The following is a 144,179-nucleotide window of genomic DNA, read 5'->3' as shown; positions in this document are numbered from 1 at the left end:
ATACTCCCTCTGAACAACAAATATCACTACCCCACAACATTAAGGATTGACTAGCCCCTGTGTCTCTTAAAATCTTAACATCTGTACCTACTCTACCCTGTACACATGGAAAGACTTTCCCTTCATGTACAAAATCTTTAAACATCTCTGCAACCTGCTCCTTAGACTTCTTGGGGTAAATTGTGAACGCATTCTGACTGCTTTACAGGATTCTCCCTATTTTACCTGTGGACAAATCAATAGTTTTTCCTGTGCCTGAACCTCAGAACCCACAGTACTTTTACCTCCAGTACTTTTCTGCACCCCTATAATTCCAATAGATTTTCCCTGCAATTTCCAGCACACTGACTTTGTGTGTCCAACTTTATTACAATGAAAACACCTCAATTTTCGAATGTCACTTCTACCCTCAGCACCTCCCTTTTTATTCTGAGAAAAACCTCCTGGGAATTTCTACCTACTCCTCTTCCCTGGCTACCCACCTTCCTTTCACCTTCTCACTTTCTATCCTTTTTTGATTTAAAAGGGTGACGGAAAAAAGGTTTAGCTCAATGAACTAACTCATAATCATCAGCTATCTCTGCTGCTTGTCTTACCATTTGAACTTGAACCCTTTGTTCCTCCACATGAGTTCTCAATGCCAAAGGAATTGAATCTTTAAATTCTTCCAAAAGAAAAGAGCTGCATATGTTGTCTCTATGTTTAATGCCTGTATCCACCAGTCAAAATTACTTTGTTCTACTCTTTCAAACTCAATATAAGTTTGCCTGGGTTATTTTTTCAAATTCCTTAATTTCTTCATGTGCACTCAAAATAGCCTTTTTTACCACATCATAATTCATCAACATTTCTTCTGATGTGAAGCATAAACCTCATGTGCTCTACCCACCAACCTGGATTGTAACAACAAAGTCCAGTTTTCCTGTGGCCATTTCATCTGTTTAGTTATCTTCTCAAATGAAATAAAGAATGCTTCAACATCTTTTTTCTCAAACTTTGGAAGAGCTTTTACAAATTTAGACATCTCCCCACTGGGTTTTAAATTAAAGGTTTTTTCATCATCAGAACTTTACTCAGAATCTGAGGTCTCTTTTTTAACTTCCAGCCTTTTATACTGATATGCCCTTTCTCTTTCCTTCTATTTCCCTTGCCTCTCTTTCTTTATGCTTCTCTCTTGCCTGGAATTCCAGTTCCAGCTTCCTTTCTTTCTCTTGCCTTTCTGCTTGTTTCCTTTGAAATGCCCTTTTCTTTTCTGCTGCCTCTAGCTCAAGTTTTTTCATTTCCTTTGCTTGTTCAAGTTCACGCTTCTTCATTTCTAACTGAAGTCTTACTACCTCTAGCTGTGACACGCTAGTGTCGGGTATCACTTCCAACTTTAAATGCTGTGCTTTACCTTCAATTATATCTGCTTTCTTAGCCCCCACAGGTAACTCCAATTGTAATTTATCTGCCAATTCCAGTAACTTAACTTTAGTTACCTTTTTAAACCAGCCAAAGTTATAACTTCAACTCCCAGACAAGTCTGAGCAACTGCCAAAGCCGTATTACAACCTCACCACAAAAAAACCTCACACCAACGCCTGAACTCAAACTGCATCTCATACTCATAATATTAAGATTCACTAACTCCAACCCAATCGAGGAATTTCAGATATAATCCCAGATGAGCCCCCAACTATGTTATGACACAGCAGATGGTAAATGCCGAGCTGTTCAAATCCCAGAAAGAAACTTGAAACAACTGTCACAACTAATTTTCAATTTGTGTACATTTCTGAGATGCATGCCTTGAATTACGTAATAATAAGACTACTAAGTCTAATAGCTTTTTATAAAACTAGGTTAACATTTATTAATAAGAGAAATGATTTTAAACACATACATAGATCTACAAATTACTACTATGATAACCTCTAAATCCCCTAATCAATGTAACTCAGTTACACTTTTGTTAAGGCAACAAACAGTAAGACATAGAGATTTTAAAAGACCCAGGCAAATAAACATGATACCCTGAACAAGTGGCTTTCCAAGTGAGGTTTCTTAACTCTAGTCCTTTGAAGACAACAGCTTGAGGCATAGATGCTGAAGGCTTTTTCACAGACTTGTAAGATCTTAAAGATACCTTCCCTTACACACAGCCCTTGCTCTTTCTATATATATATCTTCTTCTTTGAATGCAAATACTCATTGTTTCACTATGTCTTTGGACTTTATCTCCCTGATAATAAAACTCTCTCATTGCATTAAGTTTTACCAGTAATCTTTGAGAAAAATAAACACAATGTTTCTAAACTTCATTGGGCTAGGTGACACATTTTAACCCTCCTTTGAAAACAATCTAGGCTGGTTTATTTCAAAATGCAAATGTTCCCTTGACACCCATGATTCTAAACTTCCACCATGTTTATCTAATTAACATTTCAAACCTAACATTTCTTCTTAGATCAAAGCACCCAGACTAGCTGCCTCTAATTCAATTAAATCTCTCACACACACAGGCTGGAATTTTACCACAGTGGGATTTTACATTCCTGCTCAAGTCAATGGTGTTTATAATGACTCGCCGCATTTTACGGCCCCGTCCCCACCGAAACGGGGCTGTAAAATTCTGCCCACACAGTCACACATGGACACATTCCATTATTACTCCATTTTACAATAAGTTCCAATGACATTGATGCTAGTGCCTTCTTGCATCCAGGCCTCATAGCCACCTTCCATAAATGGTGTCCTTCACCCCTGTCCACAAAAGCCATTTCGAACACTCAAACCTCTTTGCTTTCTCACCTTGCAGGAGAACAGTATACACAACTTGGCAAGAGACAGAGACTTGTGGGGGTGTGGGTTGGGGTTGGGCGGGGGGAGGTGGTGTCGCCCTCCAGTGACAGACACCTTGTCTGGCACTGGCAATGCATACCCATCTGCTCTATTCAGGAGTTTTAGTTCTAAGAGGCTGCAGATGCCAGAGGAATCTGCCATGAGAGCCTAAGGCTTGCTTAGTCATGTCGAGAGAGTTGATCCTCTGCCTTCTCCAGCTGGGTCTTGGTGTCCATTCCTTCTGCCCTGTGGATAGGCCTGTGCTTGAGGAGAAGGCAGCTGGTGCTGCTGGAACAGATGGTGGTGATATGATCCCTGCTCCTGAACCTTAGGAGAGGTGGAACGTGAACTGCATAAACTATTTCCATGCCATGGTGAAGGTTGGAAGCAGGGAAGGGCAGCTGAAGGTGAAAGAAGTGTTAGACAGGTGAAGCGACTTTAAGAAATTAGCAATCATCTATCAAGCAGTGAAGCATTCTCTGAGTGAAGGAGTGTTTTGAACAGTAATCTTTCAATGGCCATGGCTGGAGCTCTTCATTGTCAGTGATCAATGCTTTTCCAGGCTGTCAGTTTCACTGATGAAAACTCTTTCGAGTTATCAACAGTCACAGATTGCAACTCTTTCAAGTACAATCGCAGTTCTTGGTTTCCGGGAGTGGGACATGAACCCACAACCCTCTGATTCAAAGGCGAGGGTGCTATGGACTGAGCCACAGCTGACACCTCGTTTCACTGATGAAGCTTTACCCATTGCACACTCATCTTGATGACCCTGTTAAGTTGCTGATAGGTTTGGAAATAAATCCATTGGCTTAATTAACTCAACCATTTCTGAATTACCTACCCGAACAGATCCAAGTGGGTTTCCTTCTTTGCCTTCAATCCTGCTCCAGGGAAAGGCAGGAGGGAGGTGGGATGATGTTGGGGTCCCGACCCAAAGTCAATTTCCAGGACTTTCCCACCATGCATGCACCCGGGATCTGACTCCACTGAGCTCTGAAAATTCTGCCCTAGATCTCTATATGGAGACTATGACCTCTTGCTGTAATTAATCCATGATTTTATGTTCAGTAGCTAAAAGCCAAGGGATGCAATTCAAATTCCTGCTCCTGAAAATTTCTTGTTTTACTTCTTTATATTTCAAGAGTATCAATGAACAAAAGCCATGAATATTGGGCAATATAGGTTAAAAAGTGAAGTACAACTCAAGTTAATCATCAAGCTGTATAATGCTATGGTTAAAACTGGACCTTAACTACTGAGTCCAATTTGGATCAGCAAGACACGTGAAGACATTCAAACATTAGAAGCAGTGCAGAGAAGAGCAGTGAGCTTGATCCAAATTGTCAGGGGTCTGAAAAAAAGTCTGGAGAAACTTAGGAGTAGAAGATATGCCCATGGCAGCTGTGTGTCAGGATTCATGACCTGCCTGCAACTCTTCCGAATGAAGTGGGTAGCATGCAGGATTGGTGCATCCACCTCATTTCCATGATGGGGTGGATGATAACAGCCTTCTCGTGGCCCACCCATCAAGCGGATTCTTGAATTCTCAAATCTGCAACTAATGTCATTGAAACGGTGATTGAATGCCCCTTACGGGTCTCCCGCTCAATGGGGCAAAATTAACAATCAAAGCATTCACAACAACCCCTCTCAAGGACAAGCATTCCAAAGATTGGGCCCTGGAACATTTTTTTAAATTTATTTTTTCATGGGATGTGGGGGCTGCTGACTAGGCTAGCATTTATTGCCCATCCCTAATTGCCCTTGTTCAGAGGGCATTTAAGAGTCAACCACATTGCTCCAGGTTTGGAGTCACATGTAGGCCAGACCAGGTAAGGACAGCAGATTTGTTTCCCTAAAGGGCACGCTCAATTGATTATTTTTTTATAATCGTTCATGGGATGTGGACATTGCTAGATAGGCCAGCATTATTGGCTGGCATTATTAGCCAGCCCTAACTGCCTTTGAGAAGATGGTGTTGCCCACCTTCTTGAACTGCTGCAGTCCATGTGGTGTAGGTACACCCACAGTGCTGTTAGGAAGGGAGTTCTAGGATTTTGACCCAGCCACAGTGAAGGAACTGCAATATAGTTCCATGTCAGGATGGTGTGTGACTTGGATGGCAACTTCCAGGTGGTGGTGTTCCCATGCATCTGCTGCCCTTGTCTTTCTTGGTGGTAAAGGTTGTGGTTATGGAAGGTGCTGTTGAGGGAGTCATGGTGAGTTGCTGCAGTGTATCTTGTAGGTGGTGCACACTGCTGCCACTGTGCGTTGGTGGAAGGAGTGAATGTTTGTGGATGGGGTGACAATCGAGCAAGTTGCTTTGTCCTGGATGATGTCAAGCTTCTTGAGTTTTGTTGGAAATGCACTTACACAGGCAAATGGGGAGTATCCCATCACACTTCTGACTTGTGCCTTGCAGATGGTGGACAGGCTTTGGGGGATCAGGAGGTGAGTTACTTGCTGCAGAATTCCCAACCTCTGACCTGCTCTTGTAGCCACAGTATTTTATCTGGCTAGTCCAGTTCAGTTCCTGGTAAATGGTAACCCCCAGGATGTTGATAGTGGGTGTTACAGTTCTGAAGAAGAGTCATGTGGACTTAAAACGTTAACTCCATTTCTCTTTCCACAGATACTGCCAGACCTCCTGACTTTTTCCAGCTATTTCTGTTTTTATTTCAGATTTCCATAATCCGCAGTATTTTGCTTTTATGTTGATAATGGGGAATTTAGTGATGGTAATGCCACTGAATGTCAAATGGTTGGATTCTCTCTTTTTGGAGATGGTCATTGCCTGGCACTTGTGTGACGCGAATGTTCCTTGCCACTTATCGGCTCAAGCCTGGATATCATCCAAGTCTTGCTGCACTTGGACACTGACTGCTTCAGTATCTGAGGAGTCACAAATGGTGCTGAACATTGTGCAATCATTGAATGTTGAAGGTCTTTCGCGGTCAATTGTGACTACTTGTAAAAGATGCTAAGAACAAATAACATTGATGTCCTCGTGTTACAGGAAATGCACGTCGCTAATGATGAGCAAGTATGCCGTTACAAGATCTATGGTTATAAGCTTACCACAATTTTATTCCATGGAAAATAAGGCCTGGCGTTTTCTGTGAAAGATGACTAACTATATTACAATCCCAAGCACAGAACATAAAAGTACCTCCACAGCAGCTATCAAGTTTGGTGAGCTGACAGTTATCAACATCTATAAACCCCCCAAAGAAGAATGGCCTAATCAAGCTCTCCCACCCCCTCAACACCCAACCACATACATGGGAGACCTCGTACGTCACCGTACAAAATGGGGCTATAGTTCATATGCCAACAATGGGGAAGACCTGACAGATTGGATGTTGGCACAGGGTGTCCACCTTGTGTATGACACTAAACATTGTTCAACCTTCTGAACAGCAAGATGGGGGAGGAAATATAACCCTGGTCTCACCATTGTCTCATCAGGTCATGAAGGTGTCCCTGTATGCCTGTCCTAAACAGTCCCCCTGGACTTCCCACACAGTCAATATAGGCCGCAACATAGCCACATGGGGATTGAAATCCCTGCCGTCATTAAAATAAGTGCCAAGATGGAACTTTCTTAAGGCAAACTGACAGGATTTACTGCTGAGGTGGAGAAAACCATCCATTGCATCCCCTGACACCAAACCTGTATAATCGATTTGTGGCCTTGCTTATTGCTCCTGCAAAGAAGGTTTCAGAGAGCATCCCCTATTGGAGTCCTGAGTGCAAAACCCTCTTTCAACAACACCAACAAGCTGGAAATCCTGCAGCAGCCACAGCACTACTTGAATCTTTGGATAACCATAGACAACAAAGCATTTTGTTGCAGCCAAGGGAATTGAATTGGCTGAAGCCTGGCATCTGTGATGTTGGGCACCTCCGGAGGAGGCCGAGATGGATCACCCACTCGGCACTTCTGGCTGAAGATTGTTGTGAATGTTTCAGCCTTATCTTTTGTGCTGACATGCTGGGATGTGAACAACTACTTTCTCTCACCACAAGCTCAAGACTGGAGCCATTTTCATAGAACTTTCCACAGCCTGTGATACTGTGTGGAAATATGAACTGATTCTCAAACTGTCTCTGCTGCTACCATGTGCCAAATTACCCTGGCTACTGTGGGCATTTCTGAGCAACTGAAGGATGAAGACCTACATACAAGACAAGGTCAGCACTCCAAGAACACTCAACAATGGTCTCCCGCAGGACAGTGTCCTTACACCAACACTTTTCAACATCTACATAGGTGACATACCCACCACATCATCATGAAAATTTATTTGTGCTGGCAATATTTGCAGGATTTGGAAGCCATGCTAAACTCTGACCTGTGAAAAATAGCTAAATATTTCTACAAATGGAAACTGGAACCAGACCTGGTCAAGTTCATTGTCTCTGCATTCCACCTTGAAACTCGCAAGGCACACAGCACCCTAAAAAAGTGCAACATGACCTGACACCCAATACCTTGGAGTGAACCTTGACCACTCCCTAATCTACCATCACCACCTCTGAAAGACTGCTGAAAAGACCAAGGCAAGTGTTGTGGGAGTTGCACTCATCCAGGCAAATGGGGAGTATTCCATCACACTCCTGACTTGTGCCTTGTAGATGGTGGACAGGATTTGGGGAGTCAGGAGGTGAGTTACTTGTTGCAGGATACCTAGCCTCTGATGTGCTCTTGTAGCCACAGTGTTTATATAGCTAGTCCAGTTCAGTTTCTGGTCAATGATAACCCCCAGGATGTTGATAGTGGGGGATTCAGTGATGGTAATGCCATTGAACATCAAGGGGCAATGGTTGGATTCTCTCTTGTTGGAGATGGTCATTGCCTGACACTTGGGTGACGCGAATGTCACTTGCCACTTGTCAGTCCAAGCCTGGATATTGTCCAGGTCTTGCTGCATTTGGGTGTGGACTGCTTCAGTATCTGAGGAATCACAAATGGTGCTGTTGTGCAATCATCAGCGAACATCCCCACTTCTGACATTATGATGGGAAGAAGGTCATTGATGAAGCAGTTGTAGATGGTTGGGCTGAGGACACTACCCTGAGGAACTCCTGCAGTGATGTCCTGGAGATGAGATGACTGACCTCCAACAACCACAACTATCTTCTTTTGTGCTAAGTATGATTCCAACCAGTGGAGAGTTTTTGCCCTGTCTCCCCTTGATTCCAGTTTTGCTAGGGCTCCTTGATGCCACACTTGGTCAAATGCGGCCTTGACGTCAAGGGCATTCACTCCCACCTCACCTTGGGAGTTCTATTCTTTTGTCCATGTTTGAACTAAGGCTGTAATGAGGTCAGGAGCTGAGTGGCCCTGACGGAACCCAAACTGGGCATCAATGAGCAGGTTATTGCTAAGCAAGTGCTGCTTGATAGCATTGTTGATGACCCCTTCCATTACTTCACTGATGAGAATAGACTGATGGGGCGGTAATTGGCTAGGTGGCATTTGTCCTGCTTTTTGAAATATTTAGCTATTTTTCACAGGTCAGAGTTTACATGGCTTCCATATCCTGAACAGGACATACCTGGGCAGAGACTGGACCAGAAACTGAACTGGACCAGCCATATAAATACTGTGGCTACAAGAGCAGGTCAGAGGCTAGGAATCCTGCGATGAGTAACTCACCTCCTGACTCCCCAAAGCCTGTTCACTACCTACAAGGCACAAGTCAGGAGTGTGATGGAATACTCTCCACTTGCCTGGATGAGTGCACTCCTGCAACACTCAAGGAGCTCAACACCATCCAGGACAAAGCGGTCCACTTGATTGGCGCCACATCCTCAAATATTCACTCCTTTCATCACCGATACACAGCGGCAGCAGTGTGTACCATCTACAAGATGCACTGCAGTAATTCATCAAGGTTCCTTAGACATCATCTTCCAAATCCATGACCACTACCATCTAGAAGGACGAGGGCAGTAGCTAGATGGGAACACCACCACCACCTGGAAGTTTCCCTCCAAGTCAATCACCATCCTGACTTGGAAATATATCACCATTCCTTCACTGTTGCTGGGTTAAAATCCTGGAACTCCCTCCCTAACAGCACTGTGGATGTACCTACACCACATGGACTGCAGTGGTTCAAGAAGGCAGCTCACCACCACCTTCTCAAGGACAACTAGGGATGGGCAATAAATGCTGGCCCAGGCAGTGAAGCCCACATCCCGTGAATGAATTTAAAAGAAATTCCACCTAGCTGAGTACATGCCAGTGTTGTAGCTGTACTGGAACAGCTTGGCTAGGGGTGCGGCAAGTTCTGGAGCTCAAGTCTTCAGTACTATTGCCGGAATATTTCAGTGCCCATAGCCTTTGCGCTATCTAGTGCCTTCAGCCATTTCAGCCGAAGGAATTGAATTGGCTGAAGATTGGCATCTGTCACATTGGGCACCTCCGGAGGAGGCCGAGATGGATCATCCATTTGGCACTTCTGGCTGAAGATTGTTGTGAGTGTTTCAGCCTTATCTTTTGCACTGACATGCTGGGCTCCTCCATCATTGAGGATCGGGATATTTGTGGAGCCTGCTCCTCCAGTCAGTTGTTTAATTGTCCACCACCATTCACGACTGGATGTGGCAGGACTCCAGATCTTAGATCTGATCCATTGGTTGTGGGATCGCTTAGCTCTGTCTATCACTTGCTGCTTATGCTGTTTGGCATGCAAGTAGTTCTATGTTACAGCTTCACAGGTTGACACCTCATTTTTTAGGTAAGCCTGGTGGTGCTCCTGGCATGCCCCTCTGCACTCTTCATTGAACGAGTGTTGATCTCCTGGCTTGATGGTAATGGTAGAGTGGGGGGTGAGCTTATAGGTTGTGATTGTATACAATTCTGCTGCTGCTGATGGCCCACAGCACCTCCTGGATGCCCAGTTTTGAGTTGCTCTATCTGTTCTAAGTCTATCCCATTTAACACGGTGGTAGTGCCACACAACATGGTGGAGGGTATCTCAATGTGAAGGAGGGACTTCGTCTCGACAATGAGTATGTGGTGGTCACTTCCACCAATACTGTCATGGACAGATGCATCTGTGGCAGGCAGGTTGGTGAGGATAAGGTCAAGTACGTTTTTCCCTCTTGTTTGTTCCCTCACCACCTACTGCAGACCCAGTCTAGCAGCTATGTCCTTTAGGTCAGCTCGGTCAGTAGTGGTGCTACCGAGCCACTCTTGGTGACGGACATTGAAGTCCCCCACCCAGAATACATTCTGCGCCCTTGCCACCCTCAGCGCTTCCTCCAAATGGTGTTCATCATGGAAGAGCACTGATTCATCAATCAAGGCGTAGATTACAAAAGTAGGGAGGTCATGTTGGAGTTGTATAGAACCTTGGTGAGGCCACAGCTGGAGCACTGTGTGCAGTTCTGGTCGCCACATTATAGGAAGGATGTGATTGCACTGGAGAGGGTGAAGAGGAGATTCACCAGGATGTTGCCTGAGATGAAACATTTAAGTTATGAAGAGAGTTTGGATAGACTTGGGTTGTTTTCGTTGGAGCAGAGAAGACTGAGGGGCGACCTGATCGAGGTGTACAAGATTATGAGAGGCATGGACAGGGTGGATAGGGAACAGCTGTTTCCCTTAGTTGAAGGGTCAGTCACAAGGGGGCATAAGTTCAAGGTGAGGGGCAGGAGGTTTAGGGGGTATGTGAGGAAAAACCTTTTTACCCAGAGGGTGGTGACAGTCTGGAATGCGCTGCCTGGGAGGGTGGTGGAGGTGGGCTGCCTCACATCCTTTAAAAAGCATCTGAATGGGCACTTGGCACATCATAACATTCAAGGCTATGGGCCAAGTGCTGGTAAATGGGATTAGGTAGGTAGGTCAGGTGTTTCGCACGTGTCGGTGCAGACTCGATCGGCCGAAGGGCCTCTTCAGCACTGTGTGATTCTGTGATTAGCTGAGGGAGGGTGGTATGTGGTAATCAGAAGGAAATTTCCTTGCCTATGTTTGACCTGATCCCATGGGGTCCAGGGTTGTTTTGGAAGGCTCCCAGGGCAACTCCCTCCCGACTGTATACCACTGTGCCCTCACCTCTGCTGGGACTGTCCTGTCAGTGGGACAGGGCATACCCAGGGATGGTGATGATGGTGTCTGGGAATTATCTGTAAGATATGATTTCATGAGGATGACTATGTCAAGCTGCTGGATGACTAGTCTGTGAGACAGCTCCCCCAATTTGGCACTAGCCCCCGAATACAGTGTTGATGGCCATTGGCATCGTCATTTTTGGTGCCTAATTCGATGCCGGGTGGTCTGTCTGATTTTACTCTTCTTTCGAGGCTTTGTAGCAGTTTTGATACAATTGAATGTTTAAGAGTCTTATGTAGGCCAGACCAGGTAAAGACGGCAGACCAAACGGTGAACCAAAAGGGTTTTACAACAATGGTTTCATGGTCATCATTAGACTTTTAATTCAAGATTTTTATTAAATTCAAGTTTCGCCACCTGCCATGTTGGAATTTGAGCCCGGGTCCTCAGAGCCTTACCCTAGGTCTCTGGATTACTAGTGCAGCAACAATGCCACCACACTATTTTCTCCCCTCTTGGTTTCTGTCACACTCAGGACAAAGTCTCTCCTCGCTGATCACATGTCTCTTACTGAACGTGCTTAAAAAGTCTCATTCTTATATAGATCTGTGATGAATCACTCTCTAGCCAAGCTTCCTGCTACAGTTATCAACATCTAATTTAGGCCCTATTCAGGCAAAGAGCTTGCCTATTTAACTCGGCTGCTTAACTTAAAGGCTGTTAATTCTGTGTTGTTAGTTCTAGGTCAGAATCTGGCTCTTGCTCCAAAATTGAACTTGAAAAAGATTTACCAGTTGAATTCCCACTTTGTACCAAATTCCCAAATATACTCACTTAGTCTCTGTCTCACTCAGGCTGAAGTCTCCCCTCGCTGATCTGATGTCCTTGAGGAAATAATCCAAAGAATCATCAGGAATGGGCAAGAGGAGTTGGAGGAGGATGGTGTGGTTAATTGTATTAAAAGTCTGAAGATGGATCGATGTGGATGAGGGGAGATATTGCACCCTGGTCATAGGTACAGAAGATGCCATTTGTGAATTTGCGTGGGGTCAATTCGGTAATGAACTCAGGAAGTGTAGGAGGGGAGGTCAAATAAACTGAAGAAGGATGTGGGAAAAGGCTTGGCTGTTGTTTGCCAGATATTCTCAAGTCTGAATGCATTAAACTTGATAGATCTACGAAGAGGACTATTTTGAGGGAAGGCTCTACCTTGATTTAATATTTAGTAGAAGAACAATCATAATAAATGACTCCATTTCATCTCTTACAATCTCATGCATTCTAAACTCATCAATTAGAGAAGAAGCAATGTAAACTTGTCTCTCCAGGAAAAATAGAATAAGCTTATAGGCTTTGGGCATAATTTAATGCCCTCCCCTGAGGTGAGTTTAGAGGTGGGTTGGCATTTAATTGGGCAGGAGGGTGCTGGATGGAGACCCTGCCACCTTTCTGCCTCTGCCCCAATTAGCAATGTGCACATCTACAAGATGCATTGCAGGAACTCACCAAGCCTCCTTAGACAGCACCTCCCAAAACCCATGAGGGCTACCATCTAGAAGGACAAGGGCAGCAGATACACGGGAACACAACCACCTGGAAGTTCCCCTCCAACCCATTCACCATCCTGACTTGGAAATATATTGCAGTTCCTTCACTGTTGCTGGGTCAAAATTATGGAACCCCCTCCCTAACAGCGTTGTGGGTGTATCTACAGTACATGGACTACAGTGGTTCAAGAAGGCAGCTCACCACCACCCTCACAAGAGCAGTTAGGTATAGGCATGGCCCAGCCATTGATGCCCACATACCATGAATGAATAAAGAGAAAGGTCTGGGGCAGCCAGGTTCATGAATGGCCTTCCCACCCCGACACCAATTGAGGCCCTTAAGTGGGCAAAAAAAGGCCTCATCCCGCTGCTGTTGTTATTCAACCAGTGGCAGGTAGGGAAGTCTCCACACAGGAAACCCAAAAAGCAAACCCTGTCATGTTTACTTGCAGGGTCCTTTGGTTGCTCCTCATTTTCAGGCACAGTGGGGACCCAGCATTGGAGAGGGCTGGGGGTGGAGAGGGTGTGGCTTGTGGGACTGAGAGCCACACCACTGCCCTTTCTCCTGATCCTCCGAGGGCTCCCCCCTCACTGAGCTAGAGATTCCCTCCCCACTGACTCCCATCCCATCCACACTCATATGTGGCCTAGCTGATCCTGGGCCTCTGGCGGGTGTATCACCAACAGCTGCCACCACTCCCCCAGTGACACTGACAGCAATAATGTTACTGATTGGCAGGCAACTCAAGAGGGGGCTGTGAGATTTTCGGCCCTGGGGTCTTTGATTTCAGGAAGGCCCGTTGCTTGCCACTTCAGTACCTGACTGGCACTTAATATGGTGGGCCTTCCCCAAAAGAGGTGACATGGGGCTTTTTCCAGCTCTCCAGGCGGTGGCTGAGACCTCCATTGCCTGGATTAATTTCCACCCCCTTGACGGTAGATTATGGTGACCAACACAGAATCACAGAAATTTAAGACACATGAGGAGGCCATTTGGATCATCATATCTGTACTAGTGGATAAGAGCTATCTGGCAAATCCCACTTTTCAGCTCTTCATCTGTAGCCCTGTAGGTTATGGCACTTCAAGTGCATTGCCATGTATTTCTTAAATGCATTGATATGTTTCTGCCTTTTCCACCCTTGAGGCAGTTAATTCCAGACTCCCACTACCCTCTTTGTGTAAAAGTTTCTCCTCAACATAGATCACAGATGCAGGTTATTAATCATGGGGCCAAGATTGAACTCATGCAGCTGGAATTTTTCTCTAAGTGTCTGAGGTGTGCAGGAATGGAGCCATCAAAAGTTTTTTTGTCAACTTAAAGCTACGAAGGACTTGTCTTCCTCTGTCACTGTATCCATCTTAATACATGACTGGAAGCACACTACACAACACAGCACAATGTGGCTTTTCAGGTGATCCAGTCCTTGGACTTGCACTTTCTGAGCCCGTATTAATTTCTCACCTCCAGGTATAGTTATTTAATATGGAGGAACTTTTATTCTGCTTTATTAATCTCTTTTAGAACTTCATTTTCTCAACTGAATATGACATTGCACATATCACCACAGGGATTTTCTATTAAACATGTCTGTTTTCAATGATACATACAAGTATGTTATATCAATAGTGCTATTTTATATTTTAAGAATATTACATTCTTTTATAAGAAGTCTCCAAATGGTAACAATTACTAATGGAGATAATCACCTTTTAGTACATACAATTGGTCGTGGAAACAAGTTAATAGCTGTAGTAACAGGATCTTGCTATTATGAGGCTAACTAATAATGACAAACAGAGCCCTTGAGATTAAGACTAATGACCTATCTGGTTTTCAGAGATGAAATGTGCACTCACTTTTCACAGCATGCTTCATTTGAGAAACCAACAGTTCACTTCCGCTCTTCACACTGTCACAGGAAAAAAAAAAGGCTGAAAATACAGAGCACACTACTCTTCATTACACAATAGGGGCTCTGTTTTACTGTTACAGTCTGGCACACTGTCATGGTTCGACTCTGTTTCCAAGCTCCATGCCTTCCAGCTTTTTGACTGGATGCCAGAAACAATTAATCAGGTACATTTTACAGCTGAACAATAATCAAACAAAAACTGTTGAGATACAGATCGCACAGATTGAAGATTTTCACAAGTAGCAAACAAAGTCATCAGCAGATTCCAGTATGATTAATCATCTTTATACTTTAAAAGTAACCCCTGTACTGAATAACTGGTGCACTGACAGTGAACCTTTTAAGAAGGTACCAAATACTTTTGTCAATCATTTTTCATAGCCAACCTATTGAAACCCATTTGGCACAGTATCTTAGTACTTAAATAAGCATCTTTATTCTATTAATTGAATGATTGATTTACTGTAACCGATAGCACCCAATGCCTGTACTGCATTTATGCTTTTGTATTTTATAAGAACAGGTTGGCATTTTGCAATTAGAGTTTTATCTTCTCTATATTTATACAAGTACTGAATTTAAAGATGTTACAAGGATAATCTGGTAGCTATAATGTTACAGTATCAGACCCTAGACTTAGAAACAAAACTCAAATCCCAGTCTCATCTGTTATTCATCTTTAGACATCTCTTAAAGGTTGGATTTCAGTTTAATTGTTAGGTTAAGAGAAGGAAAATTGACGATGGACCTTCTTGCTAAGGACTGTCATGTTCTAATCAACAAGCAGCATAAATGAAGCCTTTATGAGCTATCACCCTAATTGAGGAAGGTACCATGAATTTGGGGGAAGGGCTAACATTAGGGAGGTAAAGAATGCGATGAGGGTTTCTGCCTCTACCACCCTTACAGGCAGTGAGTTCCAGATCCCCACCATCCCTTTTGTGTAAAAATTTCTCCTCAACATAGATCGCAGATGCATGTTATTACTCATGGTGAAAAATGATACAAATATATGTTGATAAAATGCTGGCTTTGATTTTAACCTGGTGTAGAGGGTGGTGGTATGTGTCAGCTTCACCTCTGACTTCTGAGCGGTCTGAATCGCTCCCACTCCCTGGGTTCTAGACCGTGGACTTATTTGGGGGTTGTGACAAAGTGCAGCAGACAACTGGTTTTGGTGCAAGAAAAAAAACTGAGTTTATTGAAGTCACAAATGAATTTATAACATTAGGATTACACTGAGATTATACAGACCTACAAAGTACACTTAGTTAAGAATGGGGAACACACGGCATAACGAGGGAAAATCACGCTACTAATCCCCTTACCCTTGTCCCACCCCCAAAATTTAACTAAATTGAACTAGGAGAGGTCAGGGATCCTGCTCACCAACCAGGGTTCCTTGACAGTTCGAAATCCAGCCAGGTAAGCCGTTTTGGGGTACGCTCTTTGTGTCCTCTGGGACCTGCCGCCCCCACGTGGTCCTGGTCTGTGGAATCTACGAATGTTCTTCAGTTGGGTGGAGGGCGCAGTTGTGGGTGGTCGATCTTCGTGGAGGGCTGTGGTTGTGGCCTTGTTGTCTTCGGTTGAGCTTGTCACCCTGTGTGCCTTGCCGTGATGTTGCCTGCGGGTCTGCAAACCTCCAGATCTCCTTCCTCCGCTTGGCTCAGCTACAACCGCTCTAAACTGCTCGCTGCCCAAAACTGCTCCCCTTTCAGAACTGCTCCCTTTTGTAACTGGTGGCCCAGTTATACTGTTTTTTTTGAATTTCTTATCTGAAACCAAATCAAGGTTAGTTCTTTGTCTGATTTGGGCTTCTTCAGGTGATTGTTGTCTCGTTGTTTTTAATGGGCTTTCATGATGTTTATTGTTGTCTTCCTGCCCCCGTAACTAGTCTTGAACTGCAAGCCATTGTGTATATGGAGTATTGATGGGTTCGCATAATTGCATTGATTGCGGCCTTCCTGCCTTAGTAGTTAGTAACGATTATTTATGCAAGATTTTGATGGGCTTTAGTTTCGTGTAAGATGAAGTCTTTCTCTGGGTTGATTGTTTTAAAGGGAAGAATGCATATTCTGTCTTCTCTTGTCCTAGCCTCCTGTCTGCAGGGTTCTACACTTAACTCAGCAGTTGGGTCCTCTGCCATAAAAGTCCAAAAGTCATATCCTCGTTGATGATATGAAAAATGTGGGAATTTTGAGAACACTTCACTGGGCAAGATTATTGTGAGTTGGGGAAGGCGGGGTGGTCGGGACAAATGGAAAACTCGCGTGTTGATGTCCAAAGACATTTTGGCGAGAAATTGGCCTTATTAGCACCCGTTTTGTTCTTGGTGTTTCAAGTGCCTTAAGAGTTGCAAACTGGTGTCCAAGCTCATACAATGGTGGGACAAATCACGTTGGAGGCAATCTTGGTGAGGGTGCTAGTGTGCGCACAGTTGCTGTTCACCAGAGGTATGCAGAAATTGATATCAATCAATGTACAACGCTGATTTGATGCCAGTGGTGGCATTTTAGAACATAATGCTCCAACTTAACCCCTCTCTTAACCTCACAACAGTGTTGTATTTCTCTATGCTAACATAAACATACCAACCACACCAAGAGGATTGATATCATCAGCTCAGAGTTGATGAGCTGGAGACCAAGCTTCAGGCACTGCAATACATCACAGTTGGGTGGGCGGGGGTGGGGTGGAACTGGACACTTTTTTCCAGAAGGCAGTCACATGCCTTAGGCTAGGATCTTCTGATTTGGTCCATGGTCAGGGACAGGAGAGTGTGACAGTGAGTGAGGTAGGTGTGGGGACCTAGACGGTAGAAGTAGAGGAGCCTCAGCCTTCACAATTGTCCAACAGGTAGGTTCTTGCAGCTTGTATGGATGAGAGAAGGGGCTGGAGGGTGGATGATCAAATTGACCATGGCACCACGGTGCAGGGAGCCTTTCAAGTTGAGGGAGCAAATAGGGATGTAGTGGTGGAACAGTATAGTCAGGGGGATTGATACAATTCTCTGCATTGGAGAGTTTGAGTCCAGAAGGCTGTGTTACCTGCCCAGTGCCAAGGTTTAGAACATCTGGCCAGGGCTGGAGAGGAACTTGCATTGGGAGGGAGAGGATTCAGTTGTTGTGGTCCATGTGGGTACCAACTATATAAATAGGACTAGGAAAGAGGCTCTGCTTAGGGATTATGAACTATTAGGGGCTAAATTAAAAAGCAGAACCACAAAGATAATCTCCGGATTACTACCTGAACCACGGGTGATTTGGCGTAAGATCAGAGAGATGTGTGGCTCAAAGATTAGTGTGGGAGAAATAGGTTTTGATTCATGGAGCACTGGCACCAGCACTGGGGAAAATGGGAGCTATACGGTCAGGACGGTCTTCACCTGAACAGTGCTGGGACCAGTGTTCTGGCGGGTCATATAATTGGGGCTGTAGAGAGGACTTTGAACTAATAGTGAAGGATCATATAAGGAGAAATGTGGTAAGTTAAGGGGAAACAACATGGTAATAGAGCAGGGTAGCAATACGGGTAATGAGATAACCAGTGTGACAAGAAGGGACAGAGCGTACAAAGTTAAGATTGCACCAGCATATAGGGCTAGAATTTGCAAGGATGATAAAAAGACAGAATTAAAGGCTCTGTACCTGAATATGCACAGCATTCATAATAAAATGGATGAATTGGTAGCACAAATGGAAACAAATATATATGACCTGATAGCTATTTCAGTGACTGGTTGCAAGGTGACCAGGGCTGGGACTTAATATTCAAAAGTATTTGACACTTTTGGAAGGCAAGAAGCTAGGAAAAGATGTTGGGGAGCCCTGTTAATTAAAGATGGCATTAGTACAATAGTGAGAGATTACCTTAATTCAGGGGATCAAGATGTAGAATCAGTTTGGGTAGAGATAAAAAATAGCAAAGGTAAGAGGTCATTCATGGGAGTAGTTTATAGGCACTCTTAACAGTAGCTACACTGTAGGATAGAGTATACAGGAAGAAATAATGGGGCTTGTAAGAAGGGAACTGCAATAATAATGGGTGATTTTAATCTTCAGATAGACTGGATGAATCAGATTGGCGAAGGTATCCTAGAAGATCAGTTCATAAGCTTTATTTAGAACAATTTCTTAGAGCAGTATGCACTAGTACCAGCCAGGGAACAGGCTATTTTAGACCTGGTAATGTGCAATGAAACAGGATTAATTAATGGCCTCATAGTAAAGAAGCCTTGAGGCAGCAGAGATCATACCCCAATAGAATTTCACATTCAGTTTGAGGGTGAGATGTGTGGGCCAAAGACTATTATCTTAAACTTAAATAAAGGCAATTACAAAGGTCTGAGGACAGAGTTGACTAAAATGTACTGGGAAAATAAGTTAAAAGGTAGGACAGTAGAGGAGAAGTGGCATACATTTAGGGAGATATTTCATAACTCTCAGCAGATATATATTCCATTAAGAAAGAAACATTGAGAAGGATGCACCACCGGTGGCTAACTAAGGAAGTTAAGTATAGTATTAAGTTGAAAGAAAAAATGTACAATACAGTGAAGATTAGTTGGTGGTCAGAAGATTGGATAGATGTTAGAAATCAGTGAAGAATGGCTAAAATAAAGGGCCGGAATTTTTTGGCCCCGTCATGTCGAGACCTGCTATGGGAGATTCGGCAGCCCAGCCAAAAGTTCATTCAGGACTGGACGATCCTGGTGGTGAGTGGAGCTGGAAAATCCCTCCCAAGGAGGGAGAAATTAGAGTATGAGAGAAAACTAGCTAGAAATATAAAAACAGATAGTAAGAGTTTCTACAAGTATTTAAAAAGGAAAAACAATAGCTAAAGTGAGCATTGTTCCCTTAGAAGTGAGATTGGAGAATTTATAATGGGAAATGAGGAGATGGCGGAAGCGTTGAACAGGTATTTTGTGTCTGCCTTCAGTGTAGAATACACAGAAAACATCCCAAGATTAGTGGAAAATCAAGCGGTAAAAGGGAGGGAGAAACTTAAAGCCATCACAATCACCAGGGCCCAGGACAAGGGGGTGCAGACTGTACCAAACACCGGGGCCCAGGGTCTGGGGTGGCCTGTGCCTGGTGTTTCAAACAGTTTCTCATCGTCCACACTGAACAGCCAGAGCTGCAGACCTGAAAGACCGGCTTAAAAAAAATCCAAATCTGTGAGGCTGGGTTCCGATATTTTTGAAGCTGGTCTGTCAGTTTAGGGTCAATTTCACTAGTTGCTGCTGCTGCTTCCGACATTCCGATTTTTAATTTTTGAAAAGCCCGCCAGGAAACCACAAACCTGTAAAGATGAAAAGCAGCAGCAGCGACTGAGAATATTCCTGATGGAAAAATGGTCAGTCTAATCCCTTTAATTTTAGAACCATTTGGGTGCTGTGTGGGGGCAAGGATGGAGGGAGGTTGGGGAAGTTTGGAGGGGGATTGGGGGAAGATTGGAGGGGGTTGGAGAGGAGGTGGGGGCAGTTGGAGGGTGTTTCAGGGGACATTAGAGGGGCACGTGGCGTGGAGGTTGGAGGGAGTTTGGAGTAGGGGTTGGGGGAGATTAGAAAGGGAGGTGGAGGGACTTGTGGGGAGGTTAGCTACAGTTTTGAATTGTGTTGTAAGTGTGGCAATTTCTTTGAAGCCACTTCCCTAACATCAGTTGATTGCTCTGTGATTATCCTTAGAGAATCAGCATTGGGCCTCCAGTTTCACCAGTGCTATAGTCAGTCTATGCAGGTATAATGAAAGAACGACTAAATCTACATTTATACAGCACCTTTCCCAATGTCTCAAATTGTTTCATAGCCAAATAAGTACTTTTGAGTTATAGTCACTGGTGTAATGTAGACAATGTTATCAAATGGCAGAGCAGGGTCAAGGAGCTTACTCCTGCTCCTAATATGTATGTTTGTAGGTCATTCTGGGATGGATGAGATGAACTGGACTAAATGGCCTTTGTCATGCATAATTATCTTGTGAGCAGAGGGTGGAATCATGACTGGAGTTCTGTTTATTTTGTTGCTAATGGAAGTTTACTGTGAGCACTTTGTGGGGTGAGATTGACAGAACAGGGGCAGAATTTTATGATGTCAGGCGTGCCTCCCAATTTCATCGTGCACTCACATGATATTTCATTTGGCGGGCATGCTCTAGAGTTGGCTGCGCCCCCGCCAATAATTAAAAGGCCTATTAAGGCCATGAACAAGCGAATTAAATTCAAATTTACGCTGTCTGCCCAACCTTATGGTTGGCGGGCAGGCGAAAAGGCCAAGGGGCCTTTACATTTTTTAGGAAACCTCATCCACGAGCGGGTGAGGTTTCCTAAAGCAAATAAACATTAAATAAAAACTTTATTTTGGAATTAAAAACATATCCCATCTCATGTGACAGAGTCACATGAGGGGACATGTTTTATTAAATTTTTACTGTCTTTATTAATTTTTTTAAAAAGTGCTTCAATCTCCCTGAGGCAGCTCTTTCTCACGCATGCACAACCCGTGCGCCAAGCCCAACTCTCCCTCCTCCCCCTGCCCGCACAGGCAGCGCTCAGTGCTGCTGCTTGTGATCCATGCAGGGCGGGCCCTAATTGGCCCGCCCGCATGAAATTGCGGAGCGGAACTGATCGTGGGTGGCAGTTGGCTGCCTGACTGCCCCCACCGAGCATCCCTGCCACAGGCAAAATCCTGCCCTGGAATGCGTAAAAGGCTCAAAGTGAATCAGTAACCTGTTTCACACTGCAGATGATTCTCAAGCGTCTTTTCCATAGACTTCAATCTTGTCCTTTTGTCTATTTACCTATTATCCCAATCTATCTTGGTGAGTTTTTTATGTTATTGAAAAGTTGTATTGCATAGGAGATATTGAAAATATATTGTCGTGAGAAGCAAAAATCAGCAGAGCCTTCAGACTTGCTGATCGCGAAACAGATTGTGAACCATTGGGTTTTTGTTCTTGGTCTCTTGAAAGTTCTGTTGCACAGACACGCTTGAGGACCCGGTGACAGGAGAAGCACTGGGGCCCATGATGTCTCTCCATGGTCCTGACAATCACTAGGGAAAAGGTACTGGGTAAAATTATTAGAACTGAAGGCTGACAAGCCCCCTGGACCAGACGGGTTTCATCCTATGGCCTTAAAAAAAATGGCTGCAGAGGTGGTAGATGCACTGGCTGTGATGTCCTTGGCTTGAATTCTACCCTCGGGATGTGCCCGATGTTGGCGCGGCCGGGAGTGGGATGTAAAACCCACTAATGGCCGAGTTTGCGCTGTGAGCGCGATCTTACACTGGGTGGCCAATTAAAGCTGGCCCAGCATGAAACGCGATTGCCGGATATATTTTCTGTACGCAGGGGTGGGAACGTTTTGGGCGCTGGGTGCAGGGGGACCCGGCGGGGTGTTCAAGAAAGGAAGAGGCAGCTCCCTGAAGGCTGCCAGGAGTTGTGGGGGAAGCTGAGGGAGCTGTTTGCAAGCAATCCAAGAAGTGTCCTGGTGTGCAGCCATGGCCTCAGCACCCGGTGGTCATGGAAAGCGGGAGGGCAAGCCGAGTGGGCATTCTGCCCCCCATTTCTGAAATGAATGCCTGGGAGTGCTGGTCAAGGAGGTCAATACCAGGCGGGCATTGACCTCCCAGGGAGTGCAAGAGAAGGTCATCTGACCTGACCAAGAAGGCCTGGACAGAGGTCACTGCCCAGGTCAGTGGGCACGATGTGGTGCCCCGCACGTGGCTTCCCTGCCGCAAAAGGTTCAATGATCTGCTGCGGTCAGCAAGGGTAAGTTCAGAAACGGCATGGACCTGCACAGAGAACTTTAGTCGGGTGCCCATTGCTATGAACATTCAGGGGTCTATGAGTGTTTATGCCAACTGGCACTGAAGCCTGCCCTGCCAAGACTGGGATGTCAGCATGACTGGCCTCAGTGCATTGCAGGGTGAGATGTGCTACAGTGACATGGCCCTCCTAATGCCCGGGTAGGAGGGCAGGTGGGAACCAGGAAAGGACCTTCAGGGAGACGGAGCAATAATGAGGTTTTCTATTTTTCCATGTCAGGAAAAAAGCAGTCATAACCCTGCTGAGCGCCACAGAACGGGTAGAGGAGGGCAAAATCTGTGCGTCCTCACGAAGAACAAAAGCGATACACTGGAGGGGAAATGCCAGTTCGCTCCTCCAGTCACGGTGAGGAGGGGGTCTCGGATGAAGTTAAGAGTACAGGTGGCAGATATGTGTTTTGTGGGTACTAGAAACATAACGGGTTCTTCTCATCAGAAACTGAACTGTCATAGCCAGAGAGCCCACTGAAACCCCAAGGTAGATGGCACAATGCAGCAGGTCTCCACTGTCTCCTCAGCCTGCCTCGCATGCATCGTGACTTGATGATTGCATGTACTGATCTTTTGCCTTCCTCCCATAGATGCATCATCCACAGGGGCTACCGGCAACCCTGAGGTCACCTGAATTGAATTCTGAGGAAGACATCACACCTGCACCAGTGTCACACCATCTCTCTGAACCAGGCACCAGTGCAGATACTCACAAGTCGGTGGGCATTAGTTACTCTGCTCTGCAGGTAATGCACAGTGGTGAGGGCCTATCACACTCACATGAGGAATTGGCAGAGGCAGAGAGGCCCCAGGGAGCTGACAGTGGGAGCACAGCTGGAGACCAGGACCATGCTATGTCTGAGGCAGATGATGAGCTTCTGGAGTTATCCATCAGGCGGCAGATGCTGGATGTCCAGTGGGAAGTGCAGGGAGAACTGGCAGAGATCCATGAGAGTTTGCGTACCATGGTCTCCATCATGGAGGATGCTGTGCACTCAACATTAAGGGTCAACACAGAACTCATGCTCCTTCCTGGTGACTCTCATGGAAAGGCAGCTTCAGGAGCAGACCCAGGGGTTCCTGGGGTTGCACTTGGACCTGCAAGCCCTCACACAGGCAATGACCTCAGGAGGTCACTGCCAGTGTGAGAGATGGATGAGGCTCATAGTCTCTTTGCTGTGTGCCCATCCATCAATTTTGAGCAGGGAGGTGCAAACGCACCTCACACTGGTGGACAAGCTGCCTGTCATCTGTATGGGCTCCTCTCAGAGTGCTCTGAACGAGTGCACCAGCTCCTCCACCCCTCTTCCAGTGACTGCTGCGAAGGCTGAGGAGTGCCCAGCCACGGGGCTGGATGCACCTTCCCAGGCAGAGCATGCTCAGGCTCCAGGGGCCAGAGGATGACTGGCAAGGTCATCAGGACCACCAGGACAGCAGGACCAGCAGGCTGCCTCCAACGCCACTGTCAGCGAGGGCGGGGGGGGTGGGGGGAACACCAAAATGCAGCACCCGCAGACGCAAGTTGAGAGCATCTTGAGCACAACAGGTGCATGTCATCGGTGACATTATTCGCGTTAATTATTTTGACTCTTTTTTTAGGGATGGACACTTTATTTGTTCTTCGTTTGTTCATGTGAAGAAACATAACATTTATGTTAATGGTTCTCTCCACCACCTGGAGGCATGACTCCTGTTGTGTCTCTCCTCGGCCTCAGTTCTTGGGTGATGGAGTGGGGTCATCAGCCACCTCTTGTTCAAAAATTGGCAGATGGAGCATAATGTGGGAAAATGTGAACTTGTCCACTTTGGCAGGAAGAATAGAAAAGCAGTATACCATTTAAATGGAAAGAGATTGCAGAACTCTCCAGTACAGAGGGATCTTGAGCCAGCTGTGTTTTTATATTTGAGCCAAGGAGAGACAATGGTGTGGTGCTAATGTGACTGGACATGGCTTCAAATCCTACCATGGCAGCTAATGGAATTTAAATTCAATTAACAAATCAGGAATATAAAACTAGTCTCAGTAATGATGACCATGAAAACTACCATCGATTGCTGTAAAAGCCCATGTGGTTCACTAATGTACTATAATGAACAAAACCTGCCATCCTTACCTTGTCTGGCCTACATGTGACTCCACAGCTATGTGATTGACTCTGAACTGCCTTCCGAAATGGCCTTGCAAACCACTCAGTTCAAGGGCAATTAGGGAAGGGCAACAAATGCTGGCCAACAGCAATGCCCATAATTGCATAAAAGAATTTTTAAAAATCTGGGTGTCCTGGTGCATGAATCACAAAACGTTGATATGCGGTACAGAAAGTGTTTAGGAAGGCAAATTGAATGTTGACATTTATTGCAAGGGGAAACAAGTGTAAAAGTAGGGAAGTGTTGCTACAGCTGTACAGGTCCTTAGTGAGAGTGCATCTGGAGTACTGTGTACAGTTTTGGCCTCCTTACTTAAGAAAGGATATAATTGCATTAGAAACAGTTCAGGGAAGTTTGCTTGGCTGATTCCTGGGATGAAGGGATTGTCTTATGAGGATAGGATGAACAGGTTGGGTCTATACCCATTAGAGTTTACAAGAATGAGAGATGATCTTATTGAAACATTTGAGATCCTGAGGGGACTTGGCAGGGTGGATGCTGAAAGGATGTTTCTGTTAATGTTGAAATTGTGCTGCAATAGAATGCCTGCTTTATTGGTAATTAAGCACAGCTGTCCCCAGGATTTGGGAATCATTGAAGGAGTATATAAACCAGTTCACTCTGGGTGTCTGGGAAGAACTGGGAGAGTCTGTGAATTTATTTTGCTGTCTTGGAAATAAACTTGTTTTTTGAGGTATAGGCTAGCTTCAGATTCATTCTTGGAATTAACAGTTTCTCCTTGTGAGGAGTCTAGAACTAGAGGGTGCAGTTTAAAAATTAGGAGTCACCCATTTAAGACTGAGATGAGATTTTTTTTCTCTCTCTGTGTTCTATCAGTCTGTGGAATTCCCCCAGAAAGCAGTGGAGGCTGGATCATTGAATATATTCAAGGCTGAGTTAGACAGATATTTTGATTGACAAGGGAGTCAAGGGTTATGAGAGGCAGACAGGAAAGTAGAGTTGAAAGCACAGTCGGATTAGACATGTCCTTATAAAATGGCGGAACAGACTTGAGGGGCAGAATAGCCTACTCCTGTTCCTAATTTTTGTGTTCTTGTGTGATAACTCACTATATGCAACAATATCTCAGAGGCCGGTTAACACATCTGATCTCTTAAGGTCCGCTGGAGTCTTCTGCCAGAAGATCATATGAATGTAAACATCACTTACTGTCTGGTGATGGACAGCAGCTCTAGATAAGCCTCTGAGAGGTATACCAAAACGTGCTCCTATTTTCTAAATTACAGCTATACCCTTAATTCAGGGTAATGCTCTGGGGACCCGAGTTCAAATCCTGCCACAGCAGATAATGGAATTGGAAGTCAATAAAAATCTGGAATTGGTCGATTGTTGTAAAGACCCATCTGGTTTACTAATGTCCTATAGGGAAGGAAATTTGTCATCCATACCTGGTTTGGCCTAAATGTGACTCCAGGCCCACAGCAATGTGGTTGATTCTTAAATGGCCTAGCAAGCCACTCAGTTGTATCAAACTGCTACAAAGTCACTAAAATGGAATGAAGCTGAACGGACCAATTGGCATCAACCTAGGCACCGGAAATGACAACGGCAACCCAGCCCTGTTGACCCTGCAAAGTCCTCCTTACTAACACCTGGGGGCTAGTGCCAAAATTGGGAGAGCTGTCTCGCAGACTAGTCAAGCAACAGCCTGACATTGTCATCCTCACGGAATCATATCTTACAGATAATGTCCCAGACACCACCATCAACATCCCTGGGTATGTCCTGTCCCAGGATAGGACAGGCCCAGCAGAGGTGGCGGCACAATGGTATACAGTCAGGAGGGAGTTGCCCTGGGAGTCCTCAACATCGACTCTGGACCCCATGAAGTCTCATAGCATCAGGGTAAACATGGGCAAGGAAATCTCCTGCTGATCACTACGTACCACCCTCCCTCAGCTGATGAATCAGTGGTCCTCCATGATGAGCACCACTTGGAGGAAGCACTGAGGTTGGCAAGGGCGCAGAATGTACTCTGGGTAGGGAACTTCAATGTCCACCACCAAGAGTGGCTCAGTAGCACCACTACTGACTGAGCTGGCTGAGTCCTAAAGGACATAGCTGCTAGGCTGGGTCTGCAGCAGGTGGTGAGGGGACCAACAAGAGGGAAAAACATACTTGACCTCATCCTCACCAACCTGCCTGCTGCAGATGCATCTGTCCATGACAGTATCGGTAGGAGCGACCACCACACAGTCGTCGTGGAGACGAAGTCCCACCTTCACATTGAGGATACCCTTCATCGTGTTGTGTGGGACTACCACCGTGCTAAATGGGATAGATTTCAAACAGATCTAGCAACTCAAGACTGGGCATCCATGAGGCGCTGTGGGCCATCAGCAGAAGCAGAATTGTACTCAAACACAATCTGTAACCTCATAGCCTGGCATATCCTCCACTCTATCATTGCCATCAAGCCAGGATATCAACCCTAGTTCAATGAAGAATGCAGGAGGGCATCCCAGGAGCAACATTAGGCATACCTAAAAATGAGGTATCAACCTGGTAAAGCTATAACACAGGATTACTTGTGCGCCAAACAGCATAATCAGCAAGTGATAGACAGAGCTAAGAGCTAAGCGATCCCACAACCAATGGATCAGATTTAAGCTCTGCAGCCCTGCCACATCCTGCCGTGAATGGTGGGGGACAATTAAACAACTCACTGGAGGAGGAGTCTCTACAAATATCCCCATCCTCAATGATGGAGGAGCCCAGCACTTCAGTGCAAAAGATAAGGCTGAAGGAATTATTATGATCTTCAGCCAGAAGTGCTGAATAGATGATGCATCTCAGCCTCCTCCGGAGGTCCCCAGCATCACAGATACCAGTCTTCAGCCAATTCGATTCACCCCACGTGATATTAAGAAATGGCTGAAGGCACTGGATTCTGCAAAGGCAATGGGCCCTGACAACATTCTGGCAATAGTGCTGAAGACTTGTGCACCAGAACTTGCTGCGCCCCTAGCCAAGTTGTTCCAGTACAGCTACAACACTGGCATCTACCCAGCTATGTGGAAAATTGTCCAGGCGTATCCTGCACACAAAAAACAGGACCAATTCAACCTGGCCAATTACTACCCCATCAGTCTAGACTCGATCATCAGTAATGGAAGGGTTCATCAACAGTGTTATCAAGCGGTACTTGTTTAGCAATAACCTGCTCACTGATGCTCAGTTTGGGTTCTGCCAAGGCCACTCAGCTCGTGACCTCATTACAGCCTTGGTTCAAACATGGACAAAACAACTCCTGAGATGAGGTGAGAGTGACTGCCCTTGATATCAACATTTGACAGAGTGTAGCATCAAGGAGCCCTGGAGAAACTGAAGTCAATTGGAATCAGGAGAAAATTCTCCACTGGTTGGAGTCATACCTAGCACAAAGGAAGATGGTTGTGGTTGTTGGTGCTCAGTCATCTCAGCTCCAGAACATCACCACAGGAGTTCCTCAGGGTAGTGTCCTCAGCCCAACTATCTTCAGCTGCTTCATCAATGGCCTTTCTTCCATCATAAGGTTGGAAGTGGGGATGTTCGCTGATGATTGCACAATGTTCAGCACCATTCATAACTTTCCAGATACTGAAGCAGTCCATGTCCAAATGCAGCAAGACCTGTACAATATCCAGGCTTGGGCTGACATGTGGCAAGTAACATTCATGCCACACAAGCGTCAGGCAATTACCATCTCCAACAAGAGAGAATCTAACCATCGTCCCTTGATGTTCAATGTCATTACCATTGCTGAATCCCCCACTATCAACATCCTGGGGGTAAACATTGACCAGAAACTGAGCTGGACTAGCCATATAAATACTGTGGCTACAAGAGCAGGTTAGAGGCTAGGAATCCTGTAATGAGTAACTCACCTCCTGACTCCCCAAAGCCTGTCCACCATCTACAAGGCATAAGTCAGGAGTGTGATGGAATACTCCCCACTTGCCTGGATGAGTGCAGCTCCAACAACGCTCAAGAAGCTTGACATCATCCAGGACAAAGCAACTCGCTTGATTGGCACTACATCCACATTCATTCCCTCCACAGTAGCAGCAGTGTGTATCCTCTACAAGATACAGTGCAGAAATTCACCAAAGCTCCTTAGACAGCACCTTCCAAACCCACGGCCATTACCATCTAGAAGGACAAGGGCAGCAGATAGATGGGAACATCACCACCTGGAAGTTCCCCTCCAAGTCACTCACCATCCTGACTTGGAAATATAATGCCGTTTCTTCAAAGTTGCTGGGTCAAAATCCTAGAACTTCCTTCCTAACAGCACTGTGGGTGTACCTACATCCCATGGACTGCAGCGGTTCAAGAAGGCAGCTCACCACCACCTTCTCAAGGGCAAGCAGGGATGGGCAATAAATGTTGGCCCAGCCAGCGAAGCCCGCATCCCGTGAATGAATAATAAAATCATTCATGAGATGTGAGTGTCGCTGGCAAGGCCAGCATTTGTTGCCCATTCCTAATAGCCCTAGAGAAGCTGGTTGTGAGCTGTTGCAGTCCATGTGGTGTAGGTACACCCTTAGTGCTGTTAGGAATGGATTTGTAACTTTCAAAATTGGATAAGCACATGAAGGGAAAAAAATGCAGGGCTACAAAGAAAGGACTGGGGAGTGGGACTGGCTAAATTGCTCTTGCAGAAAGCTGGCTCAAACTTGATGGGCCAAATGTGCTGGAACCGTTCTATGATTCTAGTATAGAAAATCAGCAACCCTCACCAACACTAGCAGCATACTGAGAGGAAGAGGGGTGTTTTTCTGGTGCATGAGCCACTGGGCTTGGGAGGAAATGACCAGGGGCAAAGGGGCAGCTCAGTAATATCAGCAAAAAGTGGACATATTGACAAGGGCCTCGAAACAGTGACCATCAATTGTGAAATCTTGACCTCTGGAAAGAGAAGTGCCAGTCTTCCACTGGGACAGTCCACACCTGACCTAAAGCTGGAGCTGTAGCAGAAATGTGGTCCATCCCCCAATCTTTATTTGTATATAATTTGGTTTGCTGCGCCCTATCCAGACACAGTCAAGTACAGATACTAACAAAGGCATAGAAAAATATTGGTGGACAGTGTTATCCAGGAGTAGCATTGGAACAAAGGAATGCTGCTTAATCTTTCTTTGCATTGCACAATTTTTTTTCAAGTGCTTTTTGAGAACAGGAAAGAGAGGAAAAAGTAAGTTCCTTATTTGAAATATTCTTCACTTGCCTTTTATGGAACTCACCTTCATAGCTAATTAGCAAAGATCAGGAGGCTGTTTCGATTCCTTGTTCATAATTGCTAGCCGAAGAAGCATTTTTTTACAGCAGATCACTGATCTAGATTTCCATGATTGCACACGTTCGGGATGAACTCGTATGAACAGGTAAAAGTGAAGTGAATTGACAGCCCGTTTTACTCTGCGCACGTTCTTTTCCACTGAAATCTGTTACACGCTCTCTGCAAAGACAAATTTCACTCCCCACTGTCCTACATTAAGACGTCTACAGTTTAGTCAATGGATGATAGTTACAATATGTTATGAATTAGGTGCATATACAATAGTGGATAGAATTGCCCTGGTTGCAGTACCATGACCACATATATAGAAGAATGATTATTTTGGCAATAACCTTTATTTTTGGTGCAATTGCTGCAAAATTTCCACATTGAGTAAATACAGCTACAATATACTAGTGCACAATGGTTAAGCCATAAATTATAAAGCAAGAGCAGAACTGGCTCAAATAAACCAACCTGATTTTTTTCTCATCAAATACTAGCATACTCCCACATGCCTGTTGTACATCATAACTCTGAATTAAATACCATTTGCTCACCCAAACTTTTTTAGTCACATTAGTGAGTAGCTGTAATGACTCTTGTGATTGAGGTGCTTATTTTGGCAGCCGTAATCTTACAGCAGCAAATGAGAGAACAAAGCATTGACAAGGAGAATTTCAGAATTCAGAGCTTACCAATAAGCTACAAGCTGCTTGCACTGATGGAACACATCTTGAAGGAAGGGACCTCCAGCAACGATCATGGGAGTAGTGGGGGACGGCCAGGAATTGGGCATGGAGGAAGTTGTGGGTCTCCTATTTTCTGGCCATTACTGCCACTATCATGTCTGATTTGGGATGGATTAATGGAGGAAAATCAGGCACATGCCAACAATTTCATTTAATATTTGATCGACACTGTATTACCTGTGGTTGTAAAGATCCATAAGTCAAAGTATTTTCCCAGGTATTTCCAAGCATCATGCAATTCATTAAAACTAACTACGTTCAGGTTAACAGATGGATTGCAATTAAGAGGTTTTAGATTTATCTATTCACTTTGAAACTGAGTGCTGAAGGGAGCTAAGTACAGATAGCCCTTTATCCACTTGCCTCATTTCAGAAAGATTTTGTATTCCACTTGTTCCAGCTATCTTTATAAAATAAAAACTCTTAAGTAAGTTCCCAACACTTTAAGACAGCCTCTGTGTCAAGGTGCAGGGGATTGTTAGTTCCATATGTCCTCCAATGTCCTAGCAATAATCGTTGAGCTTTATTCCAATTAACGAATGCAGAGCAACTGGCACAGAATAAATTCGAATCAACCCAGAACAACTTCAAGTTACTTCAAAAATCAATAAAAATATTTGAAAAATACTTTCATGTTTTGTCAGTAAAGTCCAATCAATTTACTGCCAAGTCATCATAGTCATGTTTTAATCGAAATTTAATGAAAAAGTTCTTGTAAAAAGCATCTTCAGTTTACACCGTAACCAACATTTATATGCAATGAATATGACCTTTACCCTCTGGTAGAGACGAACTGAAGACTAAGGCTTATATTGTATCTCCTCGATCAAAAGCTTAATTGTAAGCTCAAAACGCAACATTGAAAGGAGATTTCGCATCTGGAGCAACCAGAAGTGATATTCTGGATGCATTACTGAGTTAATTACTGCTATAAATTGGGAAGACATTTTCATTAGCTAGTTAGTAATCACAGATCAGCCTTTAGGAGCTGCTTTAATATAATGCAATGTGTCTCTGGCTGCCAAAGTGTGGGTCTTACATAGTGGTTGTAACACCCAGAATAAACTTGCCAGATTTGCCAAGGCCAGTGGCAGGAAGATCTCAGTATTTACCTAGTGAAGGCATTAACAAATCTGGCAAGTTTACCTTTGGCTTTGGCTGCATCACTTGTGCATTGAAAGCCAGCAGCTCTGGCACAATATAAAAATAGCTGCAGCTTGCTCTATTGTTATCCTGCAAGTCCGTGATTTCTCTTTCCTGTATTATATGAAGAGAGGTGCGAAAAACTAAAATTACATATTCTACCAGCCATGATTTCTAAAATTAGCATTTTTCCGTCACTATTTGAACATTGAGAACAAAATGTTGCCTTTGAGTCCAAATGAATTGAAACTCCATCTGGAATGAGATACATCTAATTGTGATTGTTGTTGGTAAGATTGATACTATTCAAAGTATGTAATAGACCCTATTCACTTCTAACACCTTTTGCACTTAATAAGACTGGCACCATTTTAAATAATACCTACTTCATGTAGTAGTCAGTTTAAAATTGAGTGAACAACAAATATACTGAGCTCCATAAATTTACTCAGTCTGCTTCTTTCCTGGCAAAAACAATTTCATATCTGTTATATCCCATACAACACAATTTTTCTTTTTACGTAATTAATTTCTTTAAAATACTGCGGATACCTTCAGGCTGATAACTTTAACACCCCTGTTGAAATTATATCCAATAATTGTCTAGAGTTCCAAGGGCAAGCAAAGATGTTTGATTACTAGATAGTTATGTAACAGGGGAGAGAAGTTCTTTGTAAGATGTTTCAGCCTCTAATTCATGATTTAAGTACATCCAGTGATGCTCTTAGAAGCACAACCCAAAATAAATGACTATTTATATTATTGCTTCAACATGAAGCTAATTCTTTTCCAGGAAGACACACTATTTTTCAATTATTATTTGAATACTTTTTGTTCCCTTCGACTATTCTAAGGTCTCTTTGGCATTAACACAAGTTTTTGTTTTGGTATCAACCACCAGATGCAGGTGAGAGTGAGGGATGGGGGTACAGTGGCATGGCTTCTAATTTACCCCTTCTGTGTGGGAGCAGCTTTCCTTTCTTGCCGCTTTCCCAGATAATGCAGTTGAAATAGTAAGCATAAACCAGCCAGCCACTAATCTGTGCTGCAATGTATTAATATAGCCAATGCAATGTCATTTGACTAGTCTTCAAAAGAACAGTTAATTCTCTCTTTTTGTAGCTTTCTTCTTCTCAAGTTAAGAATTAAAAATGTAGGCCCATTATGCTAATTAAACATGTTGCATATAATGTGAATGAACACACCAAAAGTTTTAGTGTTTATGATTTCAGATAGGGAGTACTGGTTTAAGGACTCTGTTTATTCAGTGTGAACACATTCTGTAACTGGAAGTAATCTCACTGAAGCACTATCATTTCAATGTTTCATGTTTATGGTTTGCACTGGCATTATACAGGAGTCCAATGTCTACGTCCCACAGGGCATCATAATGACAAGTACATTGAGGTGCAAACATCTTGCGCTCCAATCTCATATACCTCAAGGGTAAGGAATAAGATAATTGAATGCTGTATGTTCCATTCCTACTCCTCTACAGTTTCCCTCCCACTCTGCCCTTTCAAGCTCATCTCCATGAAACCCACTTGCTTCTGCCTTGATCCTCTTATCAGCACACTCCTAACCACTCAATTACCCATCCTGACTCTGATTACCTCCACAACTGAAGGGGGCGGAAGTAATGTTTTTGCCCCTGTAAGCCTGTCTATAAACAAGATATCTGAAAAACTAATGGACAGATATTAATGAAACTAGGTACACATATAGGGTATGGTGCAAGGAAGAACTGAATAGTTTTTGGCAAAGTTATGGATCGTGGAATTTTTGAAAGGATCATTTAACATTTGGAGCTTGGGTGAATTGACTTTTTTTAGGATGTTGTGGGTTGTTTTATTTAAAATGTTGTTGATATGTTCTAGAATGTTGTGGAATGTCTCAGCTTTTGGTGGTGGTATTTGTCATAACTGTCAAAATGTGAACAGAGTTTTAAGAGCAGGTTGTTGGATATGGATTATCTTGAAGCCTCCTCTGAAAGCACTTAATAAAAATATGTATTTTTTTCAGCTTTGCAGTTACAGAGCATCAACCAGGCAGGGAAAAGCCTCAAGGGAGAGCTGTCTAATTGTAATAACGTTAAGTTAACACAGTGTGGCAGAGGTATGCACTGTACTGAGGACTGCTTTCTTCACTTGTTTTAACTGTGACATAGTACATCATCTCCTTTGACATCTCTATAGAGTTTGATACTGTGAACCACAGCATTGCCTCTCCTCCATTGTCCATCTGCGTGGGACTGTCATCTTGTGGTTCCCTTTCTGTGTAAATGTAACCAGTACATTTCCAGGAATGGTTTTTCTTCCCACCCCTGCACTGTTATCTCTAGAGTCCCCCAAATGTCTATGTTTGATTCTCTTTTCTTCATTTACGTGCTGTCCCTTGATAATCTCATCTTCAGGTAAAGGGCCTGTTTCTATATATATGCTGGCGACACTGAGCTCTGCCTCTCTACAGCCTCCCTTGACCCGACTATGACCACCACCTCAATTTTGTCAGACTGCCTGTCCAATATCAAGTAATGGGTGAGTCAAATGAACTCCAATTAAAACATTGGGAAGATGAAACACCATTATTTTCCCCTGCCACCATAAACACCATTCTCTTGCCACTGATTCTATGTTGCTCCAGATGACTTGTTCAGGCTGAAGCAGAACATCTAAAAACTTGGCATTTATTAACCCAGAGTGGAGCTTCAAACCCCACATCATATTGATCACTATTATTTCCATTTTCACAATATCGCCAACTTTTGTCCCTTAAAAATCCTTATCTACATTTCATTGTAATCCTTGCTAGCTCTCCATTATCCAGTCTCCACAAGATTCTAAATTACCCAAAACTCAGTCACTTTCATTCTGTTCAGCGTTATATCCTGTTCACCCATATCCCCCACACCCTCAATTGGCTTCATGTGCCCCAATGTATTAAACTTAAAATGCTCATTCTCATCTTCAAAATCCTCCACAGCCTCTCTCCATGCTCCCTGTGCAATCTCCTCCAGATATACATTTCCTTCTGTACCTTATGGTCCTCCAGCTCTGGCCTTTTGTGCTCTTTCCCTCCGATCTCCTCACCAGTGGTACAAGGGTTTTGGTCCCACTCTCTAAATCTCTCTTCCTAAAACCACCACCATTTCACTATTATAAATTTTTCCATCACAAGTCTTTTCAGATTCCATCTTCCATGGTTTGACAACCATCCTCTTAATCTCTGTAAAGCACCTCTCGACATTTAAGGTTTTTGCATGTTGTATTGGCAGGAGTTTTAATATGAAACATGGTGCTATCTGAGCTCCTATGACCATTAAAATGTTACATCAAAGATGTAAAATGTCTAGGTGCGTGTGCTCAGGTGTTTTGTTTGATTCATCTTTGCAAGAGGGAGAAAGAAGAAAGTAACGTACACATCTTGTGAAATCATAGATGGGCTAAAATCCAAGACAGTGTTATTAGGTCCTCATCAATGGTTATCCATAGCTGATGTCAATGCTGTTCCATGATCAATTAATTGGAGTTGTACTTCTGTATGTGGGACTTGTCCTGATGGTTTGTTCCTGTTATGAATTGTTCCTTTTATGAATGCACTCCATTGCCATTTGGTATCCATTTATGATCTTTAGTGATAAACCTAGATTTATTTGCAGAAAATCTCTACTGTATTGTGTAGGTTACTTAAAGCTAATTATTGATTAGCTACTTACATTTAATTGTCTAAATTTGAACCAATTTGCTCTAGTTAAAGTTACTTCCCTCCACCCTATGCACCACCATTATTAACCATGTCTTAGCCATCTTAGCCCCACATTCTGGAATTTCCTCCCTTAATCCCTCTGCCTCTCCAGCTTTCTCTTTTCATCTGAGAACCTCTTTAAAACCCACCTCTTCGATTAAAATCCGGCGTAGCATTTATTGTTGGCTCATTATAGCCTCTGTGAAGTGTCTTGGGACATTTTTCTACATTAAAGGTGCAATATAAATGCATGCTGTTTTGTATTCATATATTAAAAGGCACTAACAAAGCAATTTTGTGGTACACTGCAAATAATTAGAGCTTTATGTAGAAACCTTTGACTGTGAAGGGCAGGCAATGATCATTTTGAGACAAATTATTTTGCATAATCTAGAAATGTTTCAACAGGATTCTGTGCTGTGTTTTGATATTATTGGGTATCAAAATCTGTTCAGATACAGAAGTAAATGCAGTTATAACATGATTCACTTATTATCTTCTCTAGCATAATATACAATTTTAAGGAGTAACAAATGATCTCCCCATGGAAAATGCAAAAGAAATCCAAAAATATAACACATGTCTGCCTGTCACATCTAAAATATATAGTGTATAGAAAAGAGGCCTAACACATGAAATGATTGTTTGTGCTGCAAGTATTCCTCTTTCTTAGTTCTATTGCATATTCCTTATATAGAAATCGTCTACTATTAAACAAACCTACAATAAAAATTCTACTTTGAAGGGTTACTTTGCAGAGTACAGAAATGTTTGCATAATTTGACTAAGGGGCACTTGTTAACTTAATGGGATGTTTAGCATTAGACCTCATGTAAAAGATTATTTTAATAGCATAAACTAAGGAAGATTCCTAAAGTAAGAGAATGTTAATATTTGCTCCTTTGCTGGAATTTAACATCTTCATTATTTAAGTAAATAGTATAAAGACCTCATAAGTTGTTTAGACTAAATTTTATGTTTAAGCACTTTTCCTCGACATTCTTTACAAATGTTGTAATCAGATTTATTACAGTGTGTGAAAAAGAAACCAAGTGTGCAGATTCTTTTCAGTAAGCTAAATAAAAGTTGACGGAAACTGGTTTAACTCAAGGCATTTTGGCAATTGTCATGAAAGAGTCAGGATTGTTCCACAGTTAAACCCATAGAATAACTCTAAGTTAGTGTGGGCAGTATCAACAATAATAAAGAATCAATTGATGGTTAGTCCAAAATTGTAGTTCAGAAATGCTTAGTAAAAGCTTCTAAAAATAATTCAACTGAGCTACAACAAAAGCTATTATAATTTATGAGAGGACTTTTGTAAACACCTATATTATTTAAACACTGTCAAAATATGACTTTGGTAGTTTATTAATTCATAACCAACGAAACTTATTATTACAGGCTCTAAAAGTAAATTTGTACAAATAACAGTTGGAGTACAATTTGTCGATAAACATTTCAGAAAATGGGAATGAAATCATCAATGGCATAAAAATATCATATGACTAAATGACTGAATGTGATGACCAACTCCTGATCAGAGCAAACTCTAATCTTAAACTGAAACAGAGTAATCAGTCGTCTAGATTCCAGTTCTCAAGTCTACAAGAAGAGGTCATCTCTTCTGCTGTATCTGGATGCTGTTAGTAAAGATATTTGCTCAGGCTGCATATTATTAATAATCCACAGTAGATGCCTTTGCATGGCCTTAATTGGAAATCATTGGAAGCAGTATTTCATTGACATCTGATTATTTCATTTCTCCTTCTGATTGTTCTTATTCAATCTCCTGAAAACCATAACTCTCATAACTCATACTGAGACATGTTTGTGAGCGTTCCAGCAGCTCTCTGGATTCATAGATGACGTTGAATGCAGTCACTTTGGCATTCATCATATGACAGTCTGTATTGGTCAGGAAGGAGCATACAATCTTTTTTCGCATCATTAAGCAAACCACTTAGAGATCCTTGTTTAAGAAATCTCCTTTATTAGGAGATGTATTTTGGAGCAACAAAATAAATGTTCTTGAAGGCCTTTGAATTTTCAGAATGTTGTCTGGCGTCCACTGCACAAGTGAAAATTTCATTCAACTCAATATTGGGTACGATAGGCTCAGACTTTCAGGGCCTTAAGGAGCAGGCTGGGAAGTGGGTGGGTTGGGAGGGTGTGGTGCCAAAAACAATTGGGAAAGATGGTAGGGTTGTGGGGTGGCATGGCTGTTGCCTTCCTGCGCTGTAATATTTTGCCAGCAGAGGTGGCGGGCAGCTCACCCGCCCAGAAAAAAATTGTGCCAATAAGTAGTCAATCAAGGGGCTCTTCCTGCCGCCAGTGGCACTTTTCTAGTGCCAAGTGGGCCCTTCACCAGGGGTGCCCCAGTGCCAATGGCCACTAACACGGCAACAACCCCCTCAACCCACCCTCACCAATAATCCCCCCATCTTTGCTGGGGCTGGCCTGAATGGCCCCAGTGGCCCCTGCAGCACTTACATTGGTCTGAGGGTGACGTCCATGCTGCTTCTTTTGGCTGGGTGCAGTTCAAGCAGTGGCCACAACTCCCAGTGGCGCTGCTGGGACTGACAAGCAACTGGCCCTCTGAATTGCCAGCAGTTCTTGGAGGCAGGATCTTGTCACCTGAAGGAACAGGAACCCCAATGGCAGCCACCTGATGGACATAAAATCTGGCTGGGGTTGCCCAAAATGGCTGAGATGGGGTTGCCCCTGGCTTTATGGTCCATGGATTGGGTCATCACCACCCCAAAAAAATCCCGGACATAGAATCATAGAATGACCTCCTTCTGTGCTATCACTATTTGGCCCTTCATGTCGATGCTGGCTCTCTGCAACTCCCAGCTAGACCCACTTCCACATCCTTTCCCCGTAACTCTATACATTTTTTCTCTTCAGAGAATTATCTAATTCCCTTGTGAAAGCCATGATTGAATCTGTCTCCACCACGCTGTCAGGCAGTGCATTCCAGATCCTATCCACTCACTGTATGAAAAAAAGCTTTGTCCACATGTCGCCTTTGCTTCTTTAGCCATTCACCTTAAATAGATGCCTTCTGGTTCTTGACCCTTCTACTACTGGAAACAGTTTCCCCCTATCTACTCCCAGGCCCCTCATGATTTTGAACACCTCTATCAAATTTCCTCTCAACCTTCTCTTCTCTAAGGCCAACAAGTCCAACTCCAAGCTATGGACCTGACATCCCTCATTCCTGGAATAGTTATTGTAAATCTTTTCTGCATCCACGTTAATACCGTTGCATGCTTTCTAAAGTTTGGTGCCCAGAATTGGACACAATACTCCAGTTTAGGCCGCACCAGGGTTTTATAAAGGTTCACCATAACTTCCTTGTTTTTGCACACCCTGCCTCTATTTCTAAATCCCAGGATCCCATCTGCCCTATTAGCCACTCTCTCAACCTACTCTGCCACCTTCAACAATTTGTGCATATACATCCCATGTCCCACTGCTCATGCACCCCTTTTAGAATGATATTCTTTGTTTTATATTGCTTCTCTTTATTCTGTCTACCAAAATGTACCTTTGCATACTACTCTGCATTACATTTCATCTGTTGCATGTCTACCCATACCACCAGTCTGCCTCTGTCCTCTTGAAGTCTATCACTATCATCCTCACAGTTCACTATATTTTCAAATTTTGTGTCATCTGAAATTTTGAAATTGTGCCCTGCACATCCAGGTCTAAGTCATTAATGTAGAGCAAGAAAAGCAGTGGTACTACTACCAATCCCTAGAGAATCCCACTGTATATCTTCCTCTAGTCTGAAAAACAACTGTTCATCACTACTCTCCATTTCCTGTCACTCAGCCAACTTTGTATCCATGCTGCCACTGTCCTTTTCAGTCCATTGGCTACTCTTATTATATATAGTAGACTTTTGGATTTTTTTTAATGTCAGTTGCCAATCTCTTCTCATACTCTCTCTCTTTGCATTGTATTACTTTTCTCACTTCTCATTCTGACTCCACTGAATACCTTACCACTTATTACTCTAGTGCTATCCATCTCCCCCAATCCTTTGTGCACATTGATTTTTCTTTCCAGTCTTGGTTCACATTCCTCTTGCCAAGTTAATTTAAACCCTGCCTAATAGGACTAGCAAACTACCCACAAGGACACTGGTCCCGGCTGTGTTGAGGTCTGGCCTGTACAGGTCCAACCTTCTCCAGAATTGGTCCCAATGCCCCAATAATTTATAGCTCATATTTCCATACTCACTAGCATGTGACATTGGAGGTAATCCAGAAATTACTTTCTTTGAGATCCTGCTTGCTTGACTCCCTCTTGGCTCCCTAAATTCTGCCTGCAGGACCTAATTTCTTTTTCTCCCTAAGTCATTGGTACTGATAGGGATCACAACTGTTGGCTGTTCACCCAATGCCCTTCAGAGTCCCTGCAGCCACTCAGTGAAATCCTTGATCCTGACACTAGGCAACATAGCATCCAGGATTTGTGTCTGCGGCTATAGTAACCCCTAACTAATTTGTGTCTGCTCCCCTAACAATCAAATCCCATATCTCTACTGCTTTCCCAATCTTCCTCCTATCCCCCTGTAAAGCTGAGTCAGCTATGGTCTTGGACTTGGCTCTGGCTGCACTCCCCAGAGGAACCATCACTCTCACCAGTAAATTAAAGGTTTACCTGTGTACACACCCTGCCTGACTCCTTGTGCTGTGAAGCCACTTTGTGATTTATCTGCGCCGTGTTCTCAGGTTCCCGCTGCTCTCACTGTGTTTTATGGTCATCACGACTCTCTCAATGTTCTCAGCATGGTCTCACCATGTGCACGGATCACTACTGCTCTCACCATATTTATGGGTTACTATCGCTCGCGCCGTGTTCACCAGTCACCACCTCTTGTGCCATGTTCACCAGTTGTCACCACTCATGCCATGTTCTCACAGCCGCTCGAGCCGTGTTCTTGGGAAGACCAAATCCATTATCTTCAGTCCCTGACACAAACTTCATTCCTTAGCCATTGACTCCATTCTTTTCCCTGGCAACTGTCTGAGGCTGAACCAAGCTGTTGACAACCTTGTTGTCATATATGACTCAGGAAGTGCTTCTGATCATATCAGTACCATCACTTAAGGCTGCTAATTTCCACCTTTGTAATATCACCCAACTCCGTCCCTTTTCAGTGCCGATAATTTAACAGTAAGGCACAAGACCTATAACAATGTAAGACTTGAAGTAAGGTAAACTAACTCTATATCCATGGGATAAAGGCTTGTGGGAAGGTACATTAGTAGGGTATGGTATATACCGGGTTAAAGTTGTACTGAGTACAGGGCCGCCCACATAGTGATGTAAGAAAGCACATAACCCAGAGTCAGGGGCTGTCTAGAGAAGGGCTGATATGTGTGGAGACCTAAGATGGAGTCAGCTCTATACCTGCACCCTCTACTGTATATCCTTATGAGTTGTTAATAAAGACTTGCTGTTAATATACTTGAGACTGTGGAGCATCTACTTCATGGTGTCCAAAGCAGGATTCTTCGATTTTATCTCACAGGCTTTGGCTGTGTCGGGGTTGCCTGCTACAGACAGCAGAGGGCCTCATTAATGTTTAATATAGGGGTCTGATGATGCCATTCAGACCCTGATGCTGCTGATCATGACAATAATGCCCAGTGGCTGAGTCATCAGTGAGACCAGTAGCAAGACCTAAAGAGGGAAACAGAAGTAACTTAAAAAAGTTTTGATGCACCTGCCACCCCACAAGGGAATCGATTAATTCCCCGTGTAAAGCTAAAGATTCTTTACAGCCTCTTTCTCTTTGACATGGGCCTCTGGCTGCAATTAGTAAGTCCAATGCATGATGTTCCCTCTATCCTGCCAGAGGGCTGAGGGTGGATTCTGCTGGTGTGCCCTTCAAGGCAGAATGCACCAGACCGGAGCATACTAATGATTCTGTTCCTGGAAGGAACATCAGGTGGGTTCCTATACTGGCATTTCAACCCACTTCAACCTTCTAATATTCCCTATGCCTAGGCAATCTGGTGCCACAGGCACAGATCTGGGAAATCTCATGTCCATTATAAATGGAGTTTACATCCCTTGGGAATGGCTTTTGCCAACTTTTTTACTGTGGCACTAGACGGAGCACTTTTCTGATGCTGTATCTCCCAAGGAGACTAGAGGAGTAAGGTGTTGAGGATTAGAAAGAAAGAGAAATAGGGCAGATTTATCCTCTATGAGTGTTTTTCCCACTGGCTAATCATAAAACAATATTGATGGTATCCTTAAAGTACATTAGATTCAGACCATTCCATCTTTCTAAGTGAAACATGTTACATGGAGGCATTAACAGAATGGAAAAATTGCACACACATGAAAAACAGGAGGCAGCAAAGGATGGAAAAGTTCAATGGAATGATTAGCCAGGTTATTTTGGGCACGCACAAAATTATGTTGTAATCCACTGACTGGAATACAAAGAAGATGCAAAGAGTAAGGGAGTCCTGAAAGCTGTCATAAAGTTTAAAGGATGACTTAACCTTGTTAGAGAGCCAGGAGACAATGCTGGAAAATGAGCTTTATTACATTAATATTTGAATAATCAGCATTAGATAATTCACAAAACATGCCAAAATAATTGCTTATAGCTAATTCCTTATTGCATTTTCACTGTAGGGTTAAAAAAAAACCCTACTTATTAATATTGTTTCAATCACTGCAATGTAAAAACAAATATAAAATGAATATTTATCTCAATTGTGACATACCTGTCACAGCAGAGCAAATCAGTAATTAAAATGATTCCTGATCTTTAGATATTCTAAATTAAATAATCAAGCAGTGCATATGAAAAATATTACTGCATCTATATTTGTTGTATGGTAGTTTAAAAGCTGAACAAACTCTACAGACTTGCCCGAAATAAGCAGCTGTCATAATTTGTAGGTGAACTCTGATCGTTGCACTTCAGAACTGTTAAGTTTCATGTTCCACAAGCAATTAAGTAAGACCAATAGTCTTTTTAATAATTCAAGAAATTAAGGAAACACAATCATGTTATTTCAACAGGATGACGTATAAGATTGCATCTTGCAGCAGTATAAAGTAATCCTCCAAAATAATGTTTCCAATAAGTTTTATTCTGTCTGTAGTGAGCAGCCTTCACTGTTGTTATAATCCTTAGTTTTCCTGAAAAATATCCACACGAAACCATACCTCTGCCAACTCAACCAATTTCTTCTTTCCTCTCCTTTTTCCCGGTCTCTGCACTTCCTATAAACTGTTAAATCTCTAATAATATCCTGTCTTGAGGTGTAAGGTCGTCATTCGGAAAGGTTAACTCTGTTGCTCTCTTCACAGATGCTGTCTGACCTGTTGAGTGTTTCCAGCATTTCCTGTTTATATTTCATACTTGTTCCAGAAGTTGGTTATATGTCAGTTAATTATATTAAATCAATCCTTAAGGTATTGTACAATATCTCTTGTGTTCAAAACATAAAATTTGGAATGAGTAAAGCTGATTTGGGACTTTAATTTCATTTCTTTCACAAACCAAATAGAATCTGCTCAATCATTTACTCTGTCTGCAAAGTTTTTCTTTGACTCTGTGATTACAAAGTTGAATCAAAGAAACCTCTAGAATATCTATATTGCACTCTATGTCAAACTTCTCAACCTGCAACATGTTGAAAAGATAAAAGTTGTATTGGTGTTTGAGGGTGTGGCATTTTGTAGAATGAACAAACTAACTGACCTATCATTGCTTTTGATGAGCAGTAATATTTAATCTTGGGATATCCTGGCTAAAATAGGACAGTGAGAAGAATGTCAAATTGAGACCATTGAAAAGAATATCCACCATTATATATTCTGGATCAGTTGGCCTCTTTGGCACAAGACTTCCATGGTCCCAAAAATTCATAAATCTCCAAATCCTACAGATTATTTTTCTCCATATTTGCCCTTATAAATCCCAATCTCATTGCTTAGATATTCATGCAGCATTTTTTAAAGAGGCCTGAATTGATATGTACAGTATTAGTTGCTTTAGCCAAGAATTTTGTCAAATCTGTCACTGTTCAGGGGTAAAAATAAATTCCTGTTAATCTCAAGTTTTATTTGAGACTGGCTAATTTTTTACTCATGTTCTGCGCCTGGGTTAAGCAACTTGCTTGCTGTAACATGATTCATTTTTCTAAGCATTTAAAAATCTGGATCGTGTTGTCCTTAATCCTCTTTTCAACAATGAGCACCAAGCTTAGCTCTCTGATGTAGAACCTTAAGCTCTCTAAACATCTTTGCCACTCTTCTCTGAACCTTCTCCAATGCATGAATATTATTGGTTGGATAATTATGACATGTCTATCTCAAGGTATATTTTCATGCTTTTGTTCTACAACTCATGTGGAGCTTATTCATAATCTCTGGGAAATTTCCAAGGTTGATTCCTGGTCATTGTTTTATTAACTGGTTTCTGCTGGAATAGTAGTAGTTGGGTGCCACAATTAGCATTTGTGCCCCTATGGAGGGGGCAAAAGAATTAACTAAGGTCCCTGCTCCTGATTGCTATCGATGGCACCTTTTGGAAAATAAATTTTTGCTTGTTAAATGTGAATTAGATTATGGTTGGTGTTCAGGCCCTCTGTGGGTACGGAGTCTGGGGACACTATCTGGCCTCATACAGGGCAAAAGTTTTTTTATTCATTAACTGGGCCAGCATTTATTGCCCATCCCTAGTTGCCCTTGAGAAGGCGGTGGTGAGCGGCCTCCTTGAACTGCTGCAGTCCATGTGGTGTAGGTACACCCATAGTGCTGTTAGGGAGTTCTAGGATTTTGACCCAGCGACAGTGAAGAAATGGTGATATATTTCCAAGTCAGGGTGGTGAGTGACTTTGAGGGGAACATCCAGGTGCTGGTGTTCCCATCTATCTGCTGCCCTTGTCCTTATAGATGGTGGTGGTTGTGGGTTTGGAAGGTGCTGATGAAGGAGCCTTGGTGAGTTCCTGCAGTGCATCTTGTAGATGGTACACACTGCTGCTACTGTGCGTTGGTGGTGGAGGGAGTGAATGTTTGTGGATGTGGTGCCAATCAAACGGGTTGCTTTTTCTTGGATGGTGTCAAGATTCTTGAGTGTTGTGAGAGCTACATTCATCCAGGCAAATGGGAAGTATTCCATCACACTCCTGACTTGTCTCTTGTAGATGGTGGACAGGCTTTGGGGAGTCAGGAAGTGAGTTACTCGTTGCACGATTCCTAGGTTCCACGGTTACTCATCACACGATTCCATGGTTGTGTTGACGGAATTTCAGAAGTCTGTTGGTGACCATAGAATTGTACACCTGCATGGTTCAATATCTTCAGCAAAGCTGGGGACAAATGAAAAATGAATAAACAAACAGAAAATGAAAGAAAAGAAAGAGAAGCTTGTAAAGTACCAAAGTCTGAGGGCAGAATCTTCTGGTAGGCGTGCGGGTGTGGGCCGGACACACCGATGTGTAAAATTTCGTTCGGCGGGTGCGCGCCTCAGTCGGCTGCGCGTCCGCCAAAATGTCAACTGCCTATTAAGGCCATTAAGAGATTAATTAAAGTATTTTAGAACGCTGCCTGTCCAACCTTAAGGTTGGTGGGCAGGCGAAAAGCCCAAGCGACCTTCACGTTTTTCAGGAAACCTCAGCTATGGGTGGGATGAGGTGTCCTGAAGCTTTTACATAATAAATAAATAAATCTTCCCACCTTTACAAACATGTCCCAACTCATGTGACACTGTAACATGAGGGGACATGTTTAAATAAACTTTTATATAATTTACTAAGCTGTTTTATTATCCATTCAATCTCTTCGAGGCAGCTTCTTGCCTCAGGGGGGTTGCTGCTGCCCCGACTCTCCCTCCTCCTCCTGCCCGCACAGGTAGCGCTGAGCGCTACTGGCCGCGCGTTACGCTGGGCGGGAATTAATTGGCCTGCCTGCGTAAGATGGCGGCATGCAGCTGATCGCGGGCGGCGATCGGCTTCGCACCCACCCGAGCCCACTCCCGCCCAGCTCGCCCCCGCCCAGCTCGCCCACCATACGAAAAATCCAGGCCTTTAAGTTTGACTGGGATGAGGAGGATGGCTTTTCATCTCATAAGGAATTTATATTCTTACATGTGAATACTTCGACTTTAATTATTTTCTTGTCAATGTTTTAAACAAAGGAAGTTATCAAATCTGCAGCTATTCAATCTTCCACTATCTTCCCAATTATGAACTGTTACTTGGCATTTGGCTAATTATATTCAGGATAGCAAAGTAAGTCCTGAACATCTCATGTTTTTATGCTTATCATGGTTTGTCCGTCACAAAATGAAAGGGGGCTGAATAATTTTCAATGGTCTTGATTACACTGTCACAATGCAACAATGGCAGCCATGGTAACAGAACATTCTCCATTGTCTGAATAGCAAAAGAGGCAATTAAAAAAGATTGAATCGGACATGCACTTATGTAAAGCTTGATGCCTGCATTCAAGGCAAAATGCAAACTGCCTATAACAATCATTTAACTGAATGTCAGCCAAATCGCATCAAGTGTTTTCTGAATATTCCATGAGCAGTAACTCATCAATATTTTATAAGTATTCTCTATTGTTCATTTGACAGAGAGTGTCTCTGGGAAAGTCCTAACAGTGGACACCTTAAACATGCAGACATTTTTAAACAATTCATTGGGCCCGATTTTGTGGTCAGTGACGACGGACCAGCACTTCCTGTTTACCTCATTTATAGCTGCTCAGGGTTTTTGTGGGTGTTTGAATGGAGACATACTCCCACAGGGTGTTTGGTTCAGTGCCACATCCTTGAAAATGTAAGCGTGGAGTCTGAGAGCAGGGCAAAAAACAGTGAAACCCTTCCATCAATCAAATTGAAGAATCTTCACTACGGTACATCAAGCCTAAACAATGAGGTGTAAAGCAGGAAATAAAATTCAGATTTAAATGATGCATAGGTAGCAAAATAAATATTGTGAAATGCAGATTGAATTAAGGGAGGATGATAAGAGACAGAAAAAGCAAACCAAATGTAAGTCTAGCACAAATTTTCTTTTGAGGGAATTAGGTCTCACACTTAATTAAATTTTCAGGGTTAAAGAGGTTGTCATTAGTAATTATCACTTTTTACACTGTTAAAAAAGTGTAAACTGAATTCACCAGATCTAATTTTTTTGCTGTTTTAAGTGCCGAACTAATATATAAGTACCCGATGTTCATGTTTTTGCATTCACTTGAGCGCTAAGTCTAATGACAGGGACTGCAATTAGGCATCTTGTGGAGGAATGAGGTATCTTAGGCAAAAACTTCCAGATTTGCACATTTAACTGTGTGTGCCAGAAGTTGCAATCCGATTTATTCTGTTATAATGGTGAGCATTATTAGGCCAATCATTCTTATTGCAAATTCCCACCTAACTTTGGTGGTAGTTTTCAAGACACTAATATATGAAAAAACTGATTGCCACTTGGAAAAATATGTGTTAATAAATGAAAACAGCATGGGTTTGCTACAGGTAAATTGCATTTGACTAACTTGATTGAGTTCCTTTATGAAGTAAAGGAAAGTGTGGGTGAGGAGAGAATGGTTGATGTATGTATATGGACTTCAAGAAGATGTTTGTTAAAGTGCCATGGGGAGAATTTTCTCCCCATCAGGGGGGATTGGGCGGTCGGCTGCACGCCATTTTACGTGGGCGGGCCAATTAAGGCCCACCCAGCGTGACGCGCACCCAGAAGCGCTGAGCAGTCCCTGTGCAGGCTGGGGGAGTAGACTGAGTCGGGGCCTGCGCTCTTTCACGCATGCATGCCAAACAGCACAGAAATCTTCCTGATGCATGGAGCTGCCTCAGGGAGATTAGTTTGATTTGTAAAAATTTTAATAAAGAACAAAAAAAATTTTTTAAGACTGTCACATGAGCTGGGACATGTCAATGAACTTTAATAAAAGCTTTCACTCAATTTATAAACACTTCATGAAACCTCATCCCAGCCGTGGATGAGGTTTCATGATAAATGCGAAGGCCGCCTGGGCTTTTCTCCTGCCCGCCAGCCTTAAGGTTGGACGGGCACCTCTGTTAAGTATTTCAATTGATATTTAAATGGCCTTAATAGGCCTTTGACAGTTTGGCAGGCGCGCAGCGGACTCCAGTGTGCGCCCGCCGAACTGAAATTTGGAATGACACGTGGTGACGTCGAGGCGCACACCTGACGTCACCGTGTGTCATTTTACGCGACGGCAAGCAGGGTCCGCCCCCACTCGTCGACCCGAAGTTTCTGGCCCATGTAATAGACTTGTCAGGAAAACTGAATCTGACAGGATTAAAGGGCATTATTGATAGAAAATTAGTTAAGGGACAGAAAGTAGGGAATAGCAATAACCAGTTGTTTTTCAGATGGTGGTGTTCCACAGGACCATAGGTCTTTTTGAACCATACTAATGACCTGATCTTGGGTATACAGTGCATAATATCAATTTTGTAGATGCCCTTTACAGAATTACTTTCCCAGTCTCTATTGAAGCTCCCTATTAACATTATTCTACGGTTCTTGAATCTTTTTGCATTTTGCTTGCACTTCTGCTCTTTTATTTCTTTCCACTACTGTATACATATCTACTTAAATTTACTGAATAGTCATAGCCTTATAAGAATACAAAAAGCAAGGACTGAGAAAAGGAACATTCTTTCCACAAACCATACACAAAATCTTCACTCGGCTGTGAATTCTACTTCAATTCTTTCATCTGCTTAGGGAAATTTTTGCATAACTCTCCATGATTCTGAAGGTAACACCACAAAACTCCAGAATATTTATCCATCACTGCATCTGCACCTCTCAACCCCGCACTGTGGTCTTCGAGAACATTAAGCCTTTTCTCTCAGAATAGCATTGCAAGCTTTGCGTTTCATCTCTATGTAATAGAAAGATCGGGGGCAGTATCGTCCCATATTTGTAATAAGTGTGGTAGCGGGCGGGTAAGACGACATTTCACCTGCCGGCTGCGATGGCGGGTTTTCACGTTATATCATCCCAAACCCGTCGCATTACTTATGCATTTCCGGGAAACACGCCATTTCCATGGCAGGCGGGCTCTCATTCCCCACCATACCATCACCTCGCTGTTTCATCACGCCAGGCGCCATATTTAAAGTCCAGCCGCGTGTACACATTTCAGTGTTTCCAGCCCACAAATACTGCAGGAAGATGTTAACAAAAAGCAAAAAGACTGCAGCCCTCAGGTTTAGTGACGCGTCACTGGAATGCCATTTGGATGCCGTGGAGGCCTGCCGTGATGTCCTCTACCCCCGCTCTGGCCGCAGGATGGGCAGCGGCATCACCAATCCAGCATGGCAGGTGGTGGCAGTGGTGGTCAGTGCCAATGCTGCACAGAAGAGGTTGGCCATCCAATGTAGATATAGGATGAATGTTCTCATCCATACAGCCAGAGTATGGCAACCATCTCATCACTCTAAACTCACACACTCAAGCCCATCACACATTCACTGGCATCTCACTCTGCCAGCTCAAGGGACATCACCACCCATTCTCACACACATAACCTCATATGTCCATCTGGCCTCATCTCCTCTGGAGACTGCCTCCTCAGCCCTCGCCACCTTGAAGCCACTTGCACAGATCAACATGTGCCCCCATCCACACCCTGGGTTACCTTCTTCCCCCATTACAGCCCTCACCCGGCAGCCTCTTTCTTTGCCTGAGGCCACTTCACCCCCTTCCTGAAGCAAGACCTTGCCTTACAGCCATTGAAAAGCCACCCAAATGTGGCTGATCTGGTAGGTAGAGACTTACATGTGAGCCCCACTAAATGTGATGTGGTGCTGTCTATGAAGCTTGGCACTGATGACTGCAAGTGCTGACTGAAGCAAGGTAGGCAAACAAGCCTTGAAGTCCCGAGTGAAGTGCAGCGCCAGGTGCATGACGTTTATGTGCTGTTGTGAAACACGTTGGCGTGTTTTCCCACCGACATGGGTGGATGATCCAGTGGGGGGGCGGGGGATGAGTCCGGTGGGCTGGCCTTATAATGATATGCTGATATATTACAATGAGGTTCCCGACGTCCGATGGCGGGAAACATGGCCTGCCGTTGACGGGCTGAGTGGACGCTCGCAAACTGGTTTCGCGGTCATGAAAGCGATCGCACCATATTGTCCACTCACGCCATTGAACACGCCCGACGCTGGTGGACACGGAAAATCCTGGCCCTGGCATCTAAGGGGTTAACATGAGCCTGAGTACAGTATTGCCCACATGGTGATACAAGGTGACACATGACCTAGAACTGAGTCTAGAGATGAGCAGTAATGTGTAAGGACCTAGTATGGAGTCCTCTCCATACTTACTGTAAGCATGTACATGGTTCAGTAATGTCAATGAAGACTTCCTTGTAACTTAAACAAGACTGCTTCATGGTGTCGAAGCAGTAACCTTCAAGCATAGCGACAATAGAACATATCATGGTAACTGTGGCAGAATCCATTACTCTATTTAAACTTATTCTGAATAATTTAAAATTTCAATCTCAGAAAATATTTTACTATTTAGATTTGAAGCAGATGATCAACTGTATTCTTCTGCTTAACGACTGCTTTATGAAAAAGGTTTCTTCCAATCTGCACTCTGGTTTGAGATTTGTTTATTTAGAGCCTGGCCCCTCTAAGCCCGTGTTCATAAACCAAAGTAATAATCTCCTTATGTCTACGCTTCTCAACATCCCCACCTATCACCCTCTTCACTGAACATCTATCCTGAAGGGAAACAGGACCAAATGTATTTGGAAACTATTTGGAGCGGTTTTATACACAGTTCCAGTTTTTGAGATTTATTCCATTCTTTGTAATAATCCTAACTTTTTTGTGATGAACGCAGTCAATTGGCTTAATTCAAGCAACGCTTGGAAAAAAATAGCTGAGCTGAGAGCACATGACAGAAAAAAGTGACAGGTTAGCAGCAGCATAATATATAAAGACTTTTTGAGTGCGTCCAGTGTTCCTCAATCACTCTACCCACTGATGGAAAAACACACAAACTAAAATAACCTCCAATATAGTATAACTAAGACTTACATTTATCAAATGTGCCTTGTCTGAATGTTGACTCTGATTGTGTTGTCTCCAAAGGTTGTAATATGACAACCCGTGGACTATAATTGCTACGCCTCAGAATTTAAAATTAAGATTCAATATTTTGAGGTAATTTCTCTGGCTTCGGGAGAGCCTATGGGTGATTATAAATAACAATGGGTTTTGCAGAAATCCTACTTTCCATTGTTGAATTGAAAATCAGCAACCCACTGAAGATAGAAGAAATAGGGTGAGAAATTAAGCTCCTTAGCCATCGTTTTTTGGGTGTCATGACTGTACTTAAGAGTTCCTAAATAATGTCTGTGACATGTACATACAATAATGTGGTGAATCGCACTAAGTGCCATATTAGTACAGGCGTTAGCATGCACGCAGGGAACAGCCACTGGAATCATGACATCAATCAGCTTGGAGCATTGATGTAAAGCCAGCAGTGCCATTTTGGAGCTCACTGCTTCAGCTTCTGCCTTCTTTTAACTTTGCACAACTAAACACACTCTGAGCAGCAGGAAGGACACCCCCATGAGAGAGGGCTATTTGAAGGGATCATTAACTACTTTCAGAATAGTTGCTGGTTGGTTTCTCTGATCTTTACTTCAATTCTGCTAGTGATTTGTAGTTTCTATAGTTGTTCTAATTTGCAAAAGACACCGGGGAATGCTGTGATAGGTGCTTAAGGACAACTTGCTGACTTCACTGCATCTCACCAAACAGTTGTGCCCATACATAGGTGTGCTAGTCGGCACTCCCCATGGAATACAGCATAACTTGGAGAATGAACAGAGACCTTACAGATCAAGACAAGCAGCTAGAAGAGGGTTGAGGGGGAGAAAGACTCTCAAGAGGAGGCCACATCTGTCTGGTATTCAGGGAGCAATTTTCCAGCCTGAACCTGAACAAGGAACAACATGTGAGATGTCTGCACTAAGACCGTTCCTGCTGCAGCCACAACTTTAATTGCATAGCAGGGCAAGGACTGCATTGCCAGTGGCTGTGAAGGCGGCCATGGGGATGAGCTTTTATGCGTTTAGCTCATTCCAGGCTGAAGCTGGAATATTTGTAACATCTCACAGGTTGCCATCCACAGTTGCATGAGGGAGGTCAATGCTTTCTATTCATTGAGAACGAATTGTACATGTGGGGTGAGTATGTGCTTTTGGTAGGATAGCAGCCCTACCTAGGGTGCAGAGTGCCCTTGACTACATGGACATTGCAGTCACTGCATGTTAACTCTGCCCTGTGCTGCAACCAAAAAGGATTCCACTTCCTCAACATTGAGCTGGTGTATGACCATAGGCAGCAAATCATTAAATTCAATACCGGGTATCCTGGCAATAGTCATGATGCCTTCTTTCTGTGGCAGTTCACTGTGCCAGCTGCATTGAACTACCACAGCAAATCAAAGGCTGGCTAAAGGGGAGCAGGCTATCCACTGATGACATGGCTGATGACTCTGGTGTGTAAACCATGAACATGTGTGCAGCATATATACATTAAAAGCCATGTTGCTACAGGGAACATCTGCTGCCTGGTCTGCTCTTGAAGAGCCCTGCAGTACTCAGCAGAGTGGATGTCAAGATCCCTGTGGTCAGCTGGATGCTGCACAACTTCACCATCATCAGGGGACAGCCTTTGGCACGAGCTGTAATGCAAGAAGCTGAGGAAAAGAGCATGAAAATAAGGAAGAAGAGGAGGAGGAAGATGAACAGGAGGAAAAGGAAGCATTGAGGCAACCTAGACAGCCCTTTCTGTCTAGGCTGCCCATGTAGAACTCAACTGAGTGCAATACCAGTAACTGCAACCCCAATTCCCCATTCACCAGCAGTCCCATACCTTACTTCCCTCTGTCAGCTGCCCAGCAAATTGTCCACTTGGCCACAATGCAAAATGAAAGCCACCATAAAATAAACATTTAAACCAAATTTAAAAACAAAATCAGACCATATTTCATTTTAAGTCAACTAATCACTCTTATGTATTCCTTCAGTGTCATGTGTCTTTACTTATTCTAGTGTTCCTACACAGTGTTATCCCAGTGGGTGCAGTATGATTGATAGAAAGCTGCTGACTTTCAATGGAGACTTCTGAGAGAGGGCAGTAGGTTTGTGCTTCATTGAGCCATCGTTATCCACCTAATAACATCTCATTTATCATAGTAATCTGCTGGAGGATATCTGCTGTGATACCCTAGAAGCACCTTTGCATGTTGTAATTTAGAACCATAATGGCAGTGAGCTAATCTTGCATGACAGCGGCCTCCACTGCAGCAACCAGATGTTAGGTGGTTGCTGCTTGTGCTGCAATGGAAGTTCTAACATTGGCCATCAGATGTTGCATTGTGGTTGGGTCCACAAGTGTGCTAATGGAGTTAGCCATCACTTTCATGCTGGATAGGATGGGCTCTGAACTCTATGCAAAGCCCTGTACCAAGCTGGTGCTGAACTCCTCCTTGCCTCTTGACAGTGACCACTGACTTTCAGGCAGGTCTGACAATGCACCAAGAATTTTGTTGTGTACCCCTATCAGCCTTCTCCTCTAGGCTATCCCACTGAAGTTCTCATCAGAGTCCTCTATGACAGAACCCATAAGCAACCTTGCCCTCCAGTGAGCTGGCACCTGTGCTATCCTATTTTTTCGTTCATTTATGGGATGTGGACACTACTGGCTAGGCCAGCATTTATTGCCCATCGCTAATTGCCCTTGAGAAGGTGGTGGTGGACTGCCTTCTTGAACCGCTGCAGTCCATGTTGTGTAGGTACAACCACAGTGCTGTTAGGAAGGGAGTTCAAGGGTTTTGACTCAGTGACAGTGAAGGAACAGCGATATGTTTCCAAGTCAGGATGGTAAGTGGCTTGGGGGGGAACGTCCCATGTGTCCGCTGCCCTTATCCTTCTAGATGGTAGTGGTCGTGGGATTGGAAAGTGCTGTCTAAGGAGCCTTGGTGAGTTTCTGCAGTGCATCTTGCACATGGTACACACTGCTGCTACTGTTCATCGGTGGAGGGAGTGAATGTTTGTGGATGGGGTGCCAATCAAGCGGGTTACTTCGTCCTGCATAGTGTCAAGCTTCTTGAGTGTTGTTGGAGCTGCACTCATCCAGGCAGGTGGAGAGTATTCCATCACACTCCTGACTTGTGCCTTATAGATGGTGGACAGGCTCTGGGGAGTCAGGAGATGAGTTACTTGCCACAGGATTCCTAGCCTCTGACCTGCTCTTGTAGCCACAATTATATACATGGCTAGTCCAGTTCAGTTTCTGGTCAATGGTAACCCCCATGATGTTGATAGTGGGGGATTCAATGGTGGTAATGCCATTGAACGTCAAGGGGCGATAGTTAGATTCTCTCTTGTTGGAGATGGTCATTGCCTGGCACTCGTATGGTGCGAATGTTACTTGTCACTTGTCAGCCCAAGCCTGAATATTGTCCAAGTCTTGCTGCATTTGGACATGGCCTGCTTCACTATCTGAGGAGTCACGAATGGTGCTGAACATTGTGTAATCATCAGCAAACATCCCCACTTCTGACCTTATGATGGAAGGAAAGACATTGATAATGACTCTGAAGATGGTTGGGCCTAGGAACTCTGAGGAACTCCTGCAGTGATGTCCTGGAGCTGAGATGATTGATCTCCAACAACCACAACCATCTTCCTTTGTGCCAGGTATGGCTTCAACCGGTGGAGAGTTTTCCCTCTCCAGTTTTGCTAGGGCTCCTTGAATGCCATACTCGGTCAAATGCTGCCTTGATGCCAAGGGCAGTCACTCTCACCTCACCTCAGGGGTTCAGCTCTTTTGTCCATGTTTGAACCAAAGCTGTAATGAGGTCAGGAGTTGACTGGCCCTCGTGGAACCCAAACTGAGCGTCAGTGAGCAGGTTATTGCCAAGCATGTGCCACTTGATAGCACTGTTAATGACTCCTTCCATCACTTTACTGATGATCAAGAGTAGATTGATGGGGTGATAATTGGCCAGTCTGGATTTGCCCTGCTTTTTTGTGTACAGGACATATCTGAACAATTTTCCACATTGCCAGGTTGATGCCAGTGTTGTAGCTGTACTGAAACAGCTTGGCTAGGGGTGCTGCAAGTTCTAGAGCACAAGTCTTCAGTACTATTGCCAGAATATTGTCAGGGCCTTGTAGCCTTAGCAGTATCCACTGTCTTCAGCTGTTTCTTGATATCACATGGAGTGAAGCGAATTGGCTGAAGACTGACATCTGTGATGTTGGGGACCTCCACAGGAGTCGGAGATGATCATTCACTCGGCAATTCTGGCTACAGGTTGTTGCGAATGCTTCAGTCTTATCTCTTGCGCTGATGTGCTGGGTTCTTCCATTATTGAGGATGGGGATATTTCTGGAGCCTCCTCCTTCCAGTGAATTGTTTAATTGTCCATCACCATTCACCACTGGATGTGGCAGGACTGCAGAGCATAGATCTGATCCATTGGTTGTGCAATCACTTAGCTCTGTCTATCGCTTGCTGCTTATGCTGTTCGGCATGCAAGTAGTCCTGTGTTGCAGCTTCACCAGGTTGACACATTTTTTGGTATGCCTGCTGCTGCTCCTGGCATGCCCTCCTGCACTCTTCATTGCTTTGGTTACAACCCACTTATGCTTGGCTTCTCACCATGTGCAGATCCACCTTTAATCTATCTTCTAAAATGCCGCAATGTTAGTGTCTAAAGTGGTGGCTGCGAGTGCGAAATCAGGTGATGACGCAGTATCCTCATCATCACTCTATTCTTGCTGGTCATCCATTGCTTGGCAAGGTTGGACCTCTGGGGTATCTGAAATGAGAAAGGCATAAGTGTAAGGTTATCATGGGGGGGAGCAAGGAAACTAAAGTGCTTGTTACACCATCAGCACCTTGTCAATCAGAAGAGAGTGTGGGGCAAGGGGGAAATAAGATCTGAATAGGTGGACTGGGTATGAAAATAACATCGTCTTTGATGGTTTCAGCCCTATCATTGGCCTCAGCAATAGGGATCCCAATAATGACCAGCACCATTTTCTCTATGGGGCTATGACATGCAGGCACACCTGTTCCCTTCCCGTTAGCTCATGCTGCCTCTGGTTGTGTACCACCTTGTCCTACAAGAGAGAGGGAAGTGTCTCTGTGAGCGTTGTGCAATTTGTTTGGCTTGTCTGACTATCATAGTTAAATAATTGGCAGTGTTTGTAATCTGTAAGATCTGGGTGTGAGGCTTGCGATGAAGCATATGAATGTTAGGTATGAGTCACGATTGATCACATTGTTCACAGGTGAGTGAAGGGGATGTGTTGGTTTGTGCAGTGGGTGAGGTTATTGATGCAGTTGTTAGTATATGGAATTTGAAGATGCAGTCACTGACCTTAACCACTCATGGAAGGTCATTGTACTTCTTGCCGCATTCTGGTCCTCAGGACTTGACCCCTGGCACTGACCTTGATGGCTATCTGAGTTGTCTTTTAATTTTATGGAGGGTGGCTTCTCCCCCACTATTGATACAAAACATCTCTTCTCCTTTCCACCTCCTCTACAAGTATCTGAAAAGCTTGGATCCCATTCTCTCCACTGTTGTGCCATTCCTCACCCTTTCTCAGGTCAGGTTCTCTTCAACCGCCACTCTCAGCATCTCCTCCAGCTATGGTTTGCCTCCCCTTTAAGAGTTGCTGGCTAGATTTAAGAGGTGCTGGGCATTCACGATATTGACTCCTGCTGATGTGTCCAGCCAATGACTACATGGTTGGTGCTGGAATGGACACAAACATCATTCAAAATCAGCCCGCTGCATGAACTTGGAGTGTGCCGTTATAATCTACAGGCAAGAGTTAATTTTGCATTATAATTCCTACGTTCGTTTTCAGTGGCTATCAAAATTAGTCCCTATATTGTCCTCTACTTAAGTCAATGAGATCAATCAATTTAGAGTAATGCTAAATGTAACTTTGTTTTGTTACATTTTCGATACAGTCATTATTTTCTTTGGCTCCTAAATTTTAGGCCTGAGGTGGAGGGGTGGCAGTGAGGCAGGGTTTTACTGGACTGTACTATCTTGCACCCAGAAATTCACTTCTTTTGTGCTCCCTTAAACATTGACAGCCATGTTGCTCAGCATTTTCGTACTGGGCTATCCCACCTTTTGGTATATACCTGATGACTGGCTGTATAGAAAGTTAAGGCAATAACAAAGTGGGAGCCTAGCCTCTTGCACACATTGAGCTCAGTGAGTAACAGAATTGAATTGCATTGTTGAAAAGATTACTGAAAAACAATATGGGATCTTGAAAGGTGGTGACTTGAAAGAATACTGAATACTGACTGACGGTAGTTGAAGTAATTGGAGATGATGGATGGGGGACCCTTTTCAATTACTTTGAAAGTTGGAACTGAATTGCAGATACTGTGTTGACATTGGCTGGGTGAACATTAACTAAACTTCCTTTCCCTGCTGGAGAGGACTTTTACAGAGCAGCTCCAGTTTTAACTTAAGGAAATGGATGGCTATACTTGGGGCATCATTTGAAATGAGAAGTGCCTGCAAAGCAATGCAAGCCTTTTACTTGTCAGATACCTTCAATCAGGATCCATGTTAACATTGTGAAATTAGCACTAGCTATCTGTCCTTTGACATAGTGCCCAGCGTTTCATGCTTTGTTTGTCAATGTCCTTTACAAGTTGGCCTATGTGGATAATTATTGCCAGTTATAATTACATGACATTCTTTTCTCCGCCGAAGTTCAAGGTATTTTCGGTATAGTTAATCACTAAAAGATGGCAGTTTTACTGCTCTAATTGGAGAAAGTCTGTTAAACATTATTATGGTCCATTTCAAGTGCACATTTCAATTAAAACAATAACTTTGTGTGAGCTTTTTTTTTAGGAAAAACCCATCAATACAGTTGAAAGGATACTGTGGAAATGGTACACACTGCATAGGTCAGAAAAGACTCAGATTACATCATTAACACATTTTCTTATTCTAAACAAAAATGTTTATAAGTGACTGGAGGAAAGTTGTTTTTGTCCGTGAAAAGACTTGTGTTGGTTTAGCACACACTTATTCTGGTGTTAACCATGATTTTGCAATTATCATAAACCAGTATTTTTGGTCATTAATGCATCATAGGAATTTATAAAGCAGCTCATTTGTATCAAACTGCTGTTTTCTCAGAGTAACTAGGATTAGACAAATGCCGGCTTTGCCAGTGAAATCCCACAGTCTGAGAATAATCGAATGGAGTAAGCTCGAGGGGCTGAATTGCCCATTTCTGTTTTGCTGTTAAATAATCCTGAAATCAATGGAACTAAAATCTGGCAGGCTCTATAACAGGCAGGCTATTCACTTCACCCCATTACTGTCAATGTGCTGAAGGTGAAAATTAACCTAAGTATTTTGTTACCTTTTAAACTGTTGAGATTTTGAAACATAGGAACAGGACTAGACCATTCAGCCCCTTGGACCTATTTCACCATTCAATGAGACCTCACACTTCATGACCGCCTTACCCATATCCCTAATACCTTTGAATAACAAACATCTCAGAGTTAAATTTTACAATTGTTCTAACACCAATGCCATTTGCAGAAGAGAGTTCCAAACTTCTACCATTTTTTGTCTGTAGAAGCGTTTTGTAATCTCACTCCTGAAAGATTAGCTCCAATTTTTAGACTATGGCCCCTAATCCTGCATTCCACAACCAGCAGAAAAAATTCTATCTATCCTATCAGTTCCCCATAATATTACGAAAACTTTGGTCAAATCTCCTCTTAACCTTTTGAATTACAACTCTAGTTTGTGTAATTGCTCCTAGTTACTTAACCCTTGAAATCATTCTGGTAAATCTACACTGCACTCCCTCTTGAGGCCAATATATCCTTCCTAAGGTGTGGTGGTCAGAACTGCTTACAGTACTTCAGGTGTGATTTAACCAGTTCTTTGTATTGCTGAACCATGACTTCAGCACCCTTGTATTCTAGTTCTCTAAATATAAAGGCCAGCATTCTATTAGTCTTTTGGATTATTTTCTGTACCTGTTTATTTTAATTATATATGTACATGGACCCCCAAGTCTATGCAACTAATTCAATCCATTATCATTAAATACGTCAACAATCATGAAACATAGTGTCGGTGCAGACTTGATGGGCCAAAGGGCCTCTTCTGCACTGTGTGATTCTGTGATTATCAAGTAAACTGATTTTTCTTTTAATTGCTGGTTAAAATGAAGCAATATATTTATCATAGACTGAAAGCCACTGTAATAAATATAGCTTTCCAATCAAGGATGAGGGACTGCAGCATGAGACCTGAGACTCTTTATTCTTGCTGCAGGGTCTTGCTTGACAGGAGCTCAGCTTGGATAAGGCTGGCATAGAGGCTTAACATGATCAATACGCAGCACTTCTGAATTTGTATCATTAGGGTTATTGATTAATTATAAGGTCCATCAGCAAGGTATTACAGTTCCAGGTTAATCTGCATATCTCAGACAAGTAGCCATTCTTCACGTATCATGCCCAGACCATTATTGCTAGGATAAAAACAAAAAACTACTGCGGATGCTGGAAATCCAAAACAAAAACAGAATTACCTGGAAAAACTCAGCAGGTCTGGCAGCATCGGCGGAGAAGAAAAGAGTTGACATTTCGAGTCCTCATTATTGCTAGGAGGCTATTTAATTCTGAGTGATCACAGTTGAGCCTGATATTCCCTCTTCCAAAATCCAAACATACATTTTCATGCTGGGGGCACTGATACTGATAAGAAACAGGAATGCTGGGTGATATTTCCTTTCCCTAGTACAAGAATAAAAAATCTAACTGAACAAGCCTGCTGCCACTCTGGCTGGGACCAGCTGCCTCAGCACAGAGTGTGTGTTAATCCTGGTACCTTCCTGTCTGTAAGGATCAGCTAGGTTCTAACTTTTACAAACTAAACCATTTGGGATACTGTGCTATGAAATTTTAAGGTACAATTTAACCTTAACATCATTCAAAGTGGCTGCAGCCTTCAGCATTAGATGTAGAAACATGCATGGTCAGGCTCCCCATTTTCAATCCCAATTTCATCCAGGCTGGAGAGAAAAGTAGCTGGACAGGTGCCAAGCATTTTTATCATAGGGAGTGAGGGGAACCTATTTATACAAGAGAGAAAGCATAGTTTCATCCTATTAGCCTAGACTGCATTTCAATCCAGATCTCAAAGGTTGAAAGATGTCTTGGTCCATTGTAACATCCATTTCCCAACTGAGTTTTTAAAGAAAATCAATTGATTAACAAGGCTGTATTTAATAAAATGTAAACTAATCACATATTTTATTGCTTGATAGAACTTAAACATAGTTTAAAAGTACAACTTGAATTACCTTGTCCAAATAGGGCAGAAGAGCAGAAGAACCTGAGGGGTTGCAGATATACAAATCACTTAAAGTAGTGACACAGGTTAATAAGGCCATTAAAAAAAGCAAACAAATCACTGGGTTTCATTTCTAAAGGGATAGAATTGAAAAGTTGAGAAGTTATGTTAAACATCTATAGAAACTTGGTGAGACCATGCTTTGAGTACTGTGAGAAGTTCTGATCTCAATGTTATAAAATGAATATAAAGGCACTGGAGAAGGTGCAAAAAAGATTTACTAGAATAATTTCTAGAACTGAAAGATTATATTTATGAGGAAATATTGAACAGGCCCCTTTCTTTGGTGATGTAGAGAAGGGGTTACTACTTGTGGAAGAGACCAGAACTAGGGACCATAGATATAAGGTAGTCACCAATAAATTCCAACAGGGAATTCAGGATAAACTTCCCTACACAGAGTGCGATTAGAATGTGGAACCTGCTACCACATAAATAGTTGAAGTGAATAGATGCAATTAACAGGAAGGTAGATAAAAAGATGAGGGAGAAAGGAGAAGAAGGATAAATTGATGGTGTCAGTTGAAGAGGGAGGGAGCTTATGCAGAGCATAAACACTGGCATGGATCTGTTGGGCAGTATGATATATTTTTGTACTGTGAATACTATATAATATTATTTATTTGTAAGCCATTCCTGTCCTTCAGCTTTCTATTTCTTCGCCTGGGTTCTTCTCATGTAATCTACACCATCAATCCCCATGTCTGAGTGCCTGAAATTACCTGATCTTTTGTGGACAATGACCCATAAAAATAAAAAAGTCATTTTTAAAAGAGGTGCATAGGCTGAAATTAAGAGTTAAGAAAATAACAAAATGATATAACGTGATGAAAGGCAGAACAGTTTATAAGAAGATTTCCTGCATAATTGCAACAATGCCAGAAAAATGTAAAACATTTTAGCAGGCCAGCTACAAGATAAAGTGCTTTGTACAAAACTATGCACAACCACCCAAACCAAAACACAGCTTGTCCAAATGACAAAAAAAAATGTTAGGTGACCTTGGCTTTGTCTAACATTACAGGTCACTAAGCCACTAACACCTGCGTGCTCTTTAAGAATTTCTTTTGTTGCTACAATGTATTTAGGCTTTTCAGTTTCACTACACTGTTTCACTGAGTAAGTTGTTCAGGATAAGAATGCACTGAAGTGAAGATAAACAATAAGTCAGCTTTCTGACAGCAAAGGTATTATCAAGGGTTTTGTAAAAATGTAACAGAGAGCAAAGATTCACTGTCATACTTTTGTGTGAATATAAAGTGCACAGTATTAGGTCTTTAATCCTTGAGCTGGAGAAAGTCAAAACAGCACTTATAAATGCAACCTAAGAGATTGAAAACATTTCAGATTTCTTGCGGCAACACATCTGCGAATCTTGCTTAGAGAATGATACTGAACCTAGAAGCAATAAAGTTTAGATTGGTCTGGGGTGTGTAATGCATCATCTGTTCACCTTTGGAGCCTAGAGGCTGAATTTTTACTCCCGAGTCGGGAGCACAGAATCTGGACATTTCCCAGCTTTGCAAACCCGACCAGTGAGAAAGTACCCCAGATGATGGGAATTTTGCTCTGGGGTGGCTGGGTTCTCTGAGGTTTGGGCCAAGCGACCCCGGAACGAGTGTGACGGCTGCTGGGTGTAGAGGTGGGCTGGGTGGAAGGCCTGCCATGGTGCATTGGCATTTAAAGATTTATAAAAAAGCATTAAAACAAAAAACAGCGCTCCACTCCTCACCCCTCATACTCCCTCACTCCCCCCACACACACCCCATGTCCCTTGCATGCCAACCTATGCCACCTCAAGTGCTCTACCCACCCCCATGGCCCCTCATAGCCTCAATGCCAACCTGTTCTCCTCCATCCACCCCCATAATGCCCATACTCTCTATGCCAACCTATGTCCTTCCACTAACCCCCAATGGCCCTTTGTAGCCCCTATGCCAACTTAGTTCCAACTTAGTGCCAACCTATACTTCCACCCACCACCTTTGCTCTTACACCTATCATGCCAACTCACCCAGTGTCTACCATGGGCAGAGCTCAGGAGCCATGCTGAGGTTAAATAAAATAAAATTCTAAGTGTTTACTGCAGACTTTATTAAAAAACTCTCATTCATAAAAAAATCACTATATTTACCTCCCTCCAACTGCATAATCCCTTAAAAGAACAAACATTTATTTCAAGTGCTTAATCCCTTTTAAAAACAAGCATTGGAATTCATAGTCGTAGGATTCAAAACCATGATGTATAACTATTTGTCACAAGCCTTTTAAGATAATTAAAGCCAGAAGGGACACACCAAGAAATCTTTTTACTCAGTGAATTGTTGTGGTTTGGATTGCACTACCTGAAGTGATGCTGGAAGCAGATTCAATAGTAAATTTCAAAAGGGACTTGCATATATATTCAAGAGGTCTATAACCACTTGAAGCTGTTAATCAAACTGAAATGGAAGACACCCCACTGTGATAATGGAAGGTTGTGAAATCAGTTATGCAACACTAATCCAGTAATGATGGCCCTCAGGCTTATGTCAAGAGACAGAGTGAAATAGTAAGCAATGCTTTTTTTTAACACTCCAAACAGTTTTTTCAAAGATTTGAAGGACAGGATTTTTAAATGCCTTGACAGCTTGCCAGTTGCTTTTGTCACTTTTGACAATTCCTCTTAACAGCATTCTTGACAGTTCTAATGAGTTAATGCACTTTTTACACAACAATCCCAAAGGACACCTTACCTCTCCCAAAGGTGCCCCAGAACCATATCCAAAGGGATATCATAACTTTTCAAAAAAGTGCCCCACCTCTCCAAATGATTCCCCAAAGTTTAGACCTGCTCTTATCAGATCTAATCTGCACACGCCATATTTCCCACTCCTACATAATGAAGATCAGACATGAATGGAGGCAGCTGCTGTTTTATATGGGCAGCTGCATGCACAAATCCCAGCCTGGGCCCATTCCCACCCCTCCAAAAATGATAGGTGTTGTAATCGGGGCAGGGGGAACTTCCATATTTCAGCCTCTTCCACCATTTTCGCAATGACAAACAGGTTCTCCATCCTTGCAAAAATCCAGGCCTAGGATTGAACCCAAAACAGATAAAAGCTTCCTCTGTCTACTGGCTGTAACAATATTGTGTGGAATGAGTTTTACATTATCAACCTAGTTTCTACTGCACAATGGGTCCATAAAAGTTGGCACTTAACTGGTAATCTCACTCAGAAAGACCACAAAATGTCTGGTGTTGGAAATAGGAACTAGGACAAAAATAAAACAATGGGCAGAATTTTGCCCTTGGTGGGGGTGCTCGGCTGGGGCAGGCGGGGGCATGTGTCCACCCACTGAGTGAACATTTCGGCCCATTAAAACAGCAAAAGATCTTCTTCTAAATGCACTGCTAAGAGAGCTGATTTCCCGGTTACCGTGAGCTGAGTGGGAAGAACTCCAGCCATGATAGGTGTGGAGGCCTGGATTATATGAGTTAATTTTCTTATGGTGAGACTATGGGTGAAATTATTCAAGATTTTCACCAAATGTAGTAGCGGGCAGATAAAATGATGTTTTACCCACGAGCCCCAATGGCGGCTTCTCACGCCATATTGTCTCAAACCCGTCACATTTAAATATGCATTCCCGGGAACCAGGCCGATTCGATGGCGAGCTGTCTCCAATTCACCCGCCATGCCATCACCTTGCCTCATCATCACGCCGGACGCCACATTTAAGGTATAGCCATGCGCATACCTCTCAGTGCTTCCAGCCCAGGACTGCCACAAATAAGACATGGCCCTGAAAGGCAAGAAGACTGCAGCCCCCAGGTTTAGTGATGCATCCTTCGAGTGGCTTTTGGATGCTGTGAAGGCCCGCCGTGGTGTCCTCTACCCCCGCTCTGGCTGCAGGAGGAGCAGCAACATTACCACTCCGGCTTGGTAGATGGTAGCAGTGGTGGTCAGTGCCAATGCTGCACTGAAGAGGTTGGCCATCCAATGTAGATAGAGCATGAATAATCTCATCCATGCCGCCAGGGTAAGGCAGCCATCTCATCACTCTAAACTCAAGCCCATCACACGTTCCCTGACATCTCACTCACTTCCAGCTCAAGGGACATCACCACTCACTCTTTCATACACACCCTCACATCTCCATCTGGTCTCATCTGCTCTGGAGACTGCCTCCTCAGCCCTCACCATCTTAAGGCCAGTTACACAGGTCAACTTGCATCCCCACACAAACCCTGGGATACCCCCCTTCCCCAGTACAGCCCTCACCCTGCAGCCTCTTCCCTTGCCTGAGGCCACTTCACCCCCTTCCCCAAGCAAGCGCTAGCCCTGCAGCCATGGTAGGTAGAGGCCTGCCTGTGAGCCTCCCTAAAAGTGCTGTGGTGCTGTCTGCAAAGCCTGGCGCTGATGATTGTGAGTGCTGCCTGAAGCAAGGTAGGCAAAGAAACCTCGAAGTCCCAAGCAAAGTGCAGCTTACCAGGTGCACATCACTTAATGTGCAGTTGTGAAACACATCAGCGTGCAATCACACCAACATGGGCAGACGATCCAGCGCGGGGGGATGAGTCCGGCAGGTTAGCCTTATAATGATATATAGATGTATTACAATGGGGTTCCCAATGTCTGATGGTGGGAAACACGACCCGCCATCAATGGGCTGAGCGGGTGTCATGAAACTGTTGCCATATTGTCCGTTCACACCTCCGAGCATGACCGACGCCAGCGGACACGGAAAATTCTGCCCTATATGTAATCACTTCCAGGAGCTATCATTCCAAGTCTCATGGTTTCTTTCATTGGCAACAACTAGTTAAGACAGTTTACAACAAACCAGGTGCCTTGATATTCTAAACATCCAAATCCAACCCAGAAAGATTCACAATTAGCTGCTTAATCAATGCCCTTATGTGAGGTGTCTTGGCAAAGTAATAAATATAATAAATCCTTATCCAAGGTAAATCAGTGACAGATTGCAGTTGGCTGGAGCCCTCCCTTTTTGTAACCTTATACCGTTTATGCCACTTTACAGCTTGGTTCTGACTTTCACATGTGGGCCTTGAGTATGCTATATTATTACATACCTAGGATTCAAAACCGTGAAGTGTAACTATTTGTCACAAGCCTTTTAAGATAATTAAAGCCAGAAGGGACACACCAAGAAATCTTTTTACTCAATGAATTGTTATGATTTGGAATGCATTACCTGAAGCGATGGTGGAAGTAGATTCAATAGCAAATTTCAAAAGTAACTTGCATATATATTCAAAAGGGGCAAGAAAAATGAAGAGCTATGGGGAAAAAGAAGGGAAGTGGGATTAATTGACAGCTCTTTCAAAGAGCCAGCACAGGCAAGATGGGCCACATGACCTCCCTCTGTGTCGTATAGTTTCATGATTACATGCCACAAGCTTACCCTGCATTGGAACTTTGCTTTCTCTGAAGAAAGACAAGAAGGAACAAAGTGTCCTCTGCCCTTTCTCATGGTCGCAAAAGTGTGTGTTCAGATTGAAGTTGCCATTCACCAGGAATCGACATATACTGACATGAGTCAACAATTTTTATAAACTTCTCTTCCATCTTTCATTCAACGTTGTCAAGATCCCCTCCTGAGCTGTGCAAAGCCATAGTCCTATATTTGGGGCACCTTTTCATCATTTCCAACTGTTCAACACATTTTTCAAAATGGAAAGTCGAGTGCATTGCATAAGAGGATAATAAGGTAGATTTTTGTCTTTAGCGTCTGGCACTGCCTAAGGAGAAAACAGAGGAAAATGGGGCCAGAAGGATAATGTGCCTTTACAGTACCTAATAAATTTTTCTTCTATTAATTTAAATGGAAGAAAAATCAGGCAGACTCTGTTACTAGTGAGTGATCCTCACCACAATACTTTCAACCACTGCTCTGCATACACCATGTTTAACATCCAAATGTTAAAATAACGTTTTAGAATACTTTAGTTTATTAGTTGCGATGAAGTTGCTAGTATGCCTCATTCAAATAGTATGACTGTGTCCCACTGCACTTTAAGTGTATATACTTATTTTCACAATCTTGCAGTTCTATTTCGGCCAAGAATCTTTCTGAGTTGTCAGTCTTTTTAGACCAGTGTAAACCATCTGGAAGCTGTTGGGTAGATGTTAAAGATGAAAATTTACTGCAACATCATTGACAAAAGAGAACCCCCAGATTCTGGAAGAACTATTGCTCATATGGCATTGATAAAGACATCAAAATGGCAAGTAACTCTCACATCGCTCTTGTTTCAAAAGAGAGATAGGTTCCATGAGTTTGTCATCTACTATTACATGGATATTGGGACTAGAGTATACATTCTCAATAAAATTTTCTATGTTCTTCTGCATATTTGTTCATGAGAGCCATGGGACACTAGGTCAATAATCATATAAAAATTGGTGAAAGCAACTTCCCCATAAATTTTATGACTCTCCACACCTTCTGTAATGCTACGGCCTATCCTACATATTTTTCAGAAAGACAAAATCCTTTCTGACTCCGCTACAGGGTTCTAAAGCCTCCTATGAATGTGCCATAACAACATGAATAATCATTTCTGCCAGTTGGTTTTATTGTTGAAGTGTGGCAAATGTTTTCAGTTCACCATTATGAGATATCTAGGGTTTATGTCCAAGTGAATTGGAATTGGACCCTATACTATCTTAGTCTATACAACTACTTTATTACCCAGCTAAACTCCAGAATAAATTATTTTTGACTTAAAAGATAATTATAGAAACTCCAAAATGCCAAGAAATACACCAAATAAACTGTTAAAAATCAGCATTTTCTGAGAGATATGGGCCAAGATTTTCCCGTCGGCGAGTGGGGGCGGGGCCCGCTTGCCGACATATAAAATGACGCGCGGTGACGTCAGGCGGAACTCCAGATGTCACCGCACCCCATTTAAATTTTCAGGTAGGCGGGGGCTTAGCAAACTCAGCTGTGCGCCCACCGACCTGTCAATGGCCAATTGAGGCCATTGACAGAGTCATTTAAGTATTTAATGGACCTGCCCATCCAATCTTAAGGTTGGCGGGCAGGCCAGGAGCCCTGCCAGGCATCAGAAAAAGCATGAAACCTCATCCATGGGCAGGATGAGGTTTCAGGTAGATTTTTAAAAATTTAATTAAAGTGTTTTTAAAAGTTATGGACATGTCCCAACTCATGTGACAGTGTCACATCAGGGGACATGTAAGGAATTTTTTTTTTCTATTTTTAATATTTTTGACAGTAGAGCCGATTTTCCTGAGGCAGCACTTAGCCTCAGGGAGATGAGTGTGCTCTTTTGTGCGCATGCGTAAAAGTGCACACTCTCGGGTTTAGGGATTCCCCCCCGCCCGCACAGGGACCGCATAGCGCTTCGTGCTGACGTCACGCTGGGCGGGCCTTAATTGGCTCTTCAACTTCCCCTTAGATGGGGAGAAAATCCTGGCCATGCATCCAGAGATCCTAGGAACAAACCTTATGGGGAGAATTTTCTCTCTCTCAGGGGCGCTGAGCGGGTAAGGGTGGGCATGCAGCCGATCACTGCCCGCGATCGACTGTGCGCCACCATTTTACATGGGCGGGCCAATTAAGGCCCGCCCAGTGTGACGCACACCCGGAAGCACTGAGCGCTCCCTGTGCAGGCGGCGGGAGGAGGCTGAGTCGGGGCCTGCGCTCTTTCGTGCGTGCGTGCAAATGAGTGCAGAAACCTCCCTGAGGCACAGAACTGCCTCAGGTAGATTAGTTCGATATTGAAAAATTTAAATAAGGTGATAAAAAAAATTTAAAGACATGTCCCCTCATGTAACAGTGTCACATGAGCTGGGAGATGTCTATGAACTTTATTAAAATTTTTTATTAAAATTTAAATCCGCCTGTGGATGAGGTTTCTTGATAAATGCAAAGGCCGCCTGGGCTCTTCGCCTGCCCGCCAACCTTAAGGTTGGAAGGGCAGCTCTGTTAATTATTTTAATTGATATTTAAAAGGCCTTAATAGGCCTTTGACAGTTTGGTGGGTGTGCCGCCAACTACGGTGCGCGCCCGCCGAACTGAAAATCTGAATGATCACGGTGATGTCGGGACGCATGCCCAATGTCACCGTGCGTCATTTTATCCGTCAGCAAGCAGAGCCCACCCCCGCATGCCGACCAGAAGATTCAGGCCTATGTCTTTATGTCCTGCTTCAGAAATAACTTTTTAGCATACTTCAGTTTATTAGTTGTGATGAAGATACTAATATGCCTGCAGTTCAACTAGTATGACTGTGTACCACTGCACTTTCTGTATATAAACTTGTTTTCACAAGTTTTGAGGCTCTATTTCATCCAGGATTCCTTATGAGTTGTCAATCCTTTTAGATCTGTGTCAGCTGTCTGTCTGTTGGGTAGATTTCACCAGCTTTCTACATTGCATGAATGTGTAATATTCATTTTAAATATATGGTTAATTTTATACTTCCAGTATATTGAATGCTTAAGAAAACTACTGGTACAAAATTTAGTTAAGTCACACTTCACTGCAGAATATAGTTTACAATCTTGATTTAACATTTGCATGTGCATTGACAGCTGATCACCAAAACCAATTCTCAAGGGGAGGCATTCATACTAAACATATTCATAAAACTGAATACAATAGAGTGGTAACTACAGTATTTGTAAATAATCTGATATATTCAAATAAACAAAATGAAAGACTGATTATTTTGTTGCTGATCCTGTTGGTGGATTAACAGTTATTTGACAATACCACTGTGGAACATACTCTGTTAGCTTCTAACTTAGCAATGATAGTAATTTAGTGTGAAAGTGAGAGGCACATTTTAATTTAAATGCTTCCTGATTTCTTAAAGTAGTATATTAATTAGAGACTCTTGTTAATTCAGGATCAGTCAACATCATTTAACATTTTTTGCTCCCAAGAAACTCACAGTGGTCCATTCACAAACTAAAAGTTTTCACAAACAGCTCTTTGAGTTTTCACAAATTAACTCCTCTGAGTAGTGAGGAGAAAGTTCTGTTTTCCTCAGCCACAGACATACAAGATCTAAATTACAAGTTTCTGCAGTTTTGCATCTATAAATAGGGAATATGGAAAAAGTCATGGAAACAGTGGCATTAAGTAATTTCATGCCCTAATTCAGTTCACTAAAGCTTCATTCACATCCACTTTACTGAGAGGTCAAAGGCTAGTTGACTACGATTTTTATATTTGTTTCCAAATGTATGGAATGTATTATAAGGTTAATTGGCAGAAGGAATTTAGTTTACAGTTCATGACGTAGATTAAACATAGTAGACCCTTCCACTTTATACCTCAGGTCATAAATTTTTAAACCAGAAAACATCTAGCAGTTTTAAAATTAAGTTTACTTTGTCATATATTTTCTTTACATTACTTTAATTGAATTCTTAACGCTATAAAAATTTGCATGCTAGTATGAGCCCACTTGATCCCCATTGATAAGTCAAAATGTTAAGTTGCAGAACTGGGCTCATCTTTTGTTGCAATTTGAAAGCTTAAGATCATTTGAGATTTCTGATATTTTACAAGTGCAAGTTCAATACAAAAAATGATAAGGAGATTTAATGATTTAGTTAATTGGAGAGTTGATAAAAGCTGCCTGGATGAGTACAGTTCCACCCACAATTAAGAAGCTTGACACCATCCAGGACAAAGCAGTCCGCTTGGTTGACATCCCATCCACCACCTTCAACATCCATTTCCTCCACCACCAATGTACAGTGGCAGCAGTGTTTACCAAATACAAGATGCATTACAGCAACTCACCCAGGTTCCTTTGGCAGCACTTTCCAAATCCATGACCTCTACCATCTAGAAAGACAAGAGCAGCAGATGCATGGGAACACCATCCCTTGCAAGTTCCCCTCCAAACCACACATCATCCTGATTTGGAAATATATCGCTGTTCCTTCACTGTCACTGGTTCAAAATCCTGGAACTCCCTCCCAACCAGCACTGTGGGTTTATGTCCACAACATGGACTGCAGCGGTTCAAGAAGGTGGCTCACCACAACCTTCTCAATGGCAATTAGGGATGGGCAATAAAAATGCTGGCCTAGCCAGCGACGCCCACATCCCGTGAAAGAATAAAAAAAAACTCAGCCCTACAAGACAGGAAGATCCTAGATTTAATGGCTGGTATGTTTTGAGTTGGCTGATCTATGTTAGGGCTTTACCAGTGTAATACAATTGGCCTCAGTTATTAGGTTAAGTTGAGAGAATCATAGAATGGTTACTGCAGTGAAGGAAGCAATTCAGCCCATCGTGTCCATGCTGGCTCTCTGCAAGAGCAATTCACCTAGTACCACTCCCCTACCCTTTCCCCGTAACCCTGCAATTTTTTTCTCTTCATATGATTGTCCAATTCCCTTTTGATAGCATCAGTTGAATGTGCCTCCACCACATTCTTGAGCAGTGAACTAGGTCCTAACCACTCGCTGTGCAAAAAGGTTTTTTTTCTTCATGTCACCATTGCTTCATTTGCCAGTCACCTTAAACTTGTGCCCTCTTGTTCTCAATTCTATTGCGAAATCTATCTCCCTATCTATTCTGTCCAGATCCCTCATAATTTTAAACACCTCTCTCAAATCTTCATTTAATCTTCTCTTCTCCAAGGAGAAGAACCCCAGCTTCTCCAACCTATCCACATAACTTAAGTTCCTCATCCCTGAAACCATTTTGTGAATCTTTACTGCACCATCTCTAATGCCTTCACAACTTCCTTGAACTGTGTTGCCCAGAATTGGACACACTACTCCAGTTGAGGTCGAACCAGTGTTATAAACAGGTTATCAAAATTTCCTTGCCTTTATACTCTATGTCCTAACTTATAAAGCCTAGGATCCTGTACACCTAATTATCAACTTTCCCAACCTGCCCATCCACTGTCAATGATTTGTGCACATACAGTCCCAGGTCCCTCTGCCCTCAAACACTTTTTATAATTGTACCCTTTATTTTATATTGCCTCCCCTCATTCTTCCTACCAAAAATGAATCACTTCGCACTTCTTTGCATTAAATTTCATCTGCCACTTGCCAACCCATTCTACAAGCCTGTCTATGTCTTTTTGAAGTTGAGTACAATCCTCCTCACAGTTCACAATACTTTCAAGTTCTATATCATCTGCAAATTTTGAAATTGTACCCAGGAGTAAGTCATTAATATCCATCAAGAAAATAAGAGTCCTAACACCAATCCCACTATTTACCTAACTCCAATCCAAGGAACAAACATTTGTCACTATTCTCCATTTCCTGTCACTCAGCCAATTTTGTATCCATGTTGCTACTGTCCTTTTTATTCCATGAGCTAGAACTTTACAGACAAGCTTGTTAGGTGGCACTTTATCAACTGCCTTTTGCAAGTCCATGTACATTAAATCAACCACATTACCCTCATCAACCCTCACTGTTACCTCATCAAGAAAGTTAGTGAAACATGATTTCCCTTTAACAAATGTGTGCTGGTTTTCCTTAATTAACCTGTATTTGTCCAAGTCACTATTAATATTGTCCCAAACTTTTGTTTCCTAAAAGCTTCCTTAAACTCATTGGCCTATAGGTGCTTGGCTTACGCTTACATCCTTTTTTGAACAAAGATGTAATATTTGCAATTCTTCAGTCCTCCAACATCACCCTTGTATCTAAGAAGGATTAGAGTCATAGAGTCATAGAGGTCTACAGCACAGAAAAAGGCCCTTTGGCCCATCGAGCCTGTGCTGGTCAAACAAGTACCTAACTATTCTAATCCCATTTTCCAGTACTAAGCCCATTGCCTTGTATGCCATGGCATCGCAAGTGCTCATCCAAATACTTCTTAAATGTTATGAGGGTTTCTGCCACTACCACTTTCAGACAGTGAGTTCCAGATTCCCACCACCCTCCGGGTGAAAAAATTCTTTCTCACGTCTCCTCTAAACCTCCTGCCCCTTGAAAAATTATGGCTAATATGTCCACAATTTCCACCCTTACTTCCCCAGTATCCATGAAGACATCTCATCTAGTCCCGGTGACTTATCAACTTTAAGCGTAGCCAGCCTATCTAATACCTCAGCAGGTCCGGCAGCATCCATGGAGAAAGAAACTGAGTTAGCATTTCGAGTCTGTATGACTCTGCTTCAGAGCTAAAGAGAAGTAAAAATGTGACGGATTTGATACTGTTTAAGAGGGGCTGGAGCAGGTGGAGCAAAATAGAAGGTCAGGGATAGGTGGGAGCTAAGGAGAAATTTGACAATGATGTCATGGATACAAGACAAAGAGAGTGTTACTGGTAGTGTTAAAGACTAAAGAAGGTGCTGCTGACAGTGGCATAAAGGTAAACAGCAGAATGTGTTAATGCCAAAATGAGGATCAGCGCTCTGTGAAAGCAAAACTCAAAAATAAGTGACAGATGGCCCTGGGTGGTGGGGGTGGGGGAATTGGGGAAAAAGGATTTTTAGAAATGACTAAATAAATAAAAATAATTGGATTAAAAAAGGGGTAAAGATAAAGGTGAGAGTTCATGGCCTGAAGTTGTTGGATTCAATGTTAAGCCTGCAAGGCCTGTGAAATGACTAATCGGAGGGTGAGGTGCTGTTCTTCATGTGGGCTTATCACACGTAACTGCTGTCTGCCATGTTGGGTTAATGCTCTGCATTGAAACGGGCGTGTCCCCTCCAGGGTGCAAGACTGGGCAAAATTTATGGAGATCCTGGGCTGCCCAAACATCAGAGACCCCTCGTGATCTCCTTGTTTGAGTCCAAAGGAATGCAAAGCACTATGTTTGGCACTGGTTTGGTTGCAGGAGTTTCCAAAAAGATGACATGTTTAGACATCAGTCTATTCTTGGGCCCCACTACAGATTTTTTGTCAGGGTTTTCTTCCTTAGTCTTCGACTCTCCCAAGGTATCCACAAGTCAGTGGAGCTATTCGCCCACAGCTGGGAATTTGTCTCATGAATGCCAGGGCGTGTCCACGCTGCATGTCTGGGGGTCAAACTTCCTCAGAGATCCTCTGAAACTTTAGCCTGGGCCATGTGGGACTCAGTTTCCATGTGTGACAAGAGGAGGCAAAGCTGAGGGTTTGCTGATGGAGAGGCTGTGTACTGACAGGGAGGGATTTACACAATTGGCTCTGTTTTTTTGCATTGCAGCTGGCCAGTGTTGTAGACTGAAAATGAGAAGCACACCAACTCTGTTCGCCCACACACTAGTCACATCACATCGACCTTTTGGACACATAATACTCACCAGCCAATCAACTCATGGTGTTCTTGTGATGTCACAATTTTTTTTCTCTCACTTCTGCAAATGTGAGTGCATGTGCCATAGTCTGCTCCAGCTCCTGACTCTCTCCAGGTAAGTTTGAAGCCAGGCTTCAATTTATTATCTCCCTGCTGCTCCCATGTCCTTTCAGGTCCGCTCCAGCTCCTGACTCTCTCTCCAGGTAAGTCAGGTGGGGAAAGAAATACTGTGATTGCACCTCTTAATCACAATTTAGTGACTCCTGCTGGAAGGTGCAGTTATGTAAATATTAGTTAAGGTCAGGGATGGACTTAGCTGTGACGCCCCTACAGTCAAACAGTCCTCTAACATTTGGAGGTGATTTTCCACTGCCACTTGTCAGTTTTTTGCCTGAAAAGGGACTGGCACAATAGGAATATAAGGAGGGGGTCCTTGGCTGCCCTTTGGATGTTGAAATTTTGCCTGGTGCAATTTTCAGGTGGAATTGTACTCAGGCAAACAGCAGACCAGTCTTTTTTAGATGAGATGTTGTTAATGCTAATCAGGGTGCTTTTCATTGCAATTTTGAATTATAAACTTGCAAGGCATTCACATTACAAGGCTTACTCAATTGTATCCAATGGTACACAGCCTAACCAGCAGCCCTAGTAATCCACGAGGATCCAAGCCTCTTTTTTATTGGGTCAGGAAGAGCAGACCTATGCTCACTGCCATTTCAGAATCAGTCATGCCTACCCTGGCCTGCTTAATGTAGGCCCTGGTCTCCTGACCCTGACTTTGTGCAGATGGCATGGTCGCTCTACTGACTTCACGTCCATTCTGGATGGAGGATGAAAGTCCTTCCTGTTACCTTCTCATTGGCTGGCCCACTGTGTAGGAGAGACCTCATACATTTTAGCCGACAGACTGAAAATTAATAGCAAAATTGTTTACAAACCAGCATGAGAGAAACCCAGCAATGATGATGGAAACCAATAAGTTTCCCAGTCAGGATGTGCGTGACTTTGAATGAACTTACAGATGATAGTGGTATTCCCATGTGCCTGATGCTCTTGTTCTAGGAAGTATGATCGTAGGAGCCTTGGTGAGTTACAGAAGTGCATCTTGTAAGTCATAGACACTGTAGTCACGAAGCACTGTTGGTGGAGGGAACAAATGTTTTAGATGATGGATAGGGTGCTGATCAAGGTTTGTTCTGGAAGATGTCAAGCTTCCTGAATGTTGTTGGAGCTGCACTCATCCAAGCAAGTGTTTCATCACTCTCCTGACTTATGCCTTATAGATGATGAAAAGTTTTTGGGGAGCAGGAGGTGAGTTGTTTGGCACAGAATACCCAATCTCTGACCTGCTCTTGTAGCTACAGTATTAATATAGCTTGTTCAGTTAATTTTCTGGTCATTAATGGCCACACCCAGGATGTTCATGGTGAGAATTGAGTGGTGGTAGTGCCTTTGAATATCAAGGGGAGGTGATTAGATGCTCTCTTGTTGGAGAAGGTCATTGCCTGGCAATTGCTGGCATGAATGCTATTTGCCCAAGCATGAATGTTGTCCGGGTCTTGCTACATGTGGGAAGGGATTGTTTCATTATCTGAGGAGTTGCAAATGGTTCTGAAGACTGCAATCATCAGCAAATATCCCTACTTCGGACCTTCTCATGGAAGGAAGGTCACTGATGAAGCAGCTGGAGATAGTTATGCCTAAGATATTGTGCTGAGGATCTCCTGCGGTAGTGTCCTGGGCTAACCACAACCATCTTTCTTTGACTCCAACCAGTGGAGTTTTCCCTGATTTCAATTGGTTTCAATTTTGCTAGGGCTCCTTGATGTCACACTCAGTCAATACCACCTTAATGTCAAGGACAATCAGTCTCACTTCACCAGTAGAATTTAGCTCGATTGCCCATGTTTGGCCCAGGGGTGTAATGAAATCTGGAGCTGTGTAGTCCTGGCAGGACTCAACATGAACACTGGTGAACAGCTGTTGCTGAGTAAGTGCCACTTGATAGCACTGTCAACAATACCTTTCATCGCTTTGCTGATGATCAAGGGTAGACTGATGAGGCAGTAATTGGCTAGATTGAATTTGCCCAATTTTTTGTGGACAGGACAGACCTGGGCAATTTTTCACTTTGTCCTTTAGATGCCAGAGTGCAGCTGTCCTGGAACAGCTTGACTAAGAGTATAACTAGTCCTGGAGCAAATCTTCAGCACTATAGTCGGAATGTTTTTGGGGCCCATAGACTTTGCAGTATCCAGTGTGCTCAGCCATTTCTTGATATCACATGTAGTGAATCAAATTGGCCGAAGACTGGTATCTGTAATAATGGGGGCCTCAAGAAGAGGCCAAGATGGATTATCCACTTGACACTTCTAGCTGAAAATGATCACAAATGCTTCAGCCTTGTCTTTGACTCTGTCATCATAGAAGATTGGAGTGTTTTTGGAGCATCCTCCTCCGGTTTGTTGTTTAATCGTCCACTACCATTCGCAGCCAGATGTGGCAGAACTGCAGAGCTTTATATGATCTGTTGGTTGTGGGATCACAAGTTTACCTATCGCATGCATGGATTGTGGTTTTACCAGGTTGATAGCTAATTTTTAGGTATGTTTGGTGCTGCTCCACGCATGCTGTTGTACATTCCTCATTGAACCAGGACTGGTGCCTGGCTTGATGGTAATGGTCGACTGAGACACATGCTGGGCCATGAGTTTACAGATTGTGTTGGAATGCAATTCTGCTGCTCCTGATAGTCCACATGGATGTCCAGTTTGGAGCTGCTAGATCTGTTCTGAATCTATCTTATTTAGCATGGTGGTGGTGACACACAACACGATTGAGGGTGTCATCAGTGGGAAGATGGGATTCCATCTCCACGAGGACCATGTTGTTGTTACTCCTACCAATACTTTCATGGATAGATATATTTTCAACAGGAAGATCAGTGAGGATGAGGTCAAGTGGGTTTTCCCTCATGTTGATTCTCTCACCACCTGTTGGCCCAGTCTGGCAGATACGTCCTTCAGGCCTCAGTCACCTTGGTCTGTTGAGGTGCTTCTGAGCCACTCAGTGGTGGGCATTGAAGTCCCCCACCCAGAGTACATTTTGTGCCCTTGCTAGCCTCAGTGCTTCTTTCAACTGGTGTTCAACATGGAGGAATTCTAGTTCATCAGCTGACGTGGGAGGAGGAGTGGGGGGTGGTGTGGTAGGTGTAATCAGCAGGCGGTTTCCTTGTTCATGCTTGAACTCATTTCATGAGATTTCACGGGGTCTGGAGTCAATGTTGAGGTTTCTAGGGCCACTCCCTCCCGACTGTATACAGTACCACAGTGCTGCCACTTCTGGTGGGTCTCTCCTGCTGGCAGGACTGGATTATAGAAAGGGATTAAGAGGGAGGCATCTGTGACATTGGCTGTAAGGTATGATTCAGCAAGTATGACCATGGCAGGTTGTTGCTTGACTAGTTTGTGGGACAGCTCTCCCAATTTGGGCACAAGTCCCTGATGATAGTGAAGGGGTCTTTGCAGGGTCAACAGGACTGGGTGTACCTTTGCCATGTCTGGTGCCAAGTTGATGCCAGGTGGTGCACTTAGTTTTCTTCTTATTCAACTTTTCTGTAGTGGCTTGGTACAGCTGAGTGGTTTACTAAGATATTTCAGAGGGGAGTTAAGATTCACCCACATTGCTACAGGTCTGGAGTCACATGTATGCCAAAGTGTATATGGACAGCAGATTTCCTTCCCTAAAGTTCATTAGTGTACGAGATGGATTATTTCCAATGATCTAGTAGTTTCCTAGGCACCATTACTGATGCTAACTTTTTATTCCAGATTTATTTTATTGGTTGAATTTAAATTCCCTAGCAACCATGGTGGGAGATGAACTTCTGTCTCTGGTGCATTAGTCCAGGTCTCTGGTTTACTCGTTTAGTAACATAATCATTATGCTGTTCTATATAATTGTGCTGTCCTCTCACCTTTCTGCTGTTGATTAGTGGTGAAAGTGATGTTATCACTGGTTCCACTGAATAATGCATCTGGGATTTTCTTGATATGTCAGTGGGCTGCAAACTAGCTAATACTACAACTATCATCCACAGCAGTCTGGAAGGAGTTGATGGCATAATAAGTGAAGCCTTGGTGGTCACAGGCAATATTGTGTCAATGTTTGATGTTGTCTAAAGTTTTCTTGAAGCAGAAGGAACAACTGTGTACCTGCCTCCCTGCTAACTTTGAACATCTGGAAGCAGTGTTCTTCAGTCATTGCCAGGTAACTGTGCCAGTACCTGTACATCTGCGATGTGTGGACAGTATGTTTCTGATGCTAACTGACATTTGTGGTAGGATTTCTGTGCTCTTCTTTTTCCTCATTCCATAAATACTGATAATGTTCACCCGGGTTTGATGATTAGGAAGCTTAATTGACTACCGAAGGCTAAAAGGGAAAACAATCCCTCATATAACTATTTGAGTTAAAAGCCACATCTGCAATCCAAGACATGGAATGCCATTAAAATCAGGGTACAAAGAACATTTTGAAAAAGTTATGTTCAAGGAGTCACCTGAGGTACATATATCAAACTGTTGCACTAATTAGATTGCATCGAGAGCAGGAATGTTGGACTGAATTTTCCAGGCTCCATGGAGATGTCGTTTGAGGCAGGTGTGGAATGGGGGTTGCGTGGGGAGAGTGGTGGGAGAATCATGGGGGAGCCACATCGGGAACAGCTCACCAACACATTCCTGCCATCGGGGGCAGGCGAGGAACTGCACAACAGATTGGGCAGCCAATTAAGATGATTAAGGCCCCAATTAGAGGCTCTACTGGTGTCTTTCCAGCATTTTGCCACTAGTGGAGCTGTATGCGGAGGCTGCCAGCTCAGTGGAAGCAGCTTCACTGTGGCAAGCCAGGGGACCATCGGAGCTGGTGTCTCCAAGTCCCAATGACGGGGCTGTGTGCAGGAAAGGCCAGACACATGGCCCAAACCACACCTCCAGAGGGTTTCTTTGCTGCTTGTGGGGCCTTATCAGCTTCAGCCCTAACCACTTTCATGAATGCCTCTGAAAATGCCTCAAAGTTGAGGTGCCATCGTGGTTCCCAGCTCTCCCAGTGGGGCCGCTGAGAATCCAGAACTGTTTGGGCCTGCAGCATCAAAAGCCTTGCTGTTGTCCTTAATAGGATGGTGAATGCAGAGACAGCCAATTAGGAGGCCTCCTCCCAGCATACAGCGCTGGTTGATGTGCTACTTGCAAGTGCGATGTAAGGGTCCTGACCTTGGGATAAAATCCAGCCTGTCTTCTCTAAAGGCTTCTCAAATGTGCTAATTGGAATCAGCTAGCAACCTTTAAACCTCTCCTTGTTCTAGCCAAGATTGCAGCACCTGAGCTATAAACATCCAATAATTCAAAATGCAGCAGGTACCTTAATTCACTATATGAGAATCTGGATCACCTTCATTACCCATTTCATTTGGATAAAAATAATAACTTATCCTTATATAAGCACCTTTAATGTAATGAAACATCCCAAGGCTTTTCAAAAGAGCATTATAGAACAAAGAATGACCCTGAATCACATAAAGAGAGATTAGGGCAGATGACCAAACACTTGGGAAAAGATGTAGGTTTTAAGGTGAGTCTTAAAGGAGGAAAGCAAGGCAGAGAGGTGGAGAGTTTAGGAGGGTATTCCAAGCTTCGGTCCTAGGTAACTGAAGGCATGGCCACCAATGGTGGAACTTTAAAACTGGGGTTGCATAATAGGACAGAATTAGATGAGTACAGAGGCTAGAGGAGATTACAGATGTAGGGAGGGGCACGACCATGGAGGGATTTGAAAACGAGGATGAGAAATTTAAAATCAAGATGTTGCTTGACTGAGAGCCAATGTAGGTAAGCGACAAGTGATAGGAGATTGGAATTTCCTGCGGGTTAAGACATGGGCAGCAGACTTTTGGATGACCTCAAGTTTACAGAGGGTAAATTGTGGGGGTCCAGCCAGGAATGCATTGCAATAGCCTAATCTAGAGGAAACGAAGGCATGAATGAGAGTTTCAGCAGATGAGCTGAAATATGGGCAAAGTCAGGCAATGTCATGAAGGTGGGAATAGGTAGTCTTAGTGATGTATATATATATATATATGAGACTGGAAGCTCATCTCAGGATCAAATGTGACACCAAGGTTGATGTGGTAATCTGAGGTGCAATACACTTTTGAGAGAATGTGTGCAGGTTGACCATGTGATTGTATTACCCAATTGCTGTGTAGCGTGGGCTACATTGTTAATCAGTAGTTTTAGAATAGGGTTTGGTTTGAAAAGCACACGTGTTAGTGCTCCATTACTTATGTTAATAAACAGCATGTGCTTCACCTTACAATGGTCTCTTCATCTGCATCACCTTGATAACCAGCTCACTCACCAATAGATAGGTGTGCAACCATGTTCGCTGAGCAAAGTGACCAGATAGAAGGAACATAACAACTGGCGATGAGGCAAAACACAACCAGTCAATGACACCAAAGAAAGCCGCAGAAATTAAACAGAAGAAAACCAGCCGTACCTTGCAAGGTGATTGTAAGTACAGCCTTTATCATAGTCGTCGAAGTTATCTCCCTCCAGTATGCCACAGTTTGGCCTTATTGAACCGTTTGATCAGACCAACGATGACTGGTCATATTACATTGAACTCCTTGCGTTCCTCTTTTTGGCCAACGACATATTGGGGAGGAGAAGAGGCGAGTGATCCTGTTATTGACATGTGGCAGTAAAACATATGGCCTAATTTGTAGTCTAATGGCAGCCAACACCCCAGATTCCAAGAGCTTTGATGAGTTGGTAAATCTTGTGAAAAGCCACTTTCAGCCAAAACCCTCGGTAACAATGAAGCGTTTTAAATTTAACTCGAGGCATCGCACCCTTGGGGAGACAGTCGCTTGCTATGTAACAGCCTTAAAACAACTGACAGAGCATTGTGAGTTCGGGATGTTGATTAACGACATGTTAAGAGACTGATTAGTACGTGGGATTAATGAAGACGCCATTCAAATAAGGTTGTTGTCAGAAATGAGTTTAGACTTCAGCAAGGCGCTGGCGCTTGCAATGGAGAGCGCAGTCAGGGATTCAGAAGCAATCAAGGGAGCACAAAGTGGTGTCACCATCCTACATATTGGGAGGAAAATGCCGGTTAGAAGTGGCGCAGAAGCGCAGGGCTCCGTGGAAAGGCGGGAAAGAGCCACCATTAACAGACCAACAAAAAGCAATGGTTTAACAGAGAAAACCTACAATCATAACGACAGAAATGGAACCAGACAGTCTGCAAACGAACGACAGTTTAAAAGAATTGAATGTTTCTTCTGCCATCATAATGAACACATTATGCGACATTATGAAGACAGATTAAGACAAAACTTTAAGCAAAAAGGTAGAAGTCGTGAAATCTACATAATAGAGGAACCAGAAGAAACAGAGTCAGATATTTACTCACTGCACAACTTAAAACTGGGTAAAATATAGCCAATCTACATGACAGTGAAAGTCAATGAGAAACCCATCCAAATGGAGGTGGATACAGGGGCATCCACGACAGCTATAGAGGAACATATGTTCAAATATCTGAACGGAGGAGACTACCCATTAAATCTGGAAAATTTAGATGCTAAATTAAAGACATATACTGGCGAAGCCATACGAGTAAGAGGTCTATGCAAGGTTCCAGTACAGTATGGAAATCAGTCTGTTAATCTAACACTAATAGTAGTAGCAGGGGAGGGCCCAAGTCCTCCTTGGACTGGCTTAAGGAAATAAAGTTGGAGTGAACTGAGATTTTTCAACTCAGAATGAAAGATCTGCAAAAATTATTACTGAAATATGCCTCTGTTTTCAGGGTGGAGCTTGGAAAGATTCAGGGGCTGCAAGCTAAAATCCACATGGATCCTGAGGCAACCCCCAGATTCTTGAATGCATACAGTTCTTACATACAGTAGTGCAAAGATGGACGGCAAGTCAGAAGATTGGACAGAGTATAAAGAACAGCAAAGAATGACAAAGAGCTTAATATTGAGGGAAAAATTAGAGTACAAGAGAAAGCTAGCTAGAAATATAAAGACGGATAGTAAGAGTTTCTATAGATACTTAAATAAGAAAAGAGTTAACAAAGTGAATGCTGGCCTTATAGAAAGTGAATCTGGAGAATGAATAATGGAAAATAAAGAGATGGCAGATGAATTGAACAGCTATTATGATACAAGTAACATCCCAGAAATAGCTGTAAATCAGGAATTGGGAGAAACTCAAGAAAATTACAATCACCAAGAAAGTGGTACTTAGCAAGCTGTTGGAGCTGTAGGCTGACAAGTCTCCGTGTCCTGATGGACTTCATCCTGGGGTCTTAAAAGGAGTGGTGAGTGAGATAGTTGATGCGTTGGTTTTAATTTTCCAAAATTCCCTGAATTTGGGTAAAGTCCCATTAGATTGGAAAATAGCCAGTGTAACTCCTTTATTCCAAAAGGGAGGGAGGCAGAAAGCAGGAAACTACAGGCCAGTTAGCCTCACATCTGTCATAGGGAAAATTTTAGAAGCTATTATTAAAGATGCTTATCAGGGCACTGTCATGAAAGTATAATTATTTTCATAATATTATCATAATTTATTGTAAAGGTAGGATAATAGTGGTGTTTGGATTCATTTCTCTGTGTATAGATGTGTGTGTGTGTGTGGGTTTGAATTGAATTACAGACAGCTAGTTTGGTTGCTTTGATGTATCAGAAGGGAAACTAGATTTGAAATGCTAAATACAGAAACATGGTTGAAGTTTTAGAACAGGAGGTGTGAAGAGCATTTGCATTTTTAGATAAACCAGAGTCGTGAATTTCAAAGAGATGGTAAGGTGTTATACCTAGCCAACAGAGGCTAAGCCAAACAGTCTGTTTATTTTTCCCAAAGATAATATGAGTACTATGAAAGATTTATATTATGGAAAAAGTAAAGTTGCAAAGACATATTAGGACAATGGAATTTACATTAAAAAGGGAGAAACATGTATAAAAGAGGTGATGTTATTTGTAAGGAAAGAAGACATTCTAAACTCTAACAAGGGGAGCGTGACAGGAGGACCCTGGGACAGGCAGTCAGCAGCACCGAGAAGAGAGTGTGAGAGGAGGACTCTGGGACAGGATTCAGCAGCACCTAGAGGAGAGCAGAAGAGCTATAAAAACAGCGTGAGAAGTGGCGAGAGTTCAAGATCAGAGGTGAGTGAGGGAGTTCGGTGAGGAGGGATGAGGTACTCCTTTCCTTTTATACCTTTCCTCATGAAAGAAGACTGGTGGCCTTGGTAAGTAGGACCTGGTGAGTAAATTAGAAAAGTGTAATATTTTTAAACAAGTTGCTGTACTATTTTGGATTTAACTGAGAAGCGCCAGGAATAAGCAAAATTTAGGGCCAATATAGTAAAGTAGTATAAATAATCCAAAGTAGAATAAAATTAGCATAAGAGAAGTAGAGTTAAGACATGGCAGGGCAGCTCAGTCGATTGCAATGCGTGTCCTGTAATATGTGCAAAGTCATAGACGCTACCGGTGTCCTAGACGACCACACGTGCAGGAAGTGCTGCCAGTTGCAGAAACCTGAGCTCCGAGTTTCAGAGCTCGAGCGGCGGCGGCTGGAGTCACCACGGTGCATCCGTGAGGCTGAGAACTACGTGGATAGCATGTTCAGAGAGGTGGTCACACCGCAACTTAAGGGCCTGAAGACAGAAAGGGAATGGGTGACCACCAGGCAGTCCATTAGAAGTGGGCAGGTAGTGCAGGGATCCCCTGGGCTCCTGCTCACAACTTGGTTTTCCGTTTTGGAAGCTGGTGAGGGTGCTGGTTCCTCAGAGGAGTGCTGTCAGATCCAGGTTTGTGGCACCATGACTGAGCTGGATGTACTCGTGGGGAGGAAGAAGAAAGAAAGAGCAATAGTGATAGGGGATTTATTGGTTAGGGAAGCAGACAGACATTTCTGTGGCCATAGACGTGACTCCAGGATGGTATGTTGTCTCCCTGGTGCCAGGGTCAAGGATATCACAGAGTGGCTGCAGGACATTCTTCTGGGGGAGGGTGAACAGCCAGAGGTCGTGGTCCACATTGGTACCAATGACTTAGGTAGGAAGGGGGATGTGGTCCTGTAATCAGAATTTAGGTAGAAAATTAGCAAACAGGACCTCAAATGTAGTAATCTCCTGATTGCTCCCAGTACCACATGCCACTGAGCCCAGAAGTAGGAGGAGAAGGCATATGAATGCATGGCTGGAAAGATGGTGCAGGAGGGAGAGCTTTCGATTCCTGGGATACTGAGACTGACTCTGGGGGAGATGGCACCTATACAAGCCAGATGGGTTGAACCTGAACAGAGCTGGGACTGAGTTCCTTGCTGAGTGTTTTGCTAGTGCTGATGGGAGGGCTTTAAACTAATTCAGCAGGGGTGTGGGAAACAAGAGAAAATATTAGAGAGGAATATCAGGGTGCACAAAATACTGGGAGGGACAGATAGCACTAGTATAGAGAATATTAAGTTAATAGTGAAGTTGGTGTGAGGGAGAAGGTAACAAAATCTAAATCAGGGTTACTGTGCATGTATGTGAATGCACGGAGTATAGTAAATAAGATTGGGCAGTCACAGGCACAAATTGCCATGTGGAATTATGATACTGTGGTGATAACAGAGACTTGGCTCAAGGAAGGGCAGAACTGGGGGTTAAATATTCCTGGGTACAAGGTGTTCAGAAGAGATAGGAAAGGAAGGAAAGGAGGAGGGGTGACAGTATTGGTTAAGGAAAGCATTGCAGTGCTGGAGAAAGAGGATGTCCCAGAGGGTTCAAGGAAAGAATCAATTTGGCTTGAGCTAAGGAACAAAAAGGGTGTAATTACATTGCTCAGTGTAGTCTATAGATCACCAACTAGTGAGAAGAACGTAGAAGAACAAATCTGCAGGGAAATTACAGGGAGATGCAAGCATTATAGAGTAGTTATAATGGGTGATTTTAATTACCCGAATGTAGACTGGGACAGTGGTAGTTTAAAGGGTGGAGAGGGGCAAAGGTTCCTAGATTGTGTTCAGGAGAATTTTTTTACAGCAGCATGTGTCCGATCCAACAAGAAAAGATGCACTGTTGGACCTGGTTCTTGGAAAATGAGGTGGGCCAAGTAGATCAAGTGTCAGTGGGGGAACATTTAGGAGACAGTGATCATTGTATTGTACGTTTTAGGATGATGATAGAAAAGGACAATAGGCAACCCAGAGTAAGAATCATTAACTGGACGAGAGCCGACTTCAATGGGGCAAGAACAGAACTGGGCCAGATAGACTGGAACGAAAGATTGGCAGGAAAAACTGTAGCTGAACAATGGGCTACCTTCAAAAAAGAACTGGTTCAGGCACAGTCAAGGTATATTCCATCGAAAGGGAAAGGTAGGGCAAACAAATCCAGAGCTCCCTGGATGAAAAAGGTGATAGAAATTAAGATAAAAAAGAAAAAGTGCACTTATGACATGTGTCAGGTCGAAAATACAATTGAGAACCAAGAGGAATACAGAAGGTTCAGAAGGGAAGTGAAAAAGCATATTAGAGAAGCGAAGAGGAATTATGAGAAAATACTGGCAGCCAACATAAAGGAGAATCCCAAAGTCTTCTATAGGCATATAAATAGTAAAAGGGTGGTAAAAGGAGGAGTAGGGCTGATTAAAGACCTAAAAGGAAATTTACACATGGAGGAAGGGGCCATGGCTGAGGTATTAAATGAATACTTTGCATCCATCTCTACCAAGGAGGTAGATGCCACCCAGGCCATGGTGACAGATAAGGAAACTCTGTCACTAGAAGGGTTCAAAATTGATAAAGAGGAAGTGTTGAACAGACTGTTGGTACTTAAAGTTGACAAGGCACCAGGACCAGACGAGGTGCATCCAAGGATATTGAAGGAAGTGAGAGTAGAAATTGCAGGGGCACTGGCCATAATTTTTCAATCTTCCCTAGACTCAGGGGAGGTGCCAGAGGACTGGAGAATTGCAAACATTACACCCTTGTCCAAAAAAGATTGTAAGGTTAAGCCCAGCAATTACGGACCAGTCAGTTAAACTTCAGTGGTGGGCAGGATTCTAAGAACAAATATTCGGGATAGAATTAGTAGTCACATGGGGGAGAATTTTCTCCCCGTCGGAGGGGTTGGATGGGAGTGGGCGCGGGCGGGCCATTTTATGTGGGTGGGCCAATTAAGGCCGCTGAGCACTCCCTGTGCGGGTGAGGGGAGCAGGCTGAGTCAGGGCCTGCGCTCTTTTGTGCATGTGCGCAAAAGAGTGCAGAAATCTCCCTGAGGCACAAAGCTGCCTCAGGGAGATTAGTATGATTTCTAAAAATTTTAAGAAAGAAAAAAAAATTAAGACATGGGCCCTCATGTGACATGAATTGGGACATGTCAATGAATTTTATTTAAAAATTTTATTAAACTTTAAAAACCTTCATGAAAACTCATCCCGCCCATGGATGAGGTTTCATGATAAATGCGAAGGCCGCCTGGAGTCTTCGCCTGCGCACCAACCTTAAGGTTGGACGGGCAGCTCAGTTAAGTATTTTAATTGATATTTAAATGGTCTTAAAAGGCCAGCAGACTCCGATGTGCGCCCGCCGAACTGAAAATCGGAATGACGCACGGTGATGTCGGGATGCATGCTCAATGTCACCGTGCATCATTTTACGTGTCGGCGAGCAGGACCCGCTCCCACTCGCTGACCCGAGGATTCTGGCCATGGAAAAATATGGGTTGATAAGAAGAGCCAGCATGGATTTCTAAAGGGGAAATTGTGATTAACTATCTTACTGGAGGTTTTTGAAGAGGTAACAGAAAATGTCGATGAGGGTAATGCTGTTGATATGGTGCACATGGACTTTCAAAAGGCATTTGATATAGTGCCACACAACAGACTTGTGAGAAAAGTTATTGCTCATGGAATAAAAAGGACGTGGATACAACATTGGCTGAAAAATAGGAAGCAGAGAGTAATGGTCAATGGATATTTTTCAGACTGGAGGAAGGCTTGTAGTGGAGTTCCCCAGGCGTCGGTTGATGTAAAATATCTCATGGTACCATTTTGATGAAGAACATGGGAATTATCCCTGTTGTCCAGGCCATTATTTATCCTTCAATCAACATTACACACAAAAGTACAGATTATCTAATCATTATCACATTACAGTTTGCGGGAGTTTGCTGAGCGCAAATTAGCTGTTTCCTACATTACGGCACTTGTCTACACTTCAAAACTATCTCATTGGCTGTAAAGCACTTTGAGATGTCAGGAGGTTGTGAAAAGTGCTATATAAATGCAAGCCTTTCATTTTTTAACTAAACTTAGAACTCTGGAAATTGAATTCCCCAACCCAACCAACTTTGATTTATAAACAGTGTTAAACATTACGGGAACAGCAACTTTCAAGGTGTCAGTATTCTTTTCTGTTGCTTCTCTTCCTATAAACCAACTTTTTCTCCCCAACTCAGTTGTTTTCCCTAATCATTATACCTTTATCCCTCTCTAATTTACCCCTCCAACAAAAGCTCTACCGCATTTCTTTTCTTGGCCTAAGAACTAAATGCAACCGTAAAACAATAGTAATTTTTAATTTCATCGCCTGGGTGTTATTTTGTCAGAGCAGGTCGCCAGTCCATTGTAGAACACAATTAGTTTTTATTCCATTGAAACATTTGCTCCTTCTAGCCTCACAAAAAAAATCAGAAACTTACCTAGTTTCTGAGTGGTCTGCACACTCCATCTACTGATACCCCAAAATAATATCAGAGCCCTATGTATGTGTTATATAGACTCTTACTTCAAACAGACAGGCTGTCTATGTGAAGGCCTTAATGGTATTGCCAATGGTGGATTAGCAGCAGAATCACTGCATCATGTTCAATCCTGAAAATTTTGAAGTGTCCCCATCTGGTTCCCACCTAGTGGAAGTTGTGAAAATTGGCCTTGTATTTAATCTCATCTGTTTTTCAGAAATTCAGACATTTTTTTTTACTGTCTTTCAGTAATTTTAAACTAAGTGGGTCTTTCCCTGAGATTCTCGCACTAACCCTCTCTCCAGCCACAAATCAGACAGAATCACTCCTTTCTAGCCCATGGAAAAGTTACTGGGCTTTCTTAATTTGAATATCCTAGAACACAAAGTTAAGAAGCATCTACTTGGATTGTTAAATTCAAGATATTATTCTCACCAATCTGTAACTGATGCAACTTGAAATATTTGCCAGGAATTTTCTCGGAACTGAATGAGATTCTTAGGGCAGGATTTTCCCCCAGTTGGGGGTGAAGCTGAAGTGTGGGTGCGCAGAGGCGTGCCTCCGATCGGCGCCCCCAATCAGGGGCGCGCCGCCATTTTACATGGGTGGGCCAATTAAGGCTCGCCCAGTGTGACATCCGCACAGAAGCGCTATGCGCTCCCTGTGCGGGTGGGAGGGGGGGGGAAATCCCTAAACCTGAGAGTGCGCTCTTTCGCACATGCACACAAAAGAGCACACTCATCTCCCTGAGGCTAAGTGCAGCCTCAGGGAGATCGTCTCTACAATAAAAAATGTTAAAAATAGAAAAAAAAATTCCCTCACATGTCCCCTCATGTGACACTGTCACATGAGTTGGGACATGTCCATAACTTCTTAAAAAACTTTAATTAAATTTTTTAAAACCTGCATGAAACCTCATCCCACCTGTGGATGAGGTTTCATGCTTTTTCTAATTCCCGCCTGGGCTCCTGGCCTGCTCGCCAACCTTAAGGTTGGATGGGCAGCTCCACTAATTACTTAAATGACTCTGTCAATGGTCTCAATTGGCCATTGACAGGTTGGCGGGCGCACAGCTGATTTTACTGCGCCCCTGCCTACCTGAAAATTTAAATGGGGTGCGGTGACATCGGGAGTTCTGCCCGATGTCACTGCACGTCATTTTACATGTCGGCGAGTGGGCCCCGCCCCCTGCCCGCTGACTGGAAAATCCTAGCCGCAAGTGCTTCAATGATTTGCTGCGCTCTGGAAGGGTGAGTACCATGTCAGCCTTGGCTATTTGACCCAGCAGGTAGCCTTAGTCTTTGAGCCACCGACCCCCCCCCACCCCCTCCCCCCCCATCCACCGCCCTCATCTTAGTGTCATTACTGCATTGGGCTTTTGGCGCACGCTGGGTGGGCAAACAGATAGTGACCATGCTTACATCAGCCTTAGTGGTTGAGGAGAAGATGGGATCTCCCTGCAGCATAAGTTGGTGTTTTTCGCATTTGAGTACTCTGGGGGCAACCTGCCAGGGAAGGCAGCTAGTCACATACTCAGAACTCCAATACATGTCTTATTGATGGTGATGAGATGGTGGAAGGGGAGCCTCAAGGTGTCATGGCCAAAAGCCACATGTGGTAGCGCCAGGCAATGCTGCTCCTGCTGATCCATGTGTGTGGAGCTAGCTGAATGTTCGTTGGATTAAAGTGTCCCGGGTGTCCCTGCCTCCTTGGTGTAGTAGCGGGTTGGCGTGCTCATCATTGCCCTGTGCTTCCTCATCCTCTGAGCCACTGCTGGATTCATCATGTGCAGGCTCACCTACTGCGACAAGGTCTTCATCGTCAACTGCATCCGCCCTTTCCAGCGGAAGATTGTGCAGAGTGCAGCATGCTACCACAATCATGGAGACGCGATCTGGGAGGTACTGGAGTGCGCCCCCGAGCGGTCCAGGCAATGGAAATGCATCTTGAGAAGACCGATGGTTCTCTCCACCACAGCCCTTGTGGAGATGTGGCTCCTATTGTACCGCTGCTCAGCTTCTGTTCTTGGATGGCAGGGAAGCATCATGAGCCACCTTCTGAGGGGATAGCCCTTATCACCCACCAGCCAACCATCCAGCTGAGCCGGAGCACTGAAGGGCCCCGGCACCTGGGAATGTCTGAGGATGTAGGCATCGTGGGAGCTGCCAGGGTACCTTGCACAGACTTGCAGAATCAGCATCCTGTGATCACACACTATCTGCACGTTCATGGAGTGGAAGCCCTTCCTGTTGACGAAGGCACCGGGCTCACCTGCTGGTACCTTGATGGCCACATGTGTACAGTCTATTGCACCCTGGACGTGGGGGAAGTCAGTAATGGCCACGAAGCCTCTGGCTCGCTGTATCTGACTTGACTGGTTGCAGTGGAAGTGGATGAAGGCCAATGCATGCCTGAACAGAGCATCTGTAACCTGCTTGACACAAGTGTGGACAGCTGATTGGGAGACACTGCAAAGATCACGCACTGAGCCCTGAAAGGAGCCAGATGCATAGAAGTGGAGGGCAACTGTGACCTTCAGAGCCACAGGCATGGGGTGTCCACCCACACAGTTAGGGAAGATCTCAGGGCCAATCATCTGACAGATATAGTTGATTGTCTCCCTTGACAGATGAAGCCTCCTTCGGCACTGCACCTCAGTCATATTGAGGTAGCTGCTTCGCCGCCTGTATACCCTGGCAGCAGGATAGTGGTGGCTTCTGCGGCCCCTTCCACCTTGGACAACTTCTTGGCCCTGCACCCCTTGGTGGCTCCCCTGGAGGCTGATTGTCCACTCCTGGCTTCCTCCTTATTCTATCCCTCCCTTCCTCCTCAGAGGAGCTGCCTCCAGTGGAGATGTCAGAACCCATACCCAGGCTAAATGGAGGCCTCCGGAAAGCTGCAGGCCTGATTAAGATTACAGTCTGCAGCCTGCTGAGCTGAAGCTTCAAAGTACAAAGAAAGCTATTGGAAATTGATCTGAACTGCTAACAATCACATAGGCAAGTTTAAAACATTTTCTGCATTAAATACTTCAGAAAAAACATGAACAACCCCTCTGAGCCCACATATCCCCCTCGTGGATGAGGTTTGTTAAAAAAATCAGTTACCCGCCTGCCCGTTGGGCCCGTGCGCCGAGGCAAAGATCACATGGGCTCCTCAAAATCAGCGTCAATTGCCGAGTTAAGGGCCTTAACAAGGCCTTTAATTAATGGCGAGCGTGCGTTGCGCTTCATAGCGCGTCCGCCCACCTAAATATATGCCGTGCGCTGACATCGGGATGCTCGCTCGTCATTTTAAGCGCTGGCGTGCGGGCTCCGCCACCTCAGCCATAAAATTCTGCCCCTCAAGTTTCCTGATTGCTAGATTACAAAATTGCAGCCTCTGCTTCCACTTAAATAGTCTCCGTAAAGAAAAAAAAAGATTCCCTAACACCTTCACATTGCAGCAGATCAAACACAGATCCATCCACTCAACTTGCAGTGTGAGAGAACATGAAAGAATGATCAGGCTAATGACTGGTGATTTGGTCGAAAGGATCCAAATGAAATGGGCCTAAGAGACCATCACAGATGAAAAAAATGTTTTTTTAAACACTAGCATGTACTTTTTTTAATATAATTTCTTCAACTACAAGTAATAGTTGCTGAAACAATACTCAGCATGATGGTGTGAAATTAATCACAATAATTTGTCCATCTGTGCCTGTGTTGGGAGGTCCCAGGGTGTGGGCTTTCCTCAGAGGTGGTCCTTTAAGCCTTCCTTCTATGTGAAAATATAGAGTGATTAAAAACAGATAAAGACACATGCAGGCACTCAGGCTGTGAGGCAAACTTTGGACAATCTCATAGGTGAATGCAGGTGCATGGTGAGTGGTTTGCTTCATACAAATTAGGAGCAGGAGTAGGCCCCTCGAGCCTGCTCCACCATTCAATTCGATCATGGCTGATCTGATTGTCACCTCAACTCCATATTCCCATCTATACCCAATAACCTTTCAACGCCTTGCTTATCAAGAATCTCTCTACCTCTGCCTTAAAAATACTCAAACGCCAGGCGGGCTCGGCGGGAGCGGCCGGGAAGCCGACCACCGCCCACGATCAGCTTTGCAGCGCGATTTCACGTGTGCGGGCCAATTATGCCCTGCCCTGCATGAATCGCGAGCGGCAGCGCTGAGCGCTACCTGTGTGGGTGGGGAGAGGAGAGAAAGCGGGCCCAGCACGCAGTTCGCACATGTGGCTAGAGTTCCAAAGACTAATGACCTTCTGAGAGAAAAAATTCTTCTAATCTCTGTGTTAAATGAGCAACCCTTTATTTTTAAACCGGAGCTGCCTCAGGGAGGTTGAAGCGCTTTTTAAAAAAATTAATGAAGACAATAAAAATTTAATGAAACATGTCCCCTCTTGTGACTGTGTCACATGAAATGGGACATGTTTTTAAATTCAAAATAAGGTTTTTATTTAATTTTTATTAGCTTTAGGAAGCCTCATCCCGCTCGTGGATGAGGTTTCCTAAAAAATGTAAAGGCCAAGTTAATTAGCTTGTTAATGGTCTTAATTAGCTCGTTAATGGCCTTAATAGGCCTTTCAACTATCGGCGGGCGGGTAGTCAACTCTGGTGTGCACCCGCCGAACGAAATATCGCACGAGTGCACGATGGCATCAGGACACACGCCCGACGTCATCGCGCGTCATATTACGCTCGTGTGTGTCGGGCGCGCGCTCACACGCCGAACATAAAATTCTGAGCAAAGACTCTTCTTCCACCACCTTTTGGGGAAGAGAGTTCCAAAGACTCACGACGTTCTGAGTGAAAAATTCTCCTAATCTGTCTTAAATGAGCAACCCTTTATTTTTAAACTGTGACCCCTAGTTCTAGATTCTCCCATAAGAGGAAACATTCTTTCCACATCCACCCTGTCAAGACCCCTCACGGGGGGGTTCTGAGATCTTTAGATCAAGTAAGATGATCCACTGATGTGGGATGTAGAAGATATTCATTATTTTGTATTATTACCTCTGCTACTGAAGGTGGGCAGGGGTAATGTTTTCACCCTTGTTTGTTAGTCTGCTTAACTGTAAATAATTTATCTCAAAATCTAATGCACAGATTTCAACAAAGCTTGATACACAGGTAGGATATAGCCTAAGGAAGAACTGAAGGCGCAGATCCAGATATGGATCCTGGCATTTTTTTTAAAGGGCCCCTTAACATTGGGAGATGGGTGAATTGATTTATTTTAAGAATGTTGTGAGTTGTTTTATTCAGAATGTTGTTGATTGTTTTATAATGTGAATTTTCTCAGCTGGTGTGGTGAAATTTGTCACAGCTGTCAAAATGTGAGCAGAGTTTTCAGGGTAGGTTTTTGGATGTGGATTGGCCTGAAGCTCCCTCAGTGAAGTTCCGAATAAAAATATTTCTATTTTTAGCTGTGTTGTTATAGAGTAGGGAGGTCTTTCAAATAAAACAATTCTTTTGTTTACATCTGACTGTGTCCAGTTACAGTATGGCCCACTGTAATAAACGTGGAGGCAGGAAGAGCTCTCCATATTAAAGTAAAAAAAAAATAGCTCCTGCAGCCTCTAGTGGTTCCTTTCAAGAGCTCTGGTTGGGCCACTCAAAGACTAGTGGTAAATTTCCTGTGCTCATTTCAGGCCAGTGCCTGGGTTGCAAGATAAAAAGCCCTTACAATTTTAGCAGCCTGGTGTGGATCAGCTTTCTGGTAGATTCACCATCAGGCATAGCGATTTTCAATTTACACCCAATATTGCCTCCATATTAGGATGCTTTATTGAAGCTCAGCGGATAGACAAGTTAACAGTATGTAATAAACCTCTGGATCAATTCATGTGTACAAAGTATTGGGTTTTTATTTATGCCAATAGTTTCTTTCTTGTGGCACAGTGGTAGCGTCCCTACCTCTGGGCTAGAAATTCTGGGTTCAAGACCTACTTCAGAACTTGTTGGCTATGGAAGGTGCATTCATAACATGGCCAAACAGGTGGATTATCAGCCTGTAAATACTTCCAATATGTCTGATTGAAATTGGTAAGAGCAGGCAAGTTTCCTGGTCAGCCATACTGCAGAAGGCAACGGCAAATCACTGCAGTACTTTGCAAAGCATAATCATGGACTCATCCAATGGAAGCCTGTGGTCACCAATGCTCTCTTACGGCATGGTACCTGAAGGAGGAGTTATACAGCATCAGAGAAGAGCCTCAAGAAAAAACTGCATCATTGTAATAATGTTGAGTTAATACAGTTTGGCAGGGGTATGTGCCCTACTGAATGCCCTCTTCAATTGTTACATGTTGTATTAATTGAATTGCTGTTCTGTATATTCACTTGCTGCAAAATAAAACAGATCAGTGTTTTTATCTGGCTTTTTTTTAACCCAGGGACTCACTTGGTTATCTCCAAAAACATCGGAGAAGCAGAGTGCGAAAGGTATTAACGTCTGGTTGATGTCACAAGGGGATGTTATTGTTAACCCCCACAGTTACACTTTCATGTAGGTATATATTGGGTGATGTGAGTCTATTCCAGCATAGGACATTAAATCTACTTATGGGAATGATCAACACCGTCTCATTCAAGAAGGTATCAGGGTAGAGCTGGATTTGTAATAATGCAGTAGATTTACTAAAGTCAAACAAACAGGGATTATATTTACATTCTTAACTAACTCGCTAATTTCACCCCAGAACTTTGGTTCGAAGTATTGCAACTGAAAATACAACTTTAGTAGTTGTATTAAGTGAGGCCAGTTAGAAATTACTAGGCTTTCAAGTAATAAAGGCTTATTATAAGCATAGCATATAATCATGTGTTTTTCCAGATTTAAGTCACTTACATTGGGTGTGATTTAGTTATCTGTGTGAATTATACAAAATAATTTGCAGTACCTGGAATAAAACCTGCCCTTAAAGAATTTCTAAAGTGATCATGCTACGTATCGTTATTGACCTTTTTTGAAATTACCACGTTTGCCATAATTATTAACTACACAGTGCATGGGATTCACTGTTACTACTCTATTCCATTGTTGCAAGATTCAAAAGTGCTAAATTCCGTCAGTAGTTAAAGGGTTTATAATTAATAGAACTCATGAATGAAGCTTTCAGCCTGAAGGTTTCCAAGATCAATCACATTCTCCCACAGGAGAAGCAACAGCATATTCATCACTGGCTTAATAAAATAACTTCTATTTAATGAAAAGTGGACAAAGGAAGGAGGCATGAGAATATGCACACTGTTTTTCTTCCCTGAATTTTCTCTTGCTTGTTCTCTCATTAGCTGCAGATTTATCCCTACCCTTGACCTTGTGACAGTGGGCCACTCACAGCAAACAGGCAGGTTAAAATGGCTCCCTCTGCTGTTCCATTTGGGCAAGCATCAAGAAGAATTCGGTCTTACATCAGGGACTGCAGTGAGTGATGTACCAATTTTAATGATTTTCACCAAATAAATATGTATAGTATAATATGTAAATGTTTAAAAAAATGTGATGGTTTATCATCAACCACTTTAAAATAAAACACATTTTTTGCTTAAAGATGCAGGAGACTAAGATAAAAGCAAAATACTGCAGATGCTGGAAATCTAGAACAAAAACAAAAATACCTGGAAAAACTCATCAGGTCTGACAGCATCTGCGGAGAGGGATACAGTTGACATTTCGAGTCCATATGACCCTTCATCAGAACTAAAAAATATAGAAATGAGATGAAATATAAGCTGGTAGAGGGGGGTGGGACAGGGGTAGCTCGATAGGGGGCCAGTGATAGGTGGAGGCCAAGAAGAGACTGCCAAAGATGTCATAGACAAAAGGACAAAGGGGTGTTGACGGTGGTGATATTATCTAAAGGATGTGCTAATGTGGACATTAAGGGTAGCAAGCAGGACAAGCTAGTGGCAGATGGCCCTAGTGGGGGTGGGGTGGGGGGAAGCGATCGAAATGGGCTAAAAGGTGGAGATGAAACAATAGATCGAAATAAATTTAAAAATAGGTGGGAAAAGAAAAATATTTTTGTTAAAAAATTATAAATTATTGGAAAAAGGGGGATCGGAAAGGGGGTGGGGATGGTGGAGAGAGTTCATGATCTGAAATTGTTGAACTTCATGTTAAGTCCAGAAGACTGTAAAGTGCCTAGTCGGAAGATGAGATGCTGTTCCTCCAGTTTGCATTGAGCTTCACTGGAACATTGTAGCAGGCCAAGGACGGACATGTGGGCATGAGAGCAGGGTGGTGTGTTGAAATGGCAAGCGACAGGGAGGTCTGGGTCATGCTTGCGGACAGACCGAAGGTGTTCCGCAAAGCGGTCACCCAGTCTGTGTTTGGTCTCTCCAATGTAGAGGAGGCAACAGTGGGAGCAGTGAATGCAGTAGACTAAATCTGACTGTGTCCAGTTACAGCATGGCCCACTGTATGAATTGTGGAGGCAGGAAGAGCTCTCCATATTAAAGTAAAAAAATAGTTCCTGCAGCCTCCAGTGGTTTCTTTCAAGAGCTCTGCCTGGGTCCCAAGATAAAAAGTCCTTAGAATTTTAGCAGCCTGGTGTGGATCATCTTTCTGGTAGATTCACCATCAGGCATAGTGATTTTCAATTTACACCCCATATTGCTTCCATATTAGGATGCTTTATTGAAGCTGAACAGTTAGACAAATTTAACAGTGTGCAATAAACCTCTGGAGCAATTCATGTGTACAAAGTATTGGGTTTTTATTGATGACAAAATTTTATTTTTTAATTTGTGGTGTATTCCAGACTGCTGAATTCAGGAAAGTGAACTTCCTCGCAAAATACTGCCTAGAGCTTTCAATACAAAATGAACAAACCCTACATTGTGGTCAAGTATCAAAGCTGTTTCTCCTGGTTCCTAGGCCAAAAGTCAATAGTTTTAGACAGGTGTCTATGTATTGGACACAATTGCAAATGACTGCGTGAAGCAAAGCTCTTCACCTGTCACAGTGCCACCATCTGGCACACTGCAGCAGCAAAACAATGACCCTTGCTCTTTGGATTCCTTTGCAAGAAACTGAGATTTGAAAAATACACAAATATCAGTCTTGCAAGGGGAAATCAGGACTGACATGTCAAAATAATAAGCTATTTTCCTTTTCTTAAATGTTCCCAGTAATTGCTTTAATTATTTGAAACAAATACCTCCTGCTTAATTCCCACACGTGTCCTTGACAACAGGTCTTGAGGGCCTTTGGCATTATTTTGCTTTCTACATGACACCTTCCCCGCCCTCCCTTCCTTCCCCCATATACCTAAGGGAGGCCCCACCAAGGTCAAATGGATCAAAATAGCTATCCTATAACCCAGAGAAGCAGCTGTACCTGCTGCTTATTTTCAGAAACAAAATCCTGGATGAAATACCCACAGGCAGAAATTACTCGACTGTGTTCTTTTCTCTTCAAAATGCTTTAAATCTCCCTAATGGGATAATTACACACTACCTGCCCGGCAACACTGCATGTGATGGTAGTGAGTGTTTCAAATAGGTTCAACTCTTAGAACATGCAATGAAATATAAATACTTACATAATGAGGTTGTTGACATTTTTTTTTACAAAACCAAATCTATTTATCAAAACTTTTAACTGAAAGCGATAGTGCTTAGTTCTAGTTCCAATCTTGAATAATTCAGTGCCTGTTACTTTATAGCTCAACCCTGCTTTTCATGCCCAACAGAGATAGTCATAGCAAGAAATCATTAAAAATGTCATATTTATTACGTGATAGAGTTGTTCATTTCTCATTTAGCATCAAAAGTGTGAGGTACACAGAATCTAAAATTAACATTTAAAATTAAAATACTTTTAGTGGTGGGCAAATATTACACATTTTGTTCTAATCTCTAACAAGCTTTGCTTTTTGGCATTATTTTGACTGCTTTTAGTTTGGTAAAGTAAGAGTGAAAATTGTCATTTTATTTAAAATGGAAATTGGAAAATTAAAAATTACACTTCACATTATTGCTAGATTTTCCAAATGTCTGGATGGCATGTTTCTGAGGTTGTCATTTTGAACTGTTTTTTTTTTCATATTGGGAGTAATAGCTTTTGAGAATTGATCAACCAAGCTGCAGAGAAGCAGTTTGCCAACACTTACCTTGTCAATCTGTGGCTGTTGAAATCATCTTCATTTCAGTGTTTGGGCACCCACCTCCATTTTTAACATTCTTTCCCTAAATCCAATATTTCAAAGATAATTAATTGCTCAAAAGAGTTGTCATGAATACCAGTACATTTGTCGTATGTTGCAATGATTCTGTGCTGTCAAATTAATATGTTTTTGTCACCCCTTTAAATGGCAACCCTTATATTTCCTTCTAGACAGTTGCACAAGGCATCCCTCTTAACTGTGCCAGTTCAGCCAAACTTTACCTGAAAGAGCATGATAATGGGGAGTTTATAGCAGTTCTCAGTTCCTTGAACAAGCAGAAATATTTCACCGAAAAACTCAGTCATTATGAGTCAACCAGTTGAAAATGACTATGGTGCTGTGACTGACAACCGCACATGGACCCTCTGCATTTCCCCCACATTAATGGCATGCATTACATCAACCCTGAAAGTAGAGGGTTGAGCAAGGGTTCTGTGTGACCGGAACTCATATTGGAGGTCTATTTCTCTCTGTGTTGAAAAACCAAAGAAAAGTGTGTTGACAATCTATTCACAGGATCATGGAATGCTGTTTTGAAATGTGCAATTCCTGACAATTCAATTTTGTTAGCAGAATTAAAAAAATAGCCTATCCTGACACATCTGCAACAATGATCCTTCAGTGCTTCTCAGCCAATGAATCATTAACCAAATTAAATGTTGAAAATTGTTGATACAGCATTAGAATGCAATATTTGTTGAGAATGAGACCGTGAAAGGTGAAAAATGCTGAATTTCACATTTGGCTCCAGGCTAACTGGTAACAGTGAAAATGGAGAAATGCAGGCATATTTTAGTAAGGGAGGATGGTCTCCAAATGCATAGGAATCAACAAATGAAACAGTATCCAACCCTGTGACCTTTGCTATTGAAAAGGATAAGGTAAGCAGGTGCAGGGCAATGCCATCACCTCCAATTTCCCCTCCATCACACCATCCTGATTGGACATATATCATCATTCCTTCATTGTCAGTGGGTCAAAATCCTGGCACTTCCTCCCAACTAGCATCTTCACCACATGGACTATGATGGTTTAATTGTGTTTCAACGACAGTTGATAAGAAGTTACAAAATTTAACTGCATAAAAGCCGAGTCATGAAGAGTCCTTTAAGTTACAGCATAAAGAGTATATTCATTCCTGTTTGTATTCAGGTTTATTATAAAGTTAAAAAATATGTGATGTTAGTACAATTGGTATTTAACATGATTAACCACTGTGGAGCACCAATTAATAGAATGCTGAACAAGTTCATTAAATTAATGCTGCATAATCTAGAAGGTGTCGTGCTTAAGTTGTATGGTAGGCTGAGCATACAGCACATTAAGGCCCTTAGTTAGGAACATACAAAGGCAAAAGGTCATGAAGGAGATGCTGAAAGAGCCGTGAGTCTTATCTCTAGTGTCAGAGGACTGAATTATGAGGAACCGCTGGAGAAACTAAGACCCCAAAATTGATTGGGCCCAGTTGCTTAGGCAGGGTTGCTTAAGTCTTGGAAGGGAAACCAAGGTTATTGTCACATGTTGTGGTGTTTGGGGATTGGGGCCCAGAATTAAGCAATCTTGCTTCTCTTGGACCACAAGCAGTGCTTTAAAGGCAAGAATGTTGAGTTGAGGCCACAGTCAGATTAGCCATGATCTTATTGAAAGGTGAAGCAGGCTTGAGGGGCCAAATGGCCTACTCCTGCTCCTAATTTGTGCATCTGTATGTTTGTTCACTTCAAGTTTAACAGAGGTGGGATAAAGACATTTGCCCTTTCCCTCCCCCAAAGTGTTTTCATCTCCACTCATTTTGCAGATTTCCCGAGATTTAGGAAAGTAGGTCAGCCAGGTTTAAATCTGCAAAGCAGTGTAAATCGGAGGCTACCAACCTTGTTCAAATATTTAAATTGCCTACCCTCCTCCTGGAAGAGGATTGGTTGCCTGGCCTTTGTCCCACCTCTGTTAAACTTGAAGCGAACAAACATACGAATGTACGAATTAGGAACAGGAGTAGGCCATTCAGCCTCTTGAACCTGCTTCACCATTCAATAAGATCATGACTGATCTGATTGTGGCCTCAACTCCTCATTCCTTTCTGCCCCAAATACCTTTGAATCCCTTGTCAAGTTGGGGTCAGGTTTGAGATTCTTAAAATTTTAACATCAAGCCACTATTTAGGGGTTAAAATGACCACTTTAGGCCTTTTAACTTTGAAAGGAGGGAATTGTCAGGGGATCTTACATAAGCATAGCAAATATTAAATGGTATAGGTGCAACAAATTCAAAGTCTTATTTTAAAGTAAGCATTAGACGAAAACTGGTGAAAGGTTAATTTAAGGCAGATGTCAGGAAAATGTCATATAAAGAATGATCAACATGTGGAGAAATCTCCTGGATAGTGGCAGTAAATCTTAGATTATTTAAGGTCATGCAAAAAACATGACAGGCATACTCTTTTTTTCAGTGGAATATTGTACTAAAATGGGCTGAATGAACTTTCTAATCTGTATTTATCTGTGACCTTGTAATAGTCAGAAAACTGGATGTAATGAGCAAAATTATTTTGGAACAAATAAAATGGTCTAAGTAATCAAAACTTACAATTGTGTATTGCTGAAAAAGGAGACATGTCAAGGCATTTTGCCTTTAACTCCTTAGGACACTTTGCAGGAATACCAATATAAGGGGAAAACAACAATTTATACTGTATGAGAAGAGAGTGCTGATTGGTTGGCAAGCAGACTCCGACTGGTAGAGACATTTCCATGGAGAATGCACCAGTTGGTGGTGACTGACAGTTAACTGCCAAGCAACACATGTAGTATTTGCCACTAACAGGATGCTGCTGTCAAACCAAAAAGATGTTCTGCCTAGCACACAAATGAGTAATATGGTATATGAATTTCAGTGCCAGTGTGACGCTAGGTATGTAGGCTGTACATCCCAAAGACTGCCGGATTGTATGAAACAGCATGTCCCAGCCACTGTTTGCAATGGGCAAGGTACAGACCATACCCAGCCAGCCCATGCTTGCAAAACTCAAAATACAGTGCCCAACATTACATGTGATTCTGTAATTGGACATTTGCTAAATAATCCTTAGTGTGCTAAGAATTACGCTGACAACCAATTTAAGTTTGTCAGTTGGGCTTGCGGTATGGTGCAGTTGTGTGTACTGGAAGCTACATGTATTAATAAATAGGGCCCTGTTCTTTGCGGACAGAAAGAACATGTACACACATTGCACCTGTTAAACAAAATAGGTAACAGCCATTTGCTGACTTGTCCCTCAGGGCAATGCCTTGACCAATCAGGGTCAAGCTGCTAATTTAAATTTCAAACAATACTTGGAAATTAACCATCAGTCACCATCAACTGGTGCATTCTCCATGGCAATGTCTCTACCAGTTGGGGTCCACTTGCCAACTGATCATACAGTTCTCATACAGTATCAATTGTTGTTTTTCCCTTATATTGGTATTCTTGCAAATGTCCTGATGAGCGCAAGGCGAAACGCTTTGACATGTCTCTTTTTTCAGCAATACTCAATTTCCATTTACAATTGTTTTCAGAAACTATAACGCTGAAGGGAATTGAAATGTTGTATATAGCTGCACACTCAAAATCTTGGCCAGGAAACTTTATTAAGGTATCAGAATGTTATGCTGGTGACTGAAGGTGTGCTTTGCAGTGATATAACAACATGTTCAAGACATTTGGGCATAAGCTTGCAGCATTAATTGGTCACAATACCCAAAATAGTTAATGAACTTGGAACATTCCAACTGTTCTTCTCACAGAACAAGAATAAGCCACCGTCCAAAGGAACCTGGAGATTATGAAACATCACCACCCTCACCTGAGGTAGGCTTCAGTGAAAGTACAAATCTGTCCTAGAAAAAGCAGCTAGTGATGCTGAAGAACAAAAGCAGAATGAGTCACTGAACATTTATCAGAAAGGACTTGCTGAAACATTGGAACTCAGCTAATGCTCTGCTGTCATGGGTTACAAAGGGACACAGACCTTCTTTCTAAAAGAGGCAGGTGCAACTTTAGACTGACATTAAGGAGTCACTTACCTTCTTACACATAACATTGTATTCCCTACAATTTGAGTGGAACAATCCATCAGTACTAATCTTTCAATTAGGGAAACACTTCTTGATTCATCCATAAATAATCAGTGCAAAAGAGCTCATGATACTGTGACCACCTTTGACCCAGAAGAAGTAAAAAGTAAGGAAAATTTGTATTTATTTTTAAGTATTTAGGGAATCTGTGATTGTTTTTGAAAATGTTTGAGAAAGACTTATAAGAGTTTGTATCACTTGCAAAGGGATCAATTATAATTTTGAATAATAAGAAATACTGGTCCGTGTGACCTGGCAATCCTTGACCTGGAAGCAGTACCATCAGAAAGAGGTTAAAATACATGTGGCCTACATGGCAGGCAGAAAGTGGAAAGGAAAGAGTAGTTCTAGTAGAGTGACACTACCATGACTGTTGGGAGATGAGAGTTAAGAAGGTTCCATAAAGAAGTGTGCCATTGTGTAGAAGACTGTGTGGGTGAAATCCTGTTTACACCTGTGTAGAATCGGTTAAGTCGTTGAAGGAAAGGGACAGGAATTCTGTCCAAGGAAGACCCGAGCTTAGAAGAACTGTGTTGCTGAAATCGATGCCATATAGGCAGAGTGAACAGCCTATAAGATTAGTGAGATCTATCTTTGTTGTATCTACTATTCTGTGTAATTTATGGTTCATACTGTGATTTGCCTGTTAATTTTTGTTTAATTTACTCTAATTAATGTTAAAATAAAAGTCATAAGAAGTGAAATCATGTTCGGTAACTTCTTCAAACTGTTTGGTAAAATTGGTTTGTTTGGTTTACTGATTAAAATTGAGGGCAATGAAAATCTTTATCCCCAATGGGAGTGCATTGAGGATGATCAACTGTTCCTGCAGTTAAAGCAGGTGATGTAGTGTTCCTCTATCATTGCCAAGTCATTGACTCTTATTTTAGTAGTTCCACTGTCTGAGGTAATAACTGATGTGGGTTCCATTTCAGCCTCTTCTCATTACCACTTACCTGTCGCTGATTACTAGAAGACTGTTCCTTGACAAAAAGTCCTTCTTTTGTGTCAGCTGTGACTCAGTTATTAGCTCTTTTGCCTCAGATTCTGAAAGTTGTGGGATCAAGTCCCATGCTAGAAATTTAAACACAAAATCTAAACTAACACTTTAATGCAGTATTGAGGGGGTACAGCACTTTGGAATATTTGTCTTTCAGATGATAACATTAAACCAAAGTCCTGTCTTCACTTTCAAGTGGAAATATAAGATCCTATTATGAAGAGTAGGGGCGATCTGCAAGGGTCACCAATAATATAAAAACCAAACTTTTGTCTCATTTCACTAATGCACTGAACTTAAGTGATTACTCGGAAGTCCTGATGCATGAACAGGTGCTGTAATTGCCAAGGAAGTTTAAACTTCTGATGGGCAGTTTTGCATTTCCTGGGACCCTCTGTGAATGTCTGTTACACTGATCTGTTGTGAGCAGTTTTAGGCCCCGTATCTTAGGAAGGATATGCTGGCCCTGGAGAGGGTCCAGAGGAGGTTCACGAGAAAGATGCCAGGAATGAAAGGCTTAACATATGAGGAAAGTTTGAGGACTCTGGGTCTATACTCGATGGAGTTTGGAAGGATGAGGAGGGGGATCTGATTGAAACTTACAGAATATTGAAAGGCCTGGATAGAGTGGACGTGGGGAAGATATTTCCATTAGTAGGAGAGACTAGGACCCGAGGACACAGCCTCAGAGTAAAGGGAAGACCTTTTAGAACAGAGATGAGGAGAAGCTTCTTTAGCCAGAGAGTGGTGAATCTATGGAATTCATTGCCACAGAAGGCTGTGGAGGCCAGGTCATTGAGTGTATTTAAGACAGAGATAGATAGGTTCTTGATTGGTAAGGGGATCAAAGGTTACAGGGAGAAGGCGGGAGAATGGGGTTGAGAAACTTATCAGCCATGATAAGGCTGATAATGATGGAGCAGAATCGGGCCGAATGGCCTAATTTCTGCTCCTATGTCTTATGGTCTTATGATCTGGGCTAGATATGCGATACTTACCTGTTTACTTACCCTCGAATTGCTACATTGTTTAATCTCTGGGGTAACCCGGTGATTAAGCCTGTAACTCATGCTCCCTCTAACCCAACCCCCACCTGAATACCCATCCCTTGACTTGACTACCAACCCGACTAACCCCTAGATCCTTCAAGACTCCACAACCAACTGACATACAACCTGACTAGCCCCTGACACAACCCCCCACCCAACTACCCTCCCGATTCGACCTATCCCTTTGACCCGACCCAACACCCCTGGCCTGACTTGCCCCCTGGACACAACACGCTCCCCCAACCAGACTCCCCTTCAACATGACATCCTCCACATGACCTAATGTATCCCTGACCCATTTTCCTGAACTGAATAACACCTAATCCAACCCCATCATCAACCTGACTCCCTCTCCTGACGCAACAAAACCCCCCAACCCGACCACTACCACCTGAGCCAACTTGACCACTCCCCACCCAATTACTCACCCACTCATTCACTGAAAATCTTTGAGACTTTTAAAAACTTACCCGACGATGGCCGCTGATGTCATAAAAGGAGGTGTGCCCTCTGCACTGCTCCTCTTTGTCAGTGTTCCCTCTGAATGGCTGCACTGAAGCATTACTGATACAGCTGGGGTGAGAAGTTCCAGCTGCAGGAAGGGGAAATGGTAAGAGCACGGACATCTTCACAGTCAGCAGCAATCGCCCCAGCATTGCCACTATCTGGATGATCTGGGCCAATGTTTCAGGTCTGTGACCTTTCATCAGAACTGGGAAAAATTAGAGATATAACAGGGTCAAAATATACTTTGGTCCGTTATTATGAAGTAAATAGACAGCAGCTTCTGGAGGACATACGCAGTTAAATGCAGAAATCTGGAAGTTGCAGTCCGAGTTGCCTTGCTCTTCCACAGGCTGCACTATAGCACTATCTCATAGATAAACTCAGAATTGAAATGCAAACAATAGCAAGCAGTTGTGGGTACTTACCCACTAGTTAATCACTAAATATACCAGAAAAAATTAGGGCTGTTGCATTCATGAATAAATTAATTTCTAAAGGTGTTATAAGTGCTGCTAAACAACTTCTCTGACTATGAAAGTTAATTTTACAAGTGTGGAATCACATACCTCCAGAAGCTAGTGTTGAGGTTTTTTTTACTTTTCCTGTGTCGCTTTTTAAAAAGCGTTTTTAAAAAAAAGTTAAAACGCTAGTAAGTGAAACAAAAACAGAAAATGCTGGAAAAACTCAGCAGGTCTAACAGCATCTGTGGAGAGAAAAAAAGAGTTAATGGTTCGAGTCCTTATAACTCTTCAGAGCTAAAGAGAAGTAAAAATGTCATGAAATGTATTCTGTTTAAGGGGGGTGGAGCAGGTAAAGCTGGATAGAAGACCAGTGATAGGTGGAAGCAAAGGAGAGGTTGCCAGGGATATCATGGATAAAAGGACAAAGGGGTGTTAATGATAGTGGTACTGGTTAAAGGAAGTGCTGATGGTGGCATTAAGGTCAGAAAGCAGAATGTGATAATAGCAGGACAAGGGTAAGCACTCTGGAAAGAACAACATGAACAAGTGACAGATGGCCCTTGTGGGGGTGGGGTGGGGGGAGGAGACGGTGGTGCGAAAAAAGATCGAAAATAGGATAAAAGGTGGGGATAAAACAATGAATAAAAATGAAAATAAATAAAAATAAGTAAATAAAAAATAAAATGACAAAATTTATATTGAAAAAAGGGGATAAAAAAGGGGGTGAGGATGGAGGAGAGAGTTCATGGTCTGAAGTTGTTGAACTCGATGTTAAGTCCAGAAGGCTGTAAAGTGAGTTTAGTAATTCGCTAGTGAGTGAGTCTGGAAGGCAGAGAAAACATAGGCTAGATAAAAAAGTGAGTTTAGCAAGGCTAAATGGAATATATTTTAATGCAAGGAGCCTGAGGTATAAGACACGAGCTGAGGGCACAGATCAGCACGTGGGAGTATGTTATCATAGCTATGACCGAGACTTGTTAAAAGGGCAGGATTGGCAGCTCAACATTCCTGGTTAAAGGGTATTCAGATGAGATAGACAGGGGGATAGAAGAGGAGGGGGGGATTGTTGCAATATTGATCAAGGAATCAATTATAGCAGTGAAGAGGGATGGTATCTTGGAAGGATCATCAAATGAATCCATGTGGTTAGAAGTGAAAAAACACAAAAGGGACAACCACACTGTTGCATGTGTACTATAGGCCCCCAAACAGTCAGGTAGAGATAGAGGATCAAATATGTAATCAAATTTCAGAGAAGTGTAACAATAATAGAGCAGTAATAGTAGGGGATTTTAACTACCCAAATATTAACTGGGATAATTTTAGTGTGCAAGGTAGGGAGGGAGCAAAATTCTTAAGTTGCATCCAGGAGAACTTTTTCAGCCAGTATGCAGAAAGCCCAACAAGGGGGCAGTTTTGGACCTAATATTCAGAAATGAGCCCGGGCAGGTGGAAGGCGTATCAGTAGGGCAGCATTTTGGAGATAGTGACCATTACTCAGTTAGATTTAAGATAGCTATGGAAAAGGATAAAGTTGGGCCGGGAATAAAAGTTCTAAATTGGGGAAAGACTAATTTTACTAAAATGAGATGCGATTTGGCCCAAGTGGACTGGGAGTAGCTACTTGCAGATAAAACTGTTTCAGAGTAGTGGGAGGCATTCAAGGAGGAAATAGTGAGAGTACAGGACAAATATGTTCCCCTAAAGACAAAGGGGGAGAAACCAAGTCCTGAGAACCCTGGATGTCAAGGGACGTAAAGGTTAGGATTAAGGAAAAAAAGAGAAGCTTATGGCAGATACCGAGGACTCAATACGGCAGAGTCCTTAGAGGAGTATAAAAAGTGTAGACGGGACCTTACAAAGGAAATTGGGAAAGTTGAGAGAATGCATGAGAAAGCATTGGTGGGTAGAATAAAGGAAAACCCAAAGAGTTTTAAAAAAAAATATATAAAGAGCAAAAGAATAACTAGGGAAAGAGTAGGGCCAATTAGGGACCATAGAGGTAATGTGCGTGTGGACCCGGAAGACATGGGTGCAGTTCTCAATGAATACTTTGCATCAGTCTTCACAATGAAAAAGGACGAAGCAGATATAGACATCAGGGTGGAGGACTGTGAAATATTAGAGGAAATTAGCATAGAGAGAGAGAAGAGGTACTAGCGGGTTTAGCACTTAAAAGTGGATAAATCCACAGGCCCGGATCAGATGTATCCCAGGCTGTTGAGGGAGGCAAGGGAAGAGATAATAGGGGCCTTGGCGAAATTTTCAAATCCTCTCTGGCCACAGGTGAGGTGCCAGAGGATTGCTAACATTGTCCCATTATTAAAGAAGGGAGGAAGGAATAGACCGGGAAATTACAGGCCAGTCTGTCTAACCTCGGTGGTGGGGAAGTTACTAGAAAGAATTCTGAGGGACAGAATATATCAACACTTGGAGAGACATGGATTAATCAGGGATAATCAGCATGGATTTGTTAAGGGAAGGTTGTGTTTGACAAATTTGATCACATTTTTTGAGGAGGCAACCAGGAGTGTTGATGAGGGTAATGCATTCGATGTGGTCTACATTGACTTTAGCAAGGCTTTTGATAAGGTCCCTCATGACAGACTGGTCAAGAAAGTAAGAGCCCATGGGATCCAAGACAAAGTGGCACGTTGGATCCAAAATTGGCTGAGAGGCAGGAAGCAGAAGAATGTTTCTGTGACTGGAAGTCTGTTTCCAGTGGGGTTCTGCAGGGCTTGGTGTTGGGACCCTTATTGTTTGTGGTGTACATAAATGATTTGGACTAGAAGTTCGCGAATGTCACAAAAATTGATAGGGTGGTAAACAATGAGGAGGATAGCCATAAACTGCAGGAGGATATCAATGGACTGGTCAGGTGGGCAGAGCAGTGGCAAATGTAAAAGTGTGAGATGATGCACTTGGGGAGGGCTAACAAGGCAAGGGATTACACTATGAATGGTAGGACCCTGGAAAGTACTGAAAATCAGAGGGACCTTGGTGTGCATATCCATTGATCCCTGAAGGTAGCAGGGCAGGTAGATAAGGTGGTTAAGAAGGCACATGGGATACTTGTCTTTATTAGCTGCGGAATAGAATACAAGAGCAGGGAGGCTATGCTGAAACTGTGTAAAACGCTGGTTGGGCCACAACTGGAGTACTGTGTGCAGTTCTAGTCACCACATTACAGGAAGGATGTGATAGCACTGGGGAAGGTGCAGAGGAGATTTACCAGAATGCTGCCTGGGTTGGAGGGTCTGAGCTATGAGGAAAGATTGGATAGGCTGGGGTTGTTTTCCTTGGAGCAATGAAAGTTGAGAGGGGACCTGATAGAGGTGTACAAGATTATGAGGGACATAGATAGATAGGGTGGGTAGGAAGGCACTTTTTCCATTAGTAGAGGGGTCAATAACCAGGGGGTGTAGATTTAAAGTAAGAGGTAGAAGGCTAAGAGGGGAGTTGAGGAGAAATCTTTTCAGCCTGAGAGTGGTGGGAGTCTGGAATCCACTGCCTGAAAGGGTGGTTAAGTCAGAAACTCTCGTAACATTTAGATATTCACTTGCATTGCCATAGCCTCCAGGGCTATGGGCCAAGTGCTGGAAAATGGGATTAGTGTAGTCAGGTCTTTGTTGACCGGCGTGGACACGACAGGCTAAATGGCCTCCTTCTGTGCTGTAGACATCTCTGAGTCTATGAGCAGGATTTTCCGCACCCGCCCACTGCCGCAATCTTCCGGTCCCACCGCAAATCAATAAACTTCTGGCTGGAGCACCGCCTCACCTGCGGCGGGTCCCGCCCCCGCAACGGGGCCGGAAAATCCCGGCCTGTGATTCTGAGTCCAATATAAGGATTGCACTGAAGCAACAATCATCAAAAAGGTCACAATTATACTTATCAGCATATGCATCATCCCCCCGATTTTGTGTACAATTGATCAAGGAAACTTATTTAATAGTGGCAGTATTCAGATTCTAAAGGATCACTATTCACCATTTTGGATGTTTAAAAGTTATATTAATTGTTAAATTCTTTATTGTAATTAATAATTTAAAATAATTAATCTTAAAGGTTAACTTTGCTTTTGTTAATGTGTTCCTTACAGGTAATTGCAAAAGCACTGGTTGTGTCATACTATAAAGGTGCTGTACGCATTAGGATGTTTTAAGAATGAGTAGAGTGTGGTCAGAAGTGCACATTGGAGTTTCTGTATCAAACTGTCATACAAAATTGTGGAGATAAGGAAAATTTTAGCTAACCGAAGACCTTAAATTTAAAACAAATCTAAAAAAATAAATGCATAAAACACAAGTGTTATTCATATTTCACCCTGCAGGCAAAATCAACTTCTATCATGGGTCTAGGAGCTCTAAATCTGGGACTTGAAAGGAAACTTATTATACTATTCTAGTGGAAATATAACAGGCTACTTTCACTGATGTGTTGTACAAAAGTGGGATTAATGAACATTGTAGCAGAACCTAATGGTTTTTTAATCTCTGTGATCTGTGTTTCCATGAAGTAAGTTCTATTAAAATGGAAATTCTTATATGCTTCATAGAAAATCAAACTAACCAAATGTAAACACATGTCTAGCAAAGTTTTAAAACAGATCTTGTTTTCCAAATGAATTGGTTTCTGTTCAGTCATTTACAAAATTATATCTCACTCGCGCAGACTTTTATTATAGTATGTGCAATAACCAGGGATCACCTTTCAGTTTGAAAATAAATGTGTCACATTTCATAATCATCTCTCACTGTCAGCCATGTTTCAGTAGACAAAAAAATGTGCTTGCATCTTATGCCAGACTAGTACTAAGGCTGATTTGTAAGATCTGGTCGGGCAATACTTCTCTCAACTTGCATTGCACCACCTAATGTATCCATTGACAATGTTCCAATTTTCCTAGATATTGGAATTTATGGAAAGGGTAATTATCACTCGCAGGACAAAATAAAGAACAAGATTTTCAAATACCTGTGAATTTTGTCAAGGTTTTGCTTCATGGCAGTATGTACTGATATACATCTGCTGTGTCATGCATTTAATATAATTTTTTAAATTATCTGTGACACATTTTGACCTATGCAGAAAAGGAAACCAAACCCAGAATTTAGAATTGACAAGGAAGGTCAGTCAATTTGCTGCAGCAACCACATGCCAAGCACCAGCAAAGGTAATGACTGCTTACACTCAAAAGTAGCCTCAAGCTTATCTATGATCTATGAATCAGGTATCCTGACAGGACCAGTAAAAGACAGCAGTGTTCATTATTATGATTCTTTAAGTACTCAACTAATCCAATTCATGAGAGTTAAGAATTATAATGGACTAAAGGTGCCATTCAGCCCATTATCCCTCTGCTGGCTCTCTAAAACAGATCATTCATTTAGTTCAATTCCCCTGTCCTTGCCCCCTACCCTTTAAAAGTTTTCCTTTCAAATATTTATTGATTTTCCTTTTAAAAACAATTATAAATTCTACTGCCACCAGCATTTCCAGCAGGGCATTCCATTTCCTAACAGCGCTCTGAGGAAATAAATTCTCTTGATCTATTGGTTTCTTCTAATGACCAGGCATGCATTGCGTAGCATATCACTGACCAAGAGCTATGATTCAAATTGTCCCAGTGCAGAATACCTAGAGGATGAAACTAGAATGTCCAACAGACAATTAGCATTTAGGGTAAGCAGCCTCAGTAACAGCATAAAATATATGCATCTCATCAAGATAACAAGATTAAACAAAATTAAAGGTTTATAGTATTATTATTCAACTACTTTATAATATATTTAAGACACTATGTCAAACAGATTCTGACACTAATTCAAAAAAATATCTCTAAGGATCTTCTACATGGCCAGGACTCCTCCTGCTTCATCATCATCATCATCACCACTATTACCAAACACTTGATGTTTTCCAGTACATGTCTGCTTTTCCAGAGGGTGACAGCCCATATCAACAAGAATGATTGATTTGACATTCCAGATATATTACTTCCCTCGAAAGAAGTAGTCTGGTTAGAAGAAAAGAAATGCATCAGTGGTCCCAATATTTTAATTTTTTTCTCACTGGCCCACATGAGGTCCCAATCGTCCAAAACCTCAGATTTAAAATACTTATCCTTCCATTTAAATCACTCCATGGTTGTTATGTCCAAATAAACACACTCATTGTTATGACAATAACTACCTGCATTTATTTCCAGACCTTCGAGAATATCCTGTCAAACAATAACAAGAAGAATATAAGAAAGATCTTTGGAGAGTAATTGCTAAATGTGCTTACTCCCATCAAGGGTCCGCCTCATGTCCAGTTAACAATATGGAAGTTTTGTACATATCAATGATCTCTCAGGGTTCCTGCACCTTTAGCAAAATAAAATTCCATGACTTATCCATAGGACCATAGAAAAGTTACAGCACAGAAGGAAGCCATTCAGCCCATCTTGTCCATGCCAGCCCAAGGACACCCAGGTGCCCTTTCTAATCCCACCTTCCTGCACCCGGCCCATAGCCCTGTAGCTTACAGCACTTAAGGTGCAGATCCAGGTACTTTTTAAAAGAGTTCAGAGTTTCTGTCTCTACCACCAACTTGGGCAGCGAATTCCAGACACCCACTACCCTCTGCGTAAAAAAGTTCTTCCTCATGTCCCCCTACACCCTCTGCCACTTATCTTGAATCTATGTCCCCTGGTTCTAGAATTCTCCACCAAGGGAAACAATTTGATCCATGTTGATGAAAACATTTTCAGTGGGTCTCATGCGAAATATCGGAGCGGGTGAGTCTTAACTATAGACATGCAGCATAATTTTAGATGTTGTCTCCTCGACCAGGTGCTTGTTCCTGCTCTGTCTTCCCCTGTTTACGGCTCTGTAGAAAGCACCCTCAGATCCTCCGCTTTCACACCAACAAACACAACTCTTCTCACATGAGGCAAGCAAGAAAGGAGGGACTGGGGAATCTGGCGGATGCTACTCAGCCAATTACTGCTGTTGTTCTGGCAGTGTCTAAAGCAGCCAACCTGGCACGTAGACCATCTCTGATTGACAGGTGACTTGATCTATGACCGCTGTTGTTCCAGCAGTCTCCAAAGTAGTCAATCAGCAGTGAAGGGGAATACTAACAAGGGTGGTGCTATTAAAAGCAAAATTCTGCGGATGCTGAAAATCTGAAACACAGAAAATGCTGGAAAAACTCAGCAGGCATAGCAGCATTTGTGGAGATAGAAACAGGGTTAACATTTCGAGTCTGTATAACTTCTTCAGAGCTAAAGAGAAGTAGAAATGTGATGGATTTTATATTGTTTAAGAGAGGGCGGAGCAAGTGGAGCAAAATAGAAGGTCAGGAATGGGTGGGAGCTCAGGAGAGATTGACAAAGATGTCATGGACACAAAACAAAATGTGTATTAATGGTAGTGTTTTAAGACTAAAGCAGGTGCTGAAAATAACATGAAGGTAAGATAGCAGAATGTGTTAATGGAAGAAAAAGGCTCCTGATTCCCCAAAGCCTGTCCAGCATTTACAAGGAACATGTCAGGAGTGGAATACTCTCCACTTTCCTGGATCAGTGCAGCTCCAATAACACTCAAGAAACTTGACACCATCCAGGACAAAGCGGCCCACTTGATTGGCACTCCATCCACAAATGTTCTCTCCCTCCACCACCAATGCACAGTGGCAGCAGTGTACCAGCTACAAGATGCACTGCAGGAACTCATCAAGCCTCCTTAGACAACCCCTTCCAAACCCACAACTGCTACCATCTAGGAGGACAAGGGCAGCAGATGCATAGGAACATCACTACGTGGAGGTTCCTCTCCAAGTCACTCACCATCCTGACTTGGAAAGATATCACCGTTCCTTCACTGTCGCTGGGTAAAAATCCTGGAACTCCCTCCCTAACAGCACTGCGGGTATATCTACACCATGTGGACTGTAGCGGTTCAAGAAGGCAACTCACTACCACCTTCTCAAGGGCAAGTAGGGATGGGCAATAAATGCTGGCTTTGCCAGCAAGGCCCACATCTCATGAATGAATAAAAAAGAGATCTGAACAATCCCAATCCACTACCACTCTCCTCCGCTCAGCTGAACTTGTTCTCTCTGAACAATTTCTCTGTTAACTTGTCTCACTTCCTCCAAATAAAAGGTGTGGCTATGGGTACCCGCATGGGCCTTAGTTATGCCTGGCTTTTTGTGGGGTATGTGGAACATTCCTTTTGTCCCAGTCCTACTCAGGCCTCCTCTCACAACTCTTTTTTTGGTACATCAATGATTGTATCACTTCATGCTCTTGTCTGGACCTGGAAAAATGTATCGATTTTGCTTCCAATTTCCACTTGACACTTCCCTTCACTTCCTTGACCTCTCTGCCTCCATTTCTGGTGATAGACTGTCTATATTCACTAAAAGCCCACCAACTCCCACAACTACTTCAACTACAGCTCCTCATATCCTGATTCCCGTAAGGACTCAATCCCATTCTCCCAGTTCCTCTGCCTTTGTCGCATCTGTTCCGATAATACTATCTTCAGTATGGCGCTTCTGACATGTCTTCCCTTTTCCTGAATCGAGCGTTACTCCACTACTTTGGTTGACAGGGCCCTCAACCGTGTGTGGCCCATCTCACCCAACTCTGCCCTCACCCCTTCCCCTCCCTCCCCAGAACCATGATAGGGTCCCCCTTATCACCCCACCAGCCTCCGCATTCAAAGGATCATCCTCCGCCATTTCCGCCAACTCCAGCATGAAGCCACCACCAAACACATCTTCCCCTCAGCTCCCCCTGCCCTGCTCACCACCCTGTCAGCATTCTGTAGGGACTGTTACCTCCAGGACACTCTGGTCCACTCCTCCATCACCTCCAACTCCTCATCCCCTTCCCACGGCACCTTCCCATGCAATCACAGAAGGCGCAACACCTGCCCCTTACCTCCTCCCTCCTCACCATCCAAGGCCCCAAACACTCCTTTCAGGTGAAGCAGCGCTTCACTTGCACCTCCTTCAATTTGGTCTACTGTATTCACTGCTCCCAATGCAGCCCTCTTCTATATTGGGGAGACCAAACGCAGACTGGGTGACCACTTTGCGGAACACCTTCATTCAGTCCGCAAGCATAACCCCAACCTTCCTGTCGCTTGCCATTTCAACACACCATTCTGTTCTCATGCCCACATGTCCATCCTTGGCCTGCTGCAATGGTCCAGGGAAGCCCAATTTCAGACCATGATGGCCCTGGGGGGGGCATCTTTCAATTATTCTTATGTTTTGCTTTCACAGAGCGCTGATCCTTGTTCTACTATTAATACATTCTGCAATCTTATCTTTATGCCACTCTCAGCACATTCTTTAGTCTTTAACACTACCATTAACACTCCCTTTGTCTTGTATCCATGACATCTTTGTCAAGCTCTCCTGAGTTCCCACCTATCCCTCCCCACTTTTTGCTCCACCCTCTCTTAAACAGTATAAAATCCATCATATTTCTACTTCTCTTCAGTTCTGAAGAAGAGTCATACAGACTTGAAACGTTAACACCATAAGACATGGGAGGAGAAGTAGGCCATTTGGCCCATCGAGTCTGCCCCGCCATTCAATGAGATCATGGCTGACCTGATAATCCTCAACTCCACTTTCCTGCCTTTTCCCTACAGCCCTTGATTCCCTTACTGATTAAAAATCTATCTCAACCTTGAATATACTTAATGACCCAGCCTCTACAGCTCTCTGCGGTAAAGAATTCCACAGATTCACCACCCTGAGAGAAGAAATTCCTCCTCATCTCTGTCTTAAATGGGCGACACCTCACTCTGAAATTATGCCCTCTGGTCCTAAACTCTCCCAGAAGGGGAAACTGCCTCCCAGCATCCACCCTGACAAGCCCCCTAAGAATCTTATATGTTTCAATAAGGTCGCCTCTCATTCTTCTAAACCCCAATGAGTACAAGCCCAACCTACCCCACCACCCCTCATAAGAAAATCCCTCCATACCCGGGATCAACCTAGTGAACCTTCTCCAGACTGCCTCCAATGCCAGTATTCCTTTCCTTAGATAAGGGGACCAAAATTGTTCACAGTATTCTAGGTGTGGTCTAATTAGTGCCGATATAGTTTTAGCAAGACTTTCCTATTTTTATACTCTATTACCTTTGAAATAAAGGCCAACATTCCATTTGCCTTACCTATTACCTGCTGAACTTGTATGTTAGCTTTTTGTGATTCAAGCATGAGGATCCCCAAATCCCTCTGTGCTGCAGCTTTCTGCAGTCTTTCTCCATTTAAATAATATTCAGCTCCTCTATTCTTCCTGCCAAAGTGCATAACTTCACATTTTCCCACAATATATTCCATCTGCCAAGTTTTTGCCCACTCACTTAACCTGTCCATATCCCTCTGTAGACTCTTTGTGTCATCCTCACCACTTGCCTTCCCACCTATTTTTGTGTCATCCGCAAACTTGGTGATAGTACATTCACATCCCTCATCCAAGTCATTAATGTATATTATAAATAATTCTGGCCCCAGCACTGATTCCTGTGGCACTCCACTTGTTCTAGGTTCCCATCCTGAAAAAGGACCCCTTACCCCAACTATCAGTCTTCTATTAGTTAGCCAATCCTCTATTCGCACTAATATACTACCCCTAACACCATGAACTCTTATCTTTTTGAGTAGCCTTATGTGCGGTGCCTTATCGAACCCGGTTTCTCTCTCCACAAATGCTGCCAGGCCTGCTGAGTTTTTCCAGCATTTTCTGTTTTTAAATCAGTAGTGGCAATGGGGGGGATCAGGCAGGAGAATAAAACCTATGCTGGATTCTGGACATGCAAAGCAAATGATTATGGAGAGGACAAAGTTGACATTGGATAAACTTTGGTAAAGGTTGGAATTCTGTTGAAAGTCAGAAAAGTTTCTTCTCTGTCTTCATAATTTTCCATGACTTTTCAATGACTTGGGCCATTTTTTGGAAATTTCTATGACTTTTCCAGGTTTTCCATGATCCATGGGAACTCTGGTCTCTGTTTTCCTTATTTCTCAAAGCTTTGACAGCTGCCTTTCCACCTCCAAACTATCAATTTTTCTGACTCTAGACACTTGTGCATTCCCCCTGCTTTTGCCCAACTACTGGCAGTCAAACCCTCAGTCAACTCCGTCCAAATCTCTGGAATTCCCTTTCAAAATTGCTCAGGCTCCCTATTTTCCGCTCCTCCTTTAAGATCCTCCAAGATGTGTATCTCTTTTGGATCAGCTTTTTGGTTAACCCTCATGGTCTCTCCTTCTTTGTCTTGGTGTCCATTTTCCTCTTGTTTCTGTAGATACATTTCTACATTAAATGCTTCGTTTAAGTGCTACTTGTTGCTATATAGATAAAGGGAATGTAACAGATGTCACCTATTTGCATTTTCAGAGGCCATTCAATGGGTGGAATTTAATGCCCTTTTAAGACAGGGTGAATGAAGTGGGAGAGCAGATCCCCTGAAGACTCAGCATGTTCCAGTGCAGAATCTTGTTGCTATAGGACATGGTGCAGAGTTGCTCTCCATGCTGAATCCTGTCCCAAGTTGGGACTATATTGCTTGACTCCACTGGGATGGTACCTTCACCTACAGACAACGGTGAGTCGTTAAAATGCCCAATTGTTAAAGGAGGAAAGACTAGAACAAGGGTTCCCAAAATGTGTTTGCCACCCAGCTCACTTCTAATGATTTACATCAGTGCTGAGGACTGTTTTCTTTAGTGCTAGCATTGCCGTTTTGCCATCCAAAATCCTTCTTGCATCAGGCGATGGTTGGATGTAAGCTTGTGGGAATTTCACTTGCTTAAAACACTCTGGACCTCTCCCCAGTGACAGGGAATAAGAGAATATAGGAACAGGGTGAGTAAATATGTTTAAAACAATTTGCTCTTGTGGGGGGCAAATGCTGATACATATGGACATACAAAATTGACGAGCAGAAAAGACCAATTAATCCATCAAGGTTTCCCACACCCATGATGGCCAGAGCATCCTCCCTCCCTCCTTCCCACCCTCTCACTGCTGCAAGCCTGTAATCTCCAGGGAGAGGCACAGAAACTAGGGTCGAGAAGGATATTCTGGAAAATATCTCTTATTCCCTGAGGCACTCAAACTAGTACTAGATCACGTGTACCAGTGTTATATATAAAGACACTTCTATTTGTTGGGATCTCTGCCTGAGTCAGGAACCAGTCTCTTGAAGACATACAGGGTGGCAAAATGTGCCTTGTAAATTATGTTGCTTCCCTGGGGGTAGACAGCACTGTGGACCACTACCTGTGCAGCGATCTTCAGTAATATCAATGGGCAAAGCCATGGGTCCGCATAGGTAATGGACAGTGGCACTCTCTGTCCCCAGATGAATCTACATAAGTCTGCCTAGTGCTACTTGAAGCGGCACTACGCAAACAAATTTCTCTCCAAAGTCAGCACCCACCACACCACTCTATTGGGTCACCTCTAGGTCTACACTACTGTGAAGTAAATAGGCCCAAGTCCTTAAGCCTATCTGAGTAACTTCAGTTCTTTAAGCTAGGGATCATTCTTTTAGTTCTTCTCTGCACCATTTCAAAGACCATAATATCACCCATCATGTGGTTGGGGGTGGGAAAGGGTAATCAAAAAAATTGGGCACATTACTCCAGATGCAGTCTGACCATCGTCCTTTGATTTATACTGAATGGTTCCACTAACACAAGCCAACACCTAATGGCCTATTTTGGTATTGTAACTCCCATGTATTTCTATGAATTTATAAATGAACTGTCTTTTTCTCCCAGACTTTGCTAGTACACATGGATTAGTGTTGGGACCTTAGCTATTTACAATCTATATTAATGACTTAGACAAAGAGATAAAGAGTAGATATAGAGCTAGGTGGGAATGCAAGCTATGAGGACACAAAATGGTCACAAAGAATGGGCAGCAAGGTGGCAGTTGGAGTATAATGTGGGGAAGTGTGACATTATTCACTATAGTTGTAAGAATAGAAAAGTAGTATTATTTTTCCAAAGGTGTACAACTTGTACACTTGATGTTCAGAGAGACTTGGGTGTACTCAGACAAGAAACACAAAAAGTTAGCTTGCAGGTACAGCAAGCAATTAGGAAAGCAAATGGCATTTTGACCTTTATTGCAAGGGGACTGGAATACAAGAATAAAGAAGTCTTGCTACAACTGTACGGGGCTTTGGTGAGATCACGTCTTGAATATTGTGTGCAATTTTGATCTCCATATTTAAGGAAGGACGTACTTGTATTAGAGACAGTGCAGTGAAGGTTTGTTAGAGTAATCCCTGGGATGAGGGTTGCCCAATAATGAGAGGCTGAATAAATTGATTCTATATTCTCGGGAATTATTTATCACAAATGAGAAGTGATCTCATTGAAACACTCAAGATTATGAAGGGGCTTGACAGGGCAGGCACTGGGAGGTTGTTTCCCCTTCCTGGAGAATCTAGAACAAGGGGGCACAGTTTCAAAATAAGGGGCCAATCATTTAGGAGTGAGATGGGGAGAAATTTATTTACTCAAAGGGTTGTGAGTCTTTGGAATTCCCTACCTCAGATTGTTGTGGATGTGCCATCATTGAATACTTTTAAATCTTAGACAGACAGATTTTTGGTCTCTCAGCGAATCAATGAATACGGGTAGCAGGCAAGAATGTGGAGTTGAAGCCTGAGATCAGCCATGATCATATTGACTTGCGGAGCAGGCTCAATGGGCCATATGGTCTTCTGTGCCTATTTCTTATGTCACAAATAAGAGCTTTTGTTTTCTCAGTAATACACTAAAACAAGACTTGTCCCAGAGGCCTTTATTTTGAAACTGTGTCCCCTTGTTCTAGATTCTCCAGGAAGGGGAAACAACTTCCCAGTGCCTGCCCTGTCAAGCCCCTTCATAATCTTGAGTGTTTCAATGAGATCAGCTCTCATCTGTGATAATTAATTCCCGAGAATATAGAATCAATTTATTCAGCCTCTCATTATTGGGCAACCCTCATCCCAGGGACTAATCTAACAAACCTTCACTGCACTGTCTCTAATACAAGTACGTCCTTCCTTAAATATGGAGATCAAAATTGCACACAATATTCGAGACTTGTCCCCGAGGGTTGAATGCTCCGGTAATAAAGTTCTCTTGTTGGGTCTGGACGCTCCATCCTACTGCCTCAGCGTTGTCGAATGAGATCTTCAATCACCTTTAAGATGGAGTTAGAGTTATATTAAATGACTTTATCAGTTTGTTTACAAAAAAATTCTACTATTAACATGTAAAGATATGCTTGAGACACATTCGGAAGGTGAGCTGAGAGTGACTGCCCCTTGACCTCAAGGCCGCATTTGACCGAGTGTGGCATCCAGGAGCCCTAGCAAAACTGGAGTCCAATGGGAATCAGGGGGAAAACTCTCCACTGGTTGGAGTCATATCTAGCATAAAGGAAAGTGATTGTGGTTGTTGCAGGTCAATCAACTCAGCTCCAGGACATCGCTGCAGGAGTTCCTCAGGGTAGTGTTCTAGGCCCAACCATCTTCAGTTGCTTTATCAATGACCTTCCTTCCTTCTGATCACAAAGTCAGTAGTGGGTATGTTCGCTGATGATTGCACGATGTTCAACATCATTCGTGATTTCTCAGATACTGAAGCAGTCCATGTCCAAATGCAGCAAGACCTGGACAATATCCAGGCTTGAGCTGACAAGTGGCTACGAGCATTCGTGTCACACAAGTGCCAGGCAATGATCATCTCCAACAAGACAGAATCTAACCATCGCCCTTGACATTCAATGGCATTACCATCACTGAATCCCCCACTATTAACATCCTGAGGGGTTACGATTGAACCGAAACTGGACTGGACCAGCCACATAAATACTGTGGCTACAAGACAGGTCCGAGGCTAGGAATCCTGTGACGAGTAACTCACCTCCTGACTTCCAGAGCATGTCCACCATCTACAGGGCACAAGTCAGAAGTGTGGTGGAATACTCTCCAATTGCCTGGATGAGTACAGCTCCATCAACACTCAAAAAGCTTGACACCATTCAGGACAAATCAACCTGCTTGATTGGCAGCCCATCCACTAACATTCACTCCCTCTACCACTGATGCACAGTGACAGCAGTGTGCAACATCTACAAGGTGCACTGCAGGAACTCACCAAGGCTCCTTAGACAGCACCTTCCAAACCCATGACCACTACCATCTAGAAGGCCAAGGCCAGCGGATATATGGGAACACCACCACCTGCAAGTTCCCCTCCAAGCCCTCACCATCCTGGCTTGGAAATATATTGCCATTCCTTCAGTGTCGCTGGGTCAAAATCCTGGAACTCCCTCCCAAACAGCACTGTGGGTGTAGCTACACCATATGGACTGCAGCGGTTCAAGAAGGCAGCTCACCAACATCTTTGCAATTAGTGATCGGCAATAAATGCTGGCCTAGCCAGTGACGCTCTCATCCCATAAATGAATAAAAAATAAGTATAACCCAAACTTGAGGAATAAAAACTCTTTTAATTTGTATATGTTCTATTAAAATTTCACAAATGAAACATGGAACCAGACTGCAAATTAAAAATATACAGGCAATATCAGGAATTCTTTGAAAGTCAATTTTAAGGTATATACAAACAAGAATCAGCAGAAACCATTAATTGTGCACATTTGATCATTTTATAGTGAATCAGTTCCTCATATGAATGATACGTTTTAGTTGTGAGTTAATTTAAAGGAGATCAGATGCTTCCAAGTTGATTAACAGCAGCCATTATATCTCACAAAGGTAATTTTGATGAGAGAGACCATTTGGCTACCCGGTTTATAAAAATCCTTCACAGCATCTGATACCTCTTGAATAACGCTTTTGCCTTTACTATCCTAATTGGAAAACTGTTCAACCATTCAATTATCTTTGGGTGGAATTTAATTGAGCCTACTAAAGCAAGCAACATGGCGACCGGGCCCAGTAAATCGTGTGGCAGGCTGCATGTTGGTCTGCCACAGGCAGAAAAACCTCCCTGGATTAAGTTGACGGCAGGAAGTGACCAACTCGCCCACCAGTATTGGGAACGTAGTTAGGTTCATTAGTAAGCCACTTAAGGGTATCAATGCAGATCCCATGCGTCTTCTGTGCATGCAGAAACTCACCCAGTGAAAGCTGTTTTTAATTGGCTTGGCAGATGTTGATTAGAGTTGTCACCATTGCAGGCCTTGTATCCAGGCAGAAAAAAATCGAAGTGTAAGGGTCTGACCTGAGATATTGAGGGGTGGAGCCTCCCACAGGAGGCTGTCCTTTGAGGGTGGCTATGCTGACTAGAGGAGCAGGGGCCACTTCTTAAAGTGGCAGTGCACAACCAGGTCAGTCTGTCCTCAAATTGGAGGGATGTAACAATGGGAGTCATACACCCAGTCATGTTGAATCCACTGGCACTTGAAGGGATGCATGATGAGGCTGAAGACAATGCTGCAGAGGCATAACAGCCAACTCCGATACCAACCTCAAACCCCCACCCCCAGCGTCAGTCACAGGAGACAGCACAAGGCCAAGCAGCGGGAGAGAGGCAGACAAAGGCATCTGACTCACTCTACTGTCTTTTTCACTAAGATGACAAATGGCAGATAAAGACAGTGTCAGAGGAGACTCTGCCTGCCGAGGGAGACAATAACCAACCTCTGTGCCCTAATGCAGGAAGACCTGCGCCCAAGTGTCTGTGGTGGAAACCCAATGCCAGTAGCACTTAAAGTGACATCACTAATTTCTATGCATGAGTTAATTTCAGGGTTCGACCAGGGATATATGTGGAATCTCCCAGGCAGCTACTCAGCACTGCATAAAGGAGGTCACCAGCACTCTCTTCAAGAGGACTGGTGACTTCATTAAATACCAGATGGACGAAGACAGCCAGGCTGAATGGTCCATGGGATTTGCAGCCATGGCTGATTTTCCGCGAGTGCGGTGTGTCATTAATTGCATTCTTGTCAACATCAAAGCACCCTCAGACCAACATTCATCAATGGGGAGGGGTTCTATTCTTTAAACATTCAGATTGCATGTGACCATTGAAAGCACATTCTGTAGTTGTGTGCCAGGTATGCAGGCAACAGCCATGACACTTCCATACTTCAAAACTCCCAGCTGCTATACCTGTTCACTCCATGGCAACAGCTGAATGAATGAATCCTAGGGGGTCAGGGTCTACCCTCTCTGGACCTGGCTCATGATGCCAATCAGGAATCCTTGTACTGATGCTGAGGAAAGACATAATGCAAATCATGGCTCCACAAGGGCCATAGTCGAGCAGACTATTTGTCCACTTGAAATGTGTTTCTGATGTCTGGGCCAATCTGGGGGAGAGCTCTTCAGTATGATCTAGTGAAGGTGTTATGCATCATTATGGTGTGGTGTGTCCAACACAACCTGACCATGAAAAGGTGGGGGACAACTACACCTTGAGGAGGAAGAGGCAGCACAAGCCTTATCGCAAAAGGATGATGGGGAGGGGGTTATACGTCAGGAAGAAGGACCAGTGCAACTACATGCTGCTGAAGCCTGAGTGGTGGAAGTGGATGGAAGGGAAGTGAAAGAAAACCTCAGCCTCACTTGATTCCAGATCCCTGGTCTGCAATGAAGGTCTACAGGTCACAGTTCTTCCCCTCTGCCCATTGAAAGCTCATGGTATTCCGTTTAAAAATCTCCCACAGGCCTTCCATGTCTGGTGAGCTAATGCTCACACTCATTAAAACTACAACACATCATACCCATTGCACACATGTTGATGAGTTCCATGTCAGTGAGCCCTCAATGACGATAGTAAACAATACTGAAAGAACAAAGTTTTAATTCAACATAGGTGATATCGTCACAACAAAGTAACAGAAACCCCAGTGCCACAATGGAGTGCTTAAGTGCCTTTCTTAAAACGTTTGTGAGTGTTGCGGCGAGGTGTGTCTCCAGTATCTGCTGATGATTTGGAGGCCAGCTGTTGATCTCCATGCCTTTGATGACCGTGGTGGGCGTCCTCTGGGTGCCATTTGCCTGGATAACCCAGGCAAGTCAGGGGCTCCTTCACCAATGCAGGAGCCTGTTTTGCAGCTACTGTCACTGGCTTGGGATTGGGGAGCTCCTGACAACCCTCGGAGTGCCTGGAGGGGAACCCTCGAGTTTGACAGGTTGCAGCTCCTCAGTCATCTTGGTGCGGGTTGGCAGCTCCCTGCTTTCTGCGGGCCAAGGTGCTCCTGGAGGGATGTCCAAAAGCACTGTTTATCTCTTGGATGGCCCACTGCAGCAATGAGATCCTGATGCCAACGATGGTCTGCAGGTGAATGCTCACACTGGGTACCCACTGAGGGGTCTCCTGGCTCTGCCTCTTCATGATGGTCACCAACTGCTCCATGGAGGAAACAATGTGCTCACCCACCTGTGACACGGCAGAGGTCATTGCCTGGATGGACTCCTCCATTGCACAACTGTTCAAAGCCTCAGACAGCTCTGCCAGATTCTCCCTGTTTTTCTCTGCAACTCCATCAACCTGGGGTGCAGCTTGGGCCTGGCCTCCAGTAGTCCTCCCACTGTCACAACCTCTGACATCTGCATCTGCTTAACAGTGAGGTGCTCACCAGAATGTGACCCAGAGCTGATTTGTGACTGTCTACCCACTGAGGTGTGTGTATCTGTGCTGGTGCTTGGAGCAGGGGGAGCGATGTGACGTTGCGCCCTCTGAGACTTGAACAAATTTGTCATCAGAGCAGATGGCATGACTCTCTCTGGCTGCTTCCTCCTGCACATCTTCTTGCAGCGTTCCTGCTAAGGAAAGTTAAACATAATGAGATCCTGTAATACTAAATATCTCAATTACCGACCACGGGTTCTGTGCTTTCTAGTGTGAGCTCATCACCAAGTTCTAATGGTCCTCACTCTCCACGCCAGACACTCCAATCTTTGCATCTGATAATGAGCGATCACCCTGCTCCTCAGCTATCTCCGGTAAGAATATGGATATTGGGTACCCGTCCATCAGTCTCGGTCCACCCCATTCAGTTGTGTTCCTTTTGTCTTGCAAGCACAAGTGGGCAGCAAGGTAGGCCCCAGACAAGGCTGAGGAAATGCCTTTAATGTAGGACTGCACCCTGGCCCAATGACAGCTTGGCGTGCCTACATTCTTGTGTGAGGTCATAGAGTAATTTATGAAACAGAAGGAGGCTAATCAGCCCATTGAGTCCATGTTGGCTCCCGTAAGACAATCCATCAGTCCTAAACCCCGTCCTGTTCATTCCTCAAAGGCTTGCAAATTCATTTCCTTCAAGTACCCATCCAAATTCCTTTTCAAATCATTGATTGTTTTTGCTTCCACTACCCTTCTGGATACTGAGCTCCAGGTCATCATCAGTCGCTTCGTAAAGTTCTTCTTCACATACCCCCTGCATCTCTTGCCCAAAATGTTAGATCTGTGTCTAGTCCTTGTACCATCAGTTAATGGGAAGAGATTTCCCTTGTCTACCTTATCTAAGTCTGTCATAATTTTGTTCACCTCCATCAAATCTCCCCTCAATCTCCTTTGTTCCAAGGAGAACCACCCCAACTTTTCCAAATATCCTCATAAGTAAAAGCCCCCATCCCTGGAACTCTCTCCTCTGCCCCCTTAGAAGGACCTTTCATTCTTCCTAAATTGCGGCAACCAGAACTGGATGCATTACTTTACTTGGGCCCTAATCAGAGCTTTATAAAGGTTCAGCATAATTTCCTTGCTTTTGTACTCAACATCTCTAATTACGAAGCCCAAGATTCCATATGGTTTGCTAACTACTCCCAATATGTGCTTACACCTTCAAATATCGATGCACATGCACCCCCAGGTCACTGCTCCTGCAAACTCTCTAGAACTATGCATTAAATCTAGATTGCCTCTCGGGCAGCATTAATGGATGTGGCGGAGGTCTAGTCCAGCACCTGGAGATCAGGCAAGAGCTCCGCATCGACTCTTTTAGGGCAGGCCCTGGGAATTAAGTGCCACTCAGACACTTAAGTGGCCAGTGGCAGGCCTCCCCCAGGATCATGGACCCTGGGGGTTGAAGCCTTGCCCACCAAGAGCTGCCGCCCAATCAGAGGCTGGTAGGTCTCAGAGCTCATCAGTGCCAAAGGCCCCACTTAAGGGTCTGAATTGGCAGCATGTTGGGAAGGGTCGGGAAGGCTGTCAGCCTTGATTTTGGAGGAGGCAGGAAGCGGTGGGCTGCTCGCCTGCAACCTACCTGCCTGATTAAATGCTCTCCCCACCACCAAACCCGCCTCAGGGGTGAGCATTAAATTCCAAACCTATCCTTCTGCCAAACTGCACCACCTCACACTTCTCCGTATTGACCTCCATCTGTCACTTGTCTGCCGATTCTGCTAGACTTTCTATATCCTTTTGCAAGCAATTCATATCATCCTCACTGTTTGCCATTCCTCCAGGTTTGGTATTACTGGCAAATTTTGAAATTTTATTCCATATTCCAAGATCCAAGTCATTTTAATATAGCAAAATAAAAAGCCTTGTGTGAGGTGGAAAGAGAGATGGACTCGCCTGAAACCAAAAGCATCCAATAATGCTGAAGTAGCTGGTGAGGGTACACATATGAAGGTTTGATCCCTCTGTCTCTGCCCACCTTCCATCCACAATTTCACCCTCACTGATCTGAGCAGGTCATTCATGCTCGAGCCACATCCTGGACCCAGGCCCGCTGCTGGACACTGCAGCTGCTCACCACCCGTTGCCGCCTGTGTCCAGGCCTCTTTAATGATTCGTGAAGACCGTTTCCAGCCATCTGTCGGGAAAAGAATTTCTCTCCGCTCTCCGACCGCCTTCAGAAGTAAATGAGCGATTCATCGCTAAACCTTGGGCTGCCCCGTGTCCCGGCTGCAACATCTCTTCCGCTCAAACTGTTAGTTTGCAAAAGAGGTCAGAATGGTACCCAGAGGATGCTATTGATAACATGCACAATTGCTACTCTACAATTCTGACCTCATTGTACAGCGATTCTTCCATTCACAGAAGCCAAGTGCTGGATTGTCTGCTTTTAAATATGCACCAGTTCCACCACTCGCGTCAGCTGATGTGCGGCACGTGACCGCATTTCCCCGCCACTGGAGATTCCGCCGCCACGGTCCTGCTCCCTCTGATATATCCCACCCCCCCCCACCACCGCCACATTCCTGCTCCCTCTCATATCCCCCCCGCCGCTACATTCCTGCTCCCTCTCATATCCTCCCCGCCGCCACATTCCTGCCCCCTCTCATATCCTCCCCGCCGCCACATTCCTGCTCCCTCTCATATCCCCCCCGCCGCTACATTCCTGCTCCCTCTCATATCCTCCCCGCCGCTACATTCCTGCTCCCTCTCATATCCCCCCCGCCGCTACATTCCTGCTCCCTCTCATATCCTCCCCGCCGCCACATTCCTGCTCCCTTTCATATCCTCCCCGCCGCCACATTCCTGCTCCCTCTCATATCCCCCCCGCCGCTACATTCCTGCTCCCTCTCATATCCTCCCCGCCGCCACATTCCTGCTCCCTTTCATATCCTCCCCGCCGCCACATTCCTGCTCCCTTTCATATCCTCCCCGCCGCCACATTCCTGCCCCCTCTCATATCTCCCCCCCGCCGCCACATTCCTGCCCCCTCTCATATCCCCCCCCCACGCCGCCACATTCCTGCCCCCTCTCATATCCACCCCCCACGCCGCCACATTCCTGCCCCCTCTCATATCCACCCCCCCCCCGCCGCCACATTATGCCCCTCTCATATCCCCCCCGCCGCCACATTCCTGCCCCCTCTTATATCCTCCCCGCCGCCACATTCCTGCCCCCTCTCATATCCCCCCCCACGCCGCCACATTCCTGCCCCCTCTCATATCCCCCCCCCCGCTGCCACGTTCCTGCCCCCTCTCATATCCCCCCCGCCGCCACATTCCTGCTCCCTCTCAAATCCCCCCCGCCGCAACATTCCTGCCCCCTCTCATATCCCCCCCACTGCCACATTCCTGCCCCCTCTCATATCCCCCCCGCCGCCACATTCCTGCTCCCTCTCAAATCCCCCCCGCCGCAACATTCCTGCCCCCTCTCATATCCCCCACGCTGCCACATTCCTGCCCTCTCTCATATCCCCCCCGCCACCACATTCCTGCTCCCTCTCAAATCCCCCCGCCGCAACATTCCTGCCCCCTCTCATATCCCCCCCCGCTGCCACATTCCTGCTCCCTCTCAAATCCCCCCGCCGCAACATTCCTGCCCCCTCTCATATCCCCCCCCGCTGCCACATTCCTGCTCCCTCTCATATCCCCCCCGCCGCAACATTCCTGCCCCCTCTCATATCCCCCCCGCTGCCACATTCCTGCTCCCTCTCATATCCCCCCCACCGCAACATTCCTGCCCCCTCTCATATCCCCCCCTGCCGCCACATTCCTGCTCCCTCTCATATCCCCCCTGCCGCCACATTCCTGCTCCCTCTCATATTCCCCCCCTGCCGCCACATTCCTGCTCCCTCTCATATCCCCCCCGTGGCCACATTCCTGCTCCCTCTCATATCCCCCTCGCGGCCACATTCCTGCTCCCTCTCATATCCTCCCCGCCGCAACATTCCTGCTCCCTCTCATATCCCCCCCCGCCGCCACATTCCTGCTCCCTCTCATATCCCCCCCGCGGCCACATTCCTGCTCCCTCTCATATCACCCCCCTGCCGCCACATTCCTGCTCCCTCTCATATCACCCCCCTGCTGCCACATTCCTACTCCCTCTCATATCACCCCCCTGCCGCCACATTCCTGCTCCCTCTCATACCACCCCCTCGCGGCCACATTCCTGCTCCCTCTCATATCACCCCCCCGCTGCCACATTCCTGCTCCCTCTCATATCTTGCCCCTGCTGCCACATTCCTGCTCCCTCTCATATCACCCCCCTGCCGCCACATTCCTGCTCCCTCTCATATCCCCCCGCCGCCACGTTCCTGCTCCCTCTCATATATCCCCCCCACTGCCACATTCCTGCTCCCTCTCATATATCTCCCCCGCTGCCACATTCCTGCTCCCTCTCATAACGCCCCGCCGCCACATTCCTAATCCCTCTCATATCACTCCCCTGCCGCCACGTTCCTGCTCCCTCTCATATATCCCCTCCGCTGCCACATTCCTGCTCCCTCTCATATATCCCCCCCGCTGCCACATTCCTGCTCCCTCTCATATCACACACTGCCGCCACATTCCTGCCCCCTCTCATATCCCCCCCCGCCACATTCCTGCTCCCTCTTATATCCCCCCCGCCGCCATATTCCTGCTCCCTTTCATATACCCCCCCGCCGCCACATTCCTGCTCCCTCTCATATCCCCCCCACCGCCACATTCCTGCTCCCTCTCATATCCCCCCCGCCGCCACATTCCTGCTCCCTCTCATATCCCCCCCGCCGCTGCATTCCCCGCCCACACCCCTGCTTTCCCAGCCTGATGTTCGAAGCCATGACTAAATTTCACCCTTTCGAGGCAGCACCATGTGAATTAAGTTCTATGAAGATTGTACCAACATTCACATATTCTACGAGTATGGTTTAATTTGAATCAGTACTTCAGTCTAATCTTTTATATTCCATTTCTGTATTGTTAAGGTTCACTTTCATTCAAATCATTGACATGTATGATGAAAGTCACCATTCAAATTGACTGGATTTAGCACGTTGATCTTGCTGAATAATGCCATGCAGCTCGAACAACCTCAGGTACAAAATGTCAAACTCTGTAGCCTAAACTTTGACTTCATCCTGTTTGTAATTATGATCTTGACCTCCATGAGGCTGCACCACTTTGACTCCCCCTCCCATTCCCCTTATGCTTCTTTGACCCTCCACACTGCTCCAATCAAACTCAATACAAACTTTAGGAACCGTATCTAATCTTCTTTCTGAGCATCAATGTTGTGACATGACCATAAACTCCTTTATCATGCATCAAATATAAACCAATTGGCATTTCTCTTCCTGTAAATGATCTGCACATCTAGCTGAGAGAAAAATGACATATACAGCTGAATTAGAATAGATTTTTAAAATAGCACACCATGAACACTCTTCTAACCCTGCAAATAAAGATTTTACTGAATCTTAATTTGTTTTGCACAAGGAAAATCAGCAGTTTTAACCAAACAGCACAAAATAAAATATAAAGTTTGCACTATAACATACTGCTGTGAACATTTCTCTTTGGTTTGGAGTTGCTCTGCTGAAATTTGCTTACATTTGTTAATGGGAATGTTTCTTTCTCTATCTCACAAGTTAATGTATTATCTAATCACACATGTCAACCATCAAGATTTCACACTGACGTTCAGCACTTCGGAGCCTGGTCAGTGTATCAACATTTGTTGACAAAATCAACACTTCCTGGACCTCTCTTCAACATAACACCTAACATTAATGGCAGTGATGTTGACCTCTGTGTATACCATAGGCTGGAATTTATGCAAGACTGGGGATTCTGAGCTGCAATATACAGAGATCAGAATGACTGTAGCTTGTCTTAGGAAGGGCATTGAGAAGGGCAGAGTCCCCTTCCCAGTACATTGGCAACTGGAGTCGTATAGCAGTGGGACTAGGAAAAAAGGGGGAATGAATGGCATTGATGGGAAAAGTAGATTTTAATAAGGTTGGGGTGGGGGAGGAATGGAGTAATGTTTGGATATGAAAAGGCTGGGGGAGGATGAGGGCAGGAGAAGGAAGTGAATGGCAACAGGAGAAGGGAAAGGGCGAATGAAAGGGGAGTTAAAGGGGCAAGAAAAAGAGCCAAGAAGTGGACAGGAATGGGAAAGAGGAAGAGAGGGAAAGGAGGAGGGGTGAGGACAGAAGCTGGTTTAGCAGAGAAGAATGCCAGCTATAATTGATGGGAAATGGGGAGGAGACATGTCAGAATTAAATTGGGGAAGTGAGGAGAACGAGTGACAACACAAATTATGGAGGGAGAGGAGTGGTAACTTGAACTGGGCTGGATAAGAAGACTGCCAGGTTTAATTGAGAGTGAGTGAGCACAGTGCCAAATTAACTTGAAAATAAAATGGTATTGAGTGCCCATATAAACTGGGGGTGGGGAAGGATGGTGGTAGCAGAATGATAAAATGCAGTACATTGTCTCAGTGAACTGGGTCCAAACATGGTAGCATGCCTCTGTAAACTGAAATGGGAAGGATTTGGAATGTGGGTGAGAGGCTGTTCAGGATCAATAACCTGTTTGGTCTATTGAAAATCCAAATACCCTTTTTAAAATTTTGTTTAAAGATTAATATCAATAGGATTTCAATTGGTTGTGCAGAGAGGGTAAATTGGGAAATAATGAATTAACTGCCTGGTTTACACTCTACCAATTTTCTTTTCCAAATCAATTGAAAAGAAGATCAAGTAGAATGAAAAAGGGAGGGCTATCAATTCATTATCGCCCATTTTTACCTATTGGCTAAGTTTAATTTCACTCTTAATTAACTCTAATAGAAATAAAATTAACCAAAATTCCTAATTTTAATATAAAAAATGTAATTTATTTCTTTGGAAGTGTTCCCTCACCCCAAGAAAGGCCTTGTCAATTTTCTATATCCATTGTTTGGGTTTCTCTCTTCACTCTTCCATGTCTCTCACATTAATATAAATAAAGGAATGTTGTGTCTATCAAAGCTCGACTACAAACCCTGTATAATTCTTCATTTTTGGATGTTATAGGTTTATAAAAACGCCATTGAGGTGTCAGTTTTTTGGGGATATTGATCAATTTTTTTATAGTTTTCTAGGTTGGTGTGTATGTTTAATTTGTAGCACTTTGACCTTTATCACTTTAGGGAATATCAAGGCTGTAAGACAGAGGGAATGCTTTCCACATTGCACTCGATAAAACTATTGGATACTGCCTGGAGATCAAGTACAGTAATGATATCTCCTCGCGTACCTTCATGTCTCATAGTCTTGCGTTTTCCTCTTCAGTTGCTCTTAGGAGCCTTCGATTTTCAATTTCAATGAGCAATATGACTACGGAAAAAGTTCATGAGGTGGTTTCTCATTTTCTTCCTCAGGGGGAGGCGGTGGCGCAGTGGTATTGTCACTGGACTAGTGCAACACAGGACTACTTGCATGTCAAACACTAGAAGCAGCAAGTGATAGACAGAGCTAAGCGATCCCACAACCAACAGATCAGATCCAAGCTCTGCAGTCCTGCCAGATGCAGTCGTGAATGGTAGTGGACGATTAAGCAACTCATTGAAGGAGGATGCTCCACAAATATCCCCATCCTCAATAGTGGGGGGAGCCCAGCACATCAGTGCAAAAGATAAGGCTTCAGCCAGAAGTGCAGAGTGGATGATCCATCTTGGCCTTCTCTGGCGATCCCAGCATCACAGTTGCCAGTCTTCAGCCAATTCAATTCACTCCATGTGATATCAAGAAATGGCTGAAGGCTCTGGATACTGTAAAGGCTATGGGCCCTGACAATATTCTGACAATAGTACTGAAGACTTGTGCTCCAGAACTTGCCACATCCCTAGCCAAGCTGAAGACTTGTGCTCCCGAACTTGCCACATCCCTAGCCAAGGTGTTCCAGTATAGCTACAACACGGGCATCTACCTGGCAATGTGGAAAATTGCCCAGGTATGCCCTGTACACAAAAAGCAGGACAAATCCAACCTGGCCAATTACCGCCCCATCAGTCTACTCTCGATCATCAGTAAAGTGATGGAAGGGGTCATCAACAGTGGCATTTGCTTAGCAATAACCTGCTCACTGACACTCAGTTTGGGTTCCGCTAGGGCCACTCAACTCCTGGCCTCATTAAAGCTTTGGTTGAAACATGGACTAAAGGGCTGAATTCCAGAGGAGAGGTGAGAGTGACTGCCCTTAACATCAAGGCAGCATTTGACCGAGTGTGGCATTAAGGAGCCCTAGTAAAATTGGAGTCAATGGGAATCAGGGGGAAAATTCTCCACTGGTTGGAGTCATACCTGGCACAAAGGAAGATGGTTGTGGCTGTTGGAGGTCAATAACCTCAGTTCCAGGGCATCACTGCAGGAGTCCCTCAGTCAGCTGCTTCATCAATGACCTTCCTTCCATCATAAGGTCGGCGATGTTTGCTGATGATTGCACAATGTTCAGCACCATTCATAATTCCTCAGATACTGAAGCAGTCCAAGTCCAAATGCAGCAAAACCCGGACAATATCAAGACTTGGACTGACAAGTAACAAGTAACATTCATGCTACACAAGTGCCAGGCAGTGACCATCTCCAACAAGAGAGAATCTAACCATCGCCCCTTGACATTCAATGGCATTACCATTGCTGAATCAGTGCATCTCTGACAACATTCAAGAAGTTTGACACCATACAGGACAAAGCAGCCTGCTTGATTGGCACCCCATCTGCAAACATTCACTCCCTCCCCCACCAATGCATAGTGGCAGCAGTGTGTACTGCCTACAAGATGCACTGCAGGAACTCACCAAGTCCCCTTAGATAGCACTTTCCAAACCCATGGCCACTACCATCTAGAAGGACAAGGGCAGCAGACAGATAGGGACACTGCCACCTGGAAGTTCCCCTCCAAGCCACTCACCATCCTGTCTTGGAAATATATTGCCATTCCTTCACTGTCACAAGGTTAAAGCCTTGGAACATCCTCCCTAACAGCACTGTAGGTGTCCCTACACCACATGGACTGCAGTGGTTCAAGAAGGAAGCTCACCACCACCTTCTCAAGGGCAATTAGGGATGGGCAATAAATGCTGGCCCAGCCAGCGAAGCCCACATCCCGTGAACAAATTTAAAAAGTGTTCTGTTAAGGAAACACAAGATCTCTTTCTGAAAGATCCTCCACCTTTCTGCAGCTGAACTTTTGACAGGAACTAACTCATATGCATTTAAAATGGCACTTTTAGTCTGTTCAAAATTCCCCTGACAATCTGGAGTAAGCTTCATCAGCTCTCCCAACTATCTCGCCTTGTAAAAGGAGGGTCTAAGACTCTTTTGGCTTTTTTAACCCCTTAGCAATATTCAAACAAAATAAAGTAGGGTTTGGCCTCCTCTCCATTAAATTTTGGCACAAGCTGTAACTGCTTCAGAAAATCAAAACTTTGCTCTGAATCCAAATCGGTGTCTGAACTGCTATTGGCACCTGCATTCCTCGATTACAGTCTTTCCCTTTTCAGCTCAATCTGCCTGATCATTCTCTCCTGCTGCATTTCTCTTTCCTTTTGTCATTCTCTTTGTCTCTCTGCTCTTTTTCTTTTGCATTTGGAACTCTAATTCAATTTTCCGTATGGCGACATGTCTGTCCATTTTGAATTCTAACTAACGCCACTCTGTTAGTTTCTGGTTCTATAATTGTTTCTCCTGTTTCTGATTCAATATTAAAATGATTGGCTGAAATTTGGGATGCTATCAGGCCTCTTTGCTTTTGTTCTTATATTTCCTTCTACCTGTTTGACTACAGCTCTTAGTTCCTCAGCACTTAATGCTTTTGCACCCTAAGTTACCTCACCCTCTTCCACAAAGGTTTTGGCATTGAATGAGGCCATCTTAGGTATTTAACACAATAAAACAGGAGAAAACCTGCTGATTGATTTCCAATTTCACCTCGAGCCCCAAATCTGTTACAGACAGGGGAGAGATGGTATGATGGTCCCCCCTTTTCCCACCTCTTGACTCACCAAAGATAGATGTGATTTAAAAGGGAACAAATGTTTTAAACCCTTGAATGCCTTGGCTGTCAAAAACAAGCACAAGCCAGGTTTTCTCGTGAATCCTTGTAAATGTGAGTGTGTGACCCATAATTTTTTGAACAAGAATGTAATATTTGCAATTCTCCAGTCCTCTGGCACCACCAGTGTATCTAAGGAGGATTGGAAAATTATGGCCAGTGCCTCTGCAATTTCCCCCCTTATTTCCCTCAGTTTCTTTAGATGCATCTCACCCACTGATGGGGATTTATCAACTTTAAGTACAGCCAGCCTATCTAATATTTCCTTTTAATCAATTTTTAACTCACCAAGCGCCTCAACTGTCTCCAGTTTCACCATGACTTGTGCATCTACTTCCTTGGTTAAAACAGATGCAAAGTACTCATTTAGTACCTCAGCCATACTTTCTGCCTCAATGCATAAGTTTCCTTTTAGGTTGCTAATCGGCCCCACTCTGCTTTTACCAGCATTTACTATTTATATGTCTATAGAAGACTTTTGGATTCCATTTAATGTTAGCTGCCAGTCTCCCCTCATACTCTATCTTTGCTTCTCTTATTTGGTGGTGACCAATGGGAAAATGTGCAATGTATGCTTGGTTAGTGACATTGGGAGGGTACATGAAGAGTGACCATTGCATGTGTTACGGAAAGGAGGGGGATTAATTTAAACAGCCCTGATTTCTTCTTTCACCAGCTGTCCACAAGCAGAAAGATGTTTTGATTTTGATTTCCCCCTTTATAAGTGGTGGCATATTTTGCAACCTCTCCAATTGGTGTGATCCAATTTCTATCAACAACTCCACAGTAAACTCAAGATAGGGTAAACACAGAAGGGTAAGTTTATTCGCAAACAACGTAGCCTTGTTTTGCACTCATACAATAAAAAGAGGGGGAATAGAGAAAGGGAGTGGTTTACAGGACAAAAAACACAAAATAAAGAATTATTGTTTCATGTGAGTCTGGAGTCCAGTATCAAAGTCCAATGGTGTATTCTTTCATGGAATCAGCAGGTTGAAGACTGATGCTGGATAATTCACTTTTCCAATAGAGATGACTTCCACAATGGGATAGGCACATACAGATGAATTAGTCTTGTAGGTGCTAGTACAGAAGTTCAGAAGTTCCAGTAGAAACTGTGTAGATGGGGCCAGGCATTTAAACCGAAAAAAGGTCTGGTCCGGAGCTGCTACTTGCTAGATGGAAGATGGCAGACTGATTTGCAGCTCCACAAGGCAATATTAAAGAATCCATTAGCTTGGTTTGGGTGGTGGATGGAGGGGGGGTGATGTGACTCCAACTTTCTACTATGGTTTGGACAAAGGATGTATATCCCTTAGTATGGATCCTTCAGATTGGTAATGTTTCATCCATTAAGGATTTCAAAAGAGTTTTCAGGGTCTTTTGACCTACAAGACTGGCTGGCCAGTCCTGGCCTCAGAAATGTAAATGGCCTTTGTACAATTCCCTTGGAATTTGGTCTCTGCAGTCACAGGTCATTAGCATCTCTTCAGAGATAACTTTGTGGCAACTGTTTTGAAAGCCAGAAAATTCCTTCTGTTTGATTCATAGCCAGCCATGGCTCCAGTCATTTCAAAGCCTTTGTCTAGTTTTTAAAAAAATTATAAATTGGCCATGATGATATATCTATGTTTAGTTTATGAAAATATAGAGCGTGGCCTTAGCCTCCTGACACATATGTTTCTGACATTGGTCCACTGGTGCCACCAAAATGAACATTGCATTAATAAGGACAACCCTCCCATTCCGGAGAGCCTGGCTGGTGTGTTCTGAAGAGAATCTCCAGGTCTGTATAGGGCCCTGAAGTGTATCTTCCATGTGTTGATTGTTTGTTTGATCACATGTCTGATGCATTCATTTCAGCAGTAATGGACTTAATGGATTTCTGACAGTTAGGATGCGCCAGATTTGAAGCGGAAATCCATTGTCTCCTAGCAACCATATCTTAAGCATGCTTGAGGGACAATAGAGATTGGGAGCTTGGACTGCCACAGGACAAAAGCATCCTGACATCTCCCTGGGAACCTTGTGACATCTGCATAAAGATCTTTCTGTGGTTTCTGACCAGCATTGATGGAATGGAACCTTTGCGGTTGGCAAATACTGGCTGATCTATGGGCATGTGGAATGCCACGTGTGTGCAGTTGATGATACCCTGTACCAGTGGGAAACCAGCCAAAGACATAAACCTGAGTGTCCATTCCATCTGACTGCCATCATCATAGTCAACTTAACATGATTAAGTTTGTTAGGTTCCTTTGACAGCACCTTCCAAACCCACAACTGCTACCATCAAGAAAGACAAGGGCAGCAGATATATGGGAACACCACCTCCCACAAGTTCCCCTCCAAGCCACTCACCATCCTGACTTGGAAATATATCACTGTTCCTTCGCTGTCGCTGGGTCAAAACCCTGGAATTCCCCGCCTATCAGCACTGTGGGTGTACCTACACCACATCGACTGAAGTGGTTCAAGAAGGCAGCTCACCACCAACTACTCAAGGCCAATTAGGAATCCTGGCCTCGCCAATGATGCCCATAACCCCTGAAAAAATTAGTTAAAGAAAAACTGACATGTCAAGGAAACTCAGCTTCTGCCTGCTCACTCTGTGTCATGGGGAATGCCTCCTGCAAGCTGCACCCCACTGTTGCACCCCTTTCTTTGTCCATGTGCACTTTTCTTAACAGCTTCTTCACTCTCTATAGGTCATCAGGCTAGGTCACCAGGCACCATGCTCCTGATGTGGTTCTCTGGCAGCATGAAAGAGAGAGAGTGACGTAGTTAGCATGGCTATACTTAGCATCTTTCCTGGCCCTGTGCGACGGCCCCTTAACGTTTCTGGGAGAGTGCTGGCCGCCCCTCGGATGGCCATAGATGAGTGCGCTGCATGGCTGCCCTATCAGCCTGTGACATGGGGGAAACAGCTCCTATCCGGGCTGCTGAGATTGTAGGGGGCTGTGAGCGCCTCCAGCAGTGACTGCTACATGGCCGGAGTTGGCGAGGAGTCGACGTGCGCAGTCCAACTGTTCTGTGGTCCAATAAAGTGGTGATGGACTCGAAGTCTGTGCCGGGGGTGGGGTGCGGGGGGAGGGAGGTAAGGTCTGGAGCACTTGGAGGCCCTTTGGTGCCACTGCGTTGCTTGCATGGGTGGGCAGGCTAGGAGCCCGACCCCAATCATATCACTGTGGCTGCGCCTGATCTGTCTCAGTTGCAGAGGAATGGTCAGTTTATACAGGTGTCCCTGATGTGTGGCCACTTCCCTCACCTACCCTGCCCCCCCCCACTTCGATTTCTTGTGTGCGGGATCCAACGCCAGGGCAGCAGTTGCCTGTACTGCACCCCCCCACCCCTGCCCCACACAACAGCAACAGTCACCTCCGAGGCTGGGCAGCAGGTGCCTGTGGACGCCTCCCCCACGGACAACAGTTGCCTCTGTGGCAGGGCAGCAGTTGCCCCCCAACAGCACACCCCTGAAAACAGTTGCCTCCAAGACAGGGTAGCACTTCACCCAGGCCTCCTGGTGCTCCTGAAGCCTGCAAAGCAAAAGGCGACCCTGGCGAACTGCGGAAAACGATGCTGTTCATTCACCTCAGCTCCCCCAAAGTGAAGGCTGCCAAGTGCATGTCGGCTGTGTGCCGTAGTGAAACACATCGGCGTGCTTTCCTCCAGTGTGGACGGACAATCAGGTGGGGTCCAGGACCCTGGCGGGATGGCCTTTTAATGATATGCTGATGTATTACAATGATCTCCCTGATGACCGTTGGCGGGGAATGCGGCCCACCATCGGTGGGCTGAGCGGGAGATCACAACCTACTTTCCTGCCATCATGAAACCGATCACGCCATATTGTCCGCGCATGCCACCTATCATGCCCGCTGCCAGTGGGCACAGAAAATTCCGCTCCACGAGTTTTAATCAGCCCATTTCAATTGCACTTGTGCTTTTGCCTTGTTTTCAATGGCAAGTTTCAGGAAGCCTGGGAAACACATGGATGAACCATTAAAGTTAAAAGTAGAAATATTGCTCTAATTTAGCAATTGCCGTATATGTTAATAGGCAACCCATCTCTCCCAAGGGGATTATGCACAACCAGCCTAACTGGCCTGAGTTAAACACGGAAGTCAGCAGGTTGCAGCCGGCTCCCCAATGTGGTCACATTTTGGCCAGCTTTAAACCCCCACCTACAACTAAACCCACACGCTCTGCCAGGCTAAAACTCCACCTTGTAATGCCAGGATTCAATGAGTGTTGGCACTTTCTCTTGCTCAACAATGTTTTCTGTTTTATCCTCACAAACCGACACACCACATTTCTATCACAAAATAAAACCGCAAGTGCTGCAAGTCTGAAATAGGGTTCTGATAAAAGATCATAAACCTGAAACACTAACTCTGTTTCTCTCTCCACAGATGCCGCCACGCAGCACATTTCTTTATTCGTTTTAATTGTGATTATAGCAGAAAACATAAAAGGCGAGGCATTTTCTCTGTAAGAAAGCAATATCCATTAAAAGTAAAGTTTTATTAGCAACATTGGATTTATTTTTGACACAATGTGCATTTGAGATTGTGCTTCTACTTTTCAATTCTACTGTAAATTCTACTGCTTCCTTCATAGTTGGATAGATTAAAGCCTTCGCAACTTTCCTGCCAGGTGAAAGCAGGTCAAACGCTATCGGGACGGATGAAGAAGCCCAAAAGTTAAATCTTTCCTTGAAGGGCCAGGAGAAGCATGAGTGCTGCTCCTAGCCCCTCAATGAAAGTTGAGGCCTCCCCTGAATGGATTCAGCCATTTTACTTCCATTGAGAATCTTCCTGAAACCTCCCTCCCTCTATTTACCTGGAAGCCATGACAGCCAATGGCCACCTGACTCTTTGGCAGCTGTTGGCATGTTGACTGATGGCATTCAAATAAAGCTCACCTACTAAAATCATTGGAGGCCTCCTGCAGATGCTGAGAGAAAGAAATCTAACTCACTGGTGCCAGACACCCAACACCCCCCTCCAAATCACCTTAGTCTATTAATAGTAATAATATTCTAGTTATTTTTAAATTTACATATAAATTCTACAGTATTTTTTTAGGCCCAGGCTCCAAAAGTGTGCAAGAAAATTTCCACTCTTCATCATTGAGAAGAAGGAAACTTAGTTTCCAATTTTCCTGAATTAGATCAAGATTATTACTACCTTACTGATGTACAGTAAATTCTATTCACTGAAAAGAGACTTCAGCAGAGTAGCCAAGGTTCACTCCATTCAAATAGCAAATAGAATTAAATCACCCTTGAATCAACTAGAATTTAAAATTTATTGTGTTTTCCAAAATAATTAGAGACAAATACTTCAAAAAGACTTAAGGTTTAAATCTGACCATGATGTAAGTCGAAAAATGAGACATACTACACCTTTTAGCTTAAAAGCGGGTCACAACCAATGTCAGTGTTATACATTTTACATTTTCTCACAAATAAACAGAGAAGAATACATTGTGTTCACAGGGGAAACCACAGCATAGCTAAAATTGGAAAAATCCACTTGGTGTCTCAGTTTGTTGATATCCCTTTCTTTGCTGTTAGTTGTTGGAGAGATCATACGAAATGGTGCTGCAATTACCCTCAGTTCCCTTGGGTTAGACTGGAAGGTAAAAAAAACACAACTATACACCATATATACCCTACACATCCAGCCACCACTGCTGGAAAGTGCCTTGTATAGTTTTAGCAAGACTTCCCTATTTTTATACTCCATTCCCTTTGAAATAAAGGCCAACATTCCATTTGCCTTCCCTATTAACTGCTGAACTTGTATGCTAGTTTTTTTGTGATTCATGCACAAGGACCCCCAAATCCCTCTGTGTTGCAGTTTTCTGCAGTCTTTCTCCATTTAAATAATATTCAGCTCCTCTATTCTTCCTGCCAAAGTGCATAACCTCACATTTTCCCACATTATAGTCCATCTGCCAAGTTTTAGCCTATTCACTTAACCTGCCTATGTCCCTCTGTAGACTCTTTGTGTCATCCTTACCACTTGCCATCCCACCTATTTTTGTGTCATCCAAAAACTTGGCGATAGTACATTCACTTCCCTCATTCAAATCATTAATATATATTATAAATAATTGTGTACCTAGCACTGATCCCTGTGGCACTCCACTTGTTACAGGTTGCCATCCTGAAAATGCACCCCTTATCCCAATTATCTGTCTTCTATTAGTTCGCTAATCCTCTATCCATGCCTATATACTACCCCCAACATCATGGGCTCTTATCTTATTTAGTAGCGTTATATGCTTCTTATCAAACGCCTTTTGGAAATCCAAATCTATTACATCTACTGGTTCCCCTTTATCTACCCTGCTTGTTATCTCCTCAAAGAATTCTAATAAATTTGCCAGGCATGATTTCCCCTTCATGAAGCCATGCTGACTCTGGTTGATTAGATTATGCATTTCTAAATGCTCTGCTATGACATCCTTTATAATAGACTCCAACATTTTCCCAATGGCTGATGTTAAGCTAACTGGCCTACAGAGACATATTTTTAGTCTCCTTTTTTGAATAAGGGTGTTACATTGGCAGTTTTCCAATCCTCTGGGACTTTTCCAGAATCTAAGGATTCTTGGAAGATTACTACCAGTGCATCCACTATCTCTGTAGCTACTTCCTTTAAAATCCTAGGATGCAACCCATCATTTCCAAGGGACTTATCGACCTTTAGCCCCATTAGTTTCCCTAGTACCTTTTTTCTAGTGATAGTTATTGTATTTATTCCCCTCCCCCCACCACCGCTTTTTGCCCTTGATTATTTAGTATTTTTGGTATGCTATTAGTGTCTTCTGCCGTGAAGACTGATGCAAAACATTTATTCAACTCCTCTGTCATTTCCTGGTTCCCCATTATTATTTCCCCACCCTCATTCTCTAAATGTTCACTTTGGTCTCTCTCTTCCTTTTTATATATTTAAAAAAGTTCTTACTGCCCATTTTTGCTAGTTTACCCTCAAAATTTATTTTCTCCCTCTTTATTTTTTTTGGTCATCTTTTGTTGGTTTTTAAAACTTTCCCAATCCTCTAACTTACCACTAATCTTTGCCACATTGTATGTTTTTCTTTCAATTTGATACTGTCCTTAACTTCCTTGGTTAACTATGGTTGGTTTATCCCCTTCCTAGAATCCTTCTTCCTCACTTGGGTATATCTTTGTTGTGAGTCATGAACTATTTTCTTAAACGCCTGCCATTGTTCATCACCGTCTTTTCTGTTAAACTCCTTCCCCAGTCTACTCCAGCCAACTCTGCCCTCATTCCTTTGTAATTACCCTTATTTAAGTTTAGCACAGTTGTTTCCAACCAAAGTTTCTCACTCTCAAATGGAATGCTAAATTCTACCCTGTCAGTGTTTCCTAGGGGATCTTTTACTCGGGAAATTACAGGCCGATTAGCCTGACCTCGGTCATTGGTAAGATTTTAGAGTCCATTATTAAGGATGAGATTTCAGAGTACTTGGAAGTGCATGGTAAAATAGGGCAAAGTCAGCATGGTTTCATGAAGGGGAGGTCATGCCTGACAAATCTGCTAGAATTCTTTGAGGAGGTAACGAGTAGGTTAGACAAAGGAGAGCCAATGGATGTTATCTACTTGGACTTCCAGAAGGCCTTTGACAAGGTGCCACACAGGAGGCTGCTCAGAAAGATGAGCCTATGGTGTTAGAGGCAAGGTACTAGCATGGATAGAAAATTGGCTGTCTGGCAGGAGGCAGAGAGTGGGGATAAGGGGGTCCTTCTCAGGATGGCGGCCAGTGACTAGTGGAGTTCCACAGGGGTCAGTGTTGGGACCACAACTTTTCACTTTATACATTAATGATCTAAATGAAGGAACTGAGGGCATCCTGGCTAAGTTTGCAGATGATACAAAGATAGGTGGAGGGACAGGTAGTATTGAGGAGGCGGGGAGGCTGCAGAAGGATTTGGACAGGTTAGGAGAATGGGCAAAGAAGTGGCAGATGGAATACAACGTGGGGAAGTGTGAGGTCATGCACTTTGGTAGGAAGAATAGAGGCAGAGACTATTTTCTAAATGGGGAGAGAATTCAGAAATCTGGAGTGCAAAGGGACTTGGTACTCCTAGTTCAGGATTCTCTTAAGGTTAACCTGCAGGTTGAGTCGGTAGTTAGGAAGGCAAATGCAATGTTGGCATTTATTTTGAGAGGACTAGAATATAAAAGCAGGGATGTGCTGCTGAGGCTTTATAAGGCTCTGGTCAGACCACCTTTAGAATATTGTGAGCAATTTTGGACTTCGTATCTCAGGAAGGATGTTCTGGCCCTGGAGAGGGTCCAGAGGAGGTTCACGAGAATGATCCCAGGAATGACGGGCTTAACATATGAGGAACGTTTGAGGACCCTGGGTCTATACTCGATGGAGTTTAGAAGGATGAGGGGGGATCTGATTGAAACTTACAGAATACTGAAAGGCCTGGATAGAGTGGACATGGGGAAGATGTTTCCATTAGTAGGAGAGACACAGCCTCAGAGTAAATGGAAGACCTTTTAGAACAGAGATGAGGAGAAACTTCTTTAGCCAGAGAGTGGTGAATCTATGGAATTCATTGCCACAGAAGGCTGTGGAGGCCAGGTCATTGAGTGTATTTAAGACCGAGATAGAAAGGTTCTTGATTGGTAAGGGGATCAAAGGTTACGGGGAGAAGGTGGGAGAATGGGGTTGAGAAACTTATCAGCCATGAATGAGTGGCGGAGCAGAGTCGATGGGCCGAATGGCCTAATTTCTGCTCCTATGTCTTATGGTCTATGGACTTATGGTCTACTCTGATATCATTTATTAAACCTGCCTCATTACACATTTCAAGATCCAAAATAGCCTGACCCCTGGGTGGATCCACAACAACATGTTCTAGGAAACTGTCCTGAGTACATTCTATGATTTCTTGTTGTGTCTACCTCTGCCAATTTGATTTTCCCAATCTACATGAAGATTAAAGTCATCCATGATTAATGTACTGCCTTTCTTACATGCCCTCATTATCTCTTGATTTATTCTCTGTCCTATAGTATAGCTGCTGTTAGGGGCCTATAGACTACTCCCACCAGTGTCTTCTTCCCCTTGTTATTTCTTACCTCCACCCATATGGATTCTACATCCTCTGATCCAAGACCATTTCTTGCTACCGTACTTATTCCATCTCATACTAACAAAGCTACCCCACCACCCTTTCCTTCCTGCCTGTCCTTTCAAAAAGTTGCATGCCCCTGAATATTTAGTTCTCAGTTTTTATCTACTTGTAACCATGTCTCTGTAATAGCTATAAGATCATACCCATTAACCTCTATTTGTGTTAATTCATTTATCTTGTTCCGAATACTACGTGCATTTAAGTAAAGAGCTATTTTGCCTTTTTACCATTTTTCCCCCTTTTAACCCTATTTGCTGCTTCTTTTATGTTTGTACGCTCTGTCCTTTTCTGTCACACTCTAGGTATAATTATCTCAATAGCTGCCATGCAATGCTGCCATATCCTTTTGCTTTGTATGTCTACGTATCACCTCTCCAGCATGCTCCCCTCCTTTATAACTCTTGGCTACCCTAGTTAATCTAACTCCCAGTTACACCTCCATTAAGGCAACAGTAAAAACAAAATACATTTTAACAGACCCAGGAAAAGCATACGACCCTGGACAGGGATATTCACAGTGAATTCTCTTATCTTTGGTTCCTATAGGCAGCAGCTTGGTACATAGAGGCTGGAGGCTTTTCACATTTGTTAGATCTTAGAATCCCTTCTCCTTACACATAACCTCATCTCCTTTTTACATGTTTCTCCTTTTTTACTGTAAATCCCATTGTTCCAATACGTCTTTGGACTTTACCTTTCTAATAATAAAATTTTTTCAAAATACCAATTGTATCAGAAAGATTTGGGTAAAATAAACACACTGTTTGGCTTCTTTTGCCTAAGTGTAACATTTCACCCTCTCTTTTGAAATTCACCTACTCTGGTTTATCTAAACATGCAAATTTTCCTTTACACCTCACATTCTAAAACTTCAGCCATGTTTACTTATTTACCATTTCAAACTTGGCTTCTCTTCTGATACATCAAAGCTTTCAGACCAGCTGTATTTAATTCAATTAGGTCCCACACACACACACAGACTATCAGGCCCCACTATTCCTACTTTACAATAAATCCCAATAACATATAAAAATTATTATATTTTCATGACAGTCCTGAAGGTCGGCATCTGGGTACACCTACATAAGGGTCACTACTGCCATCTTCCAAATTACATCCCCATGAAATGGCAACTACCTGTGATTGTGGCACACCACACACTCTGTCCATCACTGTTTGCATGTGGTAGATCGGAAGATACAGCCAACAGCATTTTCAGTGGGGCAGGGGAAGAGAATTCTTTGTTGAGGCAGTGAAGGTTACCTTATCACGCACACTGTTTGTCATTCTCCACCATATTTCTGCAGAGGAGAACCCTGGCCAGTATCACTTAAAGGTAAATTCAAGTCAAGCTGTTTAAAATAGTAATTCCAGGGGAAAAGGTGCTTAAAATAGAGACTATGCATAGACTGAGTTTCTACCCTAACCACATTCATGGGCTAAATAGTGGTGATCTGTATTCTGTGGGAACAATTCATTATTTTAATAAAGATGTTGACAAGGTACCTCAGTGAAGTTCTGTGTCTATCCATGAAGTGAACATGTTGAGGCTATGCAGGCTAACTGAATTCCCTAACTGTATGTTTACTTCCTGGCATAACTGCCAATTGGATCCATATTTATATTTATTTATATACATGAATTATTTGCTGTCACTTCTCTACTTCGTTCATACTTTATAAGACACTCATTGAAACCTACCTCTTTGACCAAGCTTTTGGTTATCTGCCCTAATATTTCCTTATATGGCTAAATTTGTTTTATTATGCTCCCATGAAGTGCTTTGGGATATTTCATTACATTAAATATAATGCTTTTTTAAATTCACTCATGGGATGTGGGCTTCGCTGCCTGGGCCAGCATTTATTTGCCATCTCTAATTGCCCTTGAGAAGGTGGTGGTGAGCTGCCTTCTTGAACCGCTGCAGTCCATATGGTGTAGCTACACCCACAGTGCTGTTCGGAAGGGAGTTCCAGGGTTTTGACCCAGCGACATTGAAGGACGGCAATTTATCCAAGTCAGGATGGTGAGTGGCTTGGAGGGGAACATCCAGGTGGTGATGTTCCCATGCGTCTGCTGCCCTTGTCCTTCTAAATGGTAGTGGTTGTGGGT

The sequence above is a fragment of the Cetorhinus maximus genome, chromosome 1, assembly GCF_964194155.1.
Source record: "Cetorhinus maximus chromosome 1, sCetMax3.hap1.1, whole genome shotgun sequence".
NCBI classification, from domain to species: Eukaryota; Metazoa; Chordata; class Chondrichthyes; order Lamniformes; family Cetorhinidae; genus Cetorhinus; species Cetorhinus maximus.
The sequence above is the reverse complement of the archived record's forward strand: the minus strand, read 5'-3'. Positions refer to the sequence as shown.